Here is a 144,179-nt window from a genome sequence, read left to right on the forward strand (position 1 = left end):
TTTAAAAGTTCCAACAGATTTAAAAAGAGTAAAAAATCAAAAAACAAATACACTTCCTTTTTAAAACACAACTGTTGCACAAAAGAGCATACCTCTAACAGTGCTTTTGTGCATAAAAGGTAAATGGCAGATTTGCTCAACCCAAGGATGCTTAGGGCTGGCCTGGATATTCAGTGTTTTGCTTGCATAAACACCTTTAGAAGCAGCAGTCGATTTATTTTTTTTTTTTTTTTTAAGAAAAGGCTGGAGCAAGAGTTCGGTAAGTGTCTAACAAAGAAATTTGAAAAAGAAATTACTTTGCAAATAATTGTAAGTATTGAATGGTTGATTGATAGTGCATAGATTATTGGGATACTCTCTTACCTTGGAACTTTTATTTGTTTACGGACCTCTAGACACAGGCGTCAGGATGAAAGGCTGGTAGCCAGGCTGGCTAAATTGATGCACTGGTGTTATGAAATCTTGCTCTGTGTTTTCCTGGCCCTCCAATGGGTTTACTTCAACAACAGGTTACCTATCCTATGCTCACTTCTGGAGCCAGTGGACTGAAGGTGGTAAGCCCACGGGAGATGCTCATTCACAAAGGTACACCAGTTTAGTCTGTTGTGTGGCAGCCTATGTGAATGCCAGCACTCTCTCAAATGCATAATAAATTCTTATGCTCAGATACAGAACTGAGCATCATATTGTTATGACATATGCTGTTTTACTAGTTGCATTCAAGAAATTTATACTGAGCAAATGTGCTCTTCACCTCTAGGGCACCAGCTACAAATTCATGTCTTGTCAATAGGAACAGCAATGCTGAAGCCGTATTATTGTTGGATTCCACAAGATGTCCTGAAATGCCTTAGTTCTATTGTCTTCACCACTTCCAAGTGTTACCGAAATCTCGGAATAAAGAACTTATCGACACCAATGTGATGTAGATAAGCAGACACTTCTTTATTGACAGCCGGGTGCGTGAGCGAGTCCCCTCACGATCAACGCACACCAGGTCCCAAAATCAGATTCCATATATAGAACTTATTCATACATATTCATTAATTATTCATACATAATCATAACATTTCCCGTAAATCATTTACATACTCTCCTCCTATATCCGATTATGCGCAGCAAAGCTTAGAAAGGTCTAGAAATGGGTCTGGGGTACGATTTGGGTAGGTGGTATATGAGTCGGTGGTCGCGATCTCCCCCTGCCGGAATTACCTTTTACTAAAGTTCACGGTTTCTTGGCAGGTAACCACAAGCTGTTCCAGTCGACTCTCCCCAGTTCCCATTAATCTCATATTCTGACATTTCAATACACCTCTGCGTACAGAAGACTGGTTAAATACAATGGAACCTTCCAACCCTAGAGTTATTACAATAGTTCCAGGCCCTTCTTCTAGCCTTGGTACAAGACGTACAAAAGATTCCATAACGTCTCTTATTGCGTAGATGCAAGTTTCCTATAATTTTTTCCTTAACCTTCTACATTTCAATTCTATTAAATGATTTTATAAAATCAATTAATTAATCAAATAGAATCAATCGATTTTAACTTATTAACTAATCGGTAACATTTCTCCCCTTTGAAAGTGTTGAAAATCATTATTTCAATACTTTCACTTTATTCATATATCTTTTGTTTCAACATATTTGGGTAATGGATCATGTCTTGGTGAAATAGTTGGTACTTCTCTCATAATCATACGACTCACTGCAATTCTATTGGTAAACTGTTCTTCAGACATGCATATATCAGCATGCTCATCAAAAAGACAACTAGTAACAGAAACAAAGTCTTAATTATAGATTGTATCCAAGAGCTCAAATTCCATCCCAGTTTGTTAAAAATTTTCCCAAGCCAATCTTCTGACATATCCTTTTGAATTGTTTCAGTTTCTTTTTCAATTTTTCCTAATAGATCTAGGTCATGTTCCACATCCTGAGTGACATTTGGAATGTGGATACAACAGTGGTCCAGTTTATCCTTAAGATATCCACACACTCCATGTTCTTTAAGTAGGAGCATATCTAGTGCCATTCTATTTTGTAAAGTCATTCTGGAAGTTGCCTGTAGTTGTATATTTAATTCCTTAAACCCCTTCTTGGTAACGTTTGCCAATTTTTCCACTTGACCAGTTAAATGATAGAGCCATGCTCTGTTTCTATATGAAGCTATAGGATTTAAAAGTGATTCCAGTGCCCAGCCAATTTTCACTACTGTAGATGGTTCATTCCAGATATCATCACTTATCCCTGATCTCTTTATTTGTTTTAATTCTAGATTCTCTAGAGATCCTTTAAATGGTGATTTCTTCCAAATCGGACACAAGGTTGGCATGCCCAATGTGATTTGTTTTACCTTACCATCTAATGGTAGGTGTGTTGTCCAGGTTCCATCACTTAATGCCCAAACTAAATGTCCTGGACTTCGAATAGAAGATTTTCTACAACTAAACAAAGTTCCTCTTCTGACTGTAAAGGCGCTGGTTAAATTGAGAGTATTCTTAAGACCTCGACAAAAACAACCATATTTCAAAGCAGCAGCCAACGGAGGAATTCTTTGAATTACTAAGTCTGCATTATTACAATCATACACTTTTTCACATTTCCACCATGGCACTATTTTATTTTCCTTCTCTCCCGATGTAGTTGACCTATCATCTACCCAGGGTAATACTGAAAAAACCTTTCCATCCCAGGTAAAACACCAAGAAATTCTTGCTATATACTGAAAATGGGAAAATATGGACATAGACCATAGAGAGGCCCACTGGTCTACTACCTGGGTGCTCTGGCCAGTTTCGTTACACTTCCATTTCATAACACTTTTGCTCACGTTGATTTTAAATTGTTCATCATAAGAACACCATCCCACAGTCTTAAATCTTCCTATTTTGGTAAAACATAATTTAACAATTTTTCACAATCCGCCAGATTACCTGGAGATTTCCACTGTTTCTAATGACTTTTATTTGCTCATACCATTGAGTCACTGGCCTCTGTTCAAAATAATTGGTTTCATTTTTATGTTCCAGGTTAGTCAAATTCATAGTTAAAATTCCCCATGGAATAGATTCACCTACTGCCTTCGGTATTGGCAAACAAGCAGTGATCTGTGTGATGTTTTGTAAATTGGCAAATTCTTTAATCAATCCTACCATCAAATTTTCCTCAGCCATTTGTTTGGGAATGTCAATCACTTGTTCTGTTTCTATTTGTCTTATGTTCCTGTCCACCAAGTCAGCCCATGATCCCACCAACACTACCAACCAAAAAAAAATCCAAAAACCAATCATAACCTGATATGCAAAATTAAACATGTTTCAAAATTAATTTTAAGTCTCTGAGTTACGTTTCACAATCTTCCACGGAGTAGATGCTTTCTTCACTGTGCTTTCTTCACTCGAGTATAATATATCCAAGCATCTGATTCTGCAATTTTGATAGCTGTAAAGGTGGTTAGCAGTATCTGGAAGGGTCCTCTCCAGCGCTCCTGCAAAGGTTCGGAGGTCCAATTCTTCACATAAACATAGTCTCCCGGCTGGAAATCATGCACTGAATTTTCCAGAGATAAAGGTCTATTCCAAATTACTGCACTCCGAATCACAGCCAAAGTTTTCCTTAGAAAAAGCAAATAGTTCTACACATCTTGTTTTCCTTTTACATGTATGTTTAGATTTGGTTCTAGAGACTCATATGGTTTTCCATATAATAATTCATAAGGACTGACTGAGGTTCCACTCTTTGGCTGTACCCTGATTCATAATAATGCCAATGAAAGTGCCTGAGGCCACTTTAAACTGGTTTCTTGACAGATTTTACTTATTTGTCGTTTCAAAGTTTGATTCATCCTCTCCACTTTTCCACTAGATTGTGGCCTCCAAGACACATGCAAATCCCAATTAATACCCAATATTTTTCTAACACTTTGGACTACTTCAGCAACAAAGTGTGGACCTCTGTCAGAGGATTTCCAATAAAAACTCCAAATCTCAGAATTATTTCTTGTAATAACCACTTCACAACCTCTTTTTGCTTGTGTGGTGCGACAGGGAAGGGCTTCTGGCCATCCTGTAAAAGTATCAACCCCTACCAAGATGTATCGGTACCCATTGTATCTAGGCAACTCTGAAAAATCTACTTGCCAGTAATCTCCAGGTTCTGTACCAGATTTCAGCCTACCCATTTGAACCTTTTTCTTAATCACTGGATTATTTTTCAAACATACTTTACACTTTGCAGTTACCATTTTGGCTATTCCTAACATCTTAACTGGTATTACTTGCTTTCGTAAAAATGTTACTAAGGCTTCTACCCCCCCCAATGACATTCTTGATGTCTCATTTGAATTATTTCTCTCATCAAAGGAGGTGGAATTACTACTTGTCCGTTAGGAGTTACCCACCATCCTGCTAAGTTTTTCTTAGCATTTAATAACTGACCCAATTTGTCATCTTCTTCTGAATATCTCGGTTTTTCCCTGGGAAGGGTTACTGTTTTAGAAGGAATTATTGCCATTTGCAATGCTTGTTTCTTTGCTACCCTTTTTGCAGTCTTATCAGCTAAATTATTTCTAGCTATTATTTTTGTATTCCCACTCTGATGTGCTTTACAGTGCATGATTGCTACTTGATCTGGCTTTTGAACTGCTTGTAATAATCGTAAAATCTCTGTTTGATGCTTAATATTTGATCCTTGAGAGGACAATAACCCCCTCTCTTTCCACAAAGCTCCATGGACATGCACTACCCCAAAGGCATATTTTGAATCAGTCCAGATATTTACTCTCTTGTCTTTGCTTAATTCTAAGGCTCGAATTAAAGCGATGAGTTCCGCCTTTTGGGCTGATGTGGTACTCGCCAATGCTCCTGCTTCTATAACTGTAGTCTCTGTTGTTACCGCATATCCAGCGTATCGAACTCCTTGTTCCATAAAGCTGCTTCCATCAGTATACAGTTCCCAATCTGGTTGCTCCAATGGCACATCCTTCAGATCTTCACGACTGGAATAAACATACTCGATGGTAGTCAAGCAATCATGTTCCAGTTGTCCTTCTTCCTGTATGGAACTTAAAAACACTGCAGGATTTACCAGGTTAGTTGTCTTTAAAATCACATCATCTTGCTCAGTCAATACCACCTGGTACTTCATCATTCGGCTGGGGGACAGCCAATGTCCCCCCTTCTGTTCTAGGACAGTTATCACCATGTGTGGAACATAGACTGTTATTGTTCTTCGCAAAGTCAATTTCCGAGCTTCTTGTATGAGCATCACTGTTGCAGCCACTGCTCGAAGGCAGTTTGGCCACCCTTTACTCACTGTGTCCAGTTGTTTAGAGAAATATCCGACTGGTCGTTTCCAGCTTCCTATCCTCTGGGTTAACACGCCCAGTGCAAGGTGTTGTCTTTCATGTACAAACAGCTGGAAATCTTTGGTTAGATCCGGCAGTCCCAAGGCAGGTGCAGACATTAAGGCACGTTTCAACTCTACAAAGGTCTTTTGTTGTTGTTGGCCCCATACAAAGGGAGAGTTCTTTTGGGCCTCGTACAGCGGTTTAGCTATTAGCCCATAGTTCATGATCCAAAGGCGACACCACCCAGTCATTCCCAAAAATGCTCTGAGTTCATGAATATTTCTCGGCTCAGGTATACTACAAATAGCTTCTTTGCCATTTTTTCCTAATTGTCGTTGTCCTTTTAAATCTCAAAGCCGAGATATATCACAGTCTGGCAGGCTATTTGGGCTTTCTTCCTGGATACCTTATACCCATTTAGTCCCAGGAAATTCAAAAGGTCAATAGTCACCTGTATACAAATAAATCTTTCTTCTGTAGCAATCAATATATCATCCACATATTGTAAAAATAAATGTCCAGGTCTTGGTTTGTCCTGTTTCCAGATTTCAAGTTCCTTTGCTAATTGATTTCCAAAAATAGTTGGACTGTTTTTAAATCCTTGGGGTAATCTAGTCCATGTCAGCTGCATCTTTCGCCCGGTTTGAGGATTTTCCCATTCAAAAGCAAACAGTTTTCTGCTTCCTTTTTCCAAAGGTATACAAAAGAAAGCATCTTTTAAATCAAGCACTGTAAACCACTGATAATTCTCCCTCAATGCTGTTAACAGTGTATAAGGGTTTGCTACCACAGGATAAATATCCTTAACTATTTGATTTACTGCTCTCAAGTCTTGTACCAGTCTATATTCACCCGAAGGTTTTCTGACTGGTAAAATAGGAGTATTATACTCAGATTCACATTCTTCCAAAATTTTATACTCCAAAAATTTATCAATCAATTTCTTCAATTCCTGTCTCACTTCCGGTTTGATTGGATATTGTTTAATTCTCACTGTTCCTGCGCCTTCCTTCAAATCTATTTTAACCGGTTCTGCTAGTTTCGATTTGCCAGGAATATCTGTCTCCCATACAGTAGGGATCACTGCCAAATCCACCTCCGGTGGAATTTCTTGTTCCTTTACCTTTTCTTGTATCATCAGGATTTCTCCCGTTTTTGACTCAGGTATTTTCAAGAAAAGTTCTCCTTCGTCAAAAACAATCTGTGCATTTAATTTAGATAACAAATCTCTTCCTAACAAGGGTACCGGACATTCTGGTACATACAAAAATTCATGTATAATTATCTTATTTCCAAATTTCAAATCCAGGGGTTGCAGGAATGGCCTGTTTTTATTCCAGTTTTTACAGGTATTTAATAAAAAAATGTCGCTCCTGTATCCACTCCCAACCTCACAATTTAAACAACATTTTTTTTCCACTTTCTTATTATCAGAAGTTATAGCATTACCAAATTATCTCTAATAGTTAGCTTACATTCATCCTGCCAATCCTTTCTTTGTCTTAAGTAAAAAACAAATCCACATATGGCATTTTATTCCATTTCCCTTCTCTTTTACAATACACATTAACTGCAAAATAGTTATAATTCAGTGTCCCATTCGTGGGCCACTTTTCCTGATTTCTAATATATATAGTGGCCACCAATTATTACAATATTCAATCATCTGGCTCTTTGGCAAATCCTCATATAAATCCCCCAATGCGCCAGTAAACATCCCAATGGAGAATTTTTCGGGATTTTATCATTTAACACAAGATTACCCAAGCTTTTACTTTTAAACAACCGAGTTAACTTAGTTGCCATGGTGTAATTACCCACAGTACAATACACAATTATTCAACTCTGTCACTCCGATCCGCGGATCCACACTTCACAGTCTCACTCTTACAGCCACATTCACACTTTCCCACAGTTACTTTAAACAAACATATAACACAATATTATACCTCTTAATTTTTTTCTTTTTTTTTTTTTTTCTTAATACACAAACTCACAATACAACAAAGAACACCAAAAACTTCTTCTAACTTCTTGTTAGAGGCACTACCTTAGAGAACACTATAGCATGTAGTTTCTCTTGTCTACACTTTTGTCCAACCCTGCAATAGCTTTCGCTTATGTCTTACGGGCAGACGCCTAGGCTTCCACTTCCACAAGGATCCTTTTAGTCCAACCCTGCAATAGCTTTCGCTTATGTCTTACGGGCAGACTCCTAGTCCTACCCTGCGCAGCTCTTTCACCGCGTCTGACAGGTAGACTTACTCAGTGGGACTCCAACCCACTGGTGGGACTCCATCCCACTCCTTACCATACACTTATTATAGTGGGACTCCTACCCACTTCCTCTAGTGCACTTACTTACTACAATTAAAAAAAGAAGTGTCTTACCAAATATCCAGGGAACGTCGCGAAGAGCCTTACGGATCGGGGATCGATGGGTATCCCCAAGAAATCCTCGGTGCCGGCTGGAACCGATCAGGTCCCCGACTCCTCCGGTCTCCTTCAGCGAGGTCCCACCTGGGGTGCCAAAACTGTTACCGAAATCTCGGAATAAAGAACTTATCGACACCAATGTGATGTAGATAAGCAGACACTTCTTTATTGACGGCCGGGTGCGTGAGCGAGTCCTCTCACGATCAACGCACACCAGGTCCCAAAATCAGATTCCATATATAGAACTTATTCATACATATTCATTAATTATTCATACATAATCATAACATTTCCCGTAAATCATTTACATACTCTCCTCCTATATCCGATTATGCGCAGCAAAGCTTAGAAAGGTCTAGAAATGGGTCTAGGGTACGATTTGGGTAGGTGGTATATGAGTCGGTGGTCGCGATCTCCCCCTGCCGGAATTACCTTTTACTAAAGTTCACAGTTTCTTGGCAGGCACCTACAAGCTGTTCCAGTCGACTCTCCCCAGTTCCCGTTAATCTCATATTCTGACATTTCAATACACCTCTGCGTACAGAAGACTGGTTAAATACAATGGAACCTTCCAACCCTAGAGTTATTACAATAGTTCCAGGCCCTTCTTCTAGCCTTGGTACAAGACGTACAAAAGATTCCATAACGTCTCTTATTGCGTAGATGCAAGTTTCCTATAATTTTTTCCTTAACCTTCTACATTTCAATTCTATTAAATGATTTTATAAAATCAATTAATTAATCAAATAGAATCAATCGATTTTAACTTATTAACTAATCGGTAACACAAGGTTGCTACTTACAACAATATCCTTTGAAAATATCAGCAAAGAGTCCAAGGGTTGCATGTATTAGGTCTTGTCATATGAAGGCAAAAATATCCATTGATGGCAGGAGAGCAGATATGCCCCCCTGTCTTTCTCCTCCAGGCTAACACCTTACAAGTTTCAATAAAAGTTTAAAGACAGGATTTACTGCATGTATTTTCACTCACCTCCTCTGCCCATGCCTTCTGTTTTACCCTCTTCATTTGACTTATTAGAACCTCCCAAACAGCTATGTTAATTTGGAAAAAGTAGAGCAGCTGCTGGACTTGAAACCATATGTTCAGTTCCAACTGCTGCAAGTTGCTGGGAAAACTCAGCTAGATGTTCCCAGGGCTCATTAGTCCCTCAAGGAAGCCTCCAAAACAGATGAATGTAGAAATAATAAGAGAGAGTTGTGTTTTCCCCATTGCATCTCCTGCTTTGTTCTAGTTTCTACTCTTCGTTGTTCTCTTTTTATCCAAGGGATCTTCTGCATTCTTTTCCTCACATCTTCTTTGTTTATTTGACAAGCATATCCTCAATGATAGGCCATTTTAGGAGTAAAAAAGAAAGGCCAGATGTTACCCACTAATCTACTATTAGGAAAAAATATTTGCTAATGGGAAATCCCAATTTTCATTTAATTATTCACAAATTCCTTGGCTTCCATCCTTAGATAAGATAAATGACTACTTGCCCACTTTCTCATCCTAGTTCATGAAAACTTGTCGCAGTGATGGGCTGTATGGATGACATTATTTCTTCCTGCTATGAAATTTAACCCTGTAGAAACCAAATTCTAGCAAGTAAGCTTGTTGAAAACAATAGGGAAATAACAACTTTTAATGTCAAATGATCTGATCTTTAAGAGTGCACAGTATATTCAAAATATTTTGCTGATGTCTCCTCTAATGACATAAGAGTGTTTAGCTCATTTTACAGGACAATTTTATCTTTGTTAAGACATTTACTATATGTTACTTGTTTTCCCCCCTCATTCCTTATCTTAGGTTTGTCTTCTCTATCTGGAAATAAGAGTAGCTATTTTTCCTTGTTTATGCTGCTCCCTAGAAAGTCATCACAGCATATGATCACGTTTCCCTAGAGATATTTTTGATTGTGGTACACATGGATCAAATTTTCAATGGATGAATTTTTGGTGGACATATAAGTGCACTGAAGTAAAATTCGTAATAAAAGCAATCGCATCAAATTTACTTCTCCTTTGAGGAAAAGATGTGGCATTTGAAGTTAAACATTTGCCCTACCTTTTGCCTTTTTGCTCACTGCTTCATAACTTTCAGTATTTTGATGAAGTTTACACCGTGCTTAGACTGTTCCTTGTAGTTACTTGAGCAGAAATCAAAATCAAATCAAACAAACATGATAGAAGAAAAAGTATATGCTTTACTGATTCTGAATGTCAAAGTCAATTAAAATTTATTCTTCTTTCCATTTTTCTCCCCAGATACTTTTCAGTTCAAGTATTTGTGGCCAACCACTCTACAGATAATTCACTCTCTTCAGTAGAGCTATAGGAACTTATTGGTTTGTATGGACCCTAGAATAATAGTCATTAAGTTATTTGAGATTTAGAGGGATGTATAATTAAAAAAAACAAAAATTCACAAAATCTAGAAAATTTTATTTTTGTTCCTGGTTATCAGTGTATTTATAAAGATCTGGACATGAGAAATCAGAGAATAAGCAGCAGATTTCTAAACCACATCAACATTTCAGTTTCACTGTAGGCACACTTTTAGAACATGATTTTACCAGGTAATACTTAAAACTTTAGTTTTGTACATGTGCATTTAGCTTTTAATACATCTGCCAAAATTGTACTTATATATAAAAAATGAAGAACGTAAGACATGAAAAGATAATAATCCAAAATATATAAATAATTCTCTGTAGTTCCCCACTGAATTTAGACTCTATACAAATAATATATAAAGTAGATAGCAACTTCTGGACAGCTAAAATTAGTTGAAATAAATTGAATTGTAGGTATCTCCAAGTTATAATTTTTAAAAAAATATTTAAAAGAATGGTTTGTTTTGTACTCTACAGATACACCAAAGTCATGGTTGGATTCAAGTACATCAGTAGGAAAAGGATGACTAAGGAAAATGTGGGCCCACTGCTGAATGAAGCGGGTGCCTTGGTGATGATGAAGGTTACAGAGGAGGTGCAGGTATTGAATGCCTTCTTTGCTTCAGTCTTCACTGCTAATCAGTGAAGCCCTCAGGAAACCCAGACTCTGGGGGCAAGAGTTGAAGTCGGGAGAAAGGAAGAATTTCCATTGGTTGAGGAGGCTCAGATTAGAAAACACAGACAAACCCATGGTCCCAAATGGGATGCCCCAATGTGATGCTCCCCTGAGTGCTGGGGGAGCTGGCAGATGTTATTGCCACGTCACCCTCTATCATCTTTGAAAGGTCATGGAGAACAGCAGAGGTGCCTGAGGAGTGGAGGAAGGACAATGTCACTCCAGTCTTCAAAAAGAACAAGAAACAAGATCTAGGAAACTACAGGCTGGCCAGACTCACCTCCAGCCCTGAAAATGATCTGGAGGCCATCTCTAAGCACGTGGAGGAAAAGAAAGTTACCAGGAGTAGTCAACAGGGATTCACGAAGGGGAAATCATGCTTGACCAACCTGATATCCTATGATGGAATGACTGGCTGGGTAGATGAGGGGAGGGCAGTGGATATTGTCCACCTTGACCTCAGCAAGGCTTTTGACATCGTCTCCCATAACATCCTCACAGGTAAGCTCAGGACGTGTGGGTTAGATGAGTGGACGGTGGGGTGGGTTGAGAACTGTCTGCATGGCAGAGCTCAGGGGGCTGTGATCAGCAGCGCAGAGTCTCGGTGGAGGCCTGTAGCCAGCGGTGTTCCCCAGGGGTCAGTGCTGGGTCCAGTCCTGTTCAACTTCTTCATCAGTGACCTGGATGAAGGGACTGAGTGCACCCTCAGCAAGTTTGCTGATGATACAAAGCCAGGAGGAGCGGCTGTGCAAGAAGCCATGTTGTTTTGCACAGCTTGTGGGAGGTTAATCCAAAATTCAGGAGCACAGGAAAACGTGTAAGTCTGGAAGGGTACGTGAATTCTCAGTGGCACACTTAGTGGTCTGGGCCCTTCAAGTGAGAAATATTTTATATTTCGCCACTCAGGACCTATTCAAAGACTAATTTCTATGTTAGGAAAGGGAGATAATGATTCCTGTTCAGAAAAAGTGACATCTGAAACATTTATTTTACCTCTGACTTATGGTGAAAGTTATCCTGGATGAGAATTTACAGTTTTTCCCATTTCAGGGGAAGCTACATCTTTCACACCCTCACTTAATTCTCCTTTTTATCTGTGGTGATCTTCAAAACTTCATCAGTCTGATTCATGTTATCACTAGATTAAGTTCCAGGTAAGTAACACATTCTTTGCCACGAGGCAGCTATTTGACATTTCTTCCCTTGTAATCTTCCCTGGCCAGAGATTTTGATGGACCTTCAACAGCATCTGGGTAACAACATACCCATGGAATCACAATGTATGATATACTGTAAAAGCCTGTAGCTATCTTAAAGTACAGAATACCAAATTAATAAACTAGTGCTCTAAACCCACCAGTTTTCTCTGTATATCAGCTATCCTTTGAGTTCCTTTATCAAGCCTTTTACCTTTGCTTCCTGAAACAATCCCCAGATATTAAAATTTGTGTTTCATCCTACTTGCTTAGCTCCATATGTATTATTTTCTGAATGCTGTAGGCAACATCTTAGCATTTTGCAGTTTAATAGAGTTCAGCTAATGAAAGATGTAGTTTTATCAGATGGATGTTTTAAAGTCCTGAAGGAAAGATCTTTCACAAAGACACCAAGATTAGTGTAGAGACTAGTTGAAAAGTAAAGGAGATCTGGGGTTGTTAATTTTTGTGTAAAGAAAGCCCATTAAGTCTTTGGCAGGGATGAAAAATTGAACACCGGTTGCTCTTTTGGACATAACGTTAATTACACCAGCAGACTGTCAACAGCCATGCTGAGCATATGTACCTCTTCCATACTACACTCTGTGCAACAGAAAATAACATGGCTCCTTGCAAGGGAAGATGTTGAACCACTTTGGGCAAAAAAAAAAGATTAAGTAATTTTTAGGAAAATTTAAATAAATAAGAAACTGGGCTCAGTTAAACCTGTCTGATTGCTGTTAAGAGTGCAACTAGATTCTTTGAAATGCAATGTGTCTTTCTGCATTGTTGAGAAGGGGGTGATGAAGTACCTGGTTTGATATGCTAGAAATTTCAGCATGCGAAGTCAGAACATGTTCATCTTCTGGAAAAAATGTCTTCATGAATTTGCAGCAATTTGTCTCTGAATTCCTGAATTTGCTACATTCAGGAAAATACAGGCTTGTCAGCCTGATCTTGGTGCCGGGGAAGGTGGTGGAGCAGATCATCCTGAGCGCCATCACACAGCATGTGCAGGGAAGCTGGGGAATCAGACCCAGCCAGCGTGGATTTATGAAAGGCAAGTCCAGCTTGACAAATCTGATCTCCTTCTACAACAATATGACCTGCCTAGTGGATGAGGGAAAGGCTATGGATGTTGTCAGCTTGGACCTTAGTGAAACCTTAGTGTGCCCAGGTGGTCAACAAGACCAACAGTAACCTGGCTTGTATCAGAAATTCTGTGGCCAGCAGAACCAAGGCAGTGATTGTCCCCCTGTACTTAGCACTGCTGAGGCTGCACCTAAAATACTGTGTTCAGTTTTGTGCTCCTGACTCCAAGAAAGACACTGAAGTGCTGGAGCGTGTCCAAAGAAGGGCAATGAGGCTGGTGAAGGGTCTAGAGCACAAGTCTTATGAGGAGCAGCTGAGGGAACTGGGGGTGTTTAGTCTGGAGAAAAGGAGGCTCATAGGGGGCCTTATCATTCTCTACAGCTGCCTGAAAGGAGGTTGTAGGTAGGTGGAGGTCAGTCTCTTCTCCCAGATAACTAGTGACAGGACAAGAAGAAACAGCCTCAGGTTATGCCAGGGGAGGTTTAGGTTGGTTATTAGAAAAAAATTCTTCACTGAAAGGGTGGTGAAGCACTGGAACAGGCTGCCCAGGGAGGTGTCACCATCCCTGGGGGTATTTGCAAGATATGTAGATGTGGTGCTTTAGGGACATGGTTTGCCTAACTTGGCAGTCCTGGGTTAACATTTGGACTTGATGATCTTAAATCTTTTCCAACTTAAAATGATTCTGTGGTTTTATGATTTGTATTGAACTATTAGCATGTAAATAATCTCAAAAGAGTTAGTGAAGCTTGTCATGAATTTATAGCTAGAGAGCACAACAGGTACATCAGTGAATTTAATCCCTATGGCCAAATCCAATGTCCAGTGAAGCCAAATAAACAAACCACATCAAGCATGAGATCAAGCCCTAATGTAAGATGTAAACACAATTAAGACCAGACTGTATTCTGGTCAGAGCTATTGTGCCTGGCTATAGGAAAGAAAAGAAATTACATGCAACGAAATAGGAACAGAATGCGATTGAGAAAGCCTATTTTTTCAATTTAAGTTTAGGTTAGGAATGGGTATAAAATCCAGTTTTATATATCTTAGCTTGTCTGAATCTTTCAAAATTCAGTAGCCATTTTCCAGCTGCTTTTTACAGCTTCACCTTCACAAATAGATAACTTTACTGTGAATTCATAGTGTATGGTACATTATGCACACAGTGGTAATTGTAATTAATTCCAAAGGTATTTCTAAAGACTCAAATGATGTGTCCTGCATTCTCAGAGCAATATGCCCTAGTTTCCATTCTAAACAACACTTTGGGTTTGTTTGGGTTTTTTTTTCTTGATTTGCTTTTGGTTTTGGTTTGGGGGATTTTTTCCCCAAGATGCTTTTGAAAAAGTCAAAGGGAATTTTCCATACAAAAGAAAAAGTGTTTTGCCTCATCATTCTTGTTTCTATTAAAGAATGAACTAGCACCAGACCCATAATGGTGAAATAAAAACTTATCTAAGGGATCCTTCTAATAAAGCAGCATGTCTCCACCCAAACATTGCTGTAAGTCAGCATGTAAAGGTAAGCACATAAAGGACAAGGATTTTAATAGTCTAAGTGTAACTGTCTGACACTAAGTATTCCGATTTTAAAATGTTGACCTGCAATTTTCTTTTTTTCCTTCACCTGCTGGAACCAGTATTCTTTCCTAGTTTGGATTTTGAATCACCTACAAAACAAAAGACTCAATCAGCTATTAAATAAATTAATTTTATATACTGAAATACTTACCAAATGTGGAAATAGAAGGCTTCTCATATAATGGTCCATGAATATTTAACAGAGGCCCTTAGCTGTTATGCATTTATGGATATTTCCATATACTACTTCTCCAGCTATGTTGCTGGGTATTGAAGAGAAAAAAGACCTAATTAAAGTAATCTAAATTGGTTAAGAAATGCAAGAGAAAATCTAAATAAATCCTAGGATTGCCTGTACTAGCTAGTGAATAAAAATAGTTATTTTTAATAGACACATAAGAGATTAATAGAACTGTCACAAGTGATTTTTGGGGTTTCAGGTCATGGAAGTTAGTGATGTAGTCTGTTTCTCTCGTGAGCTAATGCATATGTGAGCTCAGTACACATACATAAATGTGCACATCTGTATCACTGTGTATCATCCCACCCAAAATCCTCCACTTTAAAAAATGTAAAAGAGAAGGAAGAACCATTCATTTTCATCCAGTCAACAAACAGACATGGCAGAGGATGAATTCACAGTAACTGCAGCAACATGGTAGCTGGATGTCAAGTGCTAAGTCATTTCCAAGGACACATCACAGTTGGTCCATGATGGATAGATATCTTTTACACAGCTTTGCCCATATCAAAGTTAGATACCTAACTAAACTAGTTATCCAAGTCTGAGGTGAGCTCTTCTACAAAGATCTAGAACTCAAGAAAGTGACTTGTTCCAGGCGCTGAACTTTCTGGTGTCTGAAACTCATGAGCTGGATACCACCTAAAATGACTAAAGAAGGGTGTTGATTAAATTTGTATTGTGAGTAGAAGTATTAGATTTGATGTAGGTATGCCGTGAGAAAAAAAAAATGGCACACCAAAATTTATTAGTCATATAATTTATTAGTTGTTAATTACTTGTTTCTCTTTATTAACATATTACACCTCAGAGAATAACTCTGAGGTAGGTAAATTAGACTAGGCTTCCTTTGCTGATGCGTAATTTGCAACACAAAGAATGTAAATAATGAGCAGAAATGGGAATGGAAGTTAGTGCCCTGACAATGATAATTTTACCCAAGTATTGCCTTTGGGCTTAATATGTGCAACAGAAATCACAGCAGGAAAGCAGAAGCTGGAGGGAATATATGAGAAACAAGAAGGCACAAAGGACAACCAGGTCTAAACAGAGCAGGATGTAGTCATAAAGAAATAGGAAGGCTTCACTATGTCTTTGAAGAAGGAAAGGGAAACAATCTGGCAAACCCTCTTTAGAAGTGTCCCCCAGCTATCAACAGGAACATGAAAGTTGCACACTAGTAGCCTGGCACTGTGGCAGAAGCACAATCCCACTTACATTACATGCCTAAATTAGAAGGCAACTTTTTCTGGTCAACAGGGAGACAAGCAATCTCTCCCAAAGAATGATTCTGAGCACTGCAAAAGTAGTCTGGTTTCATCTCACCTGCCTTCAGATGTTTCACTGTGTTATTTGGGTTGAACAGTGCCATAGCTGCTGTCCTTAGTAAAAAGAGAGTGGGAGCTGTAGAGATTATTGTGAAGACCAGAGGAAAACAGAAGCTCTGTGGGATAATTTACTCGATCTACCTGTTGAAGAGCAGGTGTAAAGACTGCTACAGGGCTAAGACAGAGCCCATGAGACCATATCTGCCAGATATCTTGGCTCTGGTTCTCCTTTCATATCAACAAGTAGGAATAAATAACGCATCTTCTCCTTGCTATCCAGTGATAGGACATGTGGGAATGGTTCAAGGCTGCACCAGGGGAGGTTTAAACTGGACATTAGGAAGTATTTCCTTGCTGAGAGGGTGGTCAAACACTGGAATGGGGTTCCTAGAGAGGTGATTGATACCCCAAGCCTGACAGTGTTTAAAAAGCATTTGGACAATGCTCTTAACAAGGTGCTTTAACTTTTGGTCAGCTCTGAACAGATCAGGCACTTGGACTAGATGTTCCTTGTAGGTCCCTCTCCAACTGAAATAGACTATTTATTCTATTCTGTTCTGTTCTAACTTGATTACTGTCACTAAAGTTGCACCAATGTAAAAATGGATGTGAGAAGAAACACAGGTTCTGAGTATCTCCATAAGAAAAAAATTTGTTTGATACAAGTATATACTTCATACTTATTCCTGTTAACACTGGTGCTTCTGCAGAGTGTGGTTCATTTTGTGCCCTGTGTCATCCTGACACTGCCCTCCACATGAAGGAGAGCATTCATGGATTAATATGACCATAGTAATAATGAAGAGTTTGCCAAAGATTTGATGTTTGACAGAAATATAGTAAAATTGACACATTATATTGATTCAAGATGGAACCAATCCAAGCCCATTCAATCTATGAGAATTTTTCTATTGGCTTCAATAAACATTGAATTGAGTGCAGTGACCTCAAATAATGGTCTGTCTTATGTTTCAGGGCACAAAGGTTAGAAGGTTTATCCTGCAGTTCTTGAATTTTATACTATGGGAGCAGTCAGTGAGAAAGGAGTAACTTAGATCACGTAGGTGTGAATTTGAAATGGCTGAAGTGGTGAAATTTATCAATATTATTGCAGTTTTGCATTATTGTAAATAAAAGAATATGTCTTTCCATCAAGAAAGACTTTTTTCCTTCAGATTTTTCCCTATAAATAAGAATAAATGGGGGAAAATAATAGACATTTAAATAGCAAAAAAAAAATGCATAGCTGAACTCATTGCCCAGATTCCCAGGGAAAATGACAAAAAAAATCAGTTTTTCTGTTGCCCAGATGCCTGTTATCTACTTAATGAGCTGAAAGTATTTCTGGATCTTTTACTTGAATAGGTGATGTATAGGCTGAGATCACTGATTATAAAACAGAATAATGGTGGAAAATTGTCTTACAAAACTAATTTACCTGGCACTGAGTCATGAATGACTTGAGCAAATTTCAAATTTAAATTACAAAAGTGGTATGTGCTTATGTGTTTTGTGGATAATATTGAGCATGATGAAATAAAACGGAAGAATTTTTGCCAGCTATAATTAACATAAGATAGACTGATAAAGGCACAAAGATATATTCATTCTTTGAGGGAAGGACACAGACTGATTTGAGATGAAGATAATTTCAAAGTTATCAGGATTGTATCTAGGCATTTGGCATTGACAGAAAGAATCTGATGAGCCCACTGATTTATGCCAGGACAAGATAATTTAGTTTTATAGAAACTCTTGTGTATAACATAGCTACAGAAGTTAAATAATCAATAATAGTAGGGAGAGAAAGGAGAACACGGAGAGCAATATATAAGGAAAATATAACTCAATTTTATTTGAAATCTGAGAAGCGAAGTATTTGATAAGAAAGAAAATTACAGAAAAGCTGATTCAAAACTCCAAGACCTGTCCATCTACTTGCTAATTAATTATTTAGGCATTTAACTAGTAAATTTCATGGTTTAAATAGGGGAATAGTCTAGTGATGTTCAGAACATGCTTCAGTGCTTCCATGACTTGGGACTAGAGTATGCAAAATTGTTTTCTTAAGGAGTAGCTCAGCTTCAAAAGAAAATAGTCAGGAAACTGTGTGAAGAGAAAGTATGAAGAGAAGGGAGCAGCAGGGGAAAGAAAGACTATATGGAACCTCAAGAGGTCAGAGCTTATACCTGCAGGAATTATTTTAAACATATTTTTTGGAAGATGGGAGATATCAGGACACAATTTATGCAGCTCCTGAAATACACTTGAGTCACATGATGCATGAGAATGGTACCTGCACTTGGGACACAAGTAGGCTGCTAGGAAGAGTCCTCAGCCCAATACCAGACTTCTATACAGGTATAAATATAATTTACCAAATATAAAATTGGTTCACTGTCCTACAAAAGGAAGACTCCTTCATTTCCAGTTCCAGCCACAGGTCATAATTCCACATATTCTGCAAAATATAGCATATAGCCAGTGTTAAAAATAATATATTTTAAACCTTAGGAAAGTACCTGTGAACTGGTAATTTTTAAAATATTCTGCTTATTTATTTATTTCTCAATAAGTCATATGAAATACCTGCCATGCCCAAAAACAGTTATGTTAAGCTGCTTAATAGTATTAAAACTTTAGATAATAATTGCTTTGGAAGAGTGAAGAAAAATGTAAATGTAAAATGCATATGTTCAGACAGAACAAGAACTAAACTACATTCAAAGAACAAGAAAATCCACCATGTAAAAATACAGATGTGGGTGTTCAGGAATATATATAATGTAATGGATAACCAATGAATTAAGGACTGAGGTCTGCTCCTGGAAACCACCTAATTCACAAACCACAAGTTAATTCATAAGTAAGATCCTTAATAAAGTATCCTTAGTAAATTAGTAAAAATGTCTTGAAGCCAATGGAAGTATTGTGAAGACTTCAGAAGATGGCTCACAAAAGTGAATTTCTTAAAAGTTAGTGCATTAATATCAGCCTGATGGAAATTCTTGTGAGTTTTACCATGACTTTTGATGAGAACAAAGTCCAAACTGATGCCAATGACTTCTGAAAAGCCCAGCCAGAGATCTGAGAGAAGCAAGGATGTCTATCACTACATCTCTTCTAACGATTCTATCCATTTTCTGTTGCACTTGTTCTATCTGCCTGTTTAACTATTTCCCAGTCTGAAAACGAGGAAAATAAAACTGTAGAAAATACACAAATAAAACAGCTTCCCCACCCCCTCCTCCTCACCCACCCACCCCACTCACCCCCAAAGGTATTCCTCCATTTTTTTCCCTAACTTTCCCTTTGGAAGAAAGAGAAAGAACAGTCCTATGATCTTATGTAATGTTAATCTGACAAAAAATTCTTACTATAATATTTTCTGTAATTCATCTGGTTTTGGTCTGAGAAGTGTGCTATTTCCCTAAAGAAAAGGTTGCATAGCCTCATAAATCTCACTGTCAGATTCCTAGCACTGACGCTATTTCTGCTTTAGCCCATTTTAACAATATTCAAAATTCAGAGGTAAAAGGGGTAAAGTTTGACCAAGAGTTATTTTTCCTTTTGTATTTCAATGTGTTGACAGAGTCAGAATCTGATATTTTCAAAACTGATAAAATATTGGGGGAAAGTATCTATGAAATTGTCATGACATTGTGATTAATTATCCAACAAATAAAAAAAATGAGAAAAGCAGGAAAACATTAAAAAATAAAATGTAATCACCTATTTTTTTAACCAACTGCAGAAATACATTGCTAACATGGAGCAATTAGTCATAGAAACATGACTTCAAGGACTGTTCTCTGTCACAAAGTCGAGTCTTCTGCCATCAATGGCAAGATACCAGTTTTTCGATTATCGCAGATTTGGTTTTATTTTTTAAATAAATTTTGCTCTTCTCTTGCTGTTCTGTGACTAGATACAGTCTTTGTTGTAAGTCCTATATGTAAGTCACAAATTCCCCATGCACATTTTTGGAAGCATCTGTAGGAAACCATTGGAAACATTTAATCTATGCAGCAGGAAGAATAATACTTTTGGAAATATGAGGTTGGCAAAGTCCTCATAGCCTTTTGGCTTTGTTTTTTGGTTTGAGTTTGTTTGTGTGTTTGTTTTGTTTTGGGTTGGGTTGGGTTGGGTTGGGTGGTTTTTTTTCCAGCTAGGAATGTCTGAGAATATAATGTCATATGAATCAGAGAACAGTCTTTTGAGACGGGACTCATTTCAGTTCGCTTTTTCTGCAAGGACTGAATTATCTAAGGTTAGTTGGAGGCTTCTATAGTGATTCAGTCAGTATGCAATGGAGACATCAGGCATTTCCATATCACCACAATAATACAGGCAGAAATCTGTTGGTGGATATGATAACACTTTGGTGTTACCTGCACAAAACAGTACAGCCAAGAAATTGGACCATTTCTTCCTTTTGTACTTCCAGATTATTGTCCACAGACGCCTCAGTGCACTGCCTAAATGGCTGATATGCTACTTTCTGCAGGAAGCTGCATCCTGGAGAGATCTTTCCCTCTGTGCAGTAGAAAGGGGTTTAAACTCAGTCTCCAGAATCAGACGACTGAATTCTGGTGTAATGCAGATCTCTATTGAGGGATAATTCACACCAGTCTGTAGTTCATTTGTTTGATATAATCTGCAAGGTTGTCTGAGAATGTAGAGGCTACTGGGTACATGTTTAGTATTTCTACCTTTTTTTTTCCCCTCATTTTTCTCTACTCTGCCTCTGTTGTCTTTCTGTATCCATTTGTACACGTGTTGCATGAATGTGTACATTTACTTACTTACTTCGGTATTTTCAGTGTTCTTACAAGAAGTGTGGTTTTTATTAAAAATAATTCCTAAGCCAAAATTCTGTTGCTCTCAGTCTGAAAAAGGTTCAAGAATAGCTGTGATAGTAGCATACATTCTCCTGCATGTGGCTGTTTATTCACTTAAAGGTGTCTTTGAAATATCGTCTAATTCCTTGCTCTGTACCGCAGTGTTCTTTGCTGCTTTATGGAATGAGTAACAGACACGATACAATAAAAATAATTAGAAATAAAATCAGTTGGCTTTATTCTTCTCTGTCTTTATGGAAAATAATGACATAGAACATGCAATATTGTATCATTATCTCTTTAACAATTCTAATAAATTATGAACATATATTTAATTTATTCCTACCTATCTGGTGCCCTTATTGTGTATTTGCTTGCTTCATTAATGCAATACTCCTCCTTCTTTTCCCTCTAGAAAATAACTATTTATGCCACTAAAGAAGAAACTTTGCTAGTCTATTAAAACTAAATTGGTGGATAGTTGAGATCCAGAGGAAAAATAAGAAAAATCCTTCCTTTAGAAAGAGAAAAGAGAAAGAAAAATGTAGAGAGTACAAGAGGGTCAAAGAGTGAAAGGCAGAATATGTATATACATATGTGTGTGTTTCTATTTGAAATTAAGTTTAAGGAGGTGAGAAACAGCGTGAGAGGATAACAGCAAGAGAAGTTAATGCACATTCAGTTTTTGAATTGGAGAATCTGTAAGAGCAATTGGCTTAAGAGCCTAAAACATGCATTATTAGTACAGATGAAAAATGTAAGTGATATATTCACCTACTGCATTTATGATCTTTTAAGGCTCTCTGGGGATTCTTTTGATAAGACAGCCTGAGAGTTTGGATTCTACAGAGATAGCACTACGATACAAAGGCAAAGGCACTACTGTAACATAGCCCTTGGAAGGATTATGTTTGTTGCTTGTTTCTATTATTAAAGATAAGTGAGAATCAGTTAAGATTTTGTCAGCGCCAGGCCCAGGCTGCCTTGTCCTTGTGTAAGATGCAGCCCTTCCTAATGAGCGAGCTGTGCTATTTTGAAAGAACAGAGAACTGACCTTAAGCACACTCAGGCATTGCAAATATTCCTGTTACTATGAGGGACTTTGCACAAACCCTCAAGATCGCAAAAAGCTGTGTTTCGCAAGGCAAGCAGTCTCTCCTGTTGATGAATATTTCACTAAAGCAGAATAGCCTGAGAAAGACAAGTTAAAACATAATGTAAAGTATGCAGCCCTATGTATTTTGAACTCTTCTGGTCAGAACTGCTTGTGTACCTATCCACTGTAAGTATTGCTATCTTAGAAATACCTTTCTTCACCCAAACCACACAGGCACTAAGCAGAGTCCCAAGGAGTTCTTGTGCAAGCCTGAAAACAGCCCTATAACCTAAAGCAAAGAGTGAGGGATGAAAACAAGCCTAGATATGATGATTCTCCATGTAATACAAAGGTGTAACTGTCACACTGGCAGAAACCTCAAGTCATTGCATTTCTAGCCATGGAAATGGGTTGACCTCCCAAGTAATCAAGGCAAAACTCACTTCAGTCCAGAGTTCTTTAAACAGTTCATGAAGGTAGCACTTAAGCATATTTTCAAAGATTGTTTTGAAGACATAAATGGACTTTAACTAGTTCCAATGACAGCTGAATTTTGTCCCAGCTGCATTCCTTAGTCTTCCAGTAGACCTCACCAGAGTGAAGCTGTGTCTCATTTTCAATGAGCAAGTTGCATGTGGAGATTTATCACATCTCTAAGTGAGATGTAGGTGAGCAAGTATGTGGAGGTGCATCATGTAGTCACTGCATGTGACAGAATCAGTACATGGGAAGCCTCCTTGAAAAAGAGAGACATGGAAAAATCCCAAACCCCTACACTGCTGACAATGAGGAAAGGAAGTCTTTTACGGAGTATGCTTAGTCTCAGTATGCCCCTAACTTTAGCAGACATTATTTCCCCATTGAGAAGCTAGAGTGTGATGTACTAAAAAAAAAAAAAAAAAAAGACAATGCATATCTTAAGAAGCAGTCATTAGACGTATGGCAGGTGCATGCACAGTGATCTACTCATGGCTCCAAAACTCCTGTGCAGGACATAAGTAAAAATGTTTTACATATGTCCCAGAGCTCAATGTGTGCATCATGGTTCACCTGATTTTAGCTCAGCAATTGTTTGTACTTGTAGGTAACTGCCTGTTGTACCAAAACAAGTATTTAACTTTACCTACCTTTTCTGTTACCAACAGAAATTGTCAACATGGATACAAAAATGAATGATTGAAAATGAAAGGGGTTCACAACAGGATGCTTAACAGAAAAGCTTGTTGCCGAAATTATTTAGAGTACAACATATATTGGATTAACTATTTCTGAATCTTCTGAGTAAATGGAGTTTCTATTTTGATACCCAGATTTAATTTTTTTTTTAAAATTTCTGTTTCCTTCTGTAGTTGACACAGTGTTCATCTGAGTTTAAGAAGACAGAAAACACACAGAAAGATGAAATGGGGATTTAAAGTGATGACTTGTTTTAAGAACCAAGGAGTTGATGATTGCTCCAGAAGTGACATGCACTAACTTTGTCCCTCCAGGAGGAAACAGGCAACAAGGCACCACCATGCATATTTAAGATAGAGTAGATGTAGAAACACAGTGCTATGGCTGGCTTCTTTACTGGAAAACAGGAACAGCTGGCAAACATTTTGCATGAAATATTTAGAAGATGCTTCTTAACATGAGAATTTTTTATATTTTTGACTGTTTTTTTCTATTTTCTAAAATCTTTCCCTTCTTTTCCCCCATGTATCTTTATTTCTGCTTTTTCTTTTCCTTGTTTAACATTTAAAGAAGCAAATGAGGAGGCTCAGGAGGAAAACCAATATGTGAGCCTTTTTTCAATGAAAAAGTAAAGATTTCTGTAAAACACCTAACATGAAAATATTGACTTTCATTTTGACTGAACAGTTTTACAGAACTTTTCAACCAGCTTGAATTATATAGTTCATGGGCTATCCAGCATAAGAACGGGAAAAGATTTGTCTGGCTTTTCAGTTCATAAATTTCACCTCCCTGCAATGATAAATCTATGCACTCACGCTGAACAGTGGTAATTCCAGAATCGGATACAGACAGTACTGCTTGTGCCAAAAGACAAGTGTTTTCTACTTCAGAAAGATACGGCACAGCCCAATAAACTTCACTCTGAAGAAACATTTCTAAGGTTTCCGTTTTCTGAAACTCATCAAAAGTTGTCCCTTCTCCATTTAGATCTCATTACCTGAGATAGTGTTCTTCCCCATCAGGCTCATTCATTTAGCAAAACAGTACAATAAGAGACTATATTAATTGATCTTTATAGTTTACATTATGATACCAAAGGAGAAAAATAAAACAAAATGGATATTTTACTAGTGTATAAGAAAAATCCTTTCCCAGAACAAATGACTGGTTAACTCCTCCTCTTCTCTCACATCTTCAGATATTTGTATAGAACTATCTTTTTGGGTTTAGATAGAAGTGAGATTATAAATATGAAATCATGCACCACAGAAAGATTATTTTTTTTAATACATTCTTCCAGAAAGCCTAAACCACTTGGTAACATGGATCTCAAAATTAGAGTTTCAATAAGAAAAGTAAAAATAATGACAAGTAATGTGATGACTTTTTTTATTGTTACTATTTTAGGAACTTGTCTGAACTGAAAGCTTGTTGAAAACCAACACAATTTACCATAGGTGAACTTAACTGAAAATTATATACTTCATATCAGCTTTTCCAAAAGGAAAAGAGTTTTGACAGAATCTTATTTTTTTTTCCTTATTAAGAGCTCTGGAAAAAAAGGTTTTATGCATAGCTCAGTTACCACATTTTCTTTGCTAATGAATTAATCACAGTTGTTGCCAGAAATTAAAGTGGATTTTACCTTTCTTATTCTAGTTAATCCTCTTAGCTAAGATTTTGTGAAACTAGAGACTAATGTATGGTTCCTTAACACATGTTAAGATGGTGGAATTATTCTTTTCCAGGGGATCAGCCCTTTTGAACACCTGGCCATATATTTAAAATCCTAAATGTTGGGTCTGTTTTGGACTTGTTACATGTTCCACTTGAAGGTTTCACCAGCTGCCAAAGTGTTAAGGTGAGAGAGAGTGCTGATGAGGCCATGACGTTTTAAAGAGAGAAGGAGTTTGTCCAGAATTGTCCACACCCATAATTCCAGAAACTGAACCAAATTGATGTACTTAATCACTTAAGGACAATTAAGATAAGGGTGACGTTTTGCTGGCTGAAATCTCCCATATCTACATTGTTATCCCAAGGGCAGCTCCCAATCCAGACCCTGTTAGTCCTTAGGAGGTTGTTGTACCTGGTATGGACATAAAGACCCTCTGCTGAAGCGAGGTCTCCGGCCAGCAAAGCCAGCAGGAGAATAGTTGAACGTCACAGCTGGAAGTCACTCTTTCTGCATGGCACGCTCATATTGTCCAGAGTCATTTCCCGCCTCCGTATGAAACCATACCAGCACATCTGTAAAAGCATTAATTTCTGGAAGGACAGAAAAAACCCTTTGCCTTGGAAATGTGTTAAAAATAGAACCAGCAGTGCAAAGAGCACAGCCACACAGCAGACAACAGTTTGATTTCAGAAACTGGTACATGAGGGAGATTTGTTCTCTGCCACTACAGTTTTACGGTTTTTTAGCAGAGCATCAAACAGAAGATTCTAGGAAAGTATCACAATAATATTATGCTATTAATATTCAGATCTGGTTCAAACAGAAAAAAGGAATGTTTCCCTTAACATGAGATAAAAGTGTTATTGGAGGATCTGTGTCTCTAAACAAAAGCAAAGTGGGATGGAAGTTTATTCATTTCTTTCTTTTCCCAATTAAAGAAAAATATTTTCCCATGATAACAAGCCTGGAAAGAAGCTGTGCTACTTGATAAACAAGCTTGTACATTGTGTGCCATTTTTTGGCAATTTTTATAGTCTGCTCTGGACACAGAATACTCGGCCTTTGGAGGAGCAATATAGAAAAAGACAAATATACGGGCCAGAATTTTGTTCAGATCCTAATTTCTCTAAACTCATTATTATGCAGGAAGACTGGCTGAAGTCACTTAGAGGAATGCCAGCAGCTCTTATCAACATTTCTTTATTTTTCTTTCCTGAACATACCACAATTAGGAAGCAGTACTCAGTCATTCCCATGCTTATCTTTCAGTGCCCTTTTCTCCCTCAGGATGCTTGCATCAACCAGTGAGACCAGCCCAGGACAGTATTCTCCTCATCACCACCTGCTTTCCAAGTGGTAAACATTTTGTGACACTGAATGAAACATACCTCAGAATAATAGATGGTGGCCAGACATTCATCTGCCTGGTTCTTAGCTGTGTTGTCTCCTGACCAGGAGATAAACAAAAAACCCCAATTTTCCTGGTATCTGTGCCTTTTGCACCTGCATGAAAGCAGGCTTTGGCATTTTACCCAGACAGAGATGGGAGGAGATTCAAGTTCAACACACCAGTCTGTCAGGAGGTGCCCACAATCAAATCCCAAGGTGGATATGTCTTCAAAGCCTCTGTGTAGAGATGTTGCCGGATACAAAGGAGCTGTTGCAGATGAGTTTTGTCCAACATACCACATGCCTTTTGGAGATAAAGTCTAGCAAAGAGCCTCACTTAAGTAGCAGGCTGTTGCCCTGTAAACAAGCATGATGTCTGCAACTTGCCATCATGCCATCACATCCAACTGGAGAATAAGCCAGGCCAACCAGAGCAGAGACATATGTTCCTTAGCTGCCTCCTGAGACGAATTTCAGAAGGCCAACCACCTCACAGGCATGTGTGTCTGTGGTGGATCCACTTGCATCCCTCCTGGGAAGGCTGTGTGCTTGATTACCTCTCTGAAATGCCTGTACACCAACACATGCAGCACAGGGAATAAACAGGAACAATTAGAGATCTGTGTGTGGTCGCAGGGCCATGACCTTATTGCAATTACAGAGACATTGTGGCATAGCTCACGACTGGAATGCCATCATAGGTGGCTATGTACTTTATAGGAAAGACAGGCCAGCAAGGAGATGTGGTGGAGTTGCTTTCTATGTGAGTGAGCAACCGGAATATATAAAGCTTTCCTTTGGAGGGGATGAAGAACCAGTTGAGAGCTTATGGGTAAATATTCAGGGGCAGGGCAACACGGGGGACACTGTTGTGGGTGTTTGCTACAGGCCACCTGATCATGAAGAGGAACACGATGAGGCTTTCTACAGACAGCTGGAATTAGCCTCATGATCCCAGGCCCTGGTTCTCATGGGGGACTTCAGCTACCCTGATACCTGCTGGAAAGACAACACAGCGAAGCACACGAATTCCAAGAGGTTCCTGCAGTGTACTGACCATAACTTTTTCTGATGCAGGTGGTGGAGGAACCAATTAGATGAGGTGTGCTCTTAGACAATGTACTCACAAACAAAACCAGACTGGTTGGAGGTGAAAAAATTGGGGACAGCCCTGGCTGCAGTGATCATGAGATGGTAGAGTTCAGGATCCTGCATGGATGAAGCAAGGCAAAAGATAAGATTGCAACTCTGGACTTCAAGACAGCTAACTTTGGCTTGTTCAAGGACCTACTTAGAGGAAACCCATGTGGATTAGGGCCTTAGAAGGTAGGGGGGCCCAGGACATCTGGCTGATATTCAGGAATTGCTTTGTCCAAGCTCAAGATAGGTGTGTCCCTGTGCATAAGAAAGCAAGCAAAGGGAGAAAGAGACCTGCATCGATGAACAACAAGCTTCTGCAAAACTGAAACAGAAGAAGGAAATTTATGGAGTATGCAAAAAGAGACAGGTCTCTTGGGAGGAACATAGGAATGTTGTCAACATGTGCAGGGATGAAACAAGGAAGGCTAAGGTCGGTTTGGAATTAAAACTCGTGAGGGAGGTCGAGGACAAGAAGGGCTTCTTCAAGTGTATCAAGTAGGAAAAGGATGACTAAGGAAAATGTGGGCCCACTGCTGCATGAAGCGGGTGCCCTGGTGATGATGAAGGATACAGAGGAGGTGCAGGTATTGAATGTCTTCTTTGCTTCAGTCTTCACTGCTAAGGCCAGTCCTCAGGAAACCCAGACCCTGGAGGCAAGAGTTGAAGTTGGGAGAAAGGAAGAATTTCCATTGGTTGAGGAGGATCAGGTTAGAGATCATTTAGACAAACCTGACACTCAAATATCCATGGGCCCAAACAGGATGCACTCCCTGTAACATCCTTGGCAGATGTTATTACCAAGTCACCCTCTGTCATCTTTGAAAGGTCATGGAGAACAGCAGAGGTGCCTGAGGAGTGGAGGAAGGACAATGTCACTCCAGTCTTCAAAAAGAACAAGAAACAAGATCTAGGAAACTACAGGCTGGCCAGACTCACCTCCAGCCCTGAAAATGACCTGGAGGTCATCTCTAAAAACATGGAGGAAAAGAAGGTTATCAGGAGTAGTCAACAGGGATTCACGAAGGGGAAATCATGCTTGACCAACCTGATATCCTATGATGGAATGACTGGCTGGGTAGATGAGGGGAGGGCAGTGGATATTGTCCACCTTGACCTCAGCAAGGCTTTTGACATCGTCTCCCATAACATCCTCACAGGTAAGCTCAGGACGTGTGGGTTAGATGAGTGGAAGGTGGGGTGGGTTGAGAACTGTCTGCATGGCAGAGCTCAGGGGGCTGTGATCAGCAGCGCAGAGTCTCGGTGGAGGCCTGTAGCCAGCGGTGTTCCCCAGGTGTCACTGATGAACTTCTTCATCAGTGACCTGGATGAAGGGACTGAGTGCACCCTCAGCAAGTTTGCTGATGATACAAAGCCAGGAGGAGCGGCTGTGCGGCTGTTCAGGGAGACCTGGGCAGGCTGGAGAGTTGGGCAGAGGAGCCTCATGAAGTTCAACAGAGGCAAGTGTAGGGTCTTGCACCCAGGGAGGAACATCCCCACGCACCAGCACAGGCTTCGGGTTGACTGGCTGGAGAGCAGCTCTGCAGAGAAGGACTTGGGAATTCTGGTGGACAGCAAGTTCCCAATGAGCCAGCGTTGTGCCCGCGTGGCCAGGAATGCCAATGGGAACCTGGGGTGCATGAGGAGGAGTGTGGCCAGCAGGTCACGGGAGGGGATCCTCCCCCACTACTCTGCCCTGGTGGGGTCACATCTGGAGTGCTGTGTCCAGTACTGGGCTCCTCAGTTCCAGAGAGACAGCGAGCTACTGGAGAGGGCTCAGCAGAGGCTACCAACATGATGAGGGGACTGGAACATCTCCCTGATGAGGAAAGGCTGAGGGAGCTGGGCCTGTTTAGCCTGGAGAGGAGAAGACTGAGAGGGGATCTCATCAGTGCATACAAATACCTTAAGGGTGAGTACCAGGAGGACTGGGCCAGGCTCTTTTCAGTGGTGCCCAGTGACAGGTTAAGGGGCAACGGGCACAAACTGCAGCACAGGCAGTTCCATCTGAATGTGAGGAAGAACTTCTTCACCTTGAGGGTGACAGAGCCCTGGGACAGGCTGCCCAGAGAGGCTGCGGGGGTCTCCTTCTCTGGAGACATTCAAAACCTGTCTGGATGAGACTCTATGCAACCTGCTGTAGGTGACCCTGCTTTAGCAGGGGATTGAACTAGGTGATCTCCAGAGGTCCCTTCCAACCCTGACCGCTCTGTGGTTCTGTAATTGAATACCTTGTGGCCTTTCTCTGTCTCTGGATATTTGGTATTCAGTAACTAGTTGTCTTTCACCTAAAAGTTTTTCAGTCCTTGATGGCAATGATTCAACAATTCTAACGTGCATTGCTAAATCTGGGTTCATCCCCCAAGCACTGCAACCACATTTAACTAGAAATATAGAAAAGCAGTTTGGTCTTACATTATATTGGTCGGAATATTCATGTGAAATAGAGGAGGTCGGTGTTCAGTTCTCTTCCTCCTGCCCAGGATAAGCCATATGCAGGATGGCATGTAGGACCATAGTAGTTAACCAAGAACAAATCCTACTCAGTAGGCTAATGATGTGTATGATCCTCAAGGAGGGAGAAGATCTGCCCTAGAGAAACTGTAGTATAAGCGTAAGATCATGCAACAGCTGGGCAATGGGAGAGAAAACAGCATTGCACTAAGAAACAGCCTTGGTCAATCTCATGAGAGGAGAAGCTCACACTACTCAGCTGATGCTGAGATATGTTTTATTTGTGCAAAGGTGGAAATGACCTTTCAGCCTTTGTACATTGATAGTCTGTACTTAATCAGAATGAAAGGCAATCTTTGAAGCAAACAATCCAAAGTGATTTAAAGAGGCAATACACCTAGAACAAATGGATCTACAGTCTATATGGCTAAATCCATTGCAATCAGGCATAGGGAGAATGTTCCTGCCCTATTTATGAATCAGACTGTCCATACATACCTCACAAATCATCATGTAAGATTTTGCAAAAAATTCAAAATTCTGATAACCTTCTGGGTCTTAAACTAGGTGTCCCAGTTCTAGCTTGTCTTTAAACAAACAAACAAACAAACCAAACCAAAACAAAAACAAACACACACACACACCCCCCAAACCCCAAAACCAAACAGGTCTGTTAGCACTGGGATAATTTCAGACTAGTATTGAGGCCATACATAACTTCCTCAGTTCAACTATCAAGCTGATATTTTTATTTCTTCCTTTTCTTCACTGTCAGGCTCACAAAACCATTCAGTATGAAATTAGGCCATGTATGAAAGAGAAAAAACAAATTCCTTTAGCATGCTTCCAATTTACCTTTCCTGTAACTCTCCAAATGAACACCTGTGTAACGAGAAAGCAGCAGGGAATGTACTGTGAGCCTGTCTTTGGCATCAATAGTGTTGCCTTTATTCAGCCATTGTCTGTAGATGGGTGTAAGATCCCTCTTCTCTCATATGATTTTGTGGCTCTTGAGGGAAGGATAGACTTTTAGTTTGTGTTTTTGTAGCATACATCACAAAAAGGACCTGGGTAACAATTGGAGTTCCTCTGCAATGAAGAATTAATATAGCCCTGTAATTTTACTATTAATAACTGGAGGGGTAGCTTAGGGATGAACCATTCAGTGACAGACCACAATTTGCGTTTGGAGAATGAAAAGTCTCTAAAAAATAGGGAGAGATTAAGCAACTAAAATAGGCTGCTTATTCCTTTCCCCAAAATGTATTATGTTTTCAGAATTAAAGGGTCTGTTTGGGATTAACTCACAAGCCTAAAGCAAAGATGTGTGGAGGTAAATTTAACACAGAGGTGATATGTTCAGTCTCTGGGGAAGGAGATAGAAATGATGGTTGTCATTTTCACCTTATCTCCTTTGACAGAGAAAAGGTTCTGCAATTATGGCCCGATGGAAAAAAAAAAAAAAGAAAAAAAGAAAAAAAAGGAGAAACAATAATTTAAAAACCAGACAAAAAGAAGAAAGCAAGCACCTCAGTGCATTTTCTTCTAATGATATAAATTTCAATTAACTGAATTGATAAATTAAGCTATAAAGCAATGCAAACATGCAGAAGAAAAATTCAAATATTTTTTTCTTCATGCTTCCAATTCTTTATAGTACATTACATCAGTTAAACGGCAATTTGTATAATTTTTGTAATGACATAAATTACCATAAACTCTCATAGTGAAATGCTGTAAAAATTATAAATCAGGGATAAAGTATGGAGGACCAGGTTCATAGTGCTGTAAATTTCATTAAAGTTATTGCAGGTTCTTCAGTTTACACCTGCTCACACCCACTCCTACCCCACCCCTCATATGTGGGCAGGGGGGATCAAGGGAGGAAGAGGTGAATGATAAGTAGTGTCATAAGGATTCAAAGGTGAATGTGAGTAAGTCCCTGATGATCCAAGACAGAAGACAGACATGACAAAGGAAGTGTGATCTGGTGATGGTGCAGCCTAGGCAGGACAGGGTCCCTCCTCTGCAGGTCTGGCACACAATAGTTGCTGGTGTGACACTGGTCCTCTCTGACAGAACCAGCTCTTGCTCTGGCAGGAGGTTCAGAGATTCATCAAGGACCTGGTTTTGATCCATCTCACTGATCACACCACGTGTGTCAGGTGTGCTGCTGATCAGAAGGAAGCACAACACTAAATCACCTCTTTTCCTGGTGTCTTTCTGAATATTTGCACTAACCCTCAGAGTAGCACCATTCTTTCAAATCAGCATTTTCTCCCACCCTTTCAGGTCATCCCTCAGGGCTGAATCCACTGCACCTTCAAAAGCTGCATCTCCACTCTTAGGCAAGAGCTGGGGACCGATTTACAGCCAACCTCACAGCTCGTTCTTAATGTGTCCCCAGGCCTGATGAAGTGCACGGTACCCAGGTTACTCCTTGATCAAGGTGAATTTGGTCATCCTGGTCATACCATAGTCCTCTTCAGTGCCTGATGCTAAAATGTGCCACTCCATGTGACACCAAGCCCTTCTTACAAGGTGGGACAGGCAAGTGTGTGCACAGCCATTCTCACCATATACGTAACACAAAAAAATGTTGTATTTGAACCCATGGAAGGAAGGAATGGGAATTCATTACTTTATCCTCCCTCTAAATGTAACATGAAGGCTGTTTACAAGTGCACAGGCAATTAAAAACTAGCTGTTTAGTCATAACTGTGAGCCTGCACTTACAATACAATCTAGCCATACTGACTGTGCTGGAGCTGAGTGGCCATTTTCATTCAGTTATGATGCATCTGATATTTTTTTTTTTTTATCCCTATCTCTTCCATGTTAGAAAAAACCTGCAGGGGTATTAAAATAATTCAGTGTGGTCAGTAGACCCTCACAAAAACTTGACTGAATCATGCTCGAAGCACTGAGTGGCTGTAAACATCAACTAGGGAAGAGAGCTTGTACTATTTTCTAATAGGGTCAAACCAGAATAAATGTGACACAACTGAAAAAAAAAAAAAAAAAAATTAAAATGTAGCGTTTCAGAAAAAGTAAGAAGGGGTTTAGTATAAAGATGTATTTTTTTCTGGAATCTGGGATAATTTTCCAGTTGTGCACATTGTGAGTTACCACACTGGGGTGGCCAAAGCAGTGAGTGTTTCAGGGTGCTCTTCCACACTGACTGAAAGGAGGGCACTCACAGCTCCAGAAATTTACATCTCAACACCTCCTCTGACTCAGGATTTCAAAGAACTTTAGCATCTTAATTAATTCAACCCCATAAACCCACTTGATCCAAGGCCTCTTGTGTTTCTTTACACTGAGATCCAGTGTCCATCAAGTGAAAATCATTATCCTCATCCTTGTTCTTGAGCTGGAGAAATTAAGGTAAAGCCAAAACTGGTAAAGCTGACAGGGAATTTTACCAAGCAGTAGCTTGTCTTTTTCCATTAAGGCCTCCTTCCACAGGAAGATGAGATTATGAAAATTGAAACCCTTTTGTGGAAAGATTGGTTTTAAGGTAATGTCTTCCAAGAACGTGTTCTCAGGGCTAGGGAAAAAGAGCTTCAAAGCAGGGATTTATGCCTTGAGCTCTTATACTGTAGGAGAACGTCCTAAACATGCAAATACTGATAATGCAGCCAAAGCACTTTTCTGAATTGTCATGAATAACTTTGGAAAGAATGGGTTCTTAGTCCAAAGTAGGACCATGGTAAAATGTTAGTGCTGATATAGTATACCTCTTGTAGACCTAGATATAGTCTCAACAGAGATTCTCTGCAAACCACAGGGAAAGTTTGTTACAGTTAAAACAAAAATAATGATATTGAAAAACAAACCCCAAAGCAAGGCAGGGAAGGTCATTCAATCTGCAAATAAATTATTTTATATTTTACATACTTTATTTGTTTAAGTGAGTAGATGTTTTTAGATTAAAGATGTCACAAAAATGAAATAAAGTAGCCTTGTCCAATGATTTTTGCAGAGTGCACTAGAAGTGTATTTTCAGGTTCTTCCCTTTTTTTCTCTTTTTCTTTTTTTTTGTCTGAGTGAGACATAAAAGTAAATGATAAGAACAAATCCCTCAGTTTGATCGGGCATTAATTCTCACAATGAGAAAAGACCAAAGAAGGCAGATTTAAGAGAACTGGAAAGTCCAAGTAAAATGCAGAGAGGTGTTTATAACAACAGAAACAAATGCTTGAAGGCAAATATATAGAGAGTAAAGGAGGCTGTGCATATGGGATAGTAACACAGAACTTATTTGTTCTAGTAGTTAGAGATTATGCAGTTTCTGCTATTATAAAGATAATTACGAAAAACTGTCAAGTCTGTAGATTAATCCTGCATACATCTGCCTGGAGTTTGCATTGAAACCTCTTGGATCTAGAAAGACAATCTTGTGTAATTAGCTGAGGCCACTATAATCCATAAAAAACATCTGATCACATTGATTTTCAGTCAATCAGGCTCTATCTGTCAACAACAATTCTAGAGATCATACGAGAGGTCTTACACGTACACAACTTAGCCCTCTAAGGTCATTGAAACTTTTCTTTGGCTTTTAAACACAAACCCATCTTTAGTCACTGGCTGCAAAGAGTTCCAAATAAAATGAAAAAAAGAAATAAAAAAAAAGAATAGCATATGAATGTATATTTATCTATATAAATATATATATATATATAAAGGTATTTTCATATCTAAGCACATTTCCATAGACATGCTTGAGAAGTGATCTGTTCACATGTACTCTTTTTTGTTATTTTTATATAGCAGAGGAAGCCAACAGTCCATTCAAATGCCCTCCTGTTCTGCCTCCAACTGTGTTGCATACTACAAATATCACAGGACATCAAAAACTCTAATAATGCAGCTATTAGGGTGTATAAGGCTTCACAGAATCCCCAAATTAGAGGATTAAAGAATTGTTTGGGTTGGAAGGGAGCTTTGAAGATCATCTCATCCAACCCACGCTACCACAGGCAGGAACATCTTCCACTAAATAAGGTTGCTCGAAACCCCATCCAAAATCACATTGAATGCTTCCCATGATGGGGTATCCACAACTTCTCTGGGCAACCTCTTACACTGTCTCACCACCCTCATCATAAAGAATTTCTTCCTTGTCTCCAACTTAAACCTGCTCTCCTGCAGTGTTTTTTAATTCATGGAGAAAGGAATACATTTGAGCCCTGATTATATACAGCTAGCCCTGTTTGAGATGAGTTAGGAAGGTGCTGAAAATATTTTACTGCAGAAACATTGTCTTCTGAGTTCTGGGATCTCCTCAGGTGTCCCAACCTGCTCATTGTTATACTACCATGTACCCGTTAATTTGTTTTCTTAACCACCACTGTTGCTCTGGGGTAGCTCTGCCCTACTTTTCCTACCCTTACAGTGTTGTGAGCTTTCATTCCTGTCATCTGCGCCACTGCTGTTGGGAGAAAGAAAGGTCAAGTTTTCAGATGCTAGTGTAAAGAAGCAGAAAACAAGGTTTCCCATTCCCAGATCTGGAAAAGTTATTACATTTTCTTTCTTATTTAGGATTTTGGATAAATATGAACAGGGAAAGGTGAGATCTTCAAGTTGTCACAAGGATTGCTACTAAGATCGCTCTTTATCTCACCTAAGTTTAGCCACCCAAAAGATGGTTTCTAGTGTCAAAACTAATAATCTACACTGTCCTTAGACAGAATACAAAGTTAAGCTTCTGCACAGGTAAAGTCAAACCAGAAAATTTTGATAGCTATTTTTATAGGGTGAATTATTTTCTAACCCTCCCTATTCAACTGTTAAAGTTAGGCTTCAACCACATCTTCAGACTTAAATTTGGCTGAATTTAATCCCAGGTTTGGTGCTGCAAGTCTACTGGTGAAGAGCTACCAAGAAGAGCTAAGGGAAAGACCGGATGTTGACACCAAGGAACTTTTCTTATTATCATGTAGAAACCTATCTCCAAGTACTGTTTTTGGCCAAAAAGACAGATGCAATGTATAAATGGTATATACATTGTCCCAGATCTCAGAGCAAACTCAAACACAAGTACAGGGTGGGTGGAGAATGGACTGAAAGCATCCCTGAGGAGAAAGACTTGGGGGTGTTGGTTGATGAAGCACTCAATACGACCTGGCAATGTGCACTTGCAGCCCAGAAAGCCAACTGTATCCTGGGGCTGCATCAAAAGCAGTGTGGCCAGCAGGGTGAGGGAGGGGATTCTCCCCCTCTACTCTGCTCTCGTGAGACCCCACCTGGAGTATGGGGTCCAGCTGCAGGGGCCTCCAGCACAAGGACATGGACCTGTTGGAGTAAGTCCAGAGGAGGGCCATGAAGATGGTCAGAGGGCTGGAGCACCTCTCCTATGAAGACAGGCTGAAAGAGTTGGGGTTGTTCAGCCTGGAGAAGAGAAGGCTCCAGGGAGACCTTACAGCAGCCTCCCAGTACGTAAAGGAGGCCTTTAAACTGGAGAGGGACTTTTTACAAGGGCATGTAGTGATAGGACCAGGGGGAATGGCTTTAAACTGAAAGAGGGGAGATTTAGATTAGATGTAAAGAGGATATTCTTTACCGTGAGGGTGGTGAGGTGCTGGCCCAGGTTGCCCAGAGCGTCTGTGGAAGCCCCATCGCTGGAAGTGTTCAAGGCCAGGCTGGATGGGGCTTGGAGCCACCTAGCCTAGTGGAAGGTGTCCCTGCCCGTGGCAGGGGGTTGGAAATAGAAGAACCTTAAGGTATCTTCCAACCCAAACCATTCTATCATTTTATAATTCTATGATCTAACCACCTACTACCAACCAACCTTCAGGCAGGCTGTTCAGTGAGATGTGGAAAAAGCCTGACAATATTCTGGTGAGACCAAAGATCATGGCATTTACAGTTTTGTAGAAATTACAATATTCACTGCAAATATAATTTTTATTCATAAATCTACTTCAACGGGCTAGAACACTTTTTGTAATGACTAAAAAATATACATGATTTGGTGACAAAATGAAGCATTCTAGGTATTCTAAAACATATTACTGTGACAATGGGAAGGCCTATAAAATATTTAACATTTTCCAGTAAAAGTGAGGCATAGGGATTTAGTTCCTCAGCAGGCCCACAATAGGCACTTTTCATCTATGACCTGATAAAGAAAAAAGTGTAATGTTCTTGAGAATCCCTAAATAAATGTCATAAAGGAGCAACACTGTAATTTCTGAGTTCTGCTTATGCAATGAAGTTTCATTGCATATCCTTGAATATCCTGTTCAGACTGAAGATCTGAAATTAAAATGAGCAGCATCTTCAGCAACCTTAAGACTCAGCACTAAGCTTGGCTAGTGATATAAGGTTTTTCTGAGGGATACAGTTGATAGGAGCAGTTTGGAAGAAGCACTTTCTCTCTGGACTGTATATTTCCTCAGGCTTGGAAGTGGTGAAGTCAGTAGAAATGAACTGATACATAAGAGAACTGAGAATCTTATATGGCTTAAAGCACTACTTTTAAGCCAAAATTGAGATGACATGGGTAAGGAGGCTATGAATCATGATTCTGGTAGTCTGGTCTTTTTGCTACCAACTTGTTTTACTGCTTTGAGGAAATTCTTTGACTTCTCTGTGACATGGCCTGTGGCTCATATATAACAATAAATTGGTCTTATTCATGACTGGAAGGGCATGATTTCTGTTCTAGAGGGAAAGACAAATCCAATGATTCAGAATCTTTTTGGTCTTGCTGAAAACAAGGAACTGTTGTATCTAAGGACTTAGTTTATTTTCCATCTCTGTGGATAAAGGTACTTGGTAAAAATCTCCACCATTCATGTAAATACTGCTTAATGCTCTTTATCCTAAAACATACGCTCAGTCCTCTAGACCCAATATGGGAAAAATCTTTCTCTTTCTTTTTACACTTTATCCACAAATGCTGCCAACTTTGAAAGCAAGTTTCTTTCTCTCAGAAAGTCTTTGACATCTGATTAGTGATTTATCTTTAAATTCTTCTGTACATAGTCTTTCTTTCTCCCTCTCATTCTCTCATTTTCTGTTCTCCATATACACCTTCATGTAAATACCTCTAGAAAAATTGGAAAGGTGTGGAGGGAGAGAGAGGGGGAGATTTCTGTGCTATCATTTCCTAAACATGTCTTCAGCGGGTGCTGAACAATTCCCTTTTAACTCAATCATGAGTCCATGCTGGGGTACTTAACATGAAAAGAACCATTTATCTGTAGGGTGGAAACTCCAGAGCATCTGTGCTGCCAAGTACCTCAAACTCTTTATGACATAGTGAAGGTTCAGGTACAGCACAGACCGTGTTTTCCACATTAAAGCATTTTTTTATTAATATAGTGTTTATGAGGAAAGGCTCTTTTTCTTGATTTCTTAAGCTCACAAAAGAATAAATATGTGCATATGTCAACATAAATGACCAAGAAACACCCACACAAACAGCATGTGTACTTAGGGACATGCATGGCAGAGCCATGTAGCTTACTCAGGGCTTGTAAAAAGTATGAAAACTGAGTAACATACTGTGTGACAGTAGAACAGAGCCCTGAGTGTTTAACTTCAATATAAAAGTAATTATATTAAAGAAGGCATTAAATGCATGTTTGAACCAGGTTTGTGAAGGACTCAGGGTAAGTTTGCCTTTGTGAAAGGTTGCTTGCTTCATTAAAATCAGAAATCTGGCTTTGCCCTTGATTTGTTCCTTTTACAGTTCTAGCCTTTCATCATTCCCCCCCCCCCCCCCCCCCCCCCCCCCCCCCCCGCCCCCCATTTACATGACATGGTCTATTCAGGGCCATTGTAAATGTTAACAACAAACTCAGACTACAGAAAAGTGGTGGGTTTTTTGGTGCTTTTTTTTTTTTTTTTCAAGAAAAAAAAGGCTTCAACGAATGACTTTAGAAGCTCAAGCTGGATGTCCCTGGGACCAGATGATCCTGCAGCAGTTTAAGACTATTGACAGCCTTTCAGTTTAGAGCTGTTTGCTTGTTTTGTGTTAAATATGGAAGTCTCTGACACTGTAAGCTTAAGATATACTTCAAATTAGGAATTCTAAAAATCAGTGCAGAACTCATAGGTTCTAACTTATGTGGGAAATTGCGCCATTCTGGCTGACCTTAGGAATTTAAACAAAACCACAAGTGCCTCTCCATTGCTGGAGCTGAAGAGTGGTGTTGTGATACTTGACAGATACCAAAACCACATCCTGTGTAAAATACAAAGGCCATTTCAACATGCCAAAGGCCAGGGGATGGCAAGAAAACAGTCGCGCTCCAGTGTCAATGCTCCCCATTCACTTCTAAACAGCGCTATTTTCTCCATAAGAGAAAGGCAGGGAAACCAAATAGATAGGAATCAAATACAAAACTAGAAAAAGCCTACTTTTTCAGGTTTTGCTGATCTTAATTTCACAGATAAATGGTATGCAGCAACTTTCATTAGTCTTTGTGGGAGATGTACTGGACATGGGCATATACTGAATAAGGTCCACACATAAAGTCAGGTTACAGAACTTGCTTGGTTTGGAAAAAGAACAGTTATGTATTAATTCTGATCATAAGGAAGTAAATTAAGTCTGCCTTTAGGCACGTATGCAGAAGAATGGAATGGGGAAGGAACTCCTTTCCACATCAAGAACAGATAGAATCAATGTCATCCTGCTCTGGGAGCAGTGTTGTTTTTCCCTGCAGTGACACACTATTTAGGAGAAACTACGTTCCTGAGACTCTACCCACCAAATCTTTGCACCTAGAAATGATCAAGAATAAAAAAATATAATACAAATGAGTGAAGGAGAAAATAATTTATATGAGCAGGACATGTCACTTGTGTATTATATGGGCTCCAGAAAAATACGTTCATCTAGTCCCAGCCTAGCAACTTGATTAACAAGTCTACAGAACTTGTTTAACAGACCAATATGAACAACCAGACAGGCTTAACTCCTGTTTTTCCAAAGCTATGATCTTTGCTACTCTTGCTAGAGACCTATGGGCTGTTTAGAGAACAGTACAAAACAACTGTGTGTCAACTGTAGAGTCCTAAACAATGCAAAAAAAAAGTTTTGTTCTGTCCCAATACTGGGGAAAAAAAAAAAGCCCTATTGATGAAATACCCCTCAGTATAAACAAACCTTACCTGTTCATTAATAGTTGTCATTTGTATATCTGCAGTGACAGTCATCTTAGAGATTGATATATAGATAAACACACCAGCAATGCCTTTTAATCACTTTCAGTGAAACAATGCTTATTTTTAAATGCCACTGAGGATTGTGTCTGGCTTTAAAAATGTTGTATGATGATGCCTCGGCAGCTTCTTTTCAGAATTGCAAACGCTGCTAGTATGTAGAGGGTCCCAGAGAATGATAGATCAATATCTCTGCAGCCCTAGAACCAAACTGCCTCAAACCAATGCTAAGTGAGATACAAGCTTGCATGTTGCAGATCAGAAAGAAGTTGAGGAATACATCAAAACTGATGAAATGAAATACATATCCCGAAGGAGTCTGACATTCCTGCTGTCTATATTGTAGTACAGCATAATGACTGCAGAAGCTCCACTTTCCATTGCTAATTGCTAAGAAAGGTGTTTTTGAAATGCAATTTATGTACAGGTATAGACAGTGCATGATAAATTGAATGGGATACATTTTTCATCTTGCATGGATTAACGCAACTGTAAGAGCAAAACAAACGCCATAGTGATAAGCACAGACAGGATAGGAAAAGCATTCCTTCTTTTACCCCACCAAAGTACAATAGGTGTAATACCACCCAAGACGATGCTCATGTAAAGCCAGCACTGAAGGGAAAGAATCAAGTGCTGAAACTGAAATGATAGCAAGCTTCAGTGAAAGGAGTAAAATCAAGGAGGCAGAATATTTATCACCTGTCTGTTGGGTAACTGTAGCAGAAGATCAGCTCTATAAAGGGCTTTTTCACAAATACTTATATAGGCCTATTAATTCTCTAAATACCAAAGAATCTTTAATATTTTAAATCCCACAAAACCTGGAGAAGGGAAATGTTATTATTCCATTGAGAGTCGAGAGACTGAAGGCAAAGGCAAAAAGACATTTCAGAGTATGCCAGAAGAGAAGAAAATGAACTGGTCTCCCATATCCTAGGAGTGTTTCCTTGAAATTAAGTAATTCTTCTTTAATTGCCAACCGTTAGACTGAGGGCCTGATGCACATTTTGGTAAAATCATAGAATCATAGAATAGTTTATGTTGAAAAAGACATTTAAGATCATTGAGTCCAACTGTAAACCCAGCACTGCCAAGCCCACCACTAAACAGTGTCCCTGAGCACCACATCTAAGCATCCATGAAATACCTCCAGGGATGGTGACTCCACCACCTCCCTGGGCAGCCTGTTCCAATGCTGGACCACACTTTCAGTGAAGATTTTTTTTCCAAATATTCAATTTAAACCTCCCCTGGTTTAGGGGGAACTTTAGGCTATTTCCTTTTGTCTTGTTGCTTGTTATCTGGGAGAAGAGACTGATCACCACCTGTCTACCGTCTCTTTACAGGTAGTTGTAGAGAGCATTATGGTCCCCCTGAGCCTCCTTTTCTCCAGGCTAAACAACCCTAGTTCCCTCAGCTTCTCCTCATAAGGCTTGTGCTCCAGACCCTTCACCAGCTTCATTGTCCTTCTGGGGCAATGTCCATTGCTGGACATGTTCCAGCACCTCTATGTCCTCCTTGAAGTGAAAGCCCCAACACAGGATTCAAGGTGCAGCATCAGCAGTCCCCAGTACAGGGGGACGATCACTGCCCTGGTCCTGCTGGCCACACTGTGTTGGATACAAGTCAGGATGATGCTGGCCTTCTTGGCCACCTGGGCACACTGCTGGCTCATGTTCAGCCAGCTGTTGACCAGCACTCCCAGGTCTTTTTCCATTGGGCAGCTTTCTAGCCACACTTCCCCAAGCCTGTAGTGTTACATGGGGCTGTTGTGACCCAAATGCAGGACCAAATCAGTAGATAAGCACACATACAGACACAACACAACATTCATTGCCTTCAGAGGGCTTCAGTGTGGTTTCTAAAATTCTTCAGTTAATAAAGGTTTGTTCATGGGCAGCTTCAAGTTTTCCTGATTGACTTGAAAACAGAGACATCCAAAAGTTGCCTGGATAGCAGAACCCCACAAGTTTCCAAACTCCATTAACCCTCTTTTCCTTTTCTATCCCTTCAAGAAAAAGAAAAGAAAAAATAAAAGTACAAGGGAATAGACAAAAAAAGGCCTTTCATTCCTTCTCCCACTGTGTGACCTTGCAGAGTTGCAGGAGTTAAATGGAGCACAGTTTGGGTGGGAACATCCATTGTTCTAATCACAGCTGCTCCAATACCATATTGTCAGTGAAATGGAAAAGAAATTAGCAGCTCATTTTGTGCAACGCGAACTTTCTCTCTCGCTCTCCTGCTTGATGAGAACACTCTCTTTGATAAATCAGCCATCATACCTTATTGCCATGCAGAGACTGGAAGTAAAAAAATGTCAACAACGTTTTTTCCCTGAGTCTTCTGGAAGCAATCAAGTTTCACTGCTGCAAAGGTAATGCTTAATTTTCCATCGTCGTTTTTTTGGCATATAGAAAGTTAACAGAGGACATATCTTTTAAAGCTACAGAAATTGATTGGACTTGCAACAGACAAGACATTGGCAATGAATGAGGTAAAGAGCGGATTCGGCACATTATTGCAAGAGAGGTTCCATCGGTGCGTACCATTCACTGCCTTGTGCACAGACTTCAATTAGCAGTTAAGGATGTGTTGAAATATGTTGCAGGAATTAGTCATTTCAAAGTCTTAGTAGGGAAGCTAAACTATATAGTGTTTTCAGTCAGCAAAAAAAAAAAAAAAAAAGAAAAAAAAAAGAGGGAAGAAGAAAGGAAAGAAGATAAACTCAGCAAGAAGTAGCTGAATGGGCATATGTGGTATCATTGGAGCGTCTAAAGAGCAAGCCAGTAGTCAGGATGTGCTGAGTAGCCTGCAGTTCCAAGACAGTAAAGGCTGTTTTAAGGTCATAGAAATCACTGCCTAAACACATCACATTTCTAAGAGACTATGGAGAAAAAAAGTCATTTTCTCAAATAAACAGGGTGAAGTCCTTTTTCAATCCCAGCAAACATTGTTGGAATTTTACTTTCTTTAAAAGGGTTTTCTTTTCATAGATCCTGCCTTAAAATGCCATTACCATCCTGGTCACTCAGCTCTTGGATCTTACTCACTCACTAATTAGCTGTACAACTGAAGAACACAGTCTGTAACAAAAAAAAAAAAAAAAAAAAGCTTTGAAAGAGAACTATAATTTCTCTAAGTTTTTTTCCATTGTCAGGAAAAAGTCAATTAAAAAGTATAGCCTGTAGAAATAGATATGGCTGACTTAGAGAAATGTCCTGTTCTTTCAAATTTTAAAGGCTGATATGCTAGATTCTTGCACTGAGAAAGGTCTTAAAGTAGAAATGTATGTGTGGGGGTCATTTTTGTTGGTTTTTTCCCCCTTTAAAAGAGAATCATGGGCAAATTGTCAATATAAGTTGATTTGTTTCCTTTTTATTAAATTCCATTGACTTTTGCACAAGTTCACCCAAGCTTATGCCTGGGACAAAAAAACGTCATGAGAGGTCACTACACCATTTCCCTGTCCCAAGGCTAGATCAGCTATATCTAAACCATTCCTGACAGGTTTTTTGACTCAATTGTTCAGAAAAACCTCTAGTGCTTGAGTGTCCATGACTTCCCTGGTCAATCCATCCAATTGTTTATTTACCTTTACTGTTTAAATACTCCGCTCCACCCCTATTTTTAGCCTATATTTTCTCTTGCTGCAGGTGAAGCCCTTCTGCTTTTTTTTTTTTTCCCCTACCTGCTATGAACAAGGAAAGTAATATTTTCTTTTTCTTGTTAAAATGACTTTCAAAATATTTGTATGGTTCTAAGGTGACCATGATAGAAAAGTTATTCCTAAGTCTGTACAGGTGGTCCAGTCTGAAGAAAACCAAAGGAAGTCACAAAGAAATGTAATCACGATCAGTCACAGAAATGAAACTCCAATGCAAATTATCAGTGTGATAACTTTTCTGTAGAAGAGTTAAAATAATATCTGCAGTGTTTTTTGAAGATACAAGTCTCTATTAAATTTGTAAGGTCTTAAAAACTTGCAGCTGAATCATTTACATCTATAAAAAATTAAAAAATATTTATTTGTATTGCAGTCCATAAAGCACTTGCATGAAGCTGAGAAAAAAGGATTTTAATCTGTAGGCCTGATTCTGTCCTCAGACCTGCCAGGAAAAAAAACAAACAAACAAAAAAAAACCCACAGGAGGAATTTCACATGAAACTAGTAGTGTAAGCAAGAAGCAAATCAGACCTTATGCCTTTACATAAAGAAGATTTAAGCTACTTAAAAGATTTACAGCAGACACTTGTGCATCAATGTTATGAAGGCTTTTTAGCCACAAATATTAATGAACTCCTTTTACTAAAAAAGACTGAGTATTCAACATCTGCAAATGGCAGCATGAAGTTTGAACCCTAGACAGTTCATTAAACCAGTTTGACCCAAAGCCAAATTTTTCAATACCAGCTTACAAAAGGTAAGAGAGACTTTCTGCCAGTTGGAAAACAAATGAATCTCAGCACTGCTTCTATAAAGATTGACGGTGACTTAAAAATAGCCTGAGGTTAATATTATAAATCTTTCTAAAAGAGATTTGAGTACATATTCTTCATGCCAGCCTTGGATCAATCTCGCAAAGCGATATCCTTTCAAATGACACTGATACAAAATACTGGATGCTGTAAAAAGTGAAACTTATTAGCTAGCTAGACATCTTTCCCTTTCCCACCAGTGCAACAATCACTGGAGCACCTCGGACAAGGCCAGCTGACATCAGCCGGCCAATGCTGTGGCAGCCTCCAGAGCTCTGGGTGGCCCGATGCTTGAATATAGATATACTATTACCACAACATAAATAAATAAAAATGGTGTATGGGAAGCAAAACAAATCACTGCAATGCAAGCAGGAGCTGCCCAGGCCAGTGTGCAATGGTGTGCAGAGTGGATCTGAGCAGGAGCCCACGCCTTCCAGAGCTATACTAGGGGTGAGCTTAGGTGAAACCCCACCCCAAAAAAATACTCTGGTCCAAATGGGTTTGATGTGTCCCAGCCACATCACTTGCTGCTGCTGCCCAGGAAAAGGAACTACAAGGCTGTGTTGGCAGAGGGAGGAACGTCACTCAGAGCACACGGTGGGAAATGGGGAGGTGTTGGCTGTGCTAAAATCTCCCATTACATCTGCACTTGCTCCACAGGACAAATAATCTGTGCCAACTTTTCCTGCTCCCCATGGGAAAACTGGATCAGGCGTTTCCCAGGCTGTTTGCAGAGACGGGAGTGCAGTCTTTTCGCTAGGCTGGTTGTTTTCTCTACCCCCTTTGATATATAGAGATATTTCTGACAGTTCGAATTTGTGCCCCAATAAGCAGATACTGCTAATTTATTTCTAGATCTCCATGCAAATACATTTATTCCATCCATTTGTCTGTTGCTACAATGTAAATATACACGGCTTTAACAGCACAAATATTACGGGTGAATGATAAATGCTGCTTATGGTTGGCATGCAAGGAGTTTCAGCTCTGGTATGTCACCCCACATATCATCGTTATCTATGGTACAGAAGGATGCCTATTTATAGTGGATAATGCTCTACAGCTAGATGTCTTTGTCATAATCTGGAAGTAAGAAATCACTTTTCAATGCCAGATTTGCTAATCTGAAACAGCAACAGCCACCGTTAATCAAAGTCCTGTCTCTCAAACTTCAGGCAAATTTGCCATCAGAGATGGCTGTGCACCCCCCAGTGCTGCCCACAGGAGATGTCTGTGGGCATCTCAGAACTGAAGCAACTCCTTACGTTTCACAGCAGTGGGGAAACCAATGCAAAGCAGAGTAACATGTCCTGATGTGAGAGGATATTTTGTCTGTGCTGCAGTAAATGTTGTGATGCTAACTGCAATGGTGAATGGACATCACTCATTGTCAAGGTGTTATAAGGATTTTTTTTCCTGCATAATTTCCTTTAGCTGAAAGTGGCAGAAGTTTTGTTGAGCAGTATGCCTCTGAGATTTTGTGCTAGCATTTGCTGTCATCCATAGCTCCTCTGGGAATTTCCAAGCAGGGTTGCATGGCTGAGGCTGGTGGGAATGCAGTGAATAATCTCTACCACTGGTTTCTTTTCTGTATGGGACAGGCAGCGTGGTTCTGCTCAGCCATTAGAAGAAATGAGATCAGAGCTCCATTTTCATTTTTCTTCAGACCTACGCTTGGCTTTCACACAAAAGCTCAAAGGTGATGAACGGTTCCCTTGAGAGGCTCTCCAAGAGCAGAGGGCAAGAGCCTTATAGAAACCCATGATATGCCATGTTGGTTAGAGAGAGCTGAAAGAGACTCTGGCTTTGACTGATCACTGAACAACTCAGTTCCTTCTTCCTTAAACATTCACACAGGACTAGCCACAGTATAAACCACCTGTCTTTAATTCTTTCTTCCAGGACTTTTCCCGTTTCAGTCAGGCTCAGTAGCAGTATTTTATATATATATATATCTTATTATACATATCTTAAGTAAGGTTTTCTCTACACAAAGTCACGAAAAAGATAGTGTTCACAGTTTCACCTCCACACACATATATTCAGTGCCTTGCAGTTTTCTCATGAGGCCAGGTGAGTGTGCTGTCTGCATGGCATTTCAGTGATGAAAATACTAATAAGAAGAAAGACGATTTTTGTGAGATATGATGGACTGTGCTTACTACCCCATAAGCAAAACATAGATATACAGTGCACAGGACCCTACAAAATGCACTGACATGTTGCACAGGTGAAAGTAAACTCTAAATGCAACTTGAGTTGTGGTGGTGTAATTCAAGATGAAACCTGGTCACTGAATGTAAGCAAATCTACATCCTGGAGGCCAAGAAAGATCTTATGGTGATGGTCTTGGTGACTGTAATGTTTTATTAGGTTCCTTTTGTATGTTTATGAGTAAGTTTAGTGCTTAGAAAGCCACAGTCTTGTCAGCTTGGAAAACAATTGTGTGCACTCTATACAGAGAACAAAAGCAAATTAATGGCAAAGTCTTGTCTCCCAGAGTGCCCCAACCATGGCCTCAAAGTCAACCCTTAAGTCACAGCCATGGCCTATTCAATTCCTGTCTTTCCTCCTGACAGTATTTCTCCTGAGACTAAATTGCCACTGACTATCAGTTCAAAGGGAACTTTGGAAAGCCTTGCCTGATGTAAACTACATTAAGATCAACAAGGTGTTTTTTGTTTTGTGGTGGTTTATTTTTGTTTTTCTTTTAATTCAGAGACAACAGAACAGCAACATGATAGAAAAAGCTTTACTTAGTGTGCTGTTAAAGACTTTGGGAGGAGTAGAGACATGTACCTACCTGAATTTCAGCATCAAGAAATGGTTTCTAACATTCAGCTCACAGATTAGGACACTTAAGTGTAGATTTTCATAAGGAGGTAGCTACAGCTGAAGTGAGGGGAGTCTAAGCTCCCACTATAGTCAATGAACATGAAGTCAATATAGTTCATGAAATCTAAAGATTTATTCAGTTGGTCAAATGCAGAAATTAATCCCCTTTGGGGTATGTCTGAGTAAATTGTCATATATCCCCTCTGGTTTTATAGAGGGACATTATTCATTTCCTTTTAAGATAGGTCTCCAAGACAGACCAGGGAAATGATTTATTGGTCATGCTGATTTCTTTCAAATAGCTGGAAAGCCCATAAAGTGTCTAGTCCAGTCCTGAGGAGTTTGTTTTTAGACACTAAAGCTCATGCTAATTAATTGCATGGGAAATGTTCTCCATCCCCATATCTCTAGCCATGCAGAGTGGTCTCTACATTAGCAGACAACAGGCTTTTTCTTTAATTCTTGTTAGGTTTTCCAGCTGTCAGTGTATTTGCAGTGCTACAGAACACATTGGATCCACTCCTGTTCAGCAAAACCTCCCCAGCAGAGCATCTCCTTTGTTCCCTGAAACACCTGGCTCACAGGCACAGAAACCAGGGACAGGGAGAAAGGCATGTCAGAGCTGCCTGCCTTGACACAGGTCAGTCCCTTATGGGAGTCTGGACCTAGAACAGGCTGTGAATTTCCACAAGAATTTTTGTTTGGGAAATATGGATCTGTCTAAGCTAGTATCTTGACTAGGAAAGTGAAAGCTTCAATGAATTTTCCACTTTTGGGGAATTTCCATAAGAAACCATTGATACCCACAGCAGGAGTGCTATTTTTTAGTTCAAAACTGATTTTTTGTTTTCAAATGTAAATACATTGAAGAGTAAAACTTTCATGTTGAATTCATTAAGATTGATCTTAAGAGCTGGCCCTCTGTTTGGGTTTTGTGTAATTACTATTGTTATAATTATGGTTTCTATGGTGAGATTTTAACTACTTCTGATTACAGACGAACAAAACCTCAAGACCACACTAGGTTCACTTTGAAACACTACAGTTCTCCACCAATTTTAAGGGCTTCTGTATTGCTGAGGTACCTTAAAGTTTAGAGGGACAGTTCAAGGCCAAATGTCAATCATATTTGTAAAATAATTTATCTGAGTCTTTCTCAGCGCACACCTGTAAGACCCAGAGTTGAAATTGTGGTTGGCACAGATTCAGAGACAAGGAATGAGATTTAACCCCTCTTCATCTCATCTCCACCGCTTGCCTCCACCTCTTTCATTCCTGACTGTGATTCCTGGGGCAGCTGAACTCCCTGTTGCCTAGATAGATCCATTCATCATTTGAAATACTAGTGTCTAGAAGGATTTTTCATCTCCAACCCTCCTGTTTGTGCTTGCAATTAATAGCATACCAAGAGTGGCAACAAGTAGTATTCCTACTTAGAAAATAAAAAAAAACAGAAAAAAAAGTAATATAAAATGAAATACACATGTAGTACAACCAAAACAGTTTGGGTAGGTGTTGTGAATGAAATAAATACTCTGATGAAAAGAATAACTGTTTTCAGGTAGGTCAAACCTGACCGTTTTTTTTTATTCAATTTACAGTGTAAAAAATACATTTAAAAATAGAACTAATTTTTAAGCTAAAAAGCAGAAAAAAACCCAACCAAACAAAAAAACCCCAACAAAAAACCCAAATCTTTTTTGCATTGTGTTAACCAAATATTTTCACAGTATAGAAAAAAAGCAAGTGTAAGACAAAATATCAAAGAAGCAATGAAAAGAGGAGTGAGTGTGATCAGCTTCTGAATTGACAGAACCTTCCTGAAAGGAAATAATTATATCCAATCCCAGATTATTTCAGCACGCTGCATTACTTCTTCCTAGTATTATTTCTTTCTGTGCAAGTAGCAGTAGGTTTGAGGTTTCCTCTAAAGGGATTCCAGGAATTCTCTAAGTGCCATCCTGGCTTCCACCCACCTGACCTATACTGGTACCAGATAGGAGTATAGGAATTGGGTACCTAATTGCCATAAGCCTCCTGTAGTGTCCTATGTCCCACATGCATTTAATCAACCTGGATGGACTGATTCTATTTTCATAATATGTACTGAAATCCTGCATTTAGCAGCATGTAAAGAAGCATTCATTAGCATTCATGGGAAAAAAAAAAAGGAATGAGAAATGCAAGAGAGGAGAAAAAGAAATCTGCAGTGTATCATTCTATATCAGAGAAGAAAAAAAGACTCATATTGAAGTCTCCCACAACTAACTTGCCTTGAGCTGACTATAAATAGAGAACATTTCTATTTTCCACACCATTTCTTGAGGCATCTCTCATTTCACCCAAGGTCTGCAAATAGGTTTTTGTTGTTGGTTGTTGATTTGTAGGTGTGGGGTGGGTTTTTTTGTTATTTTTTGGTGTTTGGTTGTGGGGTTTTTTTGGCGGGGGCTCCAAATCACAAATGGGATTAAAATGTCTATTTTTTAGTTGTATACTGACCTTTCACCGATTTTTATCTATGGTTCATGGTAGCTTTTGTGCCAGTGACTTCCAGCTCAGGCTCCCAGGATATCAACATTATAATCTGTATGGGACCCTGGTTCCCCCCATTATATCTAATGTATTTCAGACACAAGTGCTCCAGCCATTTAAACCCAGTGTGATAGGTGCTCATACAAGGAGGGAGAGAAAGCAAAAAAGTCCATTTCCATTCGAGAGAGAAAATCAAACTTCCACAATAGTTATTAATGTGTGTCCCTCTAGAATAAAAAAAGGAAACATGTAAAAGAATGCCTGGATGACTGAACAGCAACAAAACACTCATCTTTCAGGAAAGTAATGCTCAGCTTTCACACAATTACTAATTTTCTTTTAGATGGCAAAATACAACTGCCATAAACAGGAATAATTATCTTGGAAAATTAGATTAGCTCACCACACTAGGACTCTCCATGGAACAGCCCTAGTGCTCAGCCAGAGGATGTGGACTATTGGAAGGAATGAAAGGTAGTGGGATTGCAAGAGAGATCATCTATTTCTCATGATAATTTTTCTCTGTAGTGTTCAAGCAATGGCATTCTTGTGCTGAAGGCACAGGAATGGGCTGCTTTGTATGTCTTTCCTTGGGGACACTATGGAACCTCTGAACCTTTTATGCTGTGGTTTCTCATCTCTGAAATGTGAGCATTATCCAGAGCTGTCCCATAAAAACCAAAGCAAAACACACAGCTTCAAAGAATGTGAAACCATTTAAATTATTAGTGAAAATCCAGATAATCAAAAATTTCATTGATTTGATGATTATTATTTTTTTTAATTCAAAATTTTTATTAAAAGCCAACCAACCACCCAAACATGTGGATATGTCTTTCCCCTGTTGACTTTTGGGTCTTTGAGAAATTTAAGCCAAATACAGAAAAGGACTGTTGGAAGGTAACTAATTCTCTACAAGTTTCATGAAAGTAAGCAGCTACATGAAAAGACAGACCTGAGAGAAGTGCCTTAGCAAACATAAAGCTACAGTATGTGAGCCTTACTAAATGCCAGAGAATCCACAAAGAAAGTGTGAATTAGGGAAAGATGTTTTCATTGGAGACTGAATATTCCCCTATGCCAAAGTCAGCAGACCATAAGAGGAACATGTAGAGGAAACCAGGATTCATTAGCTTTGCAGGTCATGGAATGAGATGCTCTTAGCAGAGTGTTTGTCTACAGAGCCATGGGTAGTGTGATCTGGGGTGTCTCCATGCCCTATTCAACTCCTTCTGAACCCACTGGTAGCTCTGACAGGAGGATCGATCTGTGTAGTTTAACTGACACTTATTCCAATGGCAAGTGAATGCTATGGGAAAGACTGGAGTTTGGATGCTGACTGGTGTCCCTGTACAAAAGGTTTATCCTAGTCAGCAATGCCTAAACAGTATGTAGCAATGCACAGTGAAGTATAGCCTTGATTTCTTTGTCAAAATAATTAATGGGGAAAAAAATTAGATGTAAAAAAAGGCAGAAACTGTTAGCATATCTCAGTGAAGTACAAAAAAACCCAGAGCCTCTAATCCAAACATCAATGGCTCTGGGGTATCTTTTCCTTTTTCCTTTTTCTTTTTTTCCTAATTTCATGTGGAGAAGAAAAAGGAAAAGAAACCATAGGAAGGGGGGGGGGAGGGGAAGAAAGAGAAAAAGTTAACCTTTTATTCACAACAGTTGAAAAAAAATATTAATTTGGACAACAATTTAAAAAGAAAGTTTAGCTTCTAGAAGAATTTCAGTCACTAGATTTGCAGCCAATACTGACTGTGAATGAGACCTAGAAACAACAGAAGTAAAATGCTTACTGTCTGGCTGGTCCTTCCACTAAACCACCACTTTAATCTGTTATAAATGTTTTCATGCTTCTTGGATAATTTTATTTCAGATAACTGTTAAAACCATGCTCCGGCATTAAGAGACTTTTCTAAGTGGAATGAAGAGCTCACTCACTTCATTACTGAATCACTTAAATAAGAATTTTTTTTTTAATGACTTACCTTTCAAGTTTTTCTTTTTTTTCCCCCCTCTGCTCTATTACATCAAAGTAATGGTTTATTTGGGCTATTTCCCCCACCTTTTCTTCGTATGTGTTCTAGCAAAAACCAGTTTTCTATGCTAAGATTCAGTATAAGCACATCATTTGGATATGTAAAATCACCCATGCTAAATGATGGCATACAATGAGTATAATAATTCAAGGGTATTTCATCTTCAGGAAAAATACATTAATATTAACATTATATGTGCAGGCTTTAGGTCAGAGCCTTAGCTAATTCACCGTAAATCCATTCATTTCTTGTTTAGGTTCTGTTTAGATTTCACAGAGATTTGGAATTTAAACTAGACCTATGCATCTTACTACAGAACGCATGAGGCTATGCAAAGTATTTACCCACATTAACTCATGATGGTTACAGTGCTCATGAGACATGATTATGCCAGTCATTTCAAATTCTTACTGATTAAAATATTGCTGAAACACCATCATTTATTCAGCAGGACTAAAAATCTATTGCTGCTCATCATCTGACTGAAATATTCCTTCCATCCATAGCTAGAGAAGCCTCAGTTGCTTGTCAGTCAGCCAATAACGTATATAAGATGTATTCCTGGCTTCTGTAGCATCCCCATCAGTACATCCCCAAAGGACTGCATGCCAGTAACCCAGCCTTCCTTAGGGTACAAGTCCTCAGTGCTACCAGTCAGGATCAGTGCTGTGAGGGAACAGAAAATTAGCTGCATGCTATTCCGTAGACACAGAGAAGACTGAAAAGCAGAAATCTTGTGTTCTGGTGATTACTCTTGACTCACCGTGCCAGCTCAAACACATCATTCAGTGACAAACTCTGAGTCTTTTAGGCACAAGAGAACACCAGTATTCCCATTGGTTTCAAAGAAACAGCCCATATCAGACTCTTCTTTCTGGACTCTTTTTAGTTTAGCAGAACAAAGTCAAACTTGATGAACCTCTAACGTCTTCAGTTTTCCCCTCTTAAATTGTAAATAATCTCTGTATTGGTCTTACTGGAGTGCTAGGTGTCTAAAAACATTTCTGCAGGAAAGGCATATAATCCCTAGGAAAAGGTATTGTATATGAATTTCTATATATACAGCATTATTTATAAAGGCTTTAGCAAGTGGGTAACTTGCTTTGCGCTTGTTCTGAATAGAAGTTTCTATATAAATGCAAATTATTTATTTCTAGAAGTAAGATTTGTTTTTCCCTTTGTTTCCTGGGTCTGAACACCCAACAGATTCCACTTCACCTGTGTTTTATTCAAAGTTTGTTTCACTTATGCCCACAATCTCCTTGTTCTATAGAAGAAATTGCTTTCAATTACACATATATCACAGCACTTAAACATTAGTCTCATTTTCCTGTGGTTAATAATTCACCTTATATTCTAACATCCATCAACATAAAAATCAGCATAACAACTTTTATGAATCCCTTTATCATCAACACATTCCAATTCACACTACAGATTCACATAGGAACTGGCTTAATAGCCCTTAAAGTTGCTATAATGTTCACATCCTTTCAATCATAGAATTATTGTTCGTGTTTTCAGACAAGACCCTTTTTAGTCATTTTAGGTTATTATCTCATATTTCTTTACACCCCTCAAGCTGGATCTGCATCTCAATAAAGCTGGTGCAAACTGGTGTGAAACCACTATTGTTTATGGAGTTATTCCACACTTGCACCAGCGTAACTGAATCACATGTACCTGGGTGTTGGTGACATTTTGTGGGAGGAGGGAATTGAGTCTCTGTGGTATTTCTGTAGCTTTTCACCAGGTAGCAGCCTTCCTCTGCTTTAACTTTTAAAAAAGTTTTCTTTTTCTTATTGAAAACATCTTACCAACATTTTTCAGCCATGGGATGTCAAATAGAGTTGAAATCATTGTATTTACCTAGAGATTTTCATTCCTCACATGCACTCCCCTCCTCTGAACACAATTCAGTGGTTCTAAGGTCTGGTTTCCCCATCAGCTACACATGCACACCTCCTATTGAAGTCAATGGGAGTCGCATGCACATCTGTCAGGATAAAGTCCCAAGTTTATTATCACCATCAATTTAAGACTTAATTTTATCATTTCCATATGCCATTTGGGCTTTTCCCTGTTGGAGTTTTCACAGTGACTTTGTCTTCCTATATTTGCTTCTACTTCTGTCCCATTTCAATAACTCATTCTCTTCTGAGGGCACTTTTCCTTCTCCCCAAACTAAACTTTATTCCCTCAGACTATATGGAAGGCCCAGAAATAGACACAAGTGAGGTGTAATAGAGAGACTGCTGAGACTTCTTTGTCAGTCATTGTTGGATAGTATTCTGTTGCATTTTTAATTAATGGCAATTATTAATTCATTAATTCATACTACATTAGCACCTCAAAGCTCTATTATGAACCCCCATTGTGCTTATTAATGTACACCCACATAACAAGCTGTTAATTTCACATTTTGGAGCATTGTATGAATAAAAAATGCAATTACAACTGTGACTATATTAATGGCCTGATTCTTCATTCTTTTACACTGTCTATATGCCAGAATAGCTCAATGGTAGCGAAGAGAGACCAGTGCATCAATATGCTGGATTTATAAGTAAGGTCAATATTAAAGGATATATTATCCCAGAATAAGCGAGTTCTCTACTCCATGTATGCCACAGTGATGGGGTTCCCTAGAAGACATGTATCTTAAATAAAGGGATATATATGTGCTGCCTGCTTATCTCTTCATAAGACAAATCAATCTACATAAAAATTATCCACTAGAGCAGGACTGGGTTCTGAAGTCTTAACAGCAACTAATTACAAATATATGAAGGTGTCAAGCTGTAGCAAGTTTACATATTTCCATTTTTTTTGTTGACCAAATATTGTTTATGAATCCTTAAGTGTTTACACAAATTTATTGAATCCATTAGGGTAACCTTGAAATAATGAAAATGTGCCAGCCACTTTCCTTGCCTAATATGTTATTAGACAATTAGGAATCTGAATTATGTCTCAGACCCACATTCGTGTTCACTCTTGTCCCCTACTGATTAGGAGAATGGTGTCCACACTATTTATTTTTTTCTTCCTTCCAAGAAGAGCTTATGCCAAGCACAGTTTTAACCCCATAAAGTCACACATACAAGAGACACTGCAGGTCCCCCAAAGTGTTGTGTAATGCTTTATCATAGGAAATTGTCTTAGTCTGTAGTGTTGGAGAATAGCAAAAATTTTCCTAGATGGGGATGATGGTGGTAGTTTAAATAAAAATAATAAGATATTTTAATGTCCAGTTCTCTGATTGGACACCAGAGGGATGGCTGTTTGAAAGGAATATTAGACATTATTTTAGCTTCTTTACACTCTTCTCCATCTGTTTAACCTGTACAAATATTTGGCCCTTTCTACCTATGTTAGATTTCAAAATTATATCCAGATACCCAAACCTTACTGTCTAGTAGTTACATCTTACTACTATTACTGCCACTGAAGAACCAGATCTCTGGAATTTTGATTCCTTTAAGAGTAATTGACCTCCAGAAAGGTTTGAGGATTACCATATTAAAGTGTATAAGGTGCCCAAGGACTGTGGCAATAGGGGCTCTAAGAATAACATAAACATGCCCAGAATGTGCAATATGTGCAGGTAATGTTTAGGATCGAAAAGCTGCATCTTCCAACAGAAAGAAATTTTGTAGGCAGTCAACTTCCAAAGCTTGGCTCAAAATGATGTGTTTCTCTAAGAAACAAATAGTTCCGATCACCTGAAAAACCTGGTCATAATTTATTGAGTCAGTGGTTCAAGCACACCCTTCTTTCTCTGAACTGCAGGGAAATTAAGCTGGGAGACGCAGTGTAAAACTTAGAGATGAAAAGTCTTTCTCTTCTTTACTTAGAAATATTTGGCACTGGCAATTTTGATTCTTTTAATTTGGTATTCTGATTAGTTTTGTGTTGGTGGAAATTGGGGATTATCTCCCTAAAGAGCTCTTCTGGCATAACCTTTCAAAGGCTCATACTTTAATACCCAGCTAGCATTTTACTGCTGTGGTCTGTACTGGCTGGAGGACACCACCAACATCTCTGTATTGTTACCTGACTCCAGAACTCAGACCAGACATGCTGATTCTCAGACATAATATTTTTCATAGCTAAGGGATATCGCAGCCATTGTCACCCCTGGGAGCACTGGGAGCTCCTGCTGCCTTGCAACAGCTGGAGGGTTTTGCATCCTCTAGTCTTCCTTCTTCCTCCCCTCAAGCCCTAGTGTGAGAAAAAAAATGTACAGCATCACTCTGTAGGCCAGAAGTGTTGTTTGAGATGCTGCTGACATCTCTTGGTTCTCCCACCCTTTCTGCCAGGTGACTCCCTGAGATTTCTAACCCCAGATGAGACCTGAGAGATGGGTTTCTGCACTCCCCAGCATACCACAGAAGCCACAACTGACTTCACCCACCCCCTCTTAACAGGTTCCTCGCCCCCCGCCGTTCTTTCCCCCTTTTAGCTACAGCAGTAAGTGCATTAAAGAAGTACATTTAGGTCACTTCAGACCAGAACATTAAAACAAATGCTGATAGTTCAAGGTTAATAGATGCATAAACCAAAAGTAATTCCATGTCAAAGCTGAGATGACAGGTGATTTGACTTGAAACTGCCTTGCAATCACTCTTTTACATGTGCTCTGTACTGAGCCTGGCGGAAGGTGTTATGTTTTTGACATTTACTTGTCAGAAAGGTATGACAATAGAAATTGTTTCTATCTCTGCTGGTCCCAGATGTTAACCTTCTAGCTTTATTTTGTAATTGGGGTTCCACAGAGCTTTAACATTTTCTATTGATTCAATAGAAGTGATAACATTTCCAATCATAAGAAGGCATTATAGAAATATCAGGCAATTCACATATCAAAATGTTTGATAGCTGGGCTCACCACATTAATTTCTGTCACCTTTGCTAGGAACCCTTTATCCTCTTTTTAATACTGAAGGACACCTGAGAGTAGTTTCTGTCACTTTTATTGTTCAATAAAGTAGACAAAAGTTTCAATTAACAACCAAGGAGCCTCTAGGAAATTGTGAATGAGAGTATATTTTATTCATTTTACTGTATTTCTTCTTTCTAATGTGCCAGCTGTGATTTCTAAGCCATGCTTCACAGAGGAGAGGGGAAAAAATTGATATAAGCTTATACAGTGTGAGGGCCATATTTCTAAAACAACTTTGTTTTAGCTGTGGGACTCAGGTGTTACAAATATTTTGAAAATTCAGCTCTGCCTCTGGATGCCAATAACTTAAAGACTGATATCATCCCTAAGGTTCAATTCAGATCCAAAGAAAAGGAAGCATGAACGTAATATGTGCTGTACTAGGTTAGGAATAAGATGCAAAGCTGGTATCCCTTGTAAAGCAGTGCCTTACACCAACATCCTATTTAAAAGCTCGGATGCTTGATCTACATTGAGATATTCTGTGGCTGCTGAACAGCCAAAGACTGACCTTCTAGGTCTCGGTGCCATTTCTGTGCCACACATCCTCTCCTGCAGTCCACACTGGTATGTTCCTAGAGGTAGGTGCCATAGCCAGACTGTCATTTTACCCTCAAAAACTCTTTTGTAGAAATAATCCCTTCAAGTTTTGATAGACCAAGCATTTGTCCTGGCCAGCCATTCCACCTATCAGAGAGCTGTAACTGCAATATCCCTTCATGTGACCTGTTCCTTGGATGCATCCCACTGTTGTGCCCCTCTGGCTGAACAGTCAGTGAAGCACAGTGCAATGCTATCCTCTCTCTGCAGCTCTGAAGTCCTCCTGGCCTCACAGCTTCCCCTGACACCTCCCCTCCAAGGTGTCACAGCTGAAGGACAATGTCAAAGCCCTGCTGCGCCTGGGCAACCAAAAGAACAGTCTTCACACAGTTTTAGGACCACGTCTATTATAACTTATTTCAAAGGATGCACTGAAAAGAAACACCAGTAAAGAAAGAACTGATGATTTCTATTTTGGAATCTCTGTTTATTTGTGGCTTTATTTTAAAGTCTGCACATATATTTTGTGACCGATACTGGAGTCTAAATCATTTTTTATATGTTTCTCTGAAGGTTATAAAACACCTCAATAACACTGCTCATTCTCTCTTTCTTCTACCCTTCATCCCCAGCTTGTGAAAGAAGAGAATTTATATAAAATTTCAATCCATCTAAATGCTACCAATGTATAAAACAGGATAACCATTCCACAATGTAATAAATATAAACACAGTTCAATAGACATCAGTGTCATGGGAACAATTGTTAAATTTCAGAAAGAAACGTTCCTTACAACTGTATAAACTGCCTGTCACAGTGATTGCATAGGATAAAGTCAAGACCTGCATCTGGTCTTGGTTGTTTTATTTCCTCTTTGTTCCCATAGCAGGACATACAAGTGCTATAAAAAATAAGCCTTGCCTGATGTTGAGATGCCAAATAGCATTTCTTTCCACTGTTCTCTCCCTTTTTTAAACAGAGGCTCAATCTGCTTATGTGTAAAGGGAGCTGTAAAATCAGCTGTTTACCACATAACAACGTCCTCTAGCTGGCCCGTTCCATAAGGACTTTCTTAATGATTTTCACCAACGGGCCCTCTTTCCAAATTTCTTCTTCACCATCAGACACAACACAAACCATCAGTTCCTTGAAATGTTGCTTCCTCACTCACAAACTGAAGGGCAAATGCTTGGTGGATAAAGCACGGTCTAAATTTTGAGGGTGAAGGGTACCTAGCTCTGTCACAGCTCTGCATCAAGAACTACATCATACATTAAATCATAATTGCTGGGGTAAAGTTTGAGTCATTTCAAGGTATGACTGATGATTCTAGAAGATATGGGGATTTGGGAAATCTTGCACTAATTATAGAGAATAAATGTGTCAAAACTGTTAATGAAGACATTAAAAACAATTTAGTTATGACATAACTTTAAGTGTGGTCTCAGGTTTTACGTAAATAGATTTTTTGTACTGCTTTGTTCCACAAAATGGTCAAACTGAAAAAAATGTGTGCATTATTGTATGAATAACACTGAAAACATGAGAAGAATTTAAAATAAGAGCAAACAAGAATATCTTTTCATCAGCATTCCATAATCCTTTTCCTCTTATCTGTAGGAAGTTTTTGGAGGGAAAAATCTCATGTTTCACAGTCTTTCAGATGATAGCATCTTCCTTTTGAAACAGTGTGGAGAACACCCCAAAATTACCTGTTGCCATTATCCTTGCTGTTGAACTGCAGTCCTACTTCTTGACAATTAACATCTGTCCCACAAAAAAATAACAAGGGACATACTGCTTTTTCTAGTGAGGACTTCCAAGACTGTCCTGCCCAAGAAAAGGAGATGAGGGTCTGGTCGTTTTAAATATATTTTGAGGTAAATCAAACTTATAACCACATCGGATTTTTTTAAGATATTGCTCCTGCTCTGTTATTCTGCCTATTCAGGGTGCCCTGCATAGCTCAGGGACATCATAGGGAAGGTTTTGGTAGCAGTGAAAGAGCCATCACTGCTGGCAGAGGTCAATGTTTCCTTTCTGCCAAGCTTTCTGGCATCAAAATACCTTTTCCTATCTCTATTGTAACACCCAAAAAAGTTAACCACAATTTAAGCTTAATTGTAAATATAGCAGTTGCAATTACTTAGCATACAGGATATAAGGCCAGGATTTTTGAAAAAGCAGTTTGTTGCACATTACCCTCTCTTCAGATCCTTTTATATAGCACTACATATATATCTATCTATCTTAAGCGTACATGGACCTTTGCATCTTAAAAGATAACCATCTACACAACACAGTATAATTTCATGTACCTTCAGGTATAGAAAAGCAGTTTTTCAGTGGTTGGAGCTTTTGTGTCTCACAAGTATCCAGTTGTGCAATGTATATCAAACTGACTATCCAAAACCTGAATAATTTAAAAGTCACCATCGGTGGTTAAAATGTTTGGTTTATATTTCATATTTTCTCTCTTTTGACTCTTAGGTTTTGTGACATTCATAAATAACCAAAGGTTAGTTATTACTCTGTGTTTCAACCTGCAAATTCCGGTTTGGTTCAGTTTGGGTTACTAAAATGGCCATCATAAAATTATTTCTATAAAAGCACTAAAGAAGGCGGCAATGAAACTATAGCTAGCAAAAATAAGTAATTCTAACCTCAATGGAAACAAACAAAAAAAAAATCAATAAAAACTATTTTTGTAAAATATCTGGTTTTATCTAAATATTTTAGGGTGGTTTTTTTTTTAGTTATTGTGCAGTAACCAAAATCTATATTTCTTTTGAAAAAATATTTTTTACTAGGAAAAAATATTTAATTCTTTACTGTTTTCTCAGAAAAAAAACCCAACAAATTTTAAAACAAAAGTTATAAATAAAATTTGTGAAATGGTCTTTTAACTTTTGTTTTCCTACCTAGGACACACTGCTGTATGCCAAGTCAAATGTCAAAAACAACAAAGAGAAGAAACAGTATCTCACATACATCAGTATCTCACATACATCAAATGTACAACATATAATGAATTTGGACATAAGATGGAATTGCAGGCCAATGCAAGATGTAAATATATGTAGGAAATATATGAAAGTGACCCTAATGTGATCCAAGACTAAGGAAGAAGAAACAGTCACCATCAGCCTCATATTCTTCCTTAGGAAGCAATGGTTTGGGTGCTGGTGACTTGCTGTTTCCTGCTCCAGACACATCCATCAGCATAAGGACTGCTGAAGACAGTTGAGGGTGTGCAGAACACCAAAGAAAAGAGATAGAAACTAGAAAGTGTACGTATTACAGTCCTAACTGTACAGGGATGAACTTAACAGATATAATTGTGTCCCAGCTGGAGTTCATTTGGAAATCACCCAAGATGCTCGAGCATCTTACTATGGATGATGACCATGGGACATGCCCCAGTGTGCTTGTCCATCACTAAGTCTTGCAAAGATGCCACAAAGAGATTTCCCTGGTTGGTGACCAGGTCCCAGAAAGCTCCTTCTTGGAGAACACATGAGCCTCATGGCTCAGGAACAGAATTTCCACATGCACTTCCCTGGGATTCATGGCATCGACGTCCAGCCCATCAGCAGCACACAGAGAACATGTGCAAGCAAACGAGACGAGCCAGCTGATCAACACGCCATATATTGCAGCAGGGAAAACCAAATGTTTTCCTGCCTTCTGATGGGGAAAAGTTGGCTTTTCCAGCAAGTGTCCGTCTCTGCAAACTCCAAGATTTACATTCTTTCTAAAACAGCTGTTGAATGGATGATCTGTTAACAACGAGTAAGTTTATCTAAAGAAGTGCAAAACATCAGTGGACAATGTACACAAAATTCTAGAAGTTACTGCCTTGCTCCAGTGTCTCAAACGCTTTATCTCTGCCAAAGACAAAAGAAAAAAATCAAATAAGAGAGTGTGATGGGTATTTTGCTTTTCTTCCTTCATGATTTTGCTGGAGAAGTTACATTTATTGGCCTTGCTAATGTGTTTTGGGACTCTGTGCACAAATACCCTTGGCACTTTCAAGTCTCATTCCCAGGGTCAGAGTCACAGTTTTCTGTTATGGACAGTCAGCGCTGCACAGGAGGAAGTAATTTCTCAAATAACCTGTGCAGATCCCATAGAGAGCTGTGACTATAAGGACTAAGACCTTGAATTTGATTTTGTATTCTTTGGAGAGCCAGTCCAGGGAGCAGAGTATTGGGGTCATATGCTTTCGGTTGCCAGAGGACTTTTTCTTAGTCAGGGGATAGTACTGAATCTAGTACTAAACTTTCTTTTGAGAGAAATAGCTTTCCAAATGTCCTCTGCTATAGCAAATAACTAGTTGATGTGCTTCTGTTGCGCAGACTGTTAACTTCTCTTTGGCCTTAAACAAGTAGTCAATAGTCCCACAGATTATATTCTCCTCTGCCATCCTGATTGCCAGAAGCATTCATCCAGAACTAAGCCACTACAGTAAACAGAGCAGGGGGAGAATTTTTCAGCAAAACACTTTTTCATCAGAAAAAAGGTGATTCATTGAAACTGAAACCTTTCACAGGAAAGGGCTGGATGCATTGATTTTTGCGGTGGCAAAAAGAAAAAGTTGTGGACTTACTGAAATGTTTTTCTTTCAGGCGTTTGAATCAAATACCATTTTCCATTTCAAAAAGGGTTTGAGCAAATGTTAATGAAAGATTACCCTACCACAGATAATTTAATAACCTAAATAAAATACTTTAATTGCTTTTGATGAAAAGGGACTTTTTTCCCCTCTCATATTTGCAGTTTACAGCTATTTTTTTAAGATCATTATGCTATTTCAGGTTAAACCAGGATATTTTTGATAAATGGTGAAACAGGTTCCCATACACATATAAAAATGACAACAAAATGCTCAAGAAGATTTCAGCTTTCTTTTATCAGTGACTAGTGGAATCAATCAGTAGACAATATTCATCAATACTGTGGCTGTACCCATCTTTTATAAATAAACATAGCTTTAAGCTATTATTTCTGATTATCTGGGGGAAAAAAAAGAAGTAATCATAGAGATAACTATAATCTTGATAAACGATACGTGAACTTTAACAGAGGAAAAGTCATATCTGAATATGCTACTCATCCAATGGAATGCAAAGATAAAAATTTTAAATCATCATAATATATATTTACTGATTTGCCATGCAGTGAATTAGAACAATTGCTTGTTTAATTTTTGTTTCTTTGAACTACAGAAGCCTGAATTTTTCAATGAACTTTTAAAATACATTTCTGGAGAGGGCAGTACCAGAAAAGGTGTCATAAGCAGAAATAGGATGTGAAAAACCATGGTGTCTTCCATCCTAAGGGATGAAGAATGGATCTGAGAGAGCAGAAATACCTCTTTCAATAAATATTTTCCTCATAAAATCAGGGGAGTAACATGAAACTCTACTGCCTAAACCAAAGGGAAGTAATGGGGAAAGAAAAATTGCAAAATTCAGGAGGAGTAGAAAAACTTTTTATGTCAGGCAATCTGGATGGGATGACCAGGACTTTGTTAAATTAAAGAATCAGGTAAGAATATTAAAATACTAAGGCATACAATTTAAAAGCACAACACAAAAGAAAAGAAAGGAAAAAAAAAAAAGGAAAAGAACATGTGTCACAGTAAGAGACAAAAAAAGACCTCTTTTGCTTGCAGAGAAAAATAGCATATGTAGTTTGCCTGCCTCAGCAGAAACTAATACGAGGTGAAAGAAAGTGTAGAAAATGAAATGATCATAGCAAATTAAAATGGACCTTCTGAGAAAGCAGATCAGGAAGTGTTTTTTGTAGATAATAGAGACCCACATAAAAACAGGCTGGAATACTGATGGTGAGCTTTTTGCAAACACCCTGGTGCTGAATGAGATAGAAAATGTACAGCATGTTATCATTTAAAAAGGGCTTTTGCCCTTTTTATAAGGCTGCTTCATCCACTGAGGAAACCAGTCAAAAAGATCAAAGGCTGCACTAGGTTTAGTTCTCCCCAAGAATCTGAAGCGGAGTGAAAAATAGAAGCAACCACAGAGTGTCAAACAACATAGAGGATCTCAACTAAAATATTCTGTTTTCTCCCAAATCACCAGTGTATTAGCTGAGCAGAGATAAAAGAAAAATCATTATAATCTTCATAATGCTAGCCATGAATTAGACACATGAACTGCAAAGCAGGAGATTTCTTCTTAGGCTGAGGTTTGTATTTACAAGTGAAGGGAACAGAGGCTTGCCTAAAATCAGGGATCAGATTTCCCAGGAACACTAGATGACAAATTATCAAAGGATGTAGAGATAATGTTGGCAATGGCATATAGCACAGGGGATTGAGATAAATGCACTGCTGCTCTGTCTGATACTGGAACCAATCTGAAAGATATACAGGAGAGGATGAAAATGTTAAACCCAGGGTTTGTCTAATCACTTCAAACTTTGGTGGATCCCTGTGTTCCTCTGATTATGTTCTCTGCTGGCATCTCCCTCACTCCCCAACAGACATGCACAAATGTGCACCCTCCCAGCAGCAACAAGGGGTGGCAGGCACAATCGCTCCAAGGACCTCAAATTATTTCATAGCAGAAAATGAACACTGGCCATGAATGAGAAATACTTTGTAATATCCTCTTAGTGATACTGTTCTCATGTGCATACGGAGCTGTGTTTCTGCTCTGAGCTTGGCTGGTAGAGCAGCCTGTGGCACAGAACTTTTCTGAAGGGTACTCACATACCCTGTCTGGCAGTAAGCATCCTCCAAGTCCACGTGAAAGCTGGTCATTGTCTTAGTCATGATAGGAAGTGGATACATTGGTCTTCAGACCCTTTATGAATGAAAGTGCCAGTTCCTAAGGTCACAGAATCTGATCTTTGTGAACTAAGCTTGGAGAGATTCTTTTCCGTGTCAGGGAAAATGTCTTTATTATTCTTTTTTCCATTTGTTAAATGGAAAATGTAAAGGGGAGTTGTTCAAGTGGCAGCCTCCAATGAACAGAATGATTCCCTCTATCCCTTGCATTATTTTTCCACCTCGATATACCATTATAAGGATGATTGATCTGGTACCCAGCTCTGGAGCAAGCTGCTGCAGTATAATCTCGATTGATGCTCAAGGAAGTGGAAAGCCCTGATCTAAAAAAAACACGAGGTTTTTGGCCAGATCAACAGAAGTTTATGGTAGCCTGCCTGATCTGTGTATGATCTAGGGCAAGTTAGGATTTAGTTGTTGCAGACTTTTTTGTTGGATCATGGTATTTTAGAAGAGAAAATGGATGGTGACAAACTCAACCTGTAATTCCCATCAGATAGAAGATATATATGGTGAAGAGATATACGGTGAACTCAGACAAAGCTACAATGAAACATTTCAGATTTCTGAGATGCTGCTGTTTTGGACTCACTGATTCAGGTGTGTGTGTGGTGGGGCGCATAGAGGAATGAGGGAGTATTTTAAGTTCTGCCCCCCTAGATGTTAATGAAAAAACCCCCAAAACCAAACCCCAAACCTCAAAAATCAGACCTTCTGTATAATGTTTGTCTTAAATTGGACCTACATCTCTTTTAGGAAGATTCTTTAACAATTATATTAATTGACTTGTATGCTAAAAACCAAGAACAGCAGAGCTTTTTGCAAAGTTGTATCTATTTTTTTGCTGCCTTAATATTTTTGTGATCAGTTTACTGTCTATGTTTTATTATTACAAACACTAGATTACATACCTGTTAGAAATTTTGTGTTGCAGTGTGAAGACTGTATACAAATTAACTTTAGATTTTCACATCATAACACATATCCATCAATGAAAATCAGTTTGTATTGCAAAATTTAATAAAGAAAATTATTTAATTTATAGCAAGAATTGTATAGCTTTTATCTGGTTACATTGTGTATGTTTGTCTGGTTTTGCTGATTAATAGAGTTAGGCCTAAATAAACATTTTATGTGTTTCTGTAGATTTTGCCAGTTTATTGATTTTTAAAGACAAGAAAAATGAAATTTTAAAACATTTTAATTATAAAAATGCTATTTAAAATCTCCTGTTATGTCATTAAACTCCCTTGCTGTCACTTCCTTAAGTAACAAAGATTTTTTAATTTTATTTTAAAAAAAAACTGTTCTAGATTGAGCAAACTATTTTCATTAAGTCTGTACTTTCCTTTAAATTTGCTGAAAATGTGGAACAATAAGTATTTATTTTGAAATATCCCAAACAGTTGAATAAATAGGAATTATTAAAAAAAAAAAATATGTAAAACCCCTTTATTTCCTATACTGTGGTCCTCCCTCATCCAAGGGTTAGGGGAACCACCCCACAGATATAGGCACAAATCTTGTAGACTTGTCCTTACTGATAGTTATCAAGATGAACATCATACAATTGATGTTCTGGGACCTTTGCTCTCTGCTGGCGTAGCTGCATTGAAATACATGGAATACTTGGATTGGGATCATGAAGGGAAAAAAAGCATTTTTTTAAAAAAAAAAAGCTATAAAAGATGTGTTTTGATAGGAGCTGAGAAGGGAATTTCTATCCTTTGTCAGTTGTGCTTACTGCCCATGTTTTGTGCATCTTGTTTTGACTTCGGGACTTATGAACAATTTAACACTGATCAAAGACATGCTAGAAAAGACAGAATGGCACCCAACAGTGCGTTAGGGTAGAGAACAAGGATATACAATAACTTCAGTGACTGAAATATCAAGGGAACAGGTCATATTCTCCATGGAGGAGAAGCGAAGCTTGACCATGATCCCAGCTACTGAACAACATTCTTTGGAGTATTTAATTTTTCATTACATTTTTAATGTTTCATGTGGATAGCAATTTATTGTTCAAGGAAACTGAATTAGAGTAGTCACAATATGATCATGCAGACTTTGCATTTCAACACTAAGCAAAATACTGTTATGAGATAAGAAAACAGGTCAAATTTTGAGGTCAAATTTTGAAAAGATCAGTCACTGATGTTTTTTCTTTTCTTTTTTTGTGTTTTTTTTTTTGTTTTAATTCTGACTTGCTAATTAATGCCAATGTGTCGCAAATGTTAAATGAGAGTAACTTTACATTAAGGTACACTTCGGCTCACTATTAAAACACTCCGAGCTCTATCAACAAAGAACTAAGGCTCTGAAATACCTCAGCTTTTAGTGAACATCGTATTTGCTTAATCTCCTTGCCATTATATATTTTTTCCTGGTAAAAAGTCTTGCATGATTGAAGGTACCCAAAAACAAGTAGCACAAAATAATCTATATCTGGAAATGCCAAGGTACTAATTGTAGCAATACAAATACAATCCTCTTCAGGATCCTCAGAAAATACATTTTCCCCAAATATTATAAAGGTAAGCAAAATCGTCTAAGGCAGAATACTTCCCAGGGAAAGAAAATGACCTTGACTTGATTCTGTTTTGTGTCTTTGCCAGATATATGTAAAAAGAAGGAAACAGGTCTTATTTGTATGTACCACAGGAGGGGCTAGAAAATAGGTGGTTGTCATTACAAGGAATAGAGTTGTGACAACTCCAGGGTCTTAGACTGGGAGCAATAAATTAAAATTTAAAGTATGAAAAAACTTGAACTGAGCAAAATCTTGTTCTGGACTTGTCCAAATATCAGGTTATGTCTCCTGGATCGAGTCCTATAAGGCAGACAAGTATCAGCTTTTGGCAGGTTCATTGTGCTCTTTTATACCTGACAGCTGGGGTCCCTGGTGCTCTCTTGAAGATAGGAAACATTTTTGAAAACCATACTCAGAGCATGAACCTGCATTTCAGGACTGCTCTCTAAACATTCAGGAATTATGGAGTCTGTGTTGCATTTCTTTCAGTCTTTCATGACACATCTTTATACAATTGGTTAAATAAGAACTGGAAACAGGGACTTGACTCTGACTTTCCTATATCCTATGTGAATGCTCTAATAAAGAGTAATATCTGCTGTCCCTAGTATATAGTTTTGTGGGGGTTTTTTTCTCTTTCTGGCACAATTGAAAATGAAGCCAATCCAAAGAACTGAGATACTTTGTGATCTTTTGGAACTTGAAGACTGAGGGAGAGACTTTATAAGACCATTTGTCCTGGTAAAGGTGTAGCACATAAATATACATATATATATAAAAACAAAACACAAAACAACCTACACAGTATAAACTACTCTAAGTACCCCATGTTGATTAACAATGAAAGATTTCACCTTTAAAAATAATAGCAAAGCCAGTTGTGGAATGTGAAGAGTGCTTTGAATTACAATGAATCGCCGAATGCATTAGCACAATATCAAATACAGTCAAATTAAAACGTTCCCTTCTGACATTTTCAATCAACCCCATCAAGCTTCCAAACAACCTAGGAAAACTAAATAGACTGTGTGAGCTAATGGAAAAGGCAGCCTGACATCTTCTCCTTCCAAAAATTAGATTAAGCATCAATGCTGTTGCAAAAATCTGTACCAGAACATTAAACAATTAAGAATGGGCATAACAATAATGACCATTGGTCCATCCACTTCTGTGCTGTACCAATTGCTTCTGACAGAGGCTAATACTGAATACATCAGAGGAAGAAAGAAGAGTTATAACAGTAAGATCTTCCAATTTTAGGATGCTTTCCATTCAAGCATCTCTAAGTTAAATTTAGTTTTGGTGTTTGTGTGGTTCCCTTCACCTAGCATTATACAATTTCTAATGCTTGTATGGACAAAAGCCTTTTGAGGTTGAAAGGTGTTGTTAACCATTTTTTCAGAAGTGGGAAACAAGATTCTAAGTGTTTGAACGATGATGAGAGAAGTTTTCTGAAACAGGATTAGAAAGCTAACCCAGATAGTTTGAAGTCTCATTTAAGGCAAGTGAAATGAATCTTCCTTACAAACTGCCTGACAGAACTGTCATATGGTCAAGGACTATGAAGCACAGATCTTGGACCTTGGAGGATGCAGGGCAAGGGTTGCTCCAGGTACGATCCATGCACAATTTAAGTAGAGGATGACAATTACACAAGGGTCCTAGCACATCCTTGTAGGTAGGGCCTGGGAGGTGTTCCCTGGTGAGGTCAGCCTTAACAAGTCAGGCCAGAAAACTTTTTCCCCAGCCAGGGATTTGATAAACTTGGTAACTTTTCAAGTAGCACAGCCCTGCTGCTTCCCAGGATCAGCCTCAGAATGCAAGCTGTGCCTGAACTGGTCTCTAAGTCACCTGACTCAAAAGCCACCTCTAAATCTCTAAATAATCAAGGAACAGACCATGTCTTTCTCAGAACAAATGTACAGGAGAGAGCTGTCAGTCTTCTGTTCTAAAAGTGCGAAGAAAAATGACACTAGGTCGGGAGAAAAAGGCTCAGATTCTGGTCCTCAGCTAGAATGGGTCTAAGGCAGACTATTGTCTTCTAAGCACCCAGGATATTCCAATTTCCTCTGTGCAAGCAATCAGGAAAATTAGTTCTTAGTGTCCAAGTGTTGCTTTTTAGTGTACAGTGTGCAAATAATCAAGGAATAGGCAAAAGAAGTAACATAGGTTCTATTTGCAAAGGTTTTACTTCTAGAAATATCTTGGTAAAGATTCAGTTTCCTTGCTTAATATTTAAAGATGCATCTACCCTGAAATAAAGCCAGACAAGAATTCATAAATGCATGAAATATGTTTACATGTCTAGGTTTTTTTACAGTTTGAGTTAGTCCCTCTTTGTCACTCTACTACTTCTTTGTGACTTCAGACAGTCCCATCATAGCAAGCAAGTCTCAGTTGTCTCGTAGGTCAGGTAAAAGGTGAAAGTTTAGCTGATCCACATCAATTCCAAATTAATCTGGAACATAAATAGAAAAAGGAATGAGTCCATGACACCTCTTTACAGAAGCTTCCAAAGGCTTTGGAAAAAAAAAATATGGATGGAAACAACTTTAAAATAGGTGCAACTACATTTCAGTTGAGACCTCTATTCTTACATTTAGTATTTTTGAGTTCCACTTCTTTCTGTTTAACCTGCTTCATTTTCATGCTATCTTTTTCCATTAAGCTCACACAGCGCCTGACTATGATGAAGACAAACTTCTAGCACTGTTGTATTTGTAAAAGAAACATGCACACACAGCTAATAAGATTTACAGCACAGAAGCATAATAAATCAATGTGAAATTGAGTGAGTTGTATTAGGGGAAAGTGAAAATAAGATTTCTGGTTCTGAAACAGATCATAAGACCAACTGAAAATTGAGTATTGCCCGGGAACTGAGGTATAGTACCTGTTCTTTCTCTTACACTTTTCCTGCATTGTCAAAGTATGCAATGTAACAACACCTGGATTTATTCCTCCTAATTAAAAAAAGAACAACTGAGGTATCTAAGTGAGGAACCAAGTAAGTTTTATAAAAGTAAAATTTAAAGACAAAAAGGATTTTGAAAAAGTTTTTTTCCTTGCTTGATCAGCCTACTCAAGCAAAATTTCCTAAAATAAGAACAATCACTAGTACTTAGATAAATTCTGAGAAGACAGTTGCAATTATTCTTTATGAAGTTTTCATAAGCCCTAGTTAGACATAATTTTTAAAGTTGAAAGGCATGAACATCAGGGTCAACAACACACTGATTATAATGGTCATTAGAGAAGATAGACTCATAAAGGCCATCCGATTGCAGATTTCAGTCTTTGGAAGCACTGAATATCCCTAAATATGTATTATATCTAGGTCTTAATGTCCACAATATCTTTAACTTACTTTTCTTGAAGTTTAGTTTGTGGCTAAATTAATCATAAACAAGTCTTCTGATCACAGTCCAAATCCCATGCTGTTAAAGAACTGTGTATAAAAACTCAATTATCCTAAACTCTGTAGGAGGTATAAAAGGTAAGAGAGGAAATGTTAGTGTACACTACTAAAGTTGTTTGATTAGTTTCACACAAAGGTTGGTAGATATCCAGGAAGATCAAGCCTTCTGACTGCTAGTTGAGTCTCTGCTGGCATTATTACTTCTGATTTTCCTTAAGCCAAAAAGCTAATCTTTGAAGCAGCCCAGGAAAAAAGAAAAACAAAAACTTTTGTTGTTCAGCAAATTACCAGACTAGATACTTTGACTCAGATTTCCAAAGGGACTTGATTGTCTGAACCTTGCTGAAGGTGGTATTTAGGTATTTCACTTGTAACTGAAAATCCTGCTTACAAGAAAAGACCTAACAAACTGCAATTTCACTTTCAGCAAAGCATCACCTCATACCCACTATGAATCTAGGACTTAGATACTGTCAGCCGTCAAAGGCTCGTGGATGAGTCCGTAAATTAATCTACCAACCTATCATTTCTTATAGTTGTTTTCAAAGCAATCTATCATCTAATAGATTTAATAATAAGTCTCACAATATTTCCTGCCTGTGATACTGGATTGTGTCATATTTCTAACTACTTTTTTTGGTCCCATTTAGATGGATGTGCTGCAGAATGGATCAGACCACAGTTCTGGCCTGTCAGATAGTATTAATTTATGATGTTCTCTTATCCTTCCCTGGTGCTTTGGATCAAACAAAAGCACTGTTTAAATAAATAAAATTTAATGTAATGCAATTAAACGTTTTCCCATAACTGTTAAGATCAAGGCATCTAATAATTACCTGATGCACCAATTTTAAACCCCATGACAGACATTTATATAGGTTAGTGATTACTGTCATCACGTTAAGCTGTTGAGCATGGATCTGCTCACATTATTCAGTATAAGAACGTAAAACTAGCAGAGGTAAGATCAGCAGAAATCAGCCTGTCACCATTATTAATTCAATAGAAATATTTATAGGTTTGCAAGGCTGGAAGGAACAATTATAGTCTAATCTCATATTCCTTCTCTCTAACAAAACCCATAAAATTCACCTAGTAATTCCAGCACCCATCTCAATGTCTTTTGATTGGAAACAACCATTGCAATTTTACAGATCCAGGCTGATGAAGGCAGGGTGTCCTCCTCTCCCATGGAAGGAGACCTGAAGCACTGACCTAAGTAGAAAGTCACACAGGAGGCCTGAGGGTTGCACTCAGACCCCCTCAGAAAAACCCAGTGGTTTAGGCATTCACTTTTTTGCCACTTAACTATAATAGCACAGCTAAATCATCATTCCCGTTTAGTACAGATGTAAATTCTGTGGCTATAAAAGTTATTATAATGGCAAAACTTTCACGAAGCATCGTGGTATATCAGAAAGATTTGCACTTTCTCTCTCTACTTCACAATATTTTTCTACAAATATGTTAACATCCCTTGCAAAGTATATTGAGATCTATATTAGAATAGAAATATAATTAGTTTGCCTAAGAAAAAAAATATAAAACCAACAAAAAAAAATCCACACCACCACCACCCTTTTAGGAAAGAGGGTTATGCTAGTAAACCATATGAGTAAGGTAACCCCCAAATCTATTGCAAACTTTTCTCCAAAAATACAAATCTTTTAATGGAAAAAATACTTGTGTGAACACACACATATACACAATATACATTCATACCTGCAGGAACACAAATAGGTTTTTATTTTTATATGGAAGATGTCTTGAATCCCAGATGAAATTTCTAGCCAGAGAGAATTTTGAAAACATTTCATATCAAATTGGCCCTGGGTATTTCTGAGAAACTAGAAATTCCTCTAGACTTTTATATAATATAATGACTGAGGACATTCAACAGTAATATCCATATTCGTGTCTTTGCAGTGCCTGGTTTTCTATAGTGGTGCTTTCCAAACTCCCAGACTGTTTGCTGTTCTAAGACAAGGCGTTTTGTCCTGTGATTTTTATCACAAAATTTCTGGAAAGCCTCATTTTCCATCTGAGAAAATTAACTTTGAAGTTGCATGAGAAAAAAACAAACAAATAAAAGCCACTGCTTTTTGCACCACAAAATCTCAGTGTCTGGTTAGCTCAGTGATTACTCACTTTTTAAACATTAACTCAAAGGATCACCTCATCTCTTTTACCCAGGGTAGCTGCACTGATCCACTGCAATTTTTTTTAATACAAATGAAAATAAACTTGGACTGACAGATTTTGGTTTGTTTTGTTTTTTTCTCTTCTGTTCAATTTAGTGGCCAACTCCTGCACCAGATGCACCTTGCTATCTCTGTGAAGGGCTGTGTATGGCGAGTGAGGAATTCCATTTTAAGTTGATGATGACTTAAAGCTTAAAGCAAGGCAATGGTGAGGTACGAACATCCTGCAGACATATCCACCCAAGCCTCCATTTCTCCCTTTGAGGTTTACATGCAACCTTCAAGTGCCATGATGAAAAGTAGCCAAAACCACCTCTGAATGCTAGAACACTGGCAGCATATTTTTAAGGCTGGCTTAATGTAATTCAGGTTTTTTGCTGAGGGTTAGCCTGTTCCAACAATGCCGCCCCTCCAAAGGAATCTTACAAAGAAAGTATGTGATGGTGGAGGCTGGAGGAGAGCAGGGATCCCTGCCTCCCACCCTGGCCCTCATGCTTGCTCCCTGCAGTAGCACAGCCTGAAGGTTCTGCACCAGTTGCCAGCCAGATGTTCAAGACTGCATCCCTACTGGAAGGTTGTGACAAAGCCCCTGAGACTTGAATGACAACAATCTGTCAACCAGGCATCATCTTTTTTTTTTTTTTTTTCCTATATCCCATTATTCTGCGCCTTATGTTACTGTTTTTAGTTACTAAATTGCCCTGTTTGTTTCTGTTCATTCCTTCCATCAGTATTTTTTAATTTTAATGACATTTCACTGCTGAGAGTGTTCTTCAGAGTGTTGGCATTGCTTTCTACAACCCGAGGCAGTGGGGAGGGAGGAGGGAAGAAGAAAGAAAGAGGGAGGGAAGGCAAGGATATATCAATTACTCAGAAAGATCCAGAGGTTCAAGATGTGATGACACCGACAGTAGGAAGTATTATAAATGCTCTGATTTACATCCAACTCCCATTAGATAGTTTCAGGAAATTATGATAAAGTGATTATTTACAAGGAAAACCTTTACAACTTAATTAAATAAGACTGTTTCTGATTTGAGGGGAGAGAACAGATATAATAAGTAGGGCTTTTTTATTTTCTCTGATCAATGGTGATGAATTTTCAGCTTTGAAATCCCCCGTGCAACTTCTCATCTACATGCAAGTTACCAAGGTGGTACCCACAGGACCAAAGGGCAGGTGGGCATCAAGGGGGTTCTGTGGGGGCTTTTATTGCAGGTCTGAGCTGTGAGATCTCCCAGCATATTGTTCAAGGCACAGACATGCTGTCATGGTCTTCTCTCCTGGTGACATATGACATGCCTGGGAAAGGGGAAGACTCTTTCAAGGAAGAGTCAGAAGACTTATTTCACCAGAAACTTGTAGACAGTGGGTATTACAACAAAAACAGAAAGACAAACAAGGATTATAATTTTGTTCTCTCCTTGCTGTTCTTGTCCTGATTTGCTCTGTGGTCTCCTGTGTTTAGGACACAATTAGATGAGTTAGGTCTCTCCCTTCAATTTGGTTATGTGGGATCAGCAAAGCCCACAAGTTAAAGTATTCACAAGTATTGCAAAGAGAAAAACATCCCCTGTGAGTTATCCTCGCTCATAGCACTCAATCCCTCATGGATAAACTAGAGCTCAGATTCCTTAATTTTCCAGATACATTAGAAAATGTGTCATTTCTCTTCCTTTTAAAAGGCTATTGAGGAAGATTTCAGGAAACAAAAGCAAAGAGAAGCCTTTCATTTATGTTACAAGGCTAAACTTGCAGAATAGACAGCCAGAACCACAGATTACACAATGTGAAGATTCACGCCACGGATTACACACTGTGAAGATTCACACACACCCATCTACAACCTTGGTGCACGTGTGATAAAAATACGAGTTACAAATCAGTCTCCATGCCTTCGTCTTCCCATAATTGCTGTATAATGCAGAAGTGGCTAGTGATGCTCCTGCAGGAGCTGGTGCTCAGAGTGCTGACTCATCTTCTTACCCCTTATGTAGCTTCAGAGACTGGGATGAGGTATTGCATTTAGGGACCAGTGGCTTTTGCCCTCCTTTAAATTTAGTGTGGGAAGAATTGCCTTGTGGAGCCACCTTCCTCACTGAGTGGATGGAGAATGGGCCTTAAGGTGGAAAACCTGCTGGAGTTACACCTCAGTGAAGCACCAGCAGTGGGATGGGACCAGCCTTGACCTTCCATCACAGCAGATTAGATGCTCAGCCCAGGTGAGCCAGCCCACCACGGTGGGGGCTGACGGCCCAGGGTGGGGGGAAGGCTTCGCAGCAGACCACATGGCACGAGTGCCTAATGACAAATATCTAGTTCCATTCATAAAGCCCTAGTGTCTATGGCTTTGCTTCTGTCTGCTGCTCCACAAAGAGGAGGTCTGTCAAAGGCTCTGTGCTGTACCTGCCTGTCCCATGTGGACAATGCAGATACTCTACAGCACCCCAAATGGTAACAGAACATGTATTTAAGCAAACAATCGAAGCTCTATGGTTATCACGGAGCTTAGACACTTAACCCACAGGAGGACACTCTATTTGATTGTGTGTGTCATAATCTACAAACAGAAACACACTGACAATCTTCATTAAACAAACAGACTTTTGTAAAAACAAAGGAGCAGCATGGCAGGTAGTAGAAGTGAAACTGCAATAGGAAGATCTAAGTTAATCAGTAGGAAAAGCTAATTGTGAGGCTGATGAAATACCAGGGGGGTGGTGAATGGTTGGGAACTCTCTGTCTTTGCAAGATTTGGAGAACATACTGAATGCGCTTTGCTTGGGAATGACATTAGAATACCTGATCTTCCTTAGGCAAGACAATAAGACAATAGACTAGATGACCTTTTTAGATCCCTTCTACTCCTATGTTTCTATGTTGTTGTCTTGAACTCAGACAGAAAAGTCAAAATATCTTTTTTCTCTGCTTGAAAAGTTTTTTGGGAAAAAAAAAAAAACACCAAAAAACAACTACTCAGAAGTGCTGGAATGTTTTGTTTTGACATTTTCAGTCAAAACAAAATGCTTCCAGATTCCCAGATCAAAATATTTAATTTTGGTGCGATAAATTAAATGTGAATGTTTCATTTGGAGTCAGTTCAATAGTAAACTGCATCTGGTTACAGTACTGTGGTGCCTTATGGGAATGGGAATTGGAGTGCCAAATGCCCTCAGTCCTCCATAGAAAGCATGCTTCCTTACTGGACTATCTCCTCTATAATGCCTGATAGCAATATGTTTCTTATAATATACTATAAGCCTAAGCCAAGACCACAGAGCCTCTGTGATATGGTTCAGCCAAGAAACCCCGTCTATTTATGTGAAACTATACACTTGCAGGTAAAAACAGTATATGAAAAATGACAAGAAAAGGCCAAACTCAATATTAAAAGTTACTTCAATTTTTCTATTTACAGAAACTACAAAAAAGCAGGCCTAATTTTAAAAATCTTTTTTTTTTTTTTACAGCAAATCATAACAAATTAAGCTTTTTTGAAAAACTATATGCATGGTTGATGGCACTGAACCACTTATTTTCCTGGCATCAGTGAAGATTAGCAATTTATTTTTCATTTTATTTCAGGTTTTCAGGGTATTTTTGACCCCTTCTCTCTCTGTCAAACACACAGAGTGCCAGAAGCAAAACAGGAGAAAAACAAGTAACTGCCGGAGCTCCTTGATGCATTCACTGAATTGTGTACAGAATTCCACAGTTGAGGTCTCCAAAGGGTTTTAGATACCTAAATCCATGTGAAAAGTTGGACCTTAGTCTATTAAAGACTCTTTTAGCATAGATCTGCCACATCCACTCATTACTTTCTGCCTCGGGACCTGGAGGGAGTGTTGTCTCCAATGTGTGTAACATCTGGCCCTGAGTAATTGACATTAGGGTAGGAAGTGACAAACAAACACAACCAGAGCTTCTCAGAATATTCATTGCAAATAATTTATGCAACTAATTTAACATTTAACCCCCCTCTCTTTCTTTTTCTGCTTGAGGAATCTGCAAGGGTAGAATGTGACCTTTATGGATTAGTGTCTTTGCACTTGCTCATTGAGCAGTTTGTGTGAGCAATTTTGAGCCTATGGATTTCTTGCAAGCTGCTGGCTATGAATGTCCACTAATCCTGATTCACTCTTTATGCCATATGATTGGTCACCTCTGCCACCTTTTTCTTTGTTTGGTTTTTTTTTCCCGTTCCCTGCTTGTTGCCTAATTGGTTGACCCCAGCGTTATAAATAGCATGGAAAAGTGAACAAATCACAGAGGCTTTGCATCTGTGGGGAAAGGGGGGATGAAATTGCAGGAAATAAATTGGTGTAGGGATTTTAGAACATTTTTAAATGTCTATTTGCACAAGAAAGATCAGTATATTTGCCTAGGTAGAGAGATTTGAGCTGTAAAAAGACTTCTGTTCCTTTCCCACCTGACAGAAAAAGACAGACAGCTCTTTAGCATGCTTCGCATCCAATTCTTACCTGTCACATTCCTCCAAAGCCATCACATGTATAGGCAATGCTGTTGGGAGACATTTTGTTCCCATTCATTATGCAGACAGTAAGCTTTTTTGGGACCTAACTTCCCTCTTACCATGCACGTGTACCCCACCTTGCATAAGAGGATCCTGACCTCAGCTGAAATTTCTAGCTATTTTAGTGACAAACTAAAAATAAGAAAAACTGATAGGCTGGTTCCTCTGCAGTCATGCTTGTTTGCCTCTCACCAATATGCTCTGATTCCAAAAACAAAATCTCCTCGTAGCTTTTAAGTAAGCACAAATACACCACAATGTTATATATATATATATATATATATATAAAAACATAAGAGAGATATGTGTGTGCATCTATCTATATATAAAATATATATGTATAATATGCATATTAATAAATAACCAAAACCTGATATGTTCTGGGAACTACTAGGAGGAAGTATGTAAGTGTAATCTGAATGAACTCTTGTTTAAAATTATATTTGACCAAATACATTTGAAGGAAAAACATTTTCTTTCTTTGCCTAGTTTTAATAAGGATGTAAAGGCACTGGAGCCTGTGTAATTCAACAGTCTTTAAAATCACTGAAGAATAAGGACTGTCAGCTACTACCAACTCTCTGTAGGCCCAGTTGAACCAGTGCTCTACAGGGAAAAGACAAGGGAGCTTATTACCTATCCCCTGAGTCATCCACTCTTCCCTAGAGAAGCTTTTTGACATCAGGGGCTTAACTGAAACAAATGATTTAGAGTGGAAATTGAAAGTATTCAAATATAAATTAATTTATACCCAAGGGTTATTCATGCCAACTAGCAATAAATATGCTGGAAGTAAAAAAGGCTAATTTGAATGAAATGAGTGGGCAAAAAGCAATCAAGGGCAAGAAAGAGGCATATGCAAAGTATGAAACATCAGATAGAGGAGACAGGACTGAAAAGATTACAGTAGAAAATTAATGCAAAGAAAAATGGGAACCCAGTGAAAATGTGGGGACCATCTTTCCATTTCTTGGTGCTAAAATGTGTCGCCAGACCTACCTCATTCTTCTGGGACCTCCAAGACCAGGTCGTGGTCATGTCAAAAATAAAATTAAGATTTCACTCAATATTATTGTGGACATTTGTCTAAAATATTAAATTGGAAAAAATGTCCTCCTGGACCTTGTTGCTAGTTAGAGGTGAAAGGGTGATTGGTGCAAGAAGAGCAATGAGAAATGTTGTTGAGAAACCATGCAGACACCAGTCCAAAAAGGAGCTACTACCAAAGCCAGGATATTCCCTTCATTGGTACCATAAAATGTAGGACAAGGCCTCAAGGACAAGAGTCCAAGTACTGATAGCCTGATGAATAGAGACTTGTTAGAACTTGTAGGGCACAAGCCCTGGGAGCAAAGGAACAAGCTAACTGCAGACCCCTGAGCCGTCACAGTTGAGGAGGCAACCAGACGGACAGAGAAACAAGTAGCCAGATAAGGGAACAGATGGCGCCAATATGTAATCAAGAAAGCCGCGCAGAAAGAAACTCCCTAACCTTGGAATAAAAATTATTGCTAGGTCAAGATAAACTAGTAAGTTCCTATTGTTCTAACGGTGTGCCTTAAATATCAACCAATCAGTGTTTTTTACGCTTAAGATTTAACCAATCAGTGTGTAATATGTAGAAGGTAGAAACGTATATAATTGTAAGAAAATCACTAATAAATGGACATCTTGCTTGCATCAAGCTGCGTCCCGTCTCTTCATTCGCCGCAAATTGGTGACCCCGACGTGATACGTTTAAGGATCTAACGTGAAGGTCTCTCGAGTCGCCTATCTGAGCGACATGCAGCGAATCCCACAGAACTTTGAATGATCTGCTGAAAGGAAGCAGGAGCCGGCCTGAAATCCCTCCGGAGTTGAGAGGTGAGCTGTGGGAAATCCGTAATGGGGAATCAGGCTTCGTCCCCAGAAAGAGACGTATATGGACTCATGAAGGGTCTTCTAGTCAGATCAGGGAGTCCGTGCCTCAGTCTCCTCAAGTGGTGACCCCTATGGTGGTGTTCCGAAGCCTTGGAAGAATAAGGACGGAAAAAAGACAGCTCGTGGAAGAGGGCTGCGTTCCGGAGGAGACGGCTTGGCTGAACGATCGTCTTGCTGTCTGGACCAGGCGGACAACCTAAACCCCGAGGATAACACCTGTATGCATCGAGACAGGTGAGCAGCCAAGAAACTTTAGAGACTTTGAAAGAATGAAAGTGTGTACATACAGCAGCCAATTGTATGATGCTGCCGCGGAGGGGAACTCCGTGTCGGGAATGCATTTAACATCTTGGTGGCAAATTCTGACTACTCTTTGCCAGATGTGGACTAACTCTACTATCGGTGCTAAACCAGAGGAAGCTGTAAATTCCACCGACAGCGCGACTCTTCTCAAGACACAGTCAGCGATGGCGATTCTGTCCACACCTCCTCTGCCCCCAAAGCTTCTGTCACTGATTGCAGCGACCCTCACAACACAGGATCAAGCACGGGAACAGGACAACTCGGACAATGATTTCATTGACTCTGATAAACCTTTTGATCCAGGTCCTATAGACCTGGAAAAGGAGCTAGACCTTTCCCCCATCCCCTTGTCTCTCCTGATGCATTGATTGTATTTTGGGGGGAGGGTGAAAGGGGGTCTGAGGGATTGGTGACGGGAATGCAAGTGGGAAACACTTCAGTGATGGGTTTTGGGAGTCGCTATGGCATGTTCAGTATTTTGTCAGACAAATCAACCTGCAGAGTGGCAGCCTGTGCAAAACGAGGCTGTTAAAGAGTTAAGCAAAGCAGTGCGGGAAGGGGGGATTCATAATACATTTGCTATGTCCCTTCTTGAAGTGATGGCAGAGCCTTATACACTCACACTGCATGATTGGAAGTCATTGCTTTGTATGGTACTAACTGAGAGTATATGATGTGGTTATCTGATTTTTGTGAGCTATGTGTAGTGGCCTTGACTGAAAACCTTAATCGGGGAATTGCTGTTAACTATGAGCAGTTAGCTGGAGCAAATAACTGTGCCGATTCTGTGACTCAGGCAAGGTATCCCAGGGACAACTGTTTGCAAATGAATGAGATGGCTATTAAGGCAGTCAGGATGCGGGAGTCTTGCCATAGTCTTGCAGGGTCCTAGAGAGTCACTAACTTTAATACTAACTTGATTGATTGGCTTCAGAATATTTTGCAACAAGTCGAACATCAGGAAGCTCAAGGGTTGCTTTTAAAACAACTAGCTGTGATAATGCCAATGAAAATTGTAAACGGGCAACTTTCACAATCGCAACCCCAACATGTGTCAAATGATTGTAACGCAGAACTCACAGCAGACTGTAATTCTCAGGCTGAGTTCTGGAATGCAGCATAACAGATTTTTGCTGCTCTAATCTCTTCTGTAAGAATAGTACACGCTCTTAACTTGCTTAGTAAATTAGGCTGCTAGCTTGCTAAACAAAGTAGTACTACAAATACTATTCTTTTTTTTTTTTTCTGGCTTATTAACAGATGTTGATTCTGTCCATCATATGTTGCTACAGAACCGAGTTGCTATTGATTTTCATTATTAGCACAGGGACACAAGTGTGAAGACTTTGATAGGATGTGTTACGTGAATCTGAGTGACCACTGTGAATTAATTTACAAAAGTATACAAAACTCAAAAGCCTTAAAACAAAGATCTGCAACAGAGCCAGGGGCGGGATGCCTTTGGTCTCTTCTCACGGCTCGGAAACTTTGGGCCATGACTCAAAAAGTATTACAGGATTTATTATAATTATCTTTAACCACCTTATTGATGTTTGCCTTATGTCTCCCATGCTTTTTTTTCCCCTGTATTCAGTGTTTAGTTGATTGTAACTTAAAGCAGGTCATGGTCACCCAGCTACACACACCCTTTGCCTCCTCGCAATTAACAAGCAAAAAAGAGGAGGATAGAGAATGTCTGAAGAGAGAGATAGGAGAGGAAACTGGAGAATTATTTGACCTAACAAGAGATGAGAGAACAGCTGGGTATTGTGAAGGAGAATAGGAAAGATAAACATGGTTATCTAGTGTTTAATAGGTGTCTGCATGCTTGTAGTGATATATAGCTATGTAACTACATGAATGATTTCTGCCCTGAGCCTGGTGGAGCATACAGCTGCGGTTTGTGTCCGGGCTCAGAGATGTAAATAGGGGCTTCTCTGTTATGGTAAAAGTGTTTCTCTTTGCATAAAAAAGAGAGGGAATGAAGGGAATGACCCCAGAGGTATGTTCAGAGAAGGCATGCTATGTTTCGAGCTTTTTGACTGAACCAGTTCTTGTTTGGTGTGCCCTTCCACCTATGTATAATGTTAATCCAAAAGAAGCTGATATTGTTTACACTTTGAATGTCAATAATTGTCTTTCTGTAGATGCTAATGTAGTAGGAGGCTATGATGGGAACGTGTCGCAGCGGTTCTTCTCTTATCCAGAGTAACAGCAGGGAAAGCATTAAAGAGTTAAATCACCTTGTTTGGTAGGCAGTTAAGAATGTGAGTCAAAATTGCCACTGCTTTTTGTTGTTGGTTCAAGGACATGGCTGTGAGGATTTTGATGGTATGTGCTGCGTGGATTTTAGGCGCCCCATTGCAGCAACATGTTATCAAAATCTGAGAAAATTTCAGACTTTTTTTTGGCATCCATTCACTCAATTGGCAGTATTGTTTGTTTGCTATTACCTTGGTTGCTGTCATGTTTGCAAGGGCCCTGCAGAGCATGGCAAACCTGGTACCAGCTGTTCAAAAACAAAAAGGGGGAATTGTAAAATTGTACGGAACAGAGACAGTGGGTTATTTTGACATTGATAATATGTCTTAGTTGCTATTTTATTTGTTCTATTACTTATACCTTGTTTTTACTCGTTCGGTTTCAAAGGTTCTTTTTGTGCAACAGGAAGGGGGAGATGTAGGAGCGGGCTGGAAACTCGGACCATGCATGGCAATCAGTTTGCTGAGGGGAATGTGCTCGAGCTTGTCTAGACAACAATTAACATGATGGGGGGCATGTTTACAGAGCACAGGGGAGCGGACGGATGGCGCCAAGGAAAGGTAACACCTTGCTGTTAATTGCTGGTAGTTAACCGCCAATCAGGGATTGCCTAGTATGCAATGCTTAGCTTCAAGAATCAATCTGTTTAAAACGCGCAGCTTCTGAAAGTGTGTATAAAAACTCGTGCTTCTGTACAATAAATTGACATTTGCTTGCATCAAGCTGCGTCCCGTCTCTTCATTCGCCACAGCTAAAAGGCTTCTTGGATAAAGCAAAGCGAGTTACATGTTTTCCGCATGTAATTGAAAAATTGTCTCAGCAATAAAAGATACAGAACAAGGAGCAATGGCATGTAAATAACTAATCAACTTAAGATTCTGTATATCTTTGTCCAAAAATAGTACCTGGACTGTTAAATCTCTGTCACAGGTGCTTTGTGTTCCTTTACAACACTGCACTGTATTTTGCTTTCTATATCTTGCACTGAAAACACAGTCTTCCATCTAGTGAAATGATGACTTTTACTGGATTTCATACTAATACAGAAATAAGAAATAAGGATTTTACAGTACCGGGTCGTTCATCTAGATCTGCAAATACCACCTATAAATACTTGTAATAGTTTGGGCTGGGGTAGAGTTAATTTTCTTCGTAGTAGCTAGCATGGGGCCATGTTTTGGATTTGTGCTGGAAACAGTGTTGATAATAAGAGACTTTATTGCTGAGCAGGGCTTACACAGAGCCAAGGCCTTTTCTGCTCCTCATGGGGGGGGTGGGGGGCACAAGAATTTGGGAGGGGACACAGCCGGGAGGTCTGACCCCAGCTGACCAAAGAGATATTCCATACCATATGTCACTAGCACAGTATATAGAGATCGAGGAAGAGGAAGGAAGGGGAGATGCTTGAATGATGTTTGCCTTCCCAAGTCACCGTTACACATGATGGAGCCCTGCTGTCCTGGAGATGGCTGGACACCTGCTTGCCCATGGGAAGCAGAGGAACGAATTCCTTGTGTTCTTTGGCTTGCAGGCATGGCTTTTGCTTTACTTATTAAACTGTCTTTATCACAAGCCATGAGTTTTCTCAGTTTTACCCTTCTGATTCTCTCCCCCATCCCGACGGGGGAGGGGAGCGGGTGAGCATCTGTGTGGGGCTGCGTTGCCAGCTGGGGTTAAACCACAACAATACTCTAGTGTGAAATGAGATATTTGACCAATACTGCAATGTTTTTTGCAATAACAATTAATAAATAGATAGGTAGGTAGACAGACAGAGGTCTGATCCCAGTCCCTGCTAAGATGCACTGATCAGATGCTGAGTCACACTGGATACCCAAGCTTCCATTCATTTCTCTTTTAGCCTGCAAATAATCAAATATTCATGACACAAAGTGTTTCTACCTGTGTGTATGGCTAACTCCACCTGGCCTGCAAAAATTCAAGTCCTAGTTGATAGCTGATGGCATGGTTTTCCAACGTTACTAACAACCTTCAGTATGGTTCATAAATATAGAAACAGATTTTGAAGTTGTTCATGTCTTTAGACTTATGGTCAAATTTACAAAAGAAAACAATGTTATGTCACCCCAGTTAATTTCATAATGAGTCTAGCATAAGAGCAGCGTTTCTCTGGCCTTCCACTTCTATCAATGGAGGGAAGGAGATATTAACAGTGTGATACAGACCATTCCAGCAGTAATCCAATTTTATGACACTTCTGGCTCTTTAAAATCACTTTCAAGATTAATAGAAATTATAATACTATTAATTTATGTGATTTACTCAGGAACCTAAGGCTAGACAAAAGGATGCAGGACTCAGAGTAGAGCAAACATAGAGAATATTTTTGCATATTAGGGTGCTTGGGATGGATACTGGAAGGACTCCATAGAGAAAGAAACCACTTTCTAACATAATTGTTAATAGAAATAAACTGCAGACTGTTAAAGAAAAAATACAGAAGATTATTAAATTTGGGAACTCTTAGAATTCCTTTTAAACTCTTATTTTTTAAAAAAATACCTGTGTATTTTAAAATGACAGCTCCTTTGGAAAAGCAAACATTGAATTTTTTCAGTGAAAAATTTGAAATTTTCTTTTGAACAATTAGAAAACTTTTTTTCTTTACTTAAACCAGGTTTTCTTCTGTGAAAGGCTGTAATTTTTGCATATGAACTTTTTTGTACAAAGAAAAGATGTCAGAAATTTCACAGGCAATATTTCTCTGTCCCTTTTCAAGTTTTGCCTTGTGTTTGCAATCAATGATCTGACATCAAAAATGACTGTTATTTTTCCTTCAAATGATTCTCTTGTTTAACTGTAACCTGCTATGCACACACTGCTACATGTCCTCTTCAGATCTCTGATCTTATCCTGTGTCTGCATTGCTTGCTTGCTTTCTCCCATCTTGTGCCTTTAAACTTATCTTTAAAGCCCATTCTCTATCATTTGTTCTAAAAACTAACCTCTGTAACTGTTTGCACACTTGTTTTCCAGATGCTACTGCCAACAAATTATTCCCCAGTGATTCAAGCTTGAATTTCACCCATTACTGCTTGGCTCATAGGACACGTTCCTTGAACTCAGAAGACTTTTAACTTCACTTTGTTTTCTTCCCCTCAGGAAAACTCAAAACAAAAGAGTAATTTTCACCCCAAAGCAACCAACAGACCATAGGAAAAGTTGAAATGCAACAAGCAGTTTATAAATAAACAATTAAATAAAATAACCCACTGTTCCATTTGGTCATGCTATGTAAAAGGTTGTGATGCTTAAGAAAAGACAGGTCTCCCCCAGAAGATCAGGCTTATTGTAAAAGCAACACCATTTAAATTACATTGGATTTGAAACTAAAATAAAACATTCCTAATATGTTTCACTATATGAAATGTCAAGTTTTTTTACACATCCCACTTTTCTACTGATATGGGTTGTTTTCACTATAAGAAAGGTGGTTGGTGGAACCATAGACTAAGAATCTCATTTATTCCTTCCTAATTAAATCAGTACAAAATTGTGAGCGTAACAGAGCTCAGGAAACTTCTACCCTTGTGTGAAATGAGGATGCTGAAAAGCTTTTTCCAGCTGCTGCCCAGTCCTTTAAGATCCTAGTTCCCAAATGTTCATGGATGTGTTGGAGGTGGTTTGATTTGCTCAAACCAGCTGTTAGAATCACAGCTGGCTTCTCCGTTTTTTGCCCCCAGTTCTACAGGAAAGCACTTCTTCCCCCCTCTCCCCCATGGTCTTACTGCCCCCTGATAATTTTGGTAGATGAACAGGTATGCCCAGTGCTTCTAGTGCAAAGAAGGATAAAGGAGGAGGCTCACCAGTGCTTGATTCACTCCTACCTCTTGGCAAAATCCTTGCTCCTTTTCTTCTGTCATGCTCTGCCTCCTACATGGAAGCTACTTACCTTCATCAAGACATGGAACAGCTGAATGGAGCAGCTTGAACTGGATGCCCACTTCTGTTTATCTCCTTACCTTGTTTCTATGTTGCTTTTGTATCATTCAGAAGTTTGGGGGTTTGTTTTGTTTTTTTGGTTTGGTTTCTTTTTTGGTTTGTTTTGTTGGTTGTTGAGGGTTTTTTTATTTAACAACGTCTTATTGACTATAGCTGTTCATTAGGTTAGGCAAACTTAGGACAGAAATAAAGTTCAGTGCACAAATAGTTAATGTTATTTCAGGGATCTCTGTGTAAAAAAACAATTTTAGTTATTCACAGCCTTTTTTTCTCCTTTCCTCACTCAATTACCTTATTGACCAGTAAATTAATGCACTTATTCATAAACTAAAAAAGACACATATTCTCTCTGTTTCATAAAGGAATCAAAAAATGGCCTTATTTAATTCTGATGTTGGTGGAATTCTACCAAGGGAAAATTTGGCTCAAACGTTCCTGCAGAAAGTCATTGAAGAAAAATAGATTTTACGTGTGCTTAGTTATTCTTTTCACCTCATTTTATTTCTCATATATTTACATATAATCTCAGCAGATGCAGAAGTCTGGTCATAACTGTTAAAATACAAGTAAATTATTATTTCATGTATGCCCAATAATTGCTATTAATAATAATACTTAACATGGATACATAATTTTATCTCCTGATTTCTCATGAGAAGCAGGGAAGGGAAAAGTAAATCTTTAACTGAAGTACTTAAAAATGAAATAAATAGGTAAAACAAACATTTTGAAAAGTTGATCCTAGGACATAAAAGTGGGTAGGTTTCGTAACTGCAAAACACCATTACCTGCTATTGAATTCCACTGTGGAGAGTGGATTAACAGCTGTTGTCAGAAATTGTTGGTGTAATGGAATTATTTATGGTGTCATCTGTTTAATTCTTGTGGGAAATGTTCACACAGTCTGTCAATGAAGTGTGTGAATACAGCTAGAGCATGGTTTATTGACTACTCCAGATTATTTCATTTTATGTAGGGTAAAACAGGCAAATTTTAAAGTGTTAACCTTATCTGGCTTCTCTGAGTTTACCTAGTCAATGTTAGAGCTGATTTGAAACATGGTTCTCCCTTGTTCTGCCTCCAACCAGACTTCGTTGGTACCACTGCCTGCCTTGTCCAGAAGTTCACATTTAATAAATAGGGTAACATATTTTTGTTATAAAGAATGCTACCTTGTAAAGATTGATGGAGATTAATTCTAGTCCACTGAATTCTCATCTGATGCTTAAAACCCCCACATTTTCGATAAAGCTGTATGTCTGTGTGTGTGCTTATTTTTTTATTTCTCTACACTTCTGCCGTTGTCTCTTTTGGCTGGGGCTAGAAGCAGAATTGCAGAAATGCCACCAGAAAGGCTGTGCTACTGGGGAATAGATGAGGCATGTTGTTTCTGATTTAATTAGAAAAGTTTTGTACAGATTTGCTCTGTAGGCCACATTTCAACATTAAAGTTGAGGGCAGCTGATGCCATCTGCTCCATTTAATGCAAATTCAATGCAGCCCTTCGGCTCTTGGCAATTTACCAATACAGTCATCAAAGTATTTGGGCAAAGTATGACCACCTCTGCTGTACTGAGTGCCCCTCTTTCCTCTCCCCCCTTTCGTATGTCACCCCTTTTGAAAATCAAAAGTACTCTTTTCTGCTTATGCCTCGGTGCCTAAGAAGTCGTGGATATTTTGTGCTTCTGTGGCTGGCCTTGTATGATTTCAAGAAAAAAAGCTAGTTTCTATCAATCAAACAACAGCAGTCATCATTAGTCTTCTGGGACACATGCTGCAAACCCTTAGGACCAGCTTTTCAAAGAAGGAGAATATTGTTTCTGATGTGAAGTTGATGGATGCTTCATGTACTGCGTGTGACAATGACACAAGAATTTCCAAGAGCAGAGGAACCTCCCAAACCTGTCTTAGCTGCTTTGTGCGATCCAAGCTTTAAAGAATATCTATGCCTCACTTCTTAATGGGTGCCAATACTGCAAAATACAGAGAGATGCCCAGGAGAAAAAGCTGCTGTTAGAAAGTAATTATTTGTCATGTTATCTGTCCAATTCAGAAGGGAACTGCCAGAGAGTAGGGGTCTGTCTTTCTTGCGTCTCAACAAAGCGCTACATACAGCTATGGAAGAATGGAAATGAGCAAGGAAGTAAAAAAGTATAATTAATCATTATTAACCTTTTCCATTTTTAAAGCACTAGCTAACTTTATGAAATGTCATAAAAATGTTTGATCAGAAGAGTGATTTCTAATGTTCTCTATAACAAATCAACCTATATCCAAAGAAAATCAACCAAACAAAATCATACCCATGCAGACCTATAGTTATCAAGGTGTTTAACCTTACAGTTGCCTTAGTAGGTCAAACATATTTTTTTCACAGAGGGAGAAGGGAGACAAAGGGAGTTCAGCTGATTTTCCTAAGGTAACCTGGGAAATCTATTGCAGAACAAGGAAAGATGTCCATGTGCCCCACTGCCAAGATAATATCAAAGCTACTGACTAGTGTGTGTTGCTCATAGAAATACTATATTAAAAAAATAAGTCAATTGATGTGCAATAGTTGCAATAATTCTCAAGGATAATTGCACACGATACTTAAGAGAGAAGGAATTGAATGTATTTAAAAGGGAAGCGGAGGAAGAAAAATGGGGAGGAAGAAAGAGAATAGAGTACAATAAGTCTGCTACCTGTGACACTTCTTGCATTGTGGTGTCATGCCTTGAGATCTGTATTTCTGCATATTGGTAGAAACCCTCTCTACAGCACTCTGTAGGGGCAACACTGCAGCAGCTACAGCTGCTGAAGGTGAGTTACAAAGAAGACAAAGCCAAACTCTTTGTTATGGCAAAAATTAAATAAGGACTAACAATCACAAGAGCCAAATTTATCTATCTATCTATCTATCTATCTATCTATCTATCTATCTATCTATTTATTCATTTGCTTGCTTGTTTGCTGGGGGTAGAGGGAAGGCTGGACATTTGGAAAAGCTGCTTTGTCAGGAGGATAGGGAAACACTGGGCCAGGTTATCCAGGGAGGTTTTTCACTCTCCGTCCTTGGAGGTTTTCATCATTCACCTAGAAAATGCTGTGTATGACTCCATCTAGTGATGGCAACAATCCCAGTATGAGCAGAAGGTTCAATGGGAGACCTCCAGAAATACCTCCCAGCTTAAATTTCTATGGTTTTATAATTTTTAAATAGCTTCTTCCTGGGACCCCAGCCTCCATTGGGAACTCCAGTCATGTTGAAACTTCTGGGACTGGAAAATTATTAAACTTCAAAGGGTTTCATGTAACTAAAGTAGAAGTTTCCAATTTAGCTACCTCTGAAAAGGTTACTTAAGGCTCTGTTTATAATCCATGAACATTAATAGACACTTTTGAGGCATAATTTAGATGCTTTTGAGGCATAATTTAGATGCTTTTGAGACATAATTTAGATTTCCACTTTAAGATGATATGAATCATGCAGTATAAGAACCCCTTTATCTTTGACCAGAGTGAAATCGTAGGATGAATAGGTCAGACAGAGACCTCTGCACTGGTGCTACCTACATTTGGCTAGAAGAAAAGGTGTCTTCACTGAAACTGACACCTTTTTTTAGTCATATGGATGTTTCCTTTTGGCAGAACAAATACATTCATTTCTGAGTTTTGAGTAATTTATTTTTAATGTGCATTAAAGGTCTGTTTTGATTGTAAGCTGCATTTAAATTTTATTAGATATTTAATATTTTGCTAATATATAGCTTCAACATTATCTATATGAAATTGTTTCATTTAGAACTATAAATACTATTGCTTCTTTTATTTCACATGGAGGAAAAAAATCCCAGTACTTCAACTATCCTCAGCTCACGTTTTTTCCTTCCAGTGAAAGTCATGAGAGTGCCTTTTATATATATATATATATACTTAAACTGATTTTACTTTTGGTCTTGATTGGTGCTATAGATTGATACTGTATATGGGTTTGAGTTTGTTTCATAAAATTAATCTTGCTAAGGGAAAGATTCTTCATATCATATCCATTTTTTAATTCAGATCAAGTTAATAACAAGGTTTAGGGCTAGCTTTCCCATTTACCAAAGTATAAATATGTATGGTTTATGTTTAGATGTAAACATAAGCTGTCTCTCAACCTTCTTTGAAAAGTTGTAGGGTGTCTAGAAGAATGACTTGCCATGAATGTATCAACTTCGTTAATTATCCATTTAAAATCATTGGAATCAGCAGAAAAACTTTATTTTTAGATCAGATTTTTAACTCTTCTGTGAGCTTGTGAGTCTGCCATTACAATATCGCACACTTCTCACAATACACTTGAGAGGTAGAGATGTACTTCTTTCCCCATTTTACAGGAAGGCAGAGATCGAGAAAAGAGGAGACCCAGGAATGTGTTTTGCTATCTGTCTCCATCTGGCTGCAGAGAGAGTTAGAGCCAGGCATCAGGACCTGTTCTTAAGTGACATCATTTCAGACTGATGAAATAACACTGTCAGACAGTGAATGGATTAAGAACAGAACTGAACAACAGCAACCATCAATAGGAAGACACTGGTGAATGTGTGGGTGGATTCTCCATAAAGTCACATTTTCACAAAGGATCTGGATGACTTTAAACAGATGACTCTGGAGAGCATGTGTGAAGGTTCAGCTGACCAGTTGTAGCAAAGAAAGAAACTCTCAGCTTACACCAGGGGTAAGAGGGCTTTCTCTGGCCTGATAAGCTCTCCAAGAATTAGATTTCTAATTTCAAGACAGACTATGGAAAGAGTATTTAGAGATAGATTTTCATAGATTACTATGTAAACATGAGAGAAAATGAGGCAAACAAGATTATCTGAATCACACAAAATTTGTATCTAATTAAACAGTTGAGTGCTTTAGCATAAGAATGTATAAAGTTTATGAATGTACATCATGCATAAAAAAAAAAATGTTTCCAGTAAAACAGTGGTAGTGGTTGCAATAAACAAACATAATATAAGCTCTTTCCATGGCTTTGTGGATGCACAAGTAGGAGAAAAAGCCAGAAGAAGAAGGTGGTTCTTCTGTATACATATTAGTCTTGGGTTAATATACTGTTGCTAGTTTTCTTGATTACACTGAGCTTTGGATGAGGGCCTAATTCAAAATGCTTCTCTTTGGAAAGATTGCTGAAGAAACAAGCATCATTAGGGATGATACACTAGGTAAGGGAGATGGGGAATTTAGTTGATTGTTTCAGCTGCATGGTTACCTAGAAATATAGTACGTTATGAGGTTGCTCTTTCTGCTTTGATATATTGTGTTTGTCAGTGGTGCCTGCCACACTCAGATAGGCACCTCTTCTTGTTTTGCAAATGTAACTGTCTCAATAAGGATAATTAAATAAAACCCCTGAGGTCCCATGTACCACAGTTTCCATTTCTTTTTTTTTGTTCTAGCCCAGGAAGCAAACGGAGGTGTCATATCTGCTCACCACCTCTCCGTTTCTATTTGGGAGAGCCACCGCTGTGTCCATGGAATGCACTATACTTCCAAGGCTAAAATCCAAAATCCTCCAAGACTGTGGCTGTCTTATGGACTCATGAATTTATCAAGGATATACAAGGTGAATGAAAGGCCTTTGCTTTGGGGAGCTCTCTGGAAGGCACTTGAACTACCAATGCACCAATTTCCAAGAATTCAATGATTCTTGTTTCTGAATAGACACCTTTAGAACTGCATATCAGGAGGTAGAGCATGAATGAAACTAAACAAATTGAAGCCTGTAATAAAAGGAGATAAAATTTAGTTTATGGAAAGACTTTTCTAAAACAACCTTTCACAATTCCTACCCTTGAAACACCAAATAAGGCAAACAAAGATGTGCCATGCGCATTACTAGCTTCTATGTGTTAATTGCTTGTTTCACCATGAAAGTCTTAAATGACTGCACTGAAAATTAAAAAAAAAAAAAAAAAAAAAAAAAAGAAGGTGCCCTGATTGGATGTAAGTCACTTGGGATGATCAGTATGGTAAGTTTTTAATAAGAAGATGAAGCATTGAGTGATTTACTGCTAATCCCATTGCGTGAGCTGGAGGAAGTTAAAGAACAAAGGTTTACGGTTCCTTTGGAGATTTGTTTCATCTGCACATCAGCCTACAATTAATGGCCATTTAACTGTTGTTCTCCTGCTGGACATTGGTGGATTGATTCAGTAAATAAAAGTGACAGAGCAGTCCCCCATGGCCATATAATAGAAACTGGCTGCACCTGTTATTTGCAAATCATAGCTTGCCAGGGTATTGACCTTTTCTAGTCTAGCTAAAACTAATAGGAGAATTTAAGGTCCTGATTACTTAAATTTCATTATAAGAATTTGTATGACAGAATCTCAGTTTCTTGAAACTCGCTGCAAGCCACAGTACCATGTCAATATTACCAACTCCTCTCCTTTTCCTAACTAGTTATTATCAGGTAGTAAAGACCAGTTGGTTAGTTAACACACATCAAAGCAAAAAGCAACGATTACCTACTCTAAGGGCATGTTGGGAGGAAGACTGTGTAATGAGCAGTATGTAACATCAAAGTATTCTCTTGTTTTCTCTTTCCTAGTGAATAAAAAAGGAAGGGAGGACTTTGCTGAGAGAAGGGAGGAAAAAAAACCAAACCAAAACCTAAAACACTGGTGCAGCTCCTACAAGCATCTGTGCTCTGCATCACAATCCAGTTGGAAAACAGCTGTCATCAGATAACTGAGCATTTACAAATATTTAATAACAGATTTGTCCCCTATTTCAGCTGCCAGAGATATGAGGGGAAGGTTGGGAGCAGAGAGGGGAGGGGAAGGCAGGGCAGAGTCTTTTCATTTCTTTATCCCTGCAGCTGTTACTGAAGTTAGAGAAAGGAGACAGTGCTTCGAGTTTCACAGCTGGCCTAATACTCTCATTTGCTCTGTTTCTCCTTTGGAGCTGCAGCTGCTCTCTTGAAACAAGCTGGCTGCAGGGATAGATCAGAAGATGGTCAGGAGTCCAAAGCAGTGACACATACCAACAGGGTTTGCACAGTATGTGCAAGATGGAGATCAGGACTACAGGAACTGGATAGAACTGTTTTCACGGATAAATTTGTCAGCAGCGCCTAGGGTTGTTTTCTGTCGCGACGGAGGGAAGACACAGTCGCTCAATATGAGTGATCAGCAGACTTCGTTTATTGTCTCTTACAGTCACCTTTTATGCCTTGTTATAATTAGCTCATACATATTACAAAAGTTAAGCTCATTATTGGTTAGTTGCCTAAATACCAAGCCCACCCCTAGTTTCTCTTCTGTAGTTATCTGTTCCCACCTGCAACATTCTTTTCCCACCACAATCTTCCTGTTATTGTGTAACAAGAACAGCCAAGGACAGTGTATTTTTGCTTTACTTCAGATAAGCTGAGAGCGATGTGCATTTTTGTCCATCCAGCTGGACTATGTCTATGTGACCCTTTTCAGCTAGCCAGTTATCCACAGTTTTCAGAGGGCATCTCCAAGTTTATTCAATAATATCTTGATGAAACCAAAAGGAGAAACCACTAGACCTTCTTTCGTTATTCAGATTTTAAATGTGTAAAAGAAAGGAATAGCAATGAAGGAAAGTCTCTTTTGAAGAGGTCTCCTTAAATGTGCAAACATACTTACCTTTGGGAAGTATATAGGGAATTAGAGGGCAGTTGGGTGGATTGACCTTAGCCCCCAAAACAGAGGTATGGGATTATTTTATAGCTCATTTCTCTCTTTGTGTTCACTCCCCACAGCTGGAATATTGCATCTGTCTTCAGAGCATCTTCTTCACCCCAAAGTATCCTAGAGGAGAAGAGGAAAATACACAGCCCACTGACATGGCAGGGTATCCAAAAGGGAGTACAGGCACTGTGTGAGCTGCTACCCTGTGGAGTTAAGCTGCAGGAGAGGGGCAAAGACAGAAAAGCATGCTTATTAAAGCTTCATTGATTAAGACTAATGAAATTGTGACATCCTCAGTGCCAGCATTTGGCTGACTACACTTGCACTGTTCTCCAAAACCAGGAAAACACAGGTGCAGGTAGGCTGATGCAGAAGGCCAGCTGAAATGGGCTGGGGTGGGAAGCACAGCATGAATCTGCAGCACCCCTGAGCCTCCTGGCAGGAACCACCGAGAGAACTGAGTAAAAATGTGGCTGGACTCATTTGTTGCACAGCTCAAGCCCTCTGCAGAAAGCCAGGCGTGTAAGCATGTGGCTAACAATCCTAAAATTAACATGCTGTGTTCAAGTGGATTTTGTACAGTTTGCTTCCATTCTGTCAGCATTTGCTTCCCTGAAAATGGGGGGCAGGGCGGGGGTGGGGTGGGGGGGAGGGGAAGAAAATAAGAATGAAAGTAAAGGACTAATAAAAGCCAAACAGAACAGAGTGTGTCAGGCATCTTGAGAGGTCTCCGAGAGTCTGCCAGCCAGTGCATGCCAAACGCAGTAGTCTGTGGTGTCACCAGTGCTGTAAACCATCGCAGAGTCAGAAGTGGCCTGGGTGGTGGAAAAACACTTCCCGAGGAACATGAGTAAGGTGGGACTATCAGAAAGAAAAAGGAGGTGACAGGTGGCTACCCTTGTATCTTTGAAAATGCTAACAGGTTTTTTACAGGGCTTGGTCACTTTTAGTTCCTTGCCAACTGGTCTACCGTTGTTTGGGTGCAGAGCAGAAGATGCAGCTCTTGCCTTGTCTCCCTCTACGCATCAGTTGTGTTGCCATGAACCATACACTCCCGTGCATATAATCCTGGAAAGAAGAAAAGTCTGGGAATCGTGAATCAGTAACTCACTATGCTCCTCAAGCAAGAAAAGGGCCCCCTGGTGTGACATGGCAATTTACAGAGATGCCATAGGGGAGAATCTGGGTAAAGACGGATATAATTGGTAAAAAGAGAAAGCACAGAAAGGGAAAAAGACTTAACTAAAGTCATGCAGCAGGACAGTAGTGGTGCCAGGAATAAATCACAGGTCTTCTGATTTACTTCAAAATGCATCCAGTAAATTTCTTAGAAAGGCTTCTCCATTGTGAATTGGAACAGATCCTCATGCAAATACACTGGAATTCTGTCCAATGTTGGAACTTATTGAAAAGCTAGGATTTAATATGTTGAAATTATGTTGGAGGTACAGCAATTAACAATGACATTTTGACTACTGATCCAGGCATTTCTTGCTCACTTTTTTTATTTTCCACCTTCTGAGTTTGTCTGTAATTGAACATCTGCTCGAATACAGGACACTTGGGTTGTACAGCAGATTATTCAACACCACCTCCAAAACACAGGAAAATTACTCTGCATTTTTGCGTCCATCAGCTGTTCCTATTACTTCTTCAAAAAAACCTTTTATTCCTCATGTTAGACATGATGTCCCTTGGGTGAGTAAAGGCTGGCAATCTTTAATTAAATTAATTAAAGCCAGGGACAAAATCTCTTATTATCAACACTGTTTCCAGCACAAATCCAAAACATGGCCCCATGCTAGCTACTACGAAGAAAATTAACTCTACCCCAGCCCAAACTATTACAAGTATTTATAGGTGGTATTTGCAGATCTAGATGAACGACCCGGTACTGTAAAATCCTTATTTCTTATTTCTGTATTAGTATGAAATCCAGTAAAAGTCATCATTTCACTAGATGGAAGACTGTGTTTTCAGTGCAAGATATAGAAAGCAAAATACAGTGCAGTGTTGTAAAGGAACACAAAGCACCTGTGACAGAGATTTAACAGTCCAGGTACTATTTTGGACAAAGATATACAGAATCTTAAGTTGATTAGTTATTTACATGCCATTGCTCCTTGTTCTGTATCTTTTATTGCTGAGACAATTTTCAATTACATGCGGAAAACATGTAACCTCGCTTTGCTTTATCCAAGAAGCCTTTTAGCTGTGGCGAATGAAGAGACGGGACGCAGCTTGATGCAAGCAAATGTCAATTTATTGTACAGAAGCACGAGTTTTTATACACACTTTCAGAAGCTGCGCGTTTTAAACAGATTGATTCTTGAAGCTAAGCATTGCATACTAGGCAATCCCTGATTGGCGGTTAACTACCAGCAATTAACAGCAAGGTGTTACCTTTCCTTGGCGCCATCCGTCCGCTCCCCTGTGCTCTGTAAACATGCCCCCCATCATGTTAATTGTTGTCTAGACAAGCTCGAGCACATTCCCTCAGCAAACTGATTGCCATGCATGGTCCGAGTTTCCAGCCCGCTCCTACATCTCCCCCTTCCTGTTGCACAAAAGAACCTTTGAAACCGAACGAGTAAAAACAAGGTATAAGTAATAGAACAAATAAAATAGCAACTAAGACATATTATCAATGTCAAAATAACCCACTGTCTCTGTTCCGTACAATTTTACAATTCCCCCTTTTTGTTTTTGAACAGCTGGTACCAGGTTGCCATGCTCTGCAGGGCCCTTGCAACATGACAGCAACCAAGGCAATAGCAAACAAACAATACTGCCAATTGAGTGAATGGATGCCAAAAAAAGGCTGAAATTTTCTCAGATTTTGTTAACATGTTGCTGCAATGGGGCGCCTAAAATCCACGCAGCACATACCATCAAAATCCTCACAGCCATGTCCTTGAACCAACACCAAAAAGCAGTGGCAATTTTGACTCACATTCTTAACTGCCTACCAAACAAGGTGATTTAACTCTTTAATGCTTTCCCTGCTGTTACTCTGGATAAGAGAAGAACCGCTGCGACACGTTCCCATCATAGCCTCCTACTACATTAGCATCTACAGAAAGACAATTATTGACATTCAAAGTGTAAACAATATCAGCTTCTTTGGATTAACATTATACATAGGTGGAAGGGCACACCAAACAAGAACTGGTTCAGTCAAAAAGTTCGAAACATAGCATGCCTTCTCTGAACATACCTCTGGGGTCATTCCCTTCATTCCCTCTCTTTTTATGCAAAGAGAAACACTTTTACCATAACAGAGAAGCCCCTATTTACATCTCTGAGCCCGGACACAAACCGCAGCTGTATGCTCCACCAGGCTCAGGGCAGAAATCATTCATGTAGTTACATAGCTATATATCACTACAAGCATGCAGACACCTATTAAACACTAGATAACCATGTTTATCTTTCCTATTCTCCTTCACAATACCCAGCTGTTCTCTCATCTCTTGTTAGGTCAAATAATTCTCCAGTTTCCTCTCCTATCTCTCTCTTCAGACATTCTCTATCCTCCTCTTTTTTGCTTGTTAATTGCGAGGAGGCAAAGGGTGTGTGTAGCTGGGTGACCATGACCTGCTTTAAGTTACAATCAACTAAACACTGAATACAGGGGAAAAAAAAAGCATGGGAGACATAAGGCAAACATCAATAAGGTGGTTAAAGATAATTATAATAAATCCTGTAATACTTTTTGAGTCATGGCCCAAAGTTTCCGAGCCGTGAGAAGAGACCAAAGGCATCCCGCCCCTGGCTCTGTTGCAGATCTTTGTTTTAAGGCTTTTGAGTTTTGTATACTTTTGTAAATTAATTCACAGTGGTCACTCAGATTCACGTAACACATCCTATCAAAGTCTTCACACTTGTGTCCCTGTGCTAATAATGAAAATCAATAGCAACTCGGTTCTGTAGCAACATATGATGGACAGAATCAACATCTGTTAATAAGCCAGAAAAAAAAAAAAGAATAGTATTTGTAGTACTACTTTGTTTAGCAAGCTAGCAGCCTAATTTACTAAGCAAGTTAAGAGCGTGTACTATTCTTACAGAAGAGATTAGAGCAGCAAAAATCTGTTATGCTGCATTCCAGAACTCAGCCTGAGAATTACAGTCTGCTGTGAGTTCTGCGTTACAATCATTTGACACATGTTGGGGTTGCGATTGTGAAAGTTGCCCGTTTACAATTTTCATTGGCATTATCACAGCTAGTTGTTTTAAAAGCAACCCTTGAGCTTCCTGATGTTCGACTTGTTGCAAAATATTCTGAAGCCAATCAATCAAGTTAGTATTAAAGTTAGTGACTCTCTAGGACCCTGCAAGACTATGGCAAGACTCCCGCATCCTGACTGCCTTAATAGCCATCTCATTCATTTGCAAACAGTTGTCCCTGGGATACCTTGCCTGAGTCACAGAATCGGCACAGTTATTTGCTCCAGCTAACTGCTCATAGTTAACAGCAATTCCCCGATTAAGGTTTTCAGTCAAGGCCACTACACATAGCTCACAAAAATCAGATAACCACATCATATACTCTCAGTTAGTACCATACAAAGCAATGACTTCCAATCATGCAGTGTGAGTGTATAAGGCTCTGCCATCACTTCAAGAAGGGACATAGCAAATGTATTATGAATCCCCCCTTCCCGCACTGCTTTGCTTAACTCTTTAACAGCCTCGTTTTGCACAGGCTGCCACTCTGCAGGTTGATTTGTCTGACAAAATACTGAACATGCCATAGCGACTCCCAAAACCCATCACTGAAGTGTTTCCCACTTGCATTCCCGTCACCAATCCCTCAGACCCCCTTTCACCCTCCCCCCAAAATACAATCAATGCATCAGGAGAGACAAGGGGATGGGGGAAAGGTCTAGCTCCTTTTCCAGGTCTATAGGACCTGGATCAAAAGGTTTATCAGAGTCAATGAAATCATTGTCCGAGTTGTCCTGTTCCCGTGCTTGATCCTGTGTTGTGAGGGTCGCTGCAATCAGTGACAGAAGCTTTGGGGGCAGAGGAGGTGTGGACAGAATCGCCATCGCTGACTGTGTCTTGAGAAGAGTCGCGCTGTCGGTGGAATTTACAGCTTCCTCTGGTTTAGCACCGATAGTAGAGTTAGTCCACATCTGGCAAAGAGTAGTCAGAATTTGCCACCAAGATGTTAAATGCATTCCCGACACGGAGTTCCCCTCCGCGGCAGCATCATACAATTGGCTGCTGTATGTACACACTTTCATTCTTTCAAAGTCTCTAAAGTTTCTTGGCTGCTCACCTGTCTCGATGCATACAGGTGTTATCCTCGGGGTTAGGTTGTCCGCCTGGTCCAGACAGCAAGACGATCGTTCAGCCAAGCCGTCTCCTCCGGAACGCAGCCCTCTTCCACGAGCTGTCTTTTTTCCGTCCTTATTCTTCCAAGGCTTCGGAACACCACCATAGGGGTCACCACTTGAGGAGACTGAGGCACGGACTCCCTGATCTGACTAGAAGACCCTTCATGAGTCCATATACGTCTCTTTCTGGGGACGAAGCCTGATTCCCCATTACGGATTTCCCACAGCTCACCTCTCAACTCCGGAGGGATTTCAGGCCGGCTCCTGCTTCCTTTCAGCAGATCATTCAAAGTTCTGTGGGATTCGCTGCATGTCGCTCAGATAGGCGACTCGAGAGACCTTCACGTTAGATCCTTAAACGTATCACGTCGGGGTCACCAATTTGCGGCGAATGAAGAGACGGGACGCAGCTTGATGCAAGCAAATGTCAATTTATTGTACAGAAGCAGGCGTTTTTATACACTTTCAGAAGCTGCGCGTTTTAAACTAATTGGTTCTTGAAGCTAAGCATTGCATACTAGGCAATCCCTGATTGGTGGTTAACTACCAGCAATTAACAGCAAGGTGTTGCCTTTCCTTGGCGCCATCTGTCTCCCACTCCCCTGTGCTCTGTAAACATGCCTCATCATGTTAATTGTTGTCTAGACAAGCTCGAGCACATTCCCCTCAGCTAACCGATTGCCATGCATGGTCCTAGTTTCCAGACCGCTCCTGCAATACACAGTCATCCATCAACATGATTGTGATTTCTCAGTGTCCTCAGGAGCACCCAGAATATACAGAAGTCATATGAAGAGTGAGCAGCACTGCCCTTCTCCCACCAGCTGTGTCCATCCCAGCCTTGCTGCAGCTCAAAGGCTGAGAACCAGTCTATTAGCTTCAGCCTACTTTGAATGCTTCACTGCATATATAGGCATGTGTGAAATATTACAGATGTGTATATAGGGTGTCTTGTGGTTATTATGCTGAAATTAAGCATTTATGTCCTAATTGAAATGATGCAATCTAGTATGATAAAACAAAACAGTCAAGAAAACTCTCTAGGCTCATGAGTTGTTCTAGAGAAGTGCCAAGCAGAAGTCTGAACTCAGAAGGAGACTGATTTCTCACTGCCCCAAAATCCAGGAAATAACTGACTGTTGGTATTGAAGATTTAACTTTGATTTGATATTGAGTTCTGACTAGGTATACACACTTAAAGGCCTTTGTTATATCCAAATCCATACATGTTCAGACCTGGTTTTCATATACTCTTAGACCACCACCACCAGTGATACAACCCAAAATACAATAGGTCTGAACTGAAAGGACTTGCTTGCTGGGGCTTGGTGCCTCTCGGCTTAAGTGGTTTCCTTCTTGTTCATTTTCACTCTCTGCTGATGGTTTAATGTCTCTGGTACTGGCTGGTACTGGCACAAGTCCCATTGAAGCAGCTGGGTCCCCTTGCAGCAGCTGGGGGTATCTGGGGTATCTGGAACCACAGCCCAGCTTACTGGGATCTGTGCAACAGCAGGTGCTTGGAGGAGTGGAGTTGGAGACTAGATCAGAGAAGGAGGCATATCACAGGTTCTTGCCTCATCTGGCAGGAAGCCTCCCACCTTCCACATGTCTTAGTTTGGAAAGAATAATGTTGCAGCCAGTAAAAATGTTATTAGTTGCTGTTTTCCACATTGGACCAGAAGCAACTTTGTTAGCCACTTTGTCTTCACAATAGGAAAAAGGGAAAACAAACACTAGAGAAATCAGCGACTGGTTTTAAATAGGAAAAAAAGATGGAACATTCAGAATTTTGAAGACCAGCTTCTGTAAATTCCTCACAGCTGAGAGAAGGCACATTAGAGATTTTCAATACTTTGGCAACCAGAGAGATGTAACTTTTGTCTTCGATGTCTTTAGGATACAATAGAGAGAGATTTGAGTCAAACATGCATTATAGACATAATGTGGTGTAGCTGGTATTTGAGAAAAGGAAATATAAACCTTGTTTCATAAAATACATAATTTCTTCCTCAATTAAGTTTCTTCCTGAATTTTAGGGTACAGTTTTAAGGATGGAAAATACTTCCTCCCTCAGGTGCAAGTACCCACATCATGTTTAGTCTTAAATAGAATATTTGGGTCCCCTTTATAATAAAAGAATCATACCTGAAAGTTGAGAAAGGAGGCAAAGAAAATGTATGCTGTGTCTTTACAGAAGGATAAGCAGACCATAAATGTGTTTGGTGCAGTTTTGGTATTGCTTGAAGTTTCTGTTTCAAAGGGAATTGGGAATTAATAGTCATTGCTGTTTCTCTGCCACAGTCATTCTTACACATGATTAACATGACAAATATGATGAAATCAGATGTATTGTTTATAATTTACATTTTCTTTTCCACTCACTACTTTTCATTCCAGAGGGTCCTTGAAAGCTTGGAGATTTGTTCTTTATTAATTTAAGCTCCTGCACACATATCTGAATTCCTTAAAAACTTCAGGGGGTAACATCCCATGTCATATACCACAGGCAGAAATGGAAGTTTCAGGGGACAGGCTTTGACAAACGATCAGGTGAGGTGTATGTGCATAGCTTCCATCACGCCAGTGCAGCCACGTCAATATATACCAAGAAGGAACAGGATTCATCCAAGTCAACATGGCATGGCTGCCAGTTCTGAACCCCACCACTGAAGTCTGCACTTCCTCTAGTGTAAACCAAATTTGCAATTTTTTATTTCAAATTGCACTAGAATTTTTGCAGACATGAAAATAACGCATTTTGCTCCTCGCTCAGACACATTTTCTATAAAGACTCCCATCCTCTTTCTATCACCAGTCACTGCATAAAGATTTCAGGAAATCTTTGTAATTTTCTGGCTCAGATGATGTTGTGAATATCCCACTCTGGATTGCTTTCTTTTGTCATTCGTGCAAACATTTTGGTCAAGTTTGAGTTAATGACAAGTGGTATCATCCACTCAGCTCTCCTCTTGTTCTAGTCAACTGCAAAAGCATTCAACTTCCCTTCTGTTGACTTCCCTGCCAAGTTTCCACTCACTTCCCATTTCTCCCACTCAACCTGACAAAACCTCAAGTATTTCCTTTTCACTATGTTTCTTCATGCAACAAACTGAAAATACTCTCCAGGTTCCATTGGACAAAAAGCAGAGTCATGACCAGTTGCGAACAAATTCCAAGAGCTGAACTGCAGCCTATAGAGGCATCTGAGTATCCATTCATAAGCGTGATTGCTCAGTAATGGGCCTCACTGACTGGTCAGAATTTGGGGAGTGGAGACAGAAGGGAGAAATGAGAAAAAACTAAATTAAGGGAGTTAGTGGGGGGAAGAAAGGTTGCCATTTAAAAACAAACAAACAAAAAAACCAACACCCTCCCCCCCTACAACAGAAATTCCAATCTTGATGTAAGGAGAAGGGATTAAAAAAGAGAAAAGAAGAAAAAAAGGAATTCTTTTATTCTCTTCAGAATACTTCAGTACCAAAAGCATTTCCAGAGACTGCTACCATGCCTCAAGGGGTTGCAAATGCCTTCTGTCATCATTCCCATCCATTGAAATGTACATTAGACACTACAGAGAGAAAACTGGGGCAAGACAAAAATGAAACAAAACAAAACCAAACCCATCAAAGAAGAGTTATTTTTTCTGGAGTTCAAAGGAATGATATGTCCCTAAAACAAACCAATTTTCTCTCCCTACATGCACTCCACACATGCACACTTGCACACACACACTCACACAGGCTTCTGGTCTCGTTGTAGGCATCCACTTTCTGAATAACTGTTCCTGTAAGTAAACAAGCTGCTCCAACTGCAGCATAAAATGAGCTTAATAACAACTGAGATCAAAATGAGCCAAGATAGTAGGGGATAATAGTGGGGGATCATTCCTAAGACTGTTTGCCCCTGAAGGGAGAATTATTATTATGACCTTGTACCACCGAGCGGGCATGTGCTCCTGGCTGGATCAAATGTAGGCCTTGGCAAAGCTCTCTGCCTGGGAATGTGGTTGCACTATCCAGTTTTTAACGCTACTAGAAGTGTTGCTATGGGCACTGAGGCACAGGAGCCAAATACAGGGGAAGGGAAATAATGAAAAAGGAATGGAACATTTGTGCTCAACAATAAAATGTAATGCTCTGTTAATCTGTTTCTTGGCTGTCTGTACTCCATAGGCTTTTTAATATACTTTTTGTGTATTACAAGGTTAGTTTTCAGTAAATAGGCAAAAACCTGTAAGAACAGATGGTTTCACCCCTATCTATGTCATTAGGAATGGAAGGAATTTTGCTTCTTGCTGAACAGTGTTTTATATGAAACCAGGCAATCTTGGAAAATAGTTAGATGTATATTTTGTCAGAGTTTTAAGTAAAATTCTCCTAATGCTTCTTCTACTCTGACATGTTTTAGTCATAACCTGCAGGACTTCTGTTTGTGGTTCTCACTTTGGCCTGGTAGCCATGCAAAGCACACCACAAAAGTTGTGCTACCTGCTTTCTGGGCTGAGATGGGGAACCGCTGACTTTTGCACTCGGCCAGAGACAAAATGCTCCATGGCACCACAGATCCATTAACATGCAGATTTACATTAATTCCCCCTACTTGTCCTGGGCTGAGGATCTGGACCAGTGGCATTTTGCACCTGCCTAAATTGTACTGGAAAATTACGCTGTTAAATTACACCAGTATCAGACCTCTGGAGGTATAAACAAGGGAAGGCAAAACAAAAGAAGTGGAGGAATAAGAAGCTGGGAATGGGCAGGGGGAAGGAAACCTTATTCGTTCTTTTGAGCAGATGCATGCCTGTGGAAACAAATAATAACCTTTTTAGCTAATCTGGCTCTGGAAGCATGCAGCGCCGTAGATTAGGCATGAAGACAGAGCCTGATACTTTTCCAAAGGAATGGGATTGTTTGAGCTATTCTGCATGCACAGGGCCATATTGAGAACACTTAAACCCCTATTCTCCTCAAATGCTTAACCAGCCTCCCTCCACACCCACCCTGCCTGGCAAGAGGAGAGAGGGGAAGGGACAGAGGGGTAGGCGAGACACAAAAATGCCATGCCATGTCACTATCAGGTGGTGCCAATTTAATCTCCCTGCTCAGAGTTCTTGATTTGATTTAAGATAGCAGTTGTTAAGAGCAGAAGGAGCTGCTGGCATGAATGGCAACCCTCTCAGCCAGCCGCGCTTTCCAACTGTCCTGAATATTAAAAAAACCCCAACAAAACAACAAAAACTTGGGGAGGGGGGAGAGGGTCTGAAAGAGAGAGAAAGGGAGACTCAAAGAACAAGCCTACTGAAGAGCAGTGGCTGCAGCTCACTTGGAGGAATTCCATTAAATGAACTCATCTGTCATCTTGCCTTTTATTGATGAGTGGCATTGCTTGGCGGCAAGTGACATGGCAGAACAAATATCATCAGAGCCCTGGCTTCCTCTTCCATTACACACAGAGACACACAGGCCCCAAAACAAGGAGTCATTACTTATTACATACACTATTAACTCAGCTCAGGTTCATTAGGCATGGAAATTGAGGAGGGGAAAAAAAACGAAAAAAAAAATAATAAAAGGAGCTAAGTAATACCAAGTACCCACACATTTAGGGAAAGGGTGTGGTGAGAGGGGGAGAGGGAAGGGCAGTTAAAATCTACTGCTCAACATTTGTGACATTGTCAAATCCTAAGGGTCATGGGTAGTTGATCATATGTTTTCCTTTTTCTGACAAGATTGCATTGAGGACTGTGCTTTAAAGCAACAAGGCCAAAAAGAACAGGAATGTAAGAACTACATCATTAACTACTGCAAGACCTTCAGAATAAAGTTTATCAAGAGTGATATGGTTTTATTAGAGGAATCTCAGGTGGACACACTAAAAAAATATGGAAAATGGAGCTAGTAGAATAATAAACTAAGTCAAATTCAAGTGTTTTTTTGGTGAGGGGAGTGAATTGGTATTCCCGTGTGTCTTCCTGTCTGTGGCAATGGATTAATTTCTTTTAACGCTGGCTATCCAAGACTTAGATACCTAGCGTAAACTAGTGTCTTGTCCAAATTTCCTTTACAGTCAAGTGAGGGTAAAAAAAGTGCTTCTGGATGACTCGTCCAATCCTAAAAAAGATATTTAAAACAGGTTAAATTAATTGTGAAGTGGACATGTTGATACCTCTTCATTTACTATCAAGGAAGCCTAGATGACCAGCTTTGATGGAGTATAGGACTTGTAGACAGCTAAAGTTAAGTAAAGTGAGTCTGACTGTAGCTGTCTTAAATCATGGTTGACTACAAAGACAACTACTTTCTGAATCTGTCTGAAAACAAGATTATTTTTTTCTCTTTCCTTGACTACTCAGGTCTAGAAACATTTCCTGAAATGTGTCCATTCATTAAAAAAAAAAAAGAATAAAAAAGAATTGTAATAAAGAATTAAAGAAAAAAATTAAGGTGGAACTACTGAGCTAATGGAGGATGGATAAAATACAGATAGAACTAAAACAGGATTGAGTGGGTCTGGAAAAAAAAAGAAAAAAAGAAAAAAAGAAAAAAAAAGAAAAAAAAAGAAAAAAAGAAAAAGGTGCGTGGACACATCAAATAAAGAGACAACAGTGAAGCAATTCCAGTAAAAGCAAGACTGTCTGAATCAGATTAGGCACCAGTTCAGTTAAAACAAAAATTGTTCTGAATGTCTGCACCACGTTCATTCTGATTCGAGTTTCAATTTCTGTGAACTTCAATAAGTTCTATTAACCCTCCTTGCCTAGATTTCACCTTTTCTTTTTCACTGCCCATTATTTAAGGATGGAATAAAAGACAAGAAATTACTGAAGTACTGAGAAAGAGTGTTGATATTCCAAGGATTAGCCAAAGTCAGGGGAAGTCTTGAAAATGCTCAAGGGAGTCTCATCAGCCTGTGAAGCAAACGTGCACTGGTGGCAGTCCAGGTGGTCACCACCTCCCATGCAGAGTTACAGTTTGATTTCTGAACCTCTGCAGTACTTCCTAAAACTATTGGCCACAAGGCAGAGATTAAGTTTCACATTGTAAGTACAACTAAAACAAATGAAGTTAAAATTTAGAGTGAGTAGCTATACAATCAACAGAATCAACAGAAATTACTAATTGCATGAATTTCTGAAGGTATTTCCAAACTGGCCAACAACTTTTGTTGCACTCAAAGACTTGTAACTCCTGATTTACACCCACTGATAACAGGAGGTGGATAGCTTGAGAAAAACTTGGTCATTTACTTCCTCCAGAGGTTTTCTGGGAACAGGCAGTAGTAAGGAGTAGAGTAAGATTCTTTCCAAGTTCATCTTGGCAAGAAAATGTGTATTAATGGCTGTTCTTCTGCTAATTAATTCTGAAAAGAACCACAAAAGAAAGTTGTGTTGCTTGACAGCTGCCCTAAATATCTTAGTGTCAGGGTTGGTTAGCACATGCCACTGATCATATTCTTTCAGCTCAGATGCATAATTTGCAGTTAGCTTGTGCAAGAGTTAACAGAACTGGAAAAAAGGAAAATGTGTTTTCCTTAATATGGGAATTCAGTTGATGTTTCCCTGTTTTTTTTCCCCCCATCTCTCTACAGAAGCATTTTACATGTTCACATGTTTTTTTAAAAAAACTTCTTTCATTAAACAGAATGGGGAAAGCAGCTCACCCATTTTCTTCTCTTTTCTCTTCCTTTGTTGGAGAATGGTTAAAGGAAGGTGGTCATGGCTCCATGGAAAGGTTATGTGAGGTGATTATGCAAAGAGACTTTGAAACTGTTGGAAAAGCCTCAAGCTTTTCCAGTTGTGTATCAAGTAGACAATGCGGGCGGAATGCTCGGACTACATGAGACACTAGATTGGAAAATTTTAAACCAGTTACGTAATACCGTTAATGAGTCTGGAGTGCACAGTGAGCCTGCAAGACAAATGTTAAACTATATCTGGGGTAGTGGAATATTATGTCCTGAAGACATAAAACAGTTGATGCGACTGATCCTGAAACAGTCACAACTATTGTGGAAAGCTCACTGGCAAAGACTCTGTGAAGTTTCCGCACATGTTCCCCGAGACCAAAACGATCGATTACTAGGAGTGACTGTCGAGCAATTAATGGGGACAGGGCCGTTCGCCTCTGTTGAAATGCAGATGCAAGCGGGTCCTGATGTCCTCCTAGAATCAATGCGTTTGGCTCGTGAGGCTTTACAGAAGGTTAAAACGACCCCACCCACTCCCTCTTACCTGTCGATTAGGCAAGGGAGAGAGGAGTCGTCTGCCTCTTTTGTTGACAAATTGACAGATGCCATTAATCTTGCCGATGTTGCCGAATTTATGAAAGGACCTTTGTTAAGACAATGTGTGTTGGAAAACTGCAATAGCTTTACTAAAGGAATACTTGTTACTCTACCCCTAGATGCAATCATAGAATCAATGTTAGAACGAATGAGTAGGGTGCCAATAGGACAGCAAGCAATATTGGTAGAATCAATCAAAGAACTAGGGAAAAACTTAGTGCAAGCGCAGAATCAAGCTTTTGCAGCCCTAGCCCCCTTGAAGCCTCCCGAAGCTCCGAGAGCGAAATCTGCTGGTCGCCGAGACTATAAATGTTTTCGCTGTGGTCGACCAGGGCACACGCGTCGACAATGCAGAGAACCACAAGTTTGGTGCAAAAATTGCCACATGAACAATCATAACACCGAAGCCTGCAAGAGTTCGGGAAACGGGAAGTCGAGCGCAAGGAGTCGCAGCGCGCCGACCCCGATCGCGGCTCCAGTCACTGTCGGGACACCACCCTGCCAACATCAGGTGGCGCCGTCTACCAACCGACGGCGACTGCCACTGCCGCTGCCCAGCTACGACCAGCCACCAGAGGTAGCCTCGGACTGGATCTGGCAACAGCAGTAGATGTCACTCTAATAGATACCCGCCCTCAAAAAATTGTGACGGGTGTGACGGGACCTATAATCATTAATGGACAATCATATGGAGCTTTGTTATTAGGACGATCATCTAGCAGCATAAAAGGACTTTGTATATTGCCTGGAGTTATTGACTGTGACTTTACTGGGGAAATATGCATTATTGCACAGACAGACTTTCCTCCACTCTACATTCCTAAAGGAAGCCGAATTGCTCAGCTAGTTCCTATACCACAAATAACCAACCAAATACCAGCAGGAACTATCCCAAACCGCGGAACAGCTGGATTTGGTTCCACTGGAGGACTTGCCCTGCTAACCATGCCAATGAATCACCAACCAGTCGCTAATGTGGTGATCGTGCATGAAGGAGAACAACGTCAAATGCAAGCCTTATTGGATACAGGAGCTGACATCACCATTGTCACAAGTGACTAATGGCCTAGCCACTGGCCTCTACAATCATTATTGGATGGAGTAGAGAGAGTTGGAGGAACTGCAACAGTACAACGTAGTCAGCAAAGAGTACGTGTATTGCTAGATGGACGTGTCACATCCATTTATATAACTGTTATGCCTCTACCAATTGGAATTAATGCTCTCATTGGCCATGATGTTTTGAATCAGTTAGGAGTTGTACTCTCCCCTGAAACACCTTTTTAGGTACGGTCACTGCAAAATGGACTTTCCCGATCCCTTTGAAATGGCTGACCGAAGAGCCCGTGTGGGTCGAGCAGTGGCCATTGAAAAAGGAAAGTCTGCAACAGGCCTATGTATTAGTACAAGAACAATTAGATCAAGGACATCTAAAACCCTCTGTTAGTCTCTGGAATACTCCCATATTTATTATTAAGAAGAAATCAGGCAAATACCGACTTCTCCGCGACCTGAGAGCTGTGAATCAACAAATGCAAGCCATGGGAGCGTTGCAACCTGGCCTCCCCAATCCTGCAATGTTACCTAAAAATTGGCACCTGTTAATTGTAGACCTCAAAGACTGCTTTTTACAATACACTTGCATCCAGATGACACTCAAAGATTTGCCTTTACTTTACCAGCTATTAACCGAGAAGCACCAACTTGTCGCTTTGAATGGACTGTATTACCCCAAGGAATGAAAAATAGTCCCACTCTATGTCAACTTTTTGTTGACATGGCACTAAAGTCTATTCAGGAAGCCTGGCCTGCTACAATCATTTATCATTATATGGATGACATTTTACTTGCACAACACCAAACCTTTACTGGACAACAAGAAGTCTTTCTCACACAACAATTATGGGTTTATGGCTTAGTCATAGCTCCTGAAAAAATACAGCGTTCCCCTGTATGGAAATATCTCGGCTGGCAAATTACTGAATCACAAATTTGCCCACAGAAATTGAGTATTCGAACTGACATACGTACTTTAAATGATGCACAAAAGCTACTTGGTGATTTACAATGGCTGCGTCCAGTTGTTGGAATCACTAATGATGAACTGGAAGTGCTGCGTCCCTTGCTAAAGGGCTCAGATCCAGCAAGTGCTGTGAAGCCAACGCCACAACAAACAGCTATGATCAAACAGCTAAGTGGTCATATTGCCGATCGCACGGTAGACCGTTTAGATCCAGACCTTCCCATCGACCTAAACATTTTGAATGGCCCCTCCCACCTTATTGGTGCGCTTACACAGAGCAAAAAGAAAAAGGGGGAGACTGTAAAGGCACTAGAATGGTTGTTCACAAGGATGTAGCCCAAGACAACTATACAAGAAAAAATGGCGAATTTGGCTGAATTAATACGGAAAGGTAGGACACGAGTCCTACAAATTATTGGCACAAACCCGGGAACCATCTATTTGCCGATTCGACATGAAGATCTAGAGTGGTATTTACAACAGTCATCAGCGCTACAACTCAGCCTTTTATCTGAGGCCACTAATATCAGAGTAGACTCTGTAAAGGCACCTCTGCTGCGATGGATAAGCCAAAACGATTGGATAATACGGCCTAAACGAAGTGAACAACCCCTGAAGAACGCAATAACAGTATATACTGATGCAGGGAGGAGATCGTGCAAAGCAGCTGTAACCTGGTATGAGAATGATCAATGGAAACACCAGCTCCTCCCTGCAGAAAAAAGGGGACTCACTACAAATCTCAGAGTTATCCGTAGTAGTCTGGGCCTTTACACATTGGATGCATGATAAGCTCAATGTGGTGACTGATTCTTTGTATGTAGCAGGTGTTGTGTATCGAATTGAAGATGTGAGGATCAAAAATATTCAAAAGGAATGTCTGTTTGACCTTTTGCGAAAGTTACAATCTGCCATACATCAACGTACATCCCCTTATTGCGTGATACATATCAGAAGCCATAAATGGACAGAAGGACTCGGGGAAGGGAACGCACGAGCTGATCAGCTAGTGTCACTAGCAGCGCCCCTGAGTGAGTTTGTCAAAGCTCGGGAAGCGCACAGTGCATTCCATCAAAATGCCCGAGGACTGCACCGACAATTTAACATTACTATGGACTAAGCGAAAGGAATTGTTAGAGCGTGTCCTACATGTAGCCACCATGGACCAGGCCTTGGGGTTGGAGTAAACCCCCGAGGTCTAGGGCCACGTGAATTATGGCAAATGGATGTAACCCATGTACCTGAATTTGGAAGGTTGAAATATGTACATGTGACCATAGACACATATAGTAAATTTATATGGGCCACAGCACAGACAGGGGAGAAGGCCTCCCACGTGATACGGCATTTAACTAGTTGTTTTGTGGTTATGGGAGTGCCACAATCGATAAAAACAGATAATGGTCCAGCGTACTTAAGTGCTAAATTAAAGACGTTTTGTCAAACATGGGGTGTGCGACACATCACAGGCATTCCACACTCACCTACTGGACTGGCCATTGTTGAAAGAGCCAACCAAACCTTAAAACAGTATTTACATAAATTTCCAGAGGTAACAGATGTATATGAAAAACTTGTTAAAGCGCTCTTTGTGTTGAATCATCTATGTATTTTTTCAGATCAAGATGACCCACCAGCTTGGGTTCATAGTTATTATGGAAAACAGAAAGAGAGCCAGCCATTTTATGTAATTTATAGAGATCCAGCGACTGGTTTATGGAAAGGGCCAGCGGAAGTTAAGGATATGGGAAAAGGTTATATGTGTGTAATCACCCCTACAGGTCCGCAGTGGATTCCGAGTCGTTGGACTAAGGCAACAATTATGGACAATCATCGGACTATCACTAGTGGTAATGGGGATGACAATGCCACTGGCTAGCCAAACGAATGTTTGGGTAGCGTGGGCAAATAAAACTAACACGATGGACTTTTGTTTGAGCCAAGCCACTGCAACAGAACCATTTAAGATGTGTTTGATAGGTATACCTGAATTAATAGAGGCTGATTTTATTGGCTGGATTAGTAGTCCTGTCAATTGTCATAGCGTGAGTCCAGCAAAGTGTTCGGCACAATTGATCACCAAATTAAATCATACCCTACCATGGGACCCACAAGAAATTGACTTAATGGGGTCAGAACAAATTGGAAATGCAACAGATAATAAACCGCAACAAACTTGTTTTGTATTTGGCAAGTTTAACAAGTTTGCAGCTCAAACCCAAGTGTTTCAGACCCTGCTCGGCCAAGAAACACGATTAGATAATCACAATCCCTTTGTCAATAGCACCGGATGGACTGTGGTGTCACCCTTTATGAAAGGCTTTGAGGTTGCACAACATTGTGGTAATTTAAATGAAAGAAAAATCTTGGGTGCCTATGGTTGGAGTATGCAGGGTACAAATGACAGTCTTTGGAACAATAACACTGCAAAAGCGTTCCCTCCTGGATATTTCTTAATCTGTGGAGATCGCACATGGGCAGGTGTTCCAAGAAATGCTTTTGGTGGTCCTTGTTATATAGGCAAACTAACTCTATTAACAGTAGCCCGTAGAAATTGGATCAATATAACCCATACATTGTCAAGAACAAAAAGAAGTGTTCATCAGCTTTCTGCTAGTTGTAATGACAATGTAGAATTGTGGTCAGCCACAGCCAATGCGTTTGCTTCTTTAATACCCCGTATAGGTACAGCGCAAGCCTTAAAGCAATTAACAAAGCTAGCATGTTGGTCTATAAAACAAGCTAATGCAACCACTGCAATTTTGTATGAAATGGAACAAGATATGGCTAGTATGAGGCATGCAGTGTTGCAAAATAGAGCAGCTATTGACTTTTTGTTATTAGCACAGGGACATGGATGTGAAGATGTAGACGGCATGTGTTGTTTTAATTTGTCTGATCATAGCATTTCTATTCAGAAACAACTACAATGGTTAAAAGACCATACAAAGAAAATCACTGTTGAAAACATTCCGTTTGATAACTGGTTACAAACTTTGTTTGGAAGCCTGTTACCATGGTTGCTATCTGTGATCAAAGAATGTCTACGATGGTGTGGGATGATAGTATTAATTATAATTATAGTAAAAATTGCTTATCACTGTATATTGCATAATGTATTGCCAAAAACAAATATCGTGTTGCTTGTGCAAAAAGAAAAAGGGGGAATTGTTGGAGAATGGTTAAAGGAAGGTGGTCATGGCTCCATGGAAAGGTTATGTGAGTCTAGAATGTTTGGTCTTGACATCAGTGAGCCTTGACATGAGCAGGCCAAGCAGACTGCAGTGGAAAACCCCAAGTTGTGCTGATAAGGAAGCAACTGAAGGTCTCGCCGACCTTGACGGCATGAAGCAAACAACTTTTGAGGAAGTAGTCGGTGGAGAAAAAGGAAGAACCCTAAATTTAGCTATGCGAGCAAAACCGCAAGTAGGAGGAATATGATAATGTAACCTTTAGAGCTTAGCCAATAAGTAAGTGTTGAATATACATAATTATTTGTAACAATATAAAAGTCTGATTGCGCCGCAATAAAGTTGAAGCTTGCTTTATCACTCACATTGAGTCAGCTGCTTGCTTCTCTCGCTTGTCGCATTTCTTCCCATTTTAACATTTTCTGTTCTTCATGAAAAACAATCCAAATAATGGAAAGCATAAGAAATCAAAGTTTCAGGGAAAGGAACAACATCTTTATTTGGCCTGTTGAATTGTGATGGGTTTCATTCACACATACAACAAAGAAATTCTTCTTCTATCAAGAATTTTTTAAATGTGTATTTGTGATAAATATATATGTATATATGCACTATAATAATAAATTTTACTTTTAATCTCAGAAAGCACCATTTCTTAGGGAGATTCTTTCAGAGGTAGAGATAAGAATGCAAGGAGGTTAATTGTACCAGGTGATACTCCCAGTCAAATGTCCACATTTGGTCTACCCTTTAAGATACAGAGAAGAAAACATAAGTGTCATACCTAGTTTTATTTGCGTCTGTGGCAACCATGAGAGTACATGAAATCATGTGTAGTGTTTTGCCAATGATTCAGAATGTGTTAAAAAGCAAGAAAAAACTACAGATACATTCACATGGTTTATTTTTTTCCAATTAATTCTAAGGCATCTGCTTTGAACATTGAAAAGCATTCTCCTTGCAAATATATAACTATTAAAAAGAAAAATCCTAGATAGTCTTGGCAAGCTATCTACCTTCCCAAAAATCTATAAGAATTGCATGTGTTCATTTAGAAGCTTGAAAGCTTCAGAGCTCTTCAAGTTAACAAGTTTCTCTGGATGCTTAGGCAGTATCTCTAACACTGCTCTCATTTGCCACCTCTGGAACCTACTGTGGGAAATAATTGCTCATAACGTACAGCACCACAGCACAATCCACAGGAACCTTATGTGGTTGCTTTGGATGATCATCCTCTCTCAGTCAGAGAACTTTGTCTCTGAGTATCCAGTCTTGCAATAAGCTTTAATTATTCATCAGCTTTCACTTCAGCTGAGCCCATTCCAGGGCCAGGCCTAGGGGTGGGAATTATTTCACCTTGTGTTAAGTGTCTGTAGAGCAGAAATGTTAAGGCAGTCCATCCTTCAGTCTCTTTTTCCATTAATAAAGAGAAATAGGAACATTTAGGGCACAGTTCGATGACCTTTTTTTTTTTACTTGCACCTTAAGATTAGATGAATTGTGCCTTAAATGTGCTTGATTCTCCATCGATTACAGAGACTCAAGTGACTGGCTCAGATGTCAATAGCTACATCTCACCCAGGAGGTTTACATTTTATTTAACAACTTTGCATTAAAGCACCAGAGATGAGACACACAAGAAAATGCAGTCAGAGAAAGATCATCTTCCCCTTCTTGCGGCACGGTGATATTTTGCGCTAATGTTCTACAACTGTTGTTCAATGTTTGCTTCTTTGCAGAGCATGCAGCAGCGAGGAGGTGTTGTATCAGCCTGTCTCAATTCTATCAGCAGCTGCCATAGCGGGAGAAATCCTAATTCGGTACAATATGCCAGGAGCTGAGGTTAGCTCAGCAGCAGCAGCAGCTAAAAGACAGATGTAAAATCGGTAGCTGATGATTTTACATCAGAGGAGTGAATATAAAATCAATGAGAAGTTTTAAAGTGGGGAATGGCCTAACTTTAACAAGGGAAATTAAGTCAATGTTTATTTTAGCAAATGGAAAGGTTTTCCCTCTCTCAGACTAAGACTATGATTATCAGAGTGCTGGAAACAAAGAACATTTTAACAGAAGCTTGCTCTAAGCACAGCTTTCTTGTATCAAAAACACACCCTGCATTTCACTGAATGTTCACTGATTCAAACAGACTCAAATACTATAGACAGAACAAAATACATACTGATACTTGAAAATTATATTGCATTAGGGGAAGGCAACAGACAGAGATAGGGAAAACAAGAGCAAATATTTTCCAAAAAGAAAGATTTTTTAATGAATTTTAATTTTTCTTCATTTAAATATATGATCAAGCTTCATTTGTAAAAAATGTCTTTTTTTCTTAAAATTTTAAGCTCTTTCTTGCCTCTTCTCTTCTTTTTTCTCTTCCACTTAGTCCTTCATCCAGGGGTGGGGGAAAGGGGGCTATAAGGAAAAAGAAAAAGAGGAAAACCAAAAGGAAAATAAGGAGGAAGATCACTAAAATGAAGAAGAAACATTACAGCACTGTTCTTTTTTTTTTTCTTCAACTTGGAAAAAAGTAACAGTGAAAAATTGAAATAATCCACCTTCTAATGGAAAAGATTTTGAACTTGAACTTCTGTTAGCTCTATTGTTGCTCAATAAAGGTTAAGCACATGCTAAACTTTAATCGTATACTCCCAAAGAAGTCTCAATGAAACATTCATGTGCATACAGAAAGGACCTTGAAACTTTTGGATTTAAAATGTTTGCACATATATTTCTAAGTAAGCCGGTACTTAAGTGTTTTGGTATATAGGCACCGTTTTGTAACATTTAAGATTCTGTGCTGAAACCTCTTTTATATAGAACATCCCTCTCTGAACCCTGTCGCAGAGATTTATGTATGCCTGCGTCTCCTTCCCAAGATGTGTGATCAGACATGAGCTGGTAGATTACAGTTTAGGTGTTTGCAGTGCTGTGACATTTTCTTTTATCAGCTCATCTTTTTCCACATCCTGAAGAAGTCTAATTTGGAAGGATATCTTCATTTCTCATACGTTTTAATGTTGCCTTTTAACTGAGAAAATATTGACTATATATGTGTGGAAACATTCTCATATATATCTGCACCTTTATAGATGTAGATATATAGGTGCATCCCAGATGGTGACGTGGCATCTGCCTGCACTGTCAATATTAGAAGTCAAAGAGCTCTGGACTGTCTCTTCCAAGATTAATGAGTATCCTTGGTTAATATTTTTCAACACTTAATTTTAAGGGAAAACGCTTCCTACTTCTAACAGTTTTCTCATCCTGTACTACCTGTCAGTAAGTTTTAATTTACGCTGTTTTACAACTAGATAAGTAAACTAATTGTTTTCACTCAGTTGAGAGCCAAATGCTTAGGTTCAGACAAAAATTTTCTACTGTTTTTTAAAAGGCACTTGGCTTTGGATAGGATAAATAATCTTCTGGAAAGATCTGCTTGAATATTTCTCTCTTGCCCATCTGTCTCTCCTCCTACTTCTGTCTTCACTCTCCCATAGCTATGCACATGCCTAACTTCTAGATAGCAAAAAGGAAAGGAGTTTAGTCCCTCCATTTCCATAGCTGCAGTATTTTCGGGAAAAGGGACAGGCAGTGGTTTCTTACTGGTGGCTTTCTGCTAAAGATGGGACCCATATCAGTATCCATGTTAAATGTAAAGCATAAAAAGAAGTATTTTGAGATTATTCTGGACAAAAATGACTATGTTCCTGATCCTGGAGCTTTAGAATTCAATAGGGAATCTGCAACGGTGGATGAACTCTACACTATAATATTAAGATTTTGCATGAGATACAATATTTTGACGCATCAGAAATATGAAGAAGAAGGATTCTTAAGACAGTATTTTTAACTAATTTCATACATCTAAAATAATAAAAGCAGAGTAAGATGAGTTAAATATATCATAATAAACAAAAGAGAGGACAAATACATGGCAAATGCAATATTGTTTTCAAAACCTTATAAGATAACCTTTCAAAAGGTATAGTATGATGAAGCATGCAAATGAATCTGCATTATATAGTGTAATGTAATTACTCAAGGTCTTCTTTTTATTAGATCCTTCATATATAGTCATGTAAAGCACATACAGTGTCTGGTATATGTTATCAATTCATTTATTCCCTATCTAGATTTACATTATCTGCCCACAATGAAAATAAAATGATCTCTCTGACTATTTTAAGATTCAGATTTTGGATGTGAGCTCTTAATTGCTATGACAGCAACGTGCTTACTGTGTCTAAAGATATGCAAACTGCTTTATGAGTAGTTTGATAGTCTACTATGTGTTTGTTTGTGATCTTATTCTGTTAGGGGCTGATCCAGAGCTCTTTGAAGTCCGTGGAAATTTTCTCATTGACTTCAAAGGGGTTTTGTCTCAGACCCTTAGCCTTAAACACTGAATAGATTAACAACTGTTTTGTGAATAGTTTGCAATGCCAAAAGGAAAGGGGAAAAACCAGCATTTACAAAATTATATATCTGGCAAACAATAGTCAAACATCTTCTATTGATATGTGTATTAATATTAAACCAGTACCACAATGGCATATGTACACTATTGGGTTGCCAGAACAGTGTAGGAGAAAAGTAGTGCTCTATATACAGAAATATTTAATGATATCCTTGTATTTTACACACAGCTTCACCTAAGCCTATTCCAAGAGCGAGGCCACTGGAGTATTCAAGGATGCACAACCATTTCCTAGGCAGAAGTTCTTTCCCAGATGTTCAGTTTGACCTGGGGCAACTCAATCAAAGTCTGTAAGGTTTCCAACATTTCTAGTGGGGATTTATTTTTTAAAATGCGGCATATGGATTTTTCTGGCAATAATGAAATATAGCTGTGCACACTCCATTAAATAAAATGAGACTGTAATCCTTAAAACTGTGAGAGTAACTGGAATTGCAAAGCTGAGAGTTGGGAAAAATGAAAAAAAGTTCATGATGAAGAAAGGGAAGAGCTTCAGGAATGACATTTGGAGAGGTGACCCATGCAGAATATGGAATGAACCGCATGGAAGATATGGACTCAAAGGACGTATAGCCATCCTAAAAGTGTAGGTAGATGTAGCACTGTCTAATTAACTTGGGGGGGGGGGGGAGGGGGAGGGAAATCAGATTAAAAGATGGGGAGTGACTTAATAAAACATTTTCAATAAGTGGATTTTTTTTAACGCTTCCTGTAGAATTGCCTCTGTACTTCAACCTCTTGCTGCTTAAAAGTATAAAAATGCTGCTTTTGGTAATTAACTGTCTTGATTTGCACTACAGCAGTTTTGACACTTTCAAAGCAGAACAAGAGGCTTAAGAAACTCTTACCTCTGTGAATTCAGCTCCAGTTTCAAAGAACTTAAAACACCAATAGACAAAGCAGAGAGAAAAAATATTCCATAAAATATTCCTGGGCTTTCTTATGGAGATAGAGCCTGAATCTTCAGTTGGTACAGCCTTACACACCAGTACAAACTCGGAATGTTAGGATAGAGTAGAAATATTGTCCCCACTTTGCTCCAGGATGCCTTATCACAAAATGAGCAGTATCACACAGAACCACATTTTCTGTGTGAGACTCGTGGAGCTCAGCAGAACCATCCTTTCCAGGTGCATGTTCCTCTGCCTCATTCTCTTTGTTCTTCCAGAAAATGTCCCCAAAACTCTTTCACCCCCTCCCTATTTCTTTTAAGCTTCAAAATACTTTCTCTCTCTTTTTTTACATATTAGGACAGTATTTCTCCTTTCAGTGTGTTCTGTTTAAACTTGCATTTAGGAGACGTTTCTACAGTGACCTCTGCAAAAGCATCACAACCCTCTCCCTTATGAACAAATGACCATATACCTTTAATGGCTGTATGCACCTAGATTGCTGCCTGTATATGTGCTAAAGTAAATCCTTTCCCTTCACTTAATAGATATGAACATTACTGAGTGCAGTTGGCACTTAGTAAATAATAAATAACAACAATAATAATAATATTTTAATTCAGTCTAATGGAATAATTTGCTGTCTAACCAAAGCAGGAGGGAGTCCATTATGCCACCAAAATTGTTTGCTAAACATGAGCCTTTCTACAGAGTAACTCGAGCAGTTGCTGCTGAGGTCTTGTCATATTGCAGAAGCACTCAGCTAGCCAAAACTTGCCGGTGCAGAGACATCAATCTCACTCCCTGTTGGCTGTTGAGTCAGCTCTGTAGACAGCCAGTATCGCTGTCAGCTTTGCAGCGATGATGGACAATGGGATTCAGTAACAATGCTCTTTGCGTGAGCAGTGGGTTGCATTGTCAGGGATGGTGGTGGTGGGAGAGTTGGTAGTTTTGGGAGTAAACAAACAGTTCTGAAGCCGTTAGTAATATGAAAAGGGATTAATGTTGCCTTCTTCATTGCCTGTAAAATTCAAATGCAGAGAACTACTGCTGTACTTCCCTCTGTTCTTTCCTTAACCTAAAGAGATACTCTGTAAAGGGTAAGAGATGTGTAAGAGAATACCAAAAAGGTGTAGGTATTAGAGAATTTTTGTTCAGTGCAAAAGAGCAGAGCCACTAATACTCATTCCTGTAACGGCCTAGACCGAAAAATTTAACTTTAGGCACAGTTTAAGCACCTAACTCTGTCATAATGACTCCCAAACCCCTATCTTAGCTGCTGCGGCATCTCAGTATTCACAGGCATCTCCACTTTTTGCTGCAGGACTTACAGATCTCCTTAAAACCCCATCACTGCACATACCCAAAGCCATTGTCTTGACAGAGGCAAGTGCCCAGCAGCTGTTTTTACCCAAGTCTCCTTAGGATTGCCTTTCTGGAGATCCTTTCACCTGCCTTTCCCAGGGACCCCAATGTGCAGGGACAGCACTGGATTTTGTGCAGTGTGGCAAGAAAGTACATAGCACTGACTGATAGCAGCTGGTTTTCACCTTCTGTTTTACACCCATGTCCATTGTTCATGTCAGGCAGTTCCAACTTACACTTGCTACAACTCATGAGAACACCTTAACTGCCAGCCTTAATTTAATTCTGCTTTACTGTCTTTATGACCCCTGAATTACCTAAATTTGTTTATTCTATTTTTTTTTATGTTTAGGGAAAGATAAACAAGATAGTACAAAGTAAAGTGCGGTGTAGATGAGCATCCACCCAAGTACATGTTCTTATTCTGTTACAGCTGTTGTATAGCACATATTTCTCTCCTAAGTGTGAGAGAGTTTCTCCTTATTACTGAAATATCATGCATGAGCACTTATCACCAGGTATATTGTAAATTCAGACCCTACCTTATTTAATGATAGTTTGCTTATATTATCAAATCTTATATACACATTCAAAAGATTGAATATCTCAGTGTAAAAACAGAGTTAATAAAGTCTATATTGGCATGGTTAAGGTGTAGAGAGAAACGCTAGCAACACAAGTATAGAACCTGTTGCGCTATATTTTCTAGGCTCGATGATAAATTTGGTTGGAAGAAATACTCAGAAGACAGCTTCACTTGTCTTTGAGGGGTACCTCCTTGGCCTTGCAATGGGGTCACACATAGCTAAATGTGAGGTCAGCTGCATCGCATCACTGTGGGTGGCTGTACAAAGTGCCATGCCTTAGGGACTGCAGCCCAGTGGGTCACCGTCTTAGCTCTGTTACCCAGCTGTGGGGGCTGCTGCTCCCTTTCTTTCCCAGTAAACCAGCACATTTCTCAGTGTTAGTTTTACAGTTCCAGCTTCTAAAACATGATTTCAATATTAATTTCTTGAAGAATAATTTCTCGTCAAGTGATTTACAGAGTGAAAATGATTATCGAAGAAAGCGGTTGGAAAGCATGAACAGAAAGACAAGTAGTGCCTGGTGTTCCCAGAGGAGTTCATAAGGAAAGTGGAAATGCAAAAGTTAACTTGCTGTGCTAAACTGGACTTGCAACTAGGAAGCTGTGGAGAGCTCTGCAGCCCAGCCTAAGCCCACATGCATTGCTCTGGGGGTGTTTTGCCTGTTTAGCTTTAATATCCCAGAAAGTCAGAACCCACTGCTTACAAGGCATAGGAACCAGATGTGGGCTGAGTGACAGACTTACACATAACGACAGGAACAGGTTAAAGTCAATAACTCTCATCTTTAACCATACATCTGCAAATCCCAGGAGTGCTTAATCTTTACTTGTATAGCTGAATCTTATAGTAAAAGCTATATCATCTGCTTAATGTAAGTTGCTGTTACCAGTAATTCACACTTTGTGTTTAAATGTATTTGATCATGGTTCATAAGAATGTGGGGGGTTTTTTTTCTTCCCCCCCCTCCCCCCCCCCTTCCCCCCCCCCCCCCCCCCACCCCCCCATGTAATCCAAAGGTTTTGGGGAAGCTGGGATCTTTTCTTGATTTAATTAAGAGGGATCATGTATTTTTGTATTTTCTTTTTGTGGTATTTCCCTTTCAACTCAGTTTTGCTAAATCATAAACTGAACTGCATTAGATCTAGTGATATGCAAATGAGTTCTTTAAAAATCCACCCCCTAAGCTCCAGAGATGTGTGGGGTGTAATACCTGTAGAAATCAGAGCCTCTGGGGTTCATCTGTTGTTAGTCCTGTCAGAAGTGACATCCCTGAATACACACAGATGTCTTACCACCACCACCACCCCTCCCCTCCCTTGAAGTACCTATTTGCAGATTGTAGCATTTTGAGGATTTGAAGGCACCTACAACTAAACTGCCACCCACATGTTCCTCTATTTAGGTCAGAATCACTTCAAACTAGAAAGAAAAAAGCCACACATGCACAGTGATGCACAGACACACACACACACTTTCACAGAAACAAAACTGATGCTGAGAAAATCAAATAATGAGGTGCAGCCACCCAAGGCTGGTGTGAAAATCAACATATGGGGAATTATTGCAAGCATCGGGCTCTGCTTCAAATGGGCTTGTTTTGCCTGGAACCCTGAGATGAGCTGAAAAAGGCAGAGTCAGTTGCTTCGCTAATCACTGAGCTACCTGCAGAGAAACAGGCAACCATAAAAAGAAACAAAACAATAGAGAAATGGATACAGAGGGAGCCCCTGCTGAATGGCGTAGGATGGGCTAGCTGGCACCTCCAAGAACTTTTCTAAACCTGCAGGTTAAAAACACCCTCCGTAGCAGTCATTACAAAAGCCAGACCTTGGGTTTTAGATGCTCCTCCTCGCTCAGGCACCTGCCTGGAGAGCTTTCCAACGCCATCAGAGCGAGGGGCAGGTGTGACTCCGTTTCACTGGGCTGCCCACTGCCAAGACCAAAGGTTTTGGTGGACCTGTGTTTCAAGTGTTGGAGTAGCAGATAAAGCATGGACAGGAGGATTGTTCTTGTACATTCATAGTCCAGAGACTTCAAAGGATGTCACTTTGTAGGATGAAGTTTTAAGAAGGAGGAGAAAGAAAGGAAAGGAAAGGAAAGGAAAGGAAAGGAAAGGAAAGGAAAGGAAAGGAAAGGAAAGGAAAGGAAAGGAAAGGAAAGGAAAGGAAAGGAAAGGAAAGGAAAGGAAAGGAAAGGAAAGGAAAGGAAAGGAAAGGAAAGGAAAAAGAAAAGAAAGGAAAGGAAAAAGAAAAGAAAGGAAAGGAAAAAGAAAAGAAAAATATTTTTAAAAAAGTAAAAAAAAATCAGTCAATAAATCAATTATAAAATTGCACCTGCATTCTAGGGGGTATAAAGCAATGTGACAGTAATAAAGCATGTGGTCCAAAAAACTTGGGTGGAGTCAATCATACAGCTCTAATCTTAGGCTGATGTCTCAGACTGGTAAGATGAGACACTCTTGGAAGATGTTCATCTCTCTCCTTGCACTTAGACAATCATCTTGTTTGCTTTTGGCAAATTAAATCATAAAATCATGAAAAGGGAAGAAAATAGTCATTTAGTGTTATTGTTTTGACTCATGCTTTTCTGGCTGTTAGGCTACATTATAATATGTATTTAATTGTCAGTGCATACATAGATTTGATATAATGTAATGGCTGATATTGGACATTTTCTGTTAGAAAGCTTTTTTTTTTAACAAAATTAAGAAATATGACAATAGAAAGAGGTGCTGGGGATTCAAATTTCATTTTTTCCCCAGAAAAAAAAAAAGAAGTGTAATATATTTCTCTGTATGTCTGTATGCAAACAAAACACATGCTGCGGGCATTTTGGGCGAGCGGGAGTCAGATTCAAATACTCACAGAGTTCAAGATCTGATCCGTTTATTGTACAAACCAGGTAGACTTTTATAAGGCATTCTATAAGCGTGCAATAATGTGGTTGGCTATTTTACAAGCGTATAATAATATGATTGGTTAACAATTGTTTACTGGGAAGATTTCTGTTTCTGCTTTCTCTGGCACGTAGGCTCCTTTCTGCGGTTTCCCAGCTCCTCTTATCACGTCCCGTTGGCCTTGCTTTTGAGCAAACATCTGCAATTTGCTCCTTTTTCTTCATCCCACTGTTCTGGCCGTAACCTCGTCTTATTTCTTCAGTATTTTTCCACTTGCTTCAGAGTTCAGTATAATCATTCAATACAGCAAGAGCCCCAACACCTCCCCCTTTCTTTTTAAATACAGCATTAATACTGCGTTCCACACAGCTCTGAAAACATTGTAAAAGGCAAGGCACTAAAAGTAACAAAAGAATAACAAACAACAATGTAGACAGACCTTGTTTCAATAAATCCCTCAACCACCCTCAATTCTTGTTGAGGTAAATAAATTGATACATTTAAACGGTAAATCAACTGTTGCAAAAAATACATATTTTTAACAAGTGTAGTATTCCACCAGGTACAGTTATCACTAAAGCCAAAATTCGTGTCATTATACTTCTTATCTAACCAACCCCAATATGATTGATTTATAGCCGTATAGTTTACTCCCAAAGGCTCAAAAGCTAGTTCAAAGCAGAAACGCATTTCTTGTAGGTGACATCTGAAGCACTTTTTTTCCTTTTTTTTTTTTCTTTTTTTTTTTCCTTTTTTTTTTATTTTTTTTTTCTTTTTTTTTTTCCTTTCTTTTTTTTCTTTTTTCTTTCTTTTTTTTTCTTTTTTCTTTTTTTTTTTCTCTTTTTTTCTTTCTCTTTTTTTTTTTCTTTTTTCTTTTTTTTTTTTTTCCTTATTTTTTTTTTTTTTTTTTTTTTTTTTGGGGGGGGGAGGGGTTTGTAATCAAGTCCGTATTTTTCCTTGAGAAGCTTAAGCTGTTCCTCTTGTTTCAGGAGAGTTTCCAACTCTGATTTGTCGAATAGGTCCGTATTTCCCAAAAATATCATACGTTTCCTCCGCTGTGATTTTATACGGCAGGTTCCGAATATAAAGGATCCGATTGACCTCTGGGGGCAGCCAGATGTTAGCTCGCTTGGCCGCTTGCACTGCCATGGCGCCGATCGGAGCGGGGGGGGGGGGTGGAGGGGGGGTGCCGCCTTGGAGAGAAACCGCGGCCGGGACGGGGCCTGCCGGGCCGCACGCCGCCGCTCGCCGCTTGTTCCTTTTCAGGACACCAGGGTGGTAATTGCGCGACCATACCCCGTACAGCTCGATACGTGCGAGCCAAAGTCTTTACCCCCTTAGTCCCAACTTGCACAGATTCCCATAAGTCCTCTCCTACTTTCTTCCATGTTTCATTATTATATATATCTTGCGTAGAAGCAAGGTAACCACGGCGGCGACTCCAACATAGCAGATCAACTACTGCCTGCCGTGAGACTGGCGTTTCAGTTTTTTCTGCCAGTTTCATCAAACTGTCTACAGTTGCTTTTTCCACCACTGATGCAGTGATTCCCATCCTGCTTAAATTTCCTGACTCACCGGTCAGCCGTGCACGTTCCGCCTTTCTTCGGGCGCCCAGCTCTCTCTCCGCTGGCAGCAGGATCCTCGCCGGCTCCGCAGCTTGTAACACGATCCTTAACGAATCTTCCTGACTTTTAACCGATCCTGTCGACCCTCATCGGATCACGTCGGGGGTCACCAGATGCTGCGGGCATTTCGGGCGAGCGGGAGTCAGATTCAAATACTCACAGAGTTCAAGATCTGATCCGTTTATTGTACAAACCAGGTAGACTTTTATAAGGCATTCTATAAGCGTGCAATAATGTGGTTGGCTATTTTACAAGCGTATAATAATATGATTGGTTAACAATTGTTTACTGGGAAGATTTCTGTTTCTGCTTTCTCTGGCACGTAGGCTCCTTTCTGCGGTTTCCCAGCTCCTCTTATCACGTCCCGTTGGCCTTGCTTTTGAGCAAACATCTGCAATTTGCTCCTTTTTCTTCATCCCACTGTTCTGGCCGTAACCTCGTCTTATTTCTTCAGTATTTTTCCACTTGCTTCAGAGTTCAGTATAATCATTCAATACAGCAAGAGCCCCAACAAACACATGTCAAAGCTTGGCAGAAAACAGAATTTCAAGAATGTCAGAATTACCAGGAGGAGGGACTTTCTTTATCCCTGTGGAGAAAATGGAGGATATGAACTTACACATGACAAGAAGGACAAGAAAATCAGGCAAAGTGAAATAATGGCCTTTGTTGTAGAACCACAAAAATCTGGTTTAACTCCCCTGGAAATCGATGTGTGTTTGGGTTTCAAATAGAAATACAATGCTAAAATACCATTGCAAAGCCAGACAGTGCTTATCTGAAAGCAAACATGAATTCCAAGGTGAACTGAAGGTTTGTCTACATAGCATTTCTGTTCAGATCAGGAGTGCACTTCTCCAGTGAATCTCCTGGTGTTCCCATTCTAGATATATCAAACCAGATGATGCACTCCTGGTGTCCACTGGTGTACAGCCTGCAGGACCACACTGAGGTTATCCCCTGAAATTCATATGATGTATAGGTGCTTCTCCAGCGATTGGCTAAAAAGCCTTAACTCCATGGACATGAGTAAATACTTAAAGAATAGTGTGATTGATATGGAGAAATAATGTGAAATGGGGATAATGGACATGGATTGTGATTGTATGTGTCTGCTTAAGGAATGTGGGTATGGTGACTAGTCATGGGTGCGGTGACAACTACAGTTTTGAGGAGACGCCTGCCCCTCTTCCTCTAACAAAGGGGCTATTTAAAAGAGAATGAGAAAAGATGAGAGACATTCAAATGCTATCTAGAGGGAGGGAGTGCTAAGTCTCCTTGCTCGAAAAGATTGGGGTGGTCACAATCACCTGAAGAAGATCGGATGGTCACAAGGACATGAATCACCTACAAACCTGCAAGACCACCACATTCCAGGAAACGGACTGATAAGCTAATTAACATACGAAGCGGGGTTTAGGTAACGAATATGTATAGGCGTTAATTGAATATTCATTTGTTCATTGTATAAATGTGAGATGGTTCTTCACTTCGGGTATGCACGCTTGTGGAGGAGCGATCCCCCGTGCATCTGCGTGCAATAAACATACCTACTTTATAACTTTCGAGTTATAGAGTCTAATTCCGCACGTCAGGATCATATTCCTGAGAAACATGAGGTGGTAAACTGTGCCTGTGTGTGTGTGTGTCTTTATGTAATACAGTTATAACCATGCCAGCAAAGAAAATATTGCCGGTGCAAAGATACTAGAGAGACCTTAGCACCATATTGTACCATGGTGAATATTTCTTTCTTTGTTCCGCTCTAGTTTTATACCCTTCTTAAACCACATTATTGAGAGCGGTTCCCATATCCCCTAGTAGTGATTAGTCAGTCATGAGTGAGAAAGTTTCAAAAGAAATTGTGTATATATAAAATAAAATGATTTTTCATTTTTACAGCTGTAATAAAAGCAAGGAAAAAAGAGAGAGGAAAACAAAAACCAGCCAAACAAAAAAATTAAATAAAACCAATGAATGCTACTAAAAGGAGAAATAAAAAACTAAAGTAGCAATGGCAGGTCAGAATTTAGATAGAGCCTTCAAATCATGCAGGAAATGTGAAAAGCATTCAGCGCCAGTATTCAACCAGCAATATGCATAAAACAAAACGATATTAATCCCTGGGTGATGCACATCTCTCACCCAAAGCAGACTCAAGCTAACTAGAAAAGTCAAGCACTTATCATGAAAATTATGTGAAGGATTATAAGACCAACATCCCAATAATTCTTAGAGAAGTAACAGAAACTATAAAATCCCTAATGTCAGTTATTTAGTGAGGTGTACGTTTCATTTTCTCTCTCATCTTCTTCTTTTCTTCCAGCTTGGCAAAGATAACTTGTCAAAACAATAGAAATGCCTCCTGTGCTGCACCAGTTCCATCCAAAATCTATCTAGGTAATAATGTGGTTTGAAAAACCATTACAGTGGCCCACTGAAAATATTACTGATCATACACCCTGGAGAGATAATATGGCTTATAGTTCACATCAGGGAGATGAAAATCAAGCTAAAATACAGGCTAAGTGACATGCCCAGGGTCTCACCAGTATTCTGTGGCGGACCAAGGGTGTGAACCCAAGGTAATGTTCTGATCAGTACTTGACTAACGCAGACTTTGATTTAAATAGTGTTCTTTACAGCAGAATTAGCTGTAAATCCTGAACTTGCAGCCAGGAAAGTGAAGCAGAGAGAGGAAGTGATTTGCATATAAGTAAATTTGTGGAAGAGCTGGCAATTAAACATATAATTTCTAAGACTGAAAGCAGTGCCTTAATCACAAGACCTTGCTTTCTGGGCAGCACGGAACTTTTTTTTTTTCCTTATGTTCTACTCCCAGATAAGTGCTATTCAGCAAGAAGGTGGGTGACATTATCAATCTGGAACGTGCAGAAGCTAAAGTTGCCACACACTTAGCAGGAATTTACACAACGGTAGATTATTGCAAGAATCAGTTGAAAAATTCAGTTTCGAAGGCACTGATGGCAGCATCCAGGGTCACTGTTATTAAAAAGGCTTGACCTGAGAACTAGCTAAACCAGGAGCAAATAAGGGATTGCAATAGAAGACAGCAAAATATTTATCAGCTCATTCATTGAAGTCTTGGAAGTTGCTTTTTTATTCTTTTTTTTTTTTTTTTTTCTTTCTTTTCTGTTACTTCCTTAAATACTCCTCAAAGCTTGCCTCTGGCACAGATGCTACACAGGGGAGAACATCCCTGATTCCTTCAGCTTTGAAGCTGTAAAGTCACAGCACCCTTGTTCAACTGTGTGGCTTCCTTAAATGGGCTTAAAACATAGTCTGTGCTGAAAATTAGTCCAGGTAAGAAACAGCCTAGCAACTCTAAAACAAACTAGCCTTTTTGTGTCAGCAAAATATAAAACACATAAAATCATTTTATAGAGAAAAGACAGAAGGCATAAGTCCTTTAACCCAGTAACCTAAACCACTTAGAAGCAGCAGTCTTTGCTGACTTTCCTTTCTTCTGATATGTTTTCATATGTTGTTTTAACATCTTCTGCTTACCAGTGTTCCTAAAAACTGCTTTTCCAACCGCCTTACCTGGTACTTTTTCCTCCTATAGTTGTTCCATTCAATTTTTGATAGGCCATTTGGACAGCTGTTTATATCATCTGATTTCTTCTCTGGGGAAAAGGCTTCCACCCATTCCTCTACATATAAACAGCACACAGAGAGGTGGTGAAACTGATTTAGACACAATGAATATGAAAGCTTACAGAAAATTTTCACTTTCTTGATAATGCCAGATATATAAAAATATTTGTACTCCATTCCAGTTGCTGCCTAACTCTTGGCTTCCATCACATATGTTAACCTTCCTTGAATTAACTCTCCTTGCATCATTCCCCAGCTTGCCTTGGTCCATTCTTTGGCTCCTCCATCACTTATAAACCCTTCTGGGATTTACAGAGTAGACAGATCAGGCACTTCAGGAGACATAACTAAAGGGAAACATGCTGAAGAGAATCCTTTTTGAATCCAGTTTGCCCTCTTGTTCAGAAACAGGAGATTTGAGATTGATTTCCACCTTTTATCAAGGATGAACTTGAAGACTGCTTCTTAGTTTCAGGTTTTTTGATGCTGGAAGTGGTATGGGTGTACTCTCAGTTATCTATATTGAAACCTATCCATTTTACATTGCATTGTTAAAAGAAGTTGTGTCAACATTACTCTTAAGTTTATTACTGTAGCATTTAAGCGAAGGTGCAGAGCTCTAAATTGAAATGCTTTCACCTCTACTTTAACTTCATAATTCTAAAAGGAGACAGGAGTGGAATGAAAAAATCTTTGTACCACGCGAGTGCCTCATCACTAAGACACTGATCTTATTCCCTTTTTTGTCGTCCCTTGCCTAAAGCCCACACATATCCCTATGCCCACTCCCTCTCCCATCTTCCCTTGCCACTGTCATGGTTCCATAGGACAAAGAAAACAGCTGTTACAGCTGTGATGGCACAGGGCTTAAATGGTAGGTGCTACAGTAGTGAGCGCTACAGTGCCTGAGTCCCTGTGTGAATCTGAGCGTATCCTCAAGAAGGAATAATACTTATCTCTGATAAAGTATGTTTCATTAGAAGATCTCAGAACCTTTCTGTGGAAGTCAATAACATTGTTTTACATCTAAGATAGTAAGTGAATTATTCAGCTGTAAAGTGAATAAACTGGAAAAAAACCCCAAACCAAAACCTAAGCCATTGGATATCCCTTACAGTTGGATGGACAATCTGCCCAGCTCAGCCCCATATATATTTGGAAATCAGCTAGTGTCTGTTCAGAATATTTTTAATCAAGTAAATTTTTGTTATTGAGGTATGAGCTTTACTTTACCATTTCAAAGCTGGAGAGATACTCTCTGCTTCTTTGCCTCTTGCTTTGTTCCTTTCACGGAGTAAATGAAGAAGGCACCAAGGTGATCGATGGAATTAGTAATGTGTTGCCCAAGTGGAAATGATTCTACAATATACATACCTTTAGAGAGATGAACATGAGCCACTTAAGTAGGTTTTTAAATAATATATATATATATAAACTCTGTAGAATGCTCCACAGATTTCATATAAAGAACCCAAAATATTCTTTAAGCCCAGATTCTTCTTCCTACCGTGGCAGTAAAGAAAAAGCCTGTCTGGTGAACTACAATGCATATCTGAAGCCAGTACATCATTAAGTCAAAATATAGAGTTACCTTGAAAGAAACAAAACAATTCAGTATTTCTTATTTCTCCCCAGTTCTTTTCTGCTGCATGCCTCCTGTGCTTTCCCCAGCCTCTCCAGAAAATCAGTCTTTTTTTGCTGGGTATATTGGAAAATAAATTAGTTGGATCTGTGCTATCAGGGAGTCTGTCATTAGGGGGATATTTGTCTTTTTCTGCTTCCCTTGTGGTTTCTATCAAAGGTTCAAGCATTTGGGTTATATCTCTCTATCTCCATTGTGTTTTAACTTAGAAGGGAAAGAAAACAGCAAAGATATTTTATCTGTTCATGTACTATATAAGGACCTGTTGCACTTAGGTAGCATCCATATCTCCCTCCCGCTTCACTTGTCCACAGACTGAGCAAGCTGACCAAACTGAAACAAAAGGTGATAATGTGATTTAGATAAGATTTCTTCTGAGTTACTAAATTGTTGAAAGTCTGGGTAACAGTGCTGATTTGTGGAGTCTCTTTTCTTTTTTGAGCTTATTTTAGGTATAAGTTTCTGTAATTAAAAAAAAAAAAGAGGAATTTTAGCAAAGAACCATTTGATGTAGTTGTTTCTTTAATTTGAAGTATAATTTTATTTCCTTATTACTAATATGAGTATAGAATTACCTTGAAAGTTCAAATTAGTTCACTTAAACTTGAATGGTCCATCAAACGTATGTTTCTTACTATGCATATATCTTCACCCTATAAAATGCAGGCAACAACTTCACAATACAAAGGTTTTGCCTCAGATTTCAAAGACCACCTGGGGGCAGGCGGACTGACTTCTCGGAATGGAATATATAGCATTTCTTATAAACCCTTCCCAAATCCACTGTGCTATGCAAAGAACAAAAACAACCACCAGAAATTACTCAGGTCTTGTAAATTTGATCAAAGTGCAAAACATATTTTGGGGAGCAAATCTACTGTGGTGTGAGAACTTTTTCTCCCCACCCCCCACCTCCAGATGGCTGTCTCTGTGTTTTGCATTAAACCTCTGTTGTACTGAAACGCACACTTAGCTGTGTGCCCATGGAGAGCTCCATGTGCTCAGATTTGACCAATATTTAAGCACTTTGTAAAGTAAACGTTGTGGTGATTGAGCAATAAATGTGATATAGGTAAAGCCAGTTGCATTTAGCAGTGCTTTTCACATTGCCAGATGTGAAATGTCTGACCCCTTTATACATGCCACATACTTCCCATAAACTTATATTTTGCGTGCTGTAATGTCCAAATTTTCTGCTTTGTCTATTTTTTCTAATTTTACATTTGAATGGACAAAGAAGCAGTTACTTGCTTGCACAAGAAAAGAAAGGAACACAGCCCACATTCTCATGTTTAACACTGGTGCTGATTCTGAATACTCTGTTCTTGGATGATGTGCTTTCTGGCTATAGAAAGCAACCAGTAAGAAAGGGCAAGATTCTGAATGAGACAGAGGCAAAAACATAATCAAAGATTACTTAAGTGGTGATGAAAATACAGGGGCTGGGACAGACATCTGAATTATTCATTTCTTTTGATACCATAAACACGGCATGGAGCAAGCTGTAATATACACCTTGGAGGTCACATAGATAATGAAATCAGTTGTCTAGTTCAATAAAAATCATAGGAAAGAGTTTTGATTAAATAATAAGGATGCATTAACCACAATTTCTTTGAATACTTTTAAAGTCAGTGTAGGGGAGGGTGGTGTAAATCTCGTTTCCACTGAGAAACACAGCATTTTCTCCTTAAGAAGATTTTGCATTCTGATACAGCTATTTAATTCCTTTATTTTGGTATAAAAATACTACTACTTTCAAAATCTGAGACAGGTCAAAGTGTTAGGCAGCTCCTGTGACTCTATGGTAACCAGCACCATTTCCCAGTTTTCCCTTTGCACTGCAACGTCTGACTTTCATATGCCCCTTGTATTATGAAGTCTTTGGGGCAGGAACTAGATTTTTATTGTCTGTGTAGAAGTCAAGCAATGTTCAAGGGTTTTTTAATTTGATTCAATAGACGTGGCTATACCTTCTTATTATGAGCAACAGCGGAGGTGGTCTGTCCCAGAGAATGAGTTCTGACACCTATGGGAGTAGCTCAGAATATACTCAAAAAGTGGGAAGAAGCTAAATGCTATATGGTCTCCCAATCCACAGTAAAAGGATGAACATGTCCTGGAGGATTCCTTCCATGTCCACAGTGGCTTGTTAGAGTATTTTCTCATTTCATTAATCTGTGCACATCTCCGATAGCCTGTTTATGTAAAATTGCATGATATGAAAATGTTTTCTAATGACAGCTGTATTTAAACTGATTGGTTAGGAAACCAGAGATATTCTGTCAATGTAGAGGAATTATGTTAGTGAGTGACTGATGCATGGGAAATTGTTCTACTGTGATACGACTGCGATCTTTAATTCCTGCAAGATAAGAGATACCAATGTTCAGGAAATATGTTCATTTTCCAATGGTATTTGGGTGCTTAAGCACCTTGTATGTTTTTTTTATTTGTTTGGTTCTGGTTTGGGGTTTGGTGGTTTGTTTGGGTTTTGGGAAAGGGGAGGGTATTCTAAGAATGCAGCCTATGTTTGAATTTACTTATCATATGCCCATGGGAAGAAAGAACTGGAAATTTTTTCACTGTTTTTTAGATCATCATGTTTTCAGACCAGACTTACACAGCAATGTAATAGGTCTTTACTTAAACCCAAGTTACTTTAGGGTACCACATTGCATCTGCCAATAGCCAGAAGTGGAGGTGTAGAGTAAGAACAGGGTGTGTATAAAGAAACAGTCTCCACAATATTTTCCCATGCTGAATTCTTGTCCGTGTTTGTTGGTTCATTTTTATTGCAAATCATTCTACAAAAAGCAGTCCACTGCCTCCAGCTCTGCTAGGCTACCCAGGTCTGGGGACCAACCATATAAAACACACTGAACAAGTTTCCCAAGGCACTGGACGGACAGCAAAAAATATGAGATCTTCCTCAAAAATGCAGAAGGTACTGGGTTTTTTCAGATGCTGATGAGATTTAGTGAAAAGTTTCTTGCAGTCTAAGTCCAGAGTCAGTCATCTGGGGAAAAGCAAAGACAGAAAACCTAAAGTTCACCAAGAATTCCTCTTGAGTCCTGGCTGCCACAAAGTTATTATTTACAGCCCATTCTCATGGTTTTTTTGCCACTTGGCTCTTGAATCTCCCTGATGTCTGGTAGCTACTCATGTAGGTAATCTATTCCATTGTCTGTTGGTTTGCCTTGTAAGGGGACATTTACATATGTGCGAAGATGTGGATAGAACAAAAAAGGTTCTGGTCATACATATTTAAAAGTGAAGTTGTATGAGGCTTCAGTTTAGGAGATAACACTGTATATTTATTTATCTTCTTAAAACATTGTTGTAGTTCCTGGAGCTCTCCTTGACACCTTATCTATCATGGTGCTTCCACTGAATATTCTAACACTGTGCTGCTTTTAATCTTCAGATGTAAGCAAAAGCTTATTTTTTCATACCACCATCACAACCTGACAAAAGGAGATGCTGAATATTGATTTATCTGCTGAAAGAAACTGTCCAAAGATAATTCAAAATACCCCCTGATCTACTAAATATCCATTACATGGCGTGTTCCTTTTTTTTTTTTGCTTTTCTTATTTGGATTCTCACAGACCATATTTGTAGGGAGCATACTCCAGGTACTGAAAGCTGCAACTTTACTTCATGATTGTAACTTTTTGATTTGCACTAGGCACCGTAAAGGTAAGAATGATAAATCAGTGGCATAGTGCACTCTCACCTTGAATACTATGTTCCATTTCGGTCAACTCGACATGGCAGGAATAGAAAAGTCTTGAGACAAGGAATGAAAATGCCTAAGGTTTCCTGATGAGGAGAGATTAAAAGCACTGGAACTATTTAGGTCTCAGTTCCCCTAGTCCTTACTCCCATCTGTAATTCACCTGGCACTATGAGAGATTAACCAGAGCTGGCTAAGGCTTTGAATACTGACATTGTTTATCTGCAGATACATTTCCATGTCCCTTATCACTACATATCTACATGTCATCTTCCTTTGATGCAGTGAAGTCAGTGGCACAAGCACATATACAAGGGAAGCAGGACTGTGTCCTTAATCTGGAAAGCGTGAGGAGAAAGTAAGGGGAAAAAAAACTTTTAGATTACAAGTTACTTGGGAAAGATATTTTTATCACGATATGTGTGTAAAATGCCTAGCAGAGTGTGATCCAATGCTTCCAAATTATAACCGTGAAATATGAAGAAAGATGGAGCTGGCAGTGATATATAAATAATAAGTGACATGGAAAAAGCCCATTAGGAGTGCTCTTAATTTAGTTCTGTCTTAATTATACTATTAGGGTAAATGTCACCAGATGATGCATTTATATACAGTCTTCCAAATTCTTTTTCCTGGAATGCACAGAAAGGATTTATCCATAAAATGTATTTTATAGTATTATTAACCCTATATGTTAGAAGCTCTATAGGTGTCAGGGGAGTTTACTATCTTTCTTTTTTCAACATTTATGGCAAAACTGGGTAATTGGTGGTTAGATACAAGAATTGTCAGTATACTTTTTGACCACCTCACCACTTGTTTCAGGGTTGTTGTACCCACATCAATTAAATAACGTACTGTTTAAAGTAACGTTCCATGTCACTTATTGGGAAGTCCAAGATGCTAGGTAGCTCTCAACAGAAGGACACAATGAAATGATTAATGGTCAAAATAACTAAAGAACTAGTAATAAATCATTTAAAAAAATAATTACTTGATATTCAGCTCTGACCCATTGTAACCACCCTCTGACCACACTACAAAGTCAATGTCAAAAGCTATAATTACCCTTTTCGTAAAATGGATGGTTTATGCTTCCACCAGAAATATGCAGATAAGAAAAGAACATCGAAATTCATAACTGCTCAGATTTTTCAGAAATACTCATCATTTTTTAGGGGAAGAAAATGTTACCATCTGGCCTCTGTGGGTAGAGACCAAACATGGAGATGAAATGCTGCAGTTTGTTGCCATGCAGAGCAGAGCAGAGGTAACCTCACTAAGGGCTTCATTTTTACCCTTTTATAAACAACATGCCAGAGATTCTGGTTGGGTTTGGGTTTTTTTTTGAAAAACAAAACAAAGAAAAGCAGCACAAAACATAAATAATAGCAATAATAAAAAAACAAGAGAAATTTTCCTCGGTGAAATCAGTTTAAGGTTTTGTTGTTGTTGTTGTTGTTGTTGTTGTTGTTGTTGTTTTCTTATGTCTGCACAGGTTTATGAGCCCTCATCCAATCTGAATCTCAGGTGAAAAATGCTAATGTCATCAGGTGTTATTTGATCCTGAAGCTGGTCTTTTGCATACCCAAATTGAAAATGGGTGCTGAGTACTTCGAAAGTCTGGCTCTGAGCACTTGAGAAAAATACCTCTTTGTAATAGGTCTTGCTGGTGTTTCACATCTGTGGTGTGTAATGTCATGGGAGTGTCCTTTGCCATTCTGCATTAATGGTGCCTGTCAGGCGCAAGGCACTAATACCTTGCAGTCAGACTTGTGACCTGGCTCATCTGTCTTACAGATGGCACCTCTGCTTATACCTGAGTTTGCCTGTATACATTCTTAACAGAGTTTTTAAAATCTGTGATGAAAAGCTTTTTACAGGAGTCTGGCATGCAGCTCCCGTTGATAATCCAGTCCTTCAGACTCCAAAATCATCTTTCTTGCATGGTAAGAGAGGGGGAAAAAAAGAAAAAGAAGTCACCTGGGAATCTAGGCAGCCACCTACTACATCATTTCTCTTCCTTCAGCAATCCAAAAATCCAGATTTTAATATCTGCTAATGGGCTAAGAACATGCAAACCTTCATCTCTGTCATATCCTGAGCAGTCACTGTTTGATAAAGCACTGGAAAAAGCCCTTAGGTGCTATTGAGCCCAATGGATAAAAATATGTATATTAATGTATTTCCTCTATGTGTAGCTGGGATCAAGACTTGCTCATACCTCCTACAGGTCTCTGATGCAGACTTGCAGGGTAAAGGAAAAGATCCTTGCCCAGAACTTTCTGCAGACTAGCAAAAAAGAGGAAGGAATGGCATCACTGAATACCTAGTCTCTGGTGATACAGCCTAATACATGTGAAGAACTCTCAGTAGCACATGATCAATTACTAGGAGGCAAAGAGATATGTATATTGTTTGGTCAGAGTATTTTGACCTAAGGACAATCCTGTCTTAGAATCTCTTGTGGAGTCCCCATTCACAGAGAGAAAAACAAAAGCCTACTCTGATGTTTAAACTCTTTTTTTCAGAAAGCTCAAAGAGGCAATGTAAAAGGTTGTTTTACCAGGAATTCATGAGCACCAAATTCTTAGAGACTAAAAGAACAGAAATTTATGAAGTGAATAATACAAACTATACAAATGGAACAAGAAAGACAAGCAAGCTCATGTGAAAACTTACACTAAATGGATAAAAATGCAGTTTTCTATTTTAAGGATTCAATAAGCTATGGTATTTTGAAAGATGAATCTTTTTTTCTTCATTTTTATTTTCTTAATTTTTCACCAGTTAGCAAATTCAATAGATACGTGGCCATCTTAAATTTCATTTCCTCCATTTCTTCTACCAAACTGGTCTACATTTTTCAGAATGCTGTGTCTTCCTCCCAGTCTGAGCTTGTTAGGACTGTAATTGTCATTGGAGCTTACTCAGCTTCTTCTTCTATTACTAACTCATCTTCCTTTAAACCAAAGCAATTTGGTGCAATTATTCCACAACCTTTGTGCTATGTCCATTTTATGATTGTTAGCAGATGAGTAGATGAATATATTAGCAGATTAGTAGATGATCATAAACATTTAGAGTACAATTTCAGTGAAGATATTAACTATTACACTCAGGAATCTCTTTAGTTTTCAAATTTAAAGACAATTTCTAGTTTCTTTTTAAACTGTATTTAGAGCAAAATATTTATGCTGATCTTAGAACCAGGCTTTTCATAAAAATGAGAAGTTTGAGCAAATTGTTCAGAAACTTTGTAAAACTCTTTGTCCAGAAATAGCCAAGATAAGGGTTTTGGTTGGTTGGTTGAGTTTTTTTAGCTAAAACAAGTTAATCTCTCTCCATGAAGGAGAAGAAATAAAATAGGAAAAAAACCCAAAACCAACAAACTCAGACCTCTTCTTATTTCCAACTGAATCATTTACTGAAATGTATTCTTTGCTACTAATATTAATTAGAACAATACAGTCTTAACCAGACTAATGTCAGGGACACTGCCATCTTTTTTCTCTCACCATGATAAGATCATAATCTGTTTTAGTCAGTTAAAGATCCAAACCCTTCTGCAGTAGATCTTAAGTAATCAGTTTTAAATACGGCACATCAGGCTGGCCTTTTGCTACATTAACTTTAAACCAGAATGAATTACTCATACCTCTCCTGGCATAATCTAATTTAACCAGTCTCCTTACGTATTTGGACAGCAGCTGGTCTCTTTGGTGACTGTCCATTAGTACCTCTGAACATGAGATAACCCCACCTTCCTGATGAAGGGCAATGAAGAAATGTGTCACAGGGGCTCATTTGGTGCCCCTAAATTATGGGAAACGTAGGTGAAATTTGCCTTGTAACATAAGTTAAAGCAAACAACTAACTTGGATGTCTTGGTAGCACCTGCCTTTGTAAAATATATGTTTATGACCAACATGAAATTCTAACTCTGTATGCATTAAACCCAACTCTTATTCTGATTCCATACATTGTCTTCCAGTATTTCAGTCTCAGAAAAGCCCTTTTCCAAAACAAGCACTGTACTTTGTTCCAGGCTCTGTATTAATAATTGGAGAAAGTGAATTAATCAGACATAGTCCATTCTTACTGGCCTTCTCCAGTTTCTTGGTCAGTAAAAAATAATGGAAAAATGGCATTTTCATCCTTTCTCTTGTGAAATGCTGTTCAGTTGTGTAACATCCCATTACTATGAATGGTGAAAGTGGTGGTGTCCTTTTTTTCCCTTTTCTTTCCTCCATTTTGTTGTTGTTGTTGTTGTTGTTGTTCTGTTTTTTCCTTTCCTTTTTTATCTTGGACTTAGATTTCAAAAGTTCTAACTTGGTGCTGTTATAGAACCAGAAAATCAGATAAAAGTTTGGAAAGGAATCCTGCAGTTCATCTGCAGGAGGAACAATCTCCTCCCTGAAGCAGGGGCAACTTGCGAGTCCTCTCAGTCTGTGCAGAGTTTATTCCAGTCAAGTTTAGAAACTTCCATGTTATTCCTCACCCAAGCTGTGTATGTTTATGCTTTCCTCCATCTCTGGTTTGTTCTGCATTCTATGAAAGATTTAGGAGCCCCCAATTTTGGGCATCAAGAATTCATATTAATCTAAGGTGAAACATGAAGACTAACCCACTCCTTTGTTTTTAATTCATTAAAGATAAAATTCAGACAATAGCTGGTATCTGAACTAGAACCTCACTCAGAAACCATTTGTTTTGTGGAGGACTTCAGGATTAAATCTCGTATTCAAGTCTATCTCTTAATTTTTCAATATTGTTTTCATGACTTCTTGTGACAAAATAACATGCACCACATAATGAGTTTGCCACAGCCATAAAGTTTATTGACTTAGACTTTTATCTCAAAACCTTGATATTTATGTGAGTAGATAGATGCATCACAGCTGTTCACAGATGACCTAGCCAGTGGCATTATTCAATACAAAACAAAAATACTTGTAGTCAGCCTGCAGCTTCTACAAATCTCTTCAACCCTTTCATTTTTGTTAAAGTGCCTAAAATACGTGCACAACAGAAACAACACTAAGAGATTAAATAATACAGCAGAATTAAGTTTAAAATCTTTGAGGTCTAGCAAAGATGCTCTGGAATAGATTATCTAGGAAGGCTGTGAGACCTTCATCCTTACTAGCACTGAGGCTGTTAGACGAATGTAAACTGGTATTAAATAGGTGGCATGAACACTCAAGCCGATTGCAGAATTGATCCATGGAGAAGATGTCTTCTTGAGAATCTTACCAGTTCTAATTTCTGTGAGAAAATGTAAAGTTAATATTTCCCATGTTTTATCAATGGGAAATATGGTCTGGTGGGTTTTCAGTAAATATGAACATTGGAGTCATGATGCTAATAACAACATTAAAATGACTGAAATACTCTTCTATCAGTTCTGAACTTTGGTTTGGTGATAACAACTAGTGGAAGATATTCTTACAATCTATTTTTATCCTCTAAATACTTTGGTGTCTTATTATAATCAGAGATAGAAAGATATTTGCAGAGGTGATTTATGCAGACTATCTTAAATTCTTGCTGGAATTTACCCTCAAAGTTTCAAAAGATTCTTTGTGGCCTGTAACAAGAACATCTGATGTAGGTGTGTGATGTCTTTAGTGACTATGAAAGGTCAAATATGAACACCTCAGACTTTACCAAACCATTTCATTATTGAAGACTGGGCTGAAATTTTTAGCCTTAGATAAAACACAGAAGTTCAGACATGCAGAATAAGTAAGAAATGTATTATAAAAAAAAACCAAACAAAAAAAAGGAAAAAGTGTGTCTTAGAGAGGCATTTCAGGGGTACTTTGATTGCTTAACACAAGTCTGAATGGCAGTCTTATTTTATCCATGTCCATCAGCACTGAGAAAATCATATCATTTAACTAGTCTAATTGTAGTTGAAAGTCCAAGGAATGTATATGGTAATGAAAATAATAAATACTTTACCTTATGCATACTTTTTTTTTTCTTTTTCTACTAGTGCACTCCTGAGTTCACAAGACTGACCCTTTCTTCAAAATAATTACTCACCGGTGTCATCAGAGAGAAAAAAAATCCCAACACCTTTTAACTATGTTTTCTTGTTTAAATATTAATATCCATAACTGTCGAGGATAAAGGACTTCTCTACCAAGACACCAAAATCGGATGGCAAAGCAGGAGCAATATGTTCACTAAGCGACACTTCAGTTTCACAAGCATCCAGGTCCTCAGACTTATATTTCTGACTGTTGCTGAAGACTTTTATTTTCAGGCTTTGGTGAATTTAAATTCATAAGTATTTAAAAGTGTATAAATTATCAGTTTCCCACTCTCACTCAATAAGGAGTCCTTTCCAATTGTCCTTTGCAGAGAAATAGACATTTTAGTATGGCAATTAGCTAGTTTACTTAACTGAGAAGCAAATGTTCCCTGTGATCACTCAGGCTAACAGTGATAGCAAGCAAGAACAAATCCGTACTCTAATGACTGCAGATGGCAATACAATTCTACATCTCATCTCTTCTTCATTGTGAATTCTCTTGCTAATATCTGTGACGAGCGAGGGAAAGCAAGCAGCCGACTCAATGTGAGTGATAAAGCAAGCTTCGATTTATTACGGAGCAATTATGTCTTATATACAGTTCCAGTTAATTATGCCTACAAGTCATCTGCTGATTGGCTAAGCTCTAAAGGGTTACATTTTCATACGTCCTCCTACTTGCAGTTTCGGCGGATAGCTAGCTACATATTTTTTTTTCCTCTCTTGTCTACGCGAATTCCTCAAAGTTATTTACAACATTAGGCACAAGGTCAGTGTTTTTCTCAGCTTCCTTATCAGCATGCCTCAGCATAGCTGCAAGGCCTGCTTCAGCTAACTTACGCTAACTTTGTTTCACAAAGATCTTTAAGGGAGTCATGGCCATGATCACACAGCCATTCTGCAACAATTCGCCCTTTTTCTCTTTGTGCAAGCAAAACTTGTGCAGTTACACGCTCGAGTAATTTTTGAATACAAGAGAGAGCACAGCTTAAACATACGAGTGCAATGATAACAATTATTACTATAAGCAACACACTTTACAACAGCCCTTTCAAACTACCAGAAGACCGCCCTAATAATAGAGCACCATAACTTTGTCCATTAATTATCAGAGGTCCTCGGACACGAGTTGCGATTTTTTGTGGTCGGTTGTCAATTAATGTTGTATCTACTGCTGTTGCCAGGTCCAGGCCGAGGCTCCTTCGGGTGGCGGGTTGTAACACGGTGTCTGCCGATAAGAGTTGGTCATGTCTCCTGGAGGGGGTGTTGTGAAGGTGACAGGAGTCACGATTGGGGTCGACGCGCTGTGGCTCCTCGCGCTCGGTTTCTCGTTTCCCGTCTGCCGACAGACGTTGGTTCTGTGGGTCCCTTGCTGACAATTTTGGCACCACATTTGACGTTGTCGACATCGGTCACGGGTATGTCCTGGCTTCCCGCATCGATAGCAGGGGAAGTCTCGGCGCGTGGTGGTCGCTGGCTTTGGGGGCGCGGTAGCCCCAGGGGGGCGCAGAGGCGCAGGCGCTGCAAAAGCCTGACTTTGGGCTTGCACTAAATCTCTCCCTACTGCTTGGATTGCTTCCACTAGCAAGGCTTGCTGACCTACTGGCACCCAACTCATTCGCTCTAGCATTGTTTCTACAGAAGAATCTAAGGGCAGGGTTACTAAAATGCCTTTGGTGTAACTGTTACTATTCTCCAGAATACACTGGCACAATAACGGCCCTTTCATAAAGTTAGGTATATCTGGTGGGCTCACTGTGGAGGCCTGACTCATTCACTGTACTACGTAACTGACTTAATATTTTCCAATCAAAGCCTCCCAGGTTCCCTGTCTTTGGTTAGCGGCATTCATCTGATACGTTACAGGGAAAGCTTGTGGGGGGTTGACTTGCTCAGCAATATCAAATATTCCCTGAGCAGCTGCTTCTTGTGCTATTTTTTGCCAATTAATGTGCATAGAACGCACCAGTTTGTTTACTGTATTTTTTTGTTCCTTTTTTTTTTTTTTTTTTTTTGAATTTTGTATTGACTGCCCACTGCTATTTTCTTCCTCAGCAGCACTTTCGTCAGATGTGTCCCCGCCCTCTGGCCCCCTCGAGGCTACTTCGCCGGAGGGGGGGGCGGAGGACACGAAGGGTCTGGAGGTGGTGCAGTGGACTCTATAGGTGGTACAGAGGGCACTGTTTGTGATAAAGGGGGTATTGGAATGTAATTTTCACATGGCATAATTTTTCCTGCATTAGGATCTGCGCTCGCAAGTCGGCTTGTTACTGCTGCAGCAAGGCGCTTTTCTGCTTGATATCTTTTTATACAATTAGTTACTTCATGCCATGATTTCATCAATGTTTTTGCTGCCTTATCATCATCTATTACTAAATCCCATAAACAATCCCCATAATTACGCCATTCTTCTACTTCAAACATATGCTCAGGATCTGCAAAATATCCTTTTGCTTTACCTAATGCAATTAACCCGGCCAGATCTTTTAAAGGGCCTACTCCCCGCTTTTCTAAAAAGCATTGTAAAAGTGCTAGCGCTACCTCTTTTTCCATTGTGCACTCGTTAAAGTCCTCTTTGTTGCAGCCTTTTCCCTTGGGTAGCAGCTCACGGACGGCGAACCCCTTCTTGAATTATCCTGGGCTCAAGCACGGATCGGGTACGATGCCAGCATCAGCCGATCTTCTGCTCTCTGGTCGCTGCTACCAGTGCTTCTCCGTCCTCGCTGTCCGGTGAAGAACAAGGTTAGGTCAAGTTCAAATTACTGTAAGAACTAGACCCCAAAACCAAAAAAAGCCCTAGAAATTGTTTATTTGCTTTGAAAATATGGCATGTACCAACCTAAATTTCAATCTGCAGTCCTGACACCTTCAGTCCTCATGTAAACCTACCAGTTATTGTTCCCAAACTGACAGAAATAATTTGTTTAGACCTCATGTCTACATGTCATTAACATCCAAATAGTATATGGCTATCTCTTCTGAAAATCTCTGTTCTGTAGTTTTCTTGAATCTGATGGTAAAGGACCGGTTTCTTTCTGTGTAAGTCACCAGACACCCCACTGCCTAACTGGAGATCTTGGATTCCATGATAAGAGTAAAAGACTGCAAAATAATTGGCTATTGCAATGCTCAGATTTGAAGTCCCTAAATCCAATTTTGCATCCACACTTAAGAACTGCATTGGACTGGTTTACCCACAGCAGGGCATTTTTCTTTTTAAAGACTTATTTATTCATTTTTTAATTATTTTAAGCAGGTTTAAAGAGGCTTAGCTTGTGTTAGTAAATACTCACCTGTCAGTCATTTGAACTATTCTGAACAGACCAGACCTACAGCTGATAAATCCCTTGATGTAGAGTATAGGTGGCTGTATATTTATGGCCCTTATTACTCATCTTTTGCATCTAGTAACTTACATTGAAGTATGAGAGAATAAAATACCATTGAATAATTATGACACAAGTGTAAAAGGCAATACAAAACAGTAATGGACAAAGAATCAAGCATATATTACAATTACTCTCAGTTTTATACATGATAATTTGTTCAATAGATTCATAACTATTAATACATAGTAGATATTTTTTAAAGAAAGTTTCCCAAAAGATTAACATGTTTAAATCTTGAAACTGTAGTGAAAGTATCAATTTACATTGAGGTTCAGCATTGTTCTAGGTATCCCAGGGTACATTTCCCTAAATCCTTGATTTTTAGGGGGCTATATGGCAATAAATAGGAAATAAAACACCTGCTGAACAAGCAAATGAATTTCTTCTTTTAATGATGAGGTGATAGCTCTGAATCTTCCACTTTTTTCTTTTCAAAAAGCGTTTAAATGATGCTGTATATATTTATTCCACTGCTGTTAAGAAAAAAAAAAGTAGAAAATGAAGAAATCTTGCTACATAATGAAGGAAACAAAATATAATCTTTTACTTTGAATTTGTTTGGCAGTAGCTTATAAAATCTCTGGGTTATGTGAAGCTTTTAATCCATTACCCAGATTTCTCATTGAAAACACATTTTATTGAATTGCATTTAAATTATTTAGCCATTTTTATAGGCATAAGGTGATCAAATACATAATGTATTTTGATGCTCCCCAAAATGTCCCTGATGTGTGCTGGCTTTTCCTAATTAAATTCAGACCACTCCTAGAGGGAGAGGGGAAAAAAACAACAAAAAAAAAAGAGCCTGATATGCTTTTTTAATGTTTCATTTTTAATTTCTCTCTCTCTTTCTTTTTTAATTTTTCTTTCTTTCTTTCTTTCTTTCTTTCTTTCCTTCTTTCCTTCTGTCTTTCTTTTTCTTCACAGGAAAATAAAGGTCAGCTATTAATTAGTGGTTTTCTGAAAGTATCCATTAATATTAAATAAATTACTGCCTCAAAATCCAATTAGAATCCTGGGCCATACTGAAACTAAATAGATCATTTAATTTTCAGGGCACAATATGAAATGAGGTCTAGGGAAGAAATCAATACTAGTTCAGTAAGGAAATATCAAGAGAGGTGTGTGGGTGTGTGTGTGCGTGTGTGTGTACTCACACAACATAGTAATCTCAGCTTTGTGAGTACAGGATATATCAGATAAATGTTTATTTAAACATGCAGCAAAGCTTACTTTAGAACAATAGAAAATTACCTGTCTTTCCACCTGCCTGTGTTTTTTATTCTGTGAGGTTTAGCATTCCTTCTGCTCTCTTCCCTGCCCTCCGACCTCCCCACCCTCCACCTTGTCTTTATTCTCTTTCAGCTGTGTTAGCATCTTATTCCAATTTAAGGTAGGTGAATATTAGAAACTTTTGATTAAAGGAGGACATGGCCATAAAATATGATTTTTGAAGTGGCAAGCTATGGACAGGTAGAAAGTTTTATGAGCATTTTGTATAATTTTTTGTTGATTGTTTATTCTAAGTGGAAGTTATATAATTTGACCACAAACAACTACAAAAAACGATGGATAGACCTGGTTTCTATTTAGCTAAGTACTCTGATTCATGGTCTTTGAATAGTGCTGATGTTTGTTTCTTGAGTATTTGTGGAGAGTTGTGCAGGAACTGTGAAGGAATTGGGTTGGATGGCTTATTGACTCAAGTTTTGTAGGACATTCAGACAGCCAGTGTGAGGACTTTCTTTCACAAGAAGCACTCCTCTCTGTACCGTA

This window comes from Falco rusticolus, chromosome W (genome assembly GCF_015220075.1).
Source record: "Falco rusticolus isolate bFalRus1 chromosome W, bFalRus1.pri, whole genome shotgun sequence".
NCBI classification, from domain to species: domain Eukaryota; kingdom Metazoa; phylum Chordata; class Aves; order Falconiformes; family Falconidae; genus Falco; species Falco rusticolus.